At 50.0% G+C, this 138,375-nt stretch overlaps 7 protein-coding genes and 1 pseudogene across 64 annotated transcripts in view; 4 read left to right on the top strand and 4 right to left on the bottom strand.

Annotated features, from left to right (window-relative positions):
* Positions 1-1,466: 1,466 nt before the first annotated feature.
* LOC147377453 (eukaryotic translation initiation factor 3 subunit K pseudogene) lies at positions 1,467-2,089 on the top strand (annotated as a pseudogene).
* Positions 2,090-20,783: 18,694 nt separating this feature from the next.
* ZNF683 (zinc finger protein 683) lies at positions 20,784-27,380 on the top strand. 2 transcript variants are annotated; one of them, XM_086329764.1, is made up of 6 exons: positions 20,784-20,905; positions 21,784-21,911; positions 22,555-22,759; positions 24,077-24,765; positions 25,857-25,985; positions 26,994-27,380. In XM_086329764.1, the coding sequence occupies exons 2-6, from the start codon at positions 21,798-21,800 to the stop codon at positions 27,300-27,302; spliced, it is 1,446 nt and encodes a 481-aa protein (XP_086185890.1). In that variant the 5' UTR covers positions 20,784-20,905; positions 21,784-21,797; the 3' UTR covers positions 27,303-27,380. The 2 variants fall into 2 exon arrangements, with proteins under 2 accessions (XP_086185890.1, XP_086185883.1); XM_086329757.1 differs by lacking the exon at positions 20,784-20,905 and adding an exon at positions 21,096-21,305.
* A 2,464-nt stretch (positions 27,381-29,844) lies between these two features.
* CRYBG2 (crystallin beta-gamma domain containing 2) lies at positions 29,845-59,537 on the top strand. Of its 9 annotated transcripts, none has more exons than XM_086329709.1 (22): positions 29,845-30,182; positions 32,154-32,223; positions 33,869-34,623; positions 40,640-43,295; positions 43,646-43,693; positions 43,790-43,902; positions 44,082-44,211; positions 48,139-48,278; positions 49,056-49,182; positions 49,419-49,454; positions 49,802-49,938; positions 50,095-50,221; positions 50,477-50,616; positions 50,717-50,843; positions 51,103-51,135; positions 51,259-51,371; positions 54,427-54,556; positions 55,835-55,974; positions 56,348-56,471; positions 57,859-58,017; positions 59,101-59,260; positions 59,357-59,537. In XM_086329709.1, exons 1-22 carry the CDS (start codon positions 30,067-30,069, stop codon positions 59,443-59,445), a joined length of 5,670 nt encoding a protein of 1,889 aa, XP_086185835.1. In that variant the 5' UTR covers positions 29,845-30,066; the 3' UTR covers positions 59,446-59,537. The 9 variants fall into 9 exon arrangements, 7 of the variants coding, with proteins under 7 accessions (XP_086185835.1, XP_086185851.1, XP_086185826.1 ...); XM_086329700.1 differs by having other exon boundaries at positions 29,985-30,182; positions 40,652-43,295; XM_086329725.1 differs by lacking the exons at positions 32,154-32,223; positions 33,869-34,623 and having other exon boundaries at positions 29,959-30,182.
* Positions 59,538-60,891: 1,354 nt separating this feature from the next.
* Positions 60,892-62,855, bottom strand: CD52 (CD52 molecule). Its single transcript, XM_086329779.1, has 2 exons — positions 62,380-62,855; positions 60,892-61,260 (listed from the first exon to the last, which is right to left on the bottom strand). The coding sequence occupies exons 1-2, from the start codon at positions 62,686-62,688 to the stop codon at positions 61,117-61,119; spliced, it is 453 nt and encodes a 150-aa protein (XP_086185905.1). The 5' UTR covers positions 62,689-62,855; the 3' UTR covers positions 60,892-61,116.
* Positions 62,856-71,315: 8,460 nt separating this feature from the next.
* On the top strand, positions 71,316-93,383 carry UBXN11 (UBX domain protein 11). 47 transcript variants are annotated; one of them, XM_086329416.1, is made up of 15 exons: positions 71,316-71,363; positions 75,900-76,005; positions 76,763-76,791; positions 77,367-77,465; positions 78,849-78,916; positions 79,401-79,455; positions 79,962-80,038; positions 82,299-82,407; positions 89,696-89,910; positions 90,172-90,249; positions 91,213-91,267; positions 91,455-91,558; positions 92,789-92,862; positions 92,939-93,079; positions 93,160-93,383. In XM_086329416.1, exons 2-15 carry the CDS (start codon positions 75,935-75,937, stop codon positions 93,314-93,316), a joined length of 1,332 nt encoding a protein of 443 aa, XP_086185542.1. In that variant the 5' UTR covers positions 71,316-71,363; positions 75,900-75,934; the 3' UTR covers positions 93,317-93,383. The 47 variants fall into 47 exon arrangements, 44 of the variants coding, with proteins under 44 accessions (XP_086185542.1, XP_086185514.1, XP_086185473.1 ...); XM_086329388.1 differs by having other exon boundaries at positions 91,213-91,330; positions 92,819-92,862; XM_086329347.1 differs by having other exon boundaries at positions 91,213-91,330.
* Positions 93,384-94,090: 707 nt separating this feature from the next.
* SH3BGRL3 (SH3 domain binding glutamate rich protein like 3) lies at positions 94,091-95,554 on the bottom strand. Its single transcript, XM_086329663.1, has 3 exons — positions 95,401-95,554; positions 94,653-94,820; positions 94,091-94,541 (listed from the first exon to the last, which is right to left on the bottom strand). Exons 1-3 carry the CDS (start codon positions 95,446-95,448, stop codon positions 94,476-94,478), a joined length of 282 nt encoding a protein of 93 aa, XP_086185789.1. The 5' UTR covers positions 95,449-95,554; the 3' UTR covers positions 94,091-94,475.
* Positions 95,555-96,755: 1,201 nt separating this feature from the next.
* On the bottom strand, positions 96,756-133,076 carry CEP85 (centrosomal protein 85). 3 transcript variants are annotated; one of them, XM_086329250.1, is made up of 14 exons: positions 132,684-133,076; positions 127,571-127,646; positions 124,288-124,440; positions 115,587-116,275; positions 114,628-114,761; positions 114,120-114,237; positions 112,650-112,835; positions 106,102-106,254; positions 105,733-105,887; positions 104,263-104,377; positions 103,304-103,354; positions 100,146-100,253; positions 98,760-98,985; positions 96,756-98,440 (listed from the first exon to the last, which is right to left on the bottom strand). In XM_086329250.1, the coding sequence occupies exons 2-14, from the start codon at positions 127,617-127,619 to the stop codon at positions 98,283-98,285; spliced, it is 2,295 nt and encodes a 764-aa protein (XP_086185376.1). In that variant the 5' UTR covers positions 127,620-127,646; positions 132,684-133,076; the 3' UTR covers positions 96,756-98,282. The 3 variants fall into 3 exon arrangements, with proteins under 3 accessions (XP_086185376.1, XP_086185367.1, XP_086185385.1); XM_086329241.1 differs by having other exon boundaries at positions 132,936-133,076; XM_086329259.1 differs by lacking the exons at positions 124,288-124,440; positions 127,571-127,646; positions 132,684-133,076 and adding an exon at positions 116,774-117,011.
* A 2,705-nt stretch (positions 133,077-135,781) lies between these two features.
* LOC147377446 (uncharacterized) overlaps positions 135,782-138,375 on the bottom strand; it is a 15,474-nt gene continuing 12,880 nt past the window's right edge. Inside the window, exons 6-9 of the mRNA XM_086329214.1 lie at positions 137,809-137,971; positions 137,413-137,524; positions 136,683-136,715; positions 135,782-136,025 (exon numbers count right to left, since the gene is read on the bottom strand). Coding sequence (XP_086185340.1) covers positions 135,973-136,025; positions 136,683-136,715; positions 137,413-137,524; positions 137,809-137,971 — 361 coding nt within the window. The 3' untranslated portion in view covers positions 135,782-135,972. The remainder of the gene's footprint in view (positions 136,026-136,682; positions 136,716-137,412; positions 137,525-137,808; positions 137,972-138,375) is intronic.

The following is a 138,375-nucleotide window of genomic DNA, read 5'->3' as shown; positions in this document are numbered from 1 at the left end:
GCACTTTCCAGGCACGCTTTGCTACGGTCTCCGTAACAACTCCACGTCTGTTCCAAGTCCTATTTTGTAAGGGAGATAAGGAAACAAACAGACACGTCACGGAATTTGCTCAAGATGCAAGCTAGAGAGGCAGAGGGATTTGAACCTAGTCTGGTTGACTTTAGGGCCATGGGCTATGAACCAAAATACTCAACTGATACAGGAGAACTAATTGAGGACGATTTCAAGGCTGGGTTGCAGTGAAATAGTTGCTATTAACATGCCCCCATTTATTCCCAATAAATGGTGTAGGCTTGGTGTTTGGGTTCCATGTACAACCCAGCTATGCTAGGCACCTACCTGGCATTATGTAAGGGTCTGTTGTGTGAGAGCTATGGCAACAAGAGAAGCTCTGTGCCAGAACCGTGGGCCTTCCTGGTACCTAAATCCCTAGACTCTGGGGTAGGAGGAAGCTACTTGGCCTTGGCAGTGCCTCCCGGCCAGGGCTCTGAGGTCCTCCTGGCTCCCAGCATGAACACAGCATCACAGCATCACACCTGGCCTACATCCTTTGCTCTTTGCAGATGACCAAAGATGGTAAAAATGCTCAACAGATTGGTTTATGATTCAGCTCTACCACTTACTGGCTGTATGGCCTCAAACAATTCAAAGGTGAATTAACCTTTCTGAGCTCAGTTTTTTAATCTGTTAAATAGGGGGAAGACTATCCACCTCATAAGGCTGTGGTGAGAAATACACAAGGAAACAGATGTCAAGCACCCTGATGCTGGAAAAGATTGACGGCAAAAGGAGCAGGGGGTGGCAGAGGATGAGATGGTCAGATAGCATCACTGACTCAATGGACATGAATTTGAGCAAACTCTGGGAGATGGTGGAGGACAGAGGAGCCTGGTGTGCTGAAATCCACGGAGGTCACAAAGAGTCGGACATGACTTAGAGACTGAACAACAACTGAACTTCCTAAAAACGGCAACCCACTTCAGTATTTTTGCCTGTAGAATTCCATGAACAGAGGAGCCTAGAGGGCTATGGTCCATGGGTTTGCAAAGAGTCGGACACGGCTGAAGCAACCGAGCACAATAGAAAAGTTCTAATTTTCCTCCTCCTCTTCATCACTGTTACTATTACTATACCATCTCCATTCTCAGGACCAGGATCTTTCTCTACATTTTGATTCTAGGTCCCCTCTCCAGATGTGAAGGTCGAGACACCCAGCTCAGCTGAGCACCGCAGCTAGCCCTGTCGGTCCTTGGAGGGCAGAGCTGCCCTTAGGGGAGCAGGTTAGAGCCAGGTCTCAGAGCCAGGAGACCTGAGTTCTCCTCTCAGCAAGGCCACCAATTTGCCATAGGACCGCGGGTCAATCACTTTTTCTCTCTAAAGATCAGTTTCCCCACTTCTCCAGTTCTTGAGGATGCAGCCCGGCAGGGTCTTCGGCTCCATCCCTAGTGTGGGAGGCGACAGATGTCATGGTGATGTTTGAGCAGATGAGAGCGAACGTGGAGAAGTGACTCGAGGGGATGGACAGGCACAATCTTGAGAACCTGGCCACCCTGGACCACTGTGTGGAGACGCAGGCCAAGGAGAATATTTATGATCTGAAGCCAACCTGGCTGTGCTGAAGCTGTACCCAGCCTTTCTCCAGACCACGGTCACTGCCCAGATCCTGCTAAAGGCCCTCACCAACCTTCCCCACACCGATTTCATGCTGTGCAAGTGCAGCAGGAAGAATGGCCCACCCAGCAGATTTTGTCCCTCAGAGACCTGCTGGGGACCTGCCACTTCCAGTCCTTCTGGTAAGCCCTGGATAAAAACATGGATCTCTTGAAAGGTATAACTGGCTTTGAAGACTCTGTCCAAAATCTGCCATGTCGTGGGCATCACTTATCAGCACATCAATCTCTGGCTGCTGGCCGAGATGCTAGGGGATCTGACAGGCAGCAAGCTAAAGATGTGAATGAGCAGTATGGCTGGAGTCCCAACGAGTTAGACAAGATCTCCATCTGTAGCCAGGAAGAGAGCATTAAGCCCAAGAATGTCATGGAGAAGATAGACTGACAGGGTGTCCAGCATCATGGCTTCCTCCAAGTAACTTTGCAGGTGTTTAATAAAGATTTGTTGGCTTCTCAAAAAAAAAAAAGAAAAAACCCATCACGAACTGTTTCCCCATGGGTAAGTAGGGAGAGTTGTACCTGCCCAGCTCACCTCACTGGGCTGTTGTGAAACTAACACAGGGCTATGAGAGCCTCTGTGAGGGGTAGGGCCCTGTGCAGAGTGACTGGGTTTCTTGGAAGAAAAACAAGGGATGCAGGAACCCAGAGGAGCCAAGTGATCTGCCTCTGATCACAACTCTTCCTCTTCTTTGCCTGTTTCACTCATTCATTCAACATATATGGATCAAGCACCTACTATGTACCAGGGAGTCTTTTAGGTCCTGGGGACACAGCAGTGAACAAAACCAAACTCTTTGCCTTCATGGTACTTCCATTCTAATGGTTGGAGAGACACAGACACTAAATGAAGTTGGACAAGGCCCCACCTCCTCCAGGAAACTTCCCCTGACAACTTGGTCCCCACCTCCTGGGTTAGGCATTCCCCTCTGGACACCCCTAGTCCAGTAATCACACTGGACAATGATATCCGACATGTCTGTTTTATCACAACCCGTGGTCCTCTTGAGGACAGGGACCTTGACTCGTGTTTTCTATCCTTGGCACCAAGCACAGGGCTTGGCATCTGGTTAAGACTCAAGACACTTTTGTTCAACAAACAAAGGAATGAAACAAATGGAGTGATTTACACCCTAGGCTTCTAGTTGTTGACTCATTCAACAGGTTTTGTCAGGCAGCCTCCATGGGCAGGTGTGGATGGGTGTGGTTGCGAATAAAGAGATAAAAAGTTTCTGTCTCTTGCCCTGAAGGATGGTATAATGTGAAAGGCAGGAGAGAGGCCAGGAGGAGGGAATGACCACCTACTGAACAGGAGCCCCAGTACATGCTTACCTCTCGAGCAAAGTAGGTATTAGTAACTTTTCACAGGTTAAGAAAGAGGTTCATAGAGAGCCAATAACATGCAAGAACAGTGGGGCTGATGTAGGTTTGAGGTCAGCCCAGGCCTACTTTCCCACTGTAATCAGGACACAAGGCAGGATTTGCTCTGTCCCCGAGGGGCAGTCTGCATAAAACGAGGGCTGCAGACCCTCAGAGGTGGGAGAGGTTGCTGAACTGAGGTCCATCTTAGAGGAGGAAGCTGCCCACTGTACCTTAAAGGTGGGCATTTGGCGGGATGGGGACTGGCAGTGTGGGGGTGTACTCTCTGAAGGTGTGAAAGTCCTAGGGCCCTGGGAAGATGTCCTTGGAAAGCTCTGAGGCCTGCTGATGGGCAGGCAGGGGAGGGTGGAGTAACCATCGCTGCTTGGGCTCCCTGCTAGAGCATACATTGCTGCAAACCCCGTGGCACCTCAGGTACAGCTTGGATTAGGTTGATGTCAACTGAGTGAATAGATCTTTTTCTCCTGACTCCTTGGGCAAGTAATCAGAGTTGTCATCTCAGCCAGATCCTAGCAAAGGACCTGCCACCTTCTGAATGCTCTTTGTGGTACCCAAGTTGCCCCAGTTTTATGGAGAGGTGTCCTTGACCACTGAGCAATCCAAGGGCCTGCCTGTTGAGATAGTTTCTCTTTGAAAAGAAGTTTGCTAGCTGCTTTCCTCAGACTGAAAGGGGAGTGGATCACATGCCAAAAGTAACAGGTCTACGTACAGGGTGCTGATGAAAGGCTTCACACTCTGGAGTCAAAATGTCTTCAGATCCCTTCTCTGCCTTCATGGCTTGTTGATCTTAAGCAAGTACTTTATCTTCCCTAAACCTCAGTCTTCTAGTCTGTAAATGAGGGCTACTGGTACCTAGATCATCCAAGCCCCACTTGGGTGGTCTTTCCCCTGCCCTACTCTCCCCTGCCCTACAAAACTGGACCTGCCCCTTTAGGCTCTGAGTTTTAACCATGCAGAGATAGAAAAGGTCAGGGTAAACTTCTGGGAGAAAGGAGGATGCAGACTGAGACTGTTTGTTACCTCACAGGAGTACAAGCTGCGATGACTCGTGAGCTGAACCAAAGAGCTGCAGTTTACTAAAGTATTGTCAAGTAGCATGCTAGCTTCTTAAAATACTTCCTATTTAATCCTCAGTGAGGTATTCTTACTTTCATTCTAAAGATGAGGATACAGAGGCTCAGGATGATTGATTGCATGTCTTCATGCAGGACAACTTGGGCAAAGCAGGTGTATTCTTTAAGACTCAGTTGCAAATAAATACGGAGAAGGCAATGGCAACCCACTCCAATACTGTTGCCTGGAAAATCCCATGGACGGAGGAGCCTGGTGGGCTGCAGTCCATGGGGTCACTAAGAGTCGGACACGACTGAGCGACTTCACTTTCACTTTTCACTTTCCTGCATTGGAGAAGGAAATGGCAACCCACTCCAGTGTTCTTGCCTGGAGAATCCCAGGGACGGGGGAGCCTGGTGGGCTGCCATCTCTGGGGTTGCACAGAGTCGGACCTGACTGAAGCGACGCAGCAGCAGCAAATAAATAAACTGCTATGGAGCACTGCAGGCTACAGACAATGGGGTCGCACAGAGTCGGACACGATTGAAGCAACTTAGCACACATGCACGCCAAGTGGAAAGGGATATCATACAAGACTTTAAATGCTTCTAAAATAACAAGAAGGAACAGGGAGCTGGTTCTAGAAAAGGCCTCCAGGAATAATTCCAGGACAAACCCACAGAACTGACCAGCCTGGGGAGTTGCTCCCTTTGCTTCACTTGGAAAGGTGGAGAATCTGTAAGTACTGGCTCCAGACCTATGCCAGATCTGCAAGAAAAAAGAAAAAAAAAAAGATGCTCCAAATTTTGACTCTGGTTCCACAGCTGATACTGTTGCAAAAAAGGCTGACTTGGAGCCTTTGGCCTTCTTATTTCCACCTCCCAAATCTCACCCAATTGTTTATGGATTGCTGCTGCTAAGTCACTTCAGTCGTGTCCAACTCTGTGCGACCCCACAGACGGCAGCCCACCAGGCTCCCCCGTCCCTGGGATTCTCCAGGCAAGAACACTGGAGTGGGTTGCCATTTCCTTCTCCAATGCATGAAAGTGAAAAGTGAAAGTGAAGTCGCTCAGTCGTGTCCGACTCTTCGAGACCCCATGAACTGCAGCCCACCAGGCTCCTCCGTCCAGGGGATTTTCCAGGCAAGAGTACTGGAGTGGGGTGCCATTGCCTTAGGAAAACCATATTCACAGAGTTCTAGCTGCAAGGGAGTCTGGGAAATGTAGTTTTTCTCACAGTGCCAGAAGGCATGCTAGGAGGAAGCAAGGGATGTTGAGTACCAAGCCACCATTTCCATAACCCTTCCTGCCAATGCAGAGCTTGTGCATGGAATTACTCTGCTCAGGGCCTGCTCCTGTTCACATACCATTAACTTGAAGGGGGTAGTGTGTGTGTGTGTGTGTGTGTGCCTGACATAGGTTTTAATGGATACTTCACTAGAGCCCTCATTTCATGGAGCTCCTATTCCAGAAGAAGGCATTCATGGGAAACTCCAGGAAGGCGTTCCAGTGCCAGGAGGCAAGAATATTCTCATCTTTCTCTTTTGAAAATCTTTTATATGTATGTATTTATTTTTGGCTGTGCTGTGTCTTGGTTGCTTTGCACAGGCTTTCTCTAGTTGTGGTAAGCGGGGACTACTGTTCGTTGTGGTGCATGGACCCCTCATTGCGGGGGCTTCTCCTTTTCCAGTTTGCAGGCTCTAGAGCAAGGACTCAGTAGCTGGGGCACACAGGCTTAGGTGCTCCATAGCACGTGGAATCTTCCCAGACCAGGAATGGAACCCATGTCCCCTGCATTAGCAGGCGAAATCATATGCACTGCACCACCAGGGAACTCCTCAGTTCTCTCTCTTTTAAAGAGCTTTAAGTTATAATACACATACTGCATAATTCATCCATTTAAACTGGACACTTCAATGGTTTTTAGTATATTCACAGAGTTGTGTAACCACCATGATCTTTTTTTTTTTAAACCATTATCTATTCTAAAATATCTTCGTCACACTAAAAGCAGACACTCCCCATTTCCCACTCCCAATCTCCAGCTCTAAGCAACCACTAATCAACTTTCATTTCCATATATTTGCCTATTCTGGATATTTCATATAAATAGGATCATACAATATGCCATCTTTGTGACTGGTTTCTTTCATTTAATATAATGTTTTTATTGTTCACCTTGTCATGCATTAATACTTCATTCATTTTTATAGGTGAAGAATATCTCATTGGAGGAATAAACCACATTTTGTTTATTCATTCAATTGATGGACATTTGGTTTCCTTTTTTTTTTTAATTGAAGTACAGTGGATTTGTGGATTGTTTCCACTTTTTATTTATTGTAACTAAAGCTGTTATGAACATTCATATACAAGTTTCTGTATGAACATGTTTTCAAATCTTTCCAATGTATATATCCATATTAGAAATTTGAGTCATGCTGTAACTGTTTACATTTTTGAAGAACCACCAAATTATTTTCCACAGTGGCTGTACCATTTTGCATTCCCACCAGCAATGTTAAGTGTTCCTATTTCTCTGTATTATCATCAACACGTCTTTTTATCATATTTTTAAAAAATTATAACTATTCTAATGGGTGTGAAGTAGTATCACGGTTTTGATTTACATTTCTCTAATGACTTATAATGTTGAGTTTTCTGTTGTTGAGGATTTTTTATATGGTTATTGTCCATTTATATACCTTCTTTGAAGAAGTGTCTGTTCCTATCATTTGCCCATTTTTTGATTGGATTATTTACCTTTTATTAGTGTTTTCCTTTGTCTATTTTTCCCCAAACATTAAGCTTTTTATTTTGTATTGGGGTAGAGCTAATTAGCAATGTTGTGGCAGTTTCAGGTGAACGGCAAAGGGATTCAGCCACACACATACATGTACCCATTTTCCCCCAAACCCTCACCCATCCAGGCTGGCAGGTGACACTGAGCAGAGTTCCATATGCTAGACAATAGGTCTTTGTTGGTTCTCCATTTAAAATATAGCAGTGTGTACATGACCTTCCCAAAGTCCCTATCCTTTCCCCCTGGCAATCATAAGTTTGTTTCCTAAGTCTGTGAGTCTCTTTCTGTTTTGTGAGTAAGTTCATTTGTATCACTTCTTTTTAGATTCCACATATGAGGGATGTCATGATACTTCTCCTTCTTGACTTACTTCACTCAATGTGATACTCTTTAGGCCCACCCATGTTGCTACAAATTATTTGCTCTTATTATTGACTTGTAACATTCAGAAAACGAAGATCATGGCATCCGGTCCCATCACTTCATGGGAAATAGATGGGGAAACAGTGGAAACAGTGTCAGACTTTATTTTTCTGGGCTCCAAAATCACTGCAAATGGTGACTGCAGCCATGAAATTAAAAGACGCTTACTCCTTGGAAGGAAAGTTATGACCAACCTAGATAGCATATTCAAAAGCAGAGACATTACTTTGCCAACAAAGGTCCATCTAGTCAAGGCTATGGTTTTTCCTGTGGTCATGTATGGATGTGAGAGTTGGACTGTGAAGAAGGCTGAATGCCAAAGAATTGATGCTTTTCAAGTGTGGTGTTGGAGAAGACTCTTGAGAGTCCCTTGGACTGCAAGGAGATCCAACCAGTCCATTCTGAAGGAGATCAGCCCTGGGTGTTCTTTGGAAGGAATGATGCTAAAGCTGAAACTCCAGTACTTTGGCCACCTCATGTGAAGAGTTGACTCACTGGAAAAGACTCTGATGTTGGGAGGGATTGGGGGCAGGAGGAGAAGGGGACGACAGAGGATGAGATGGTGGATGGCATCACTGACTCGATGGATGTGAGTCTCAGTGAACTCCGGGAGTTGGTGATGGACAGGGAGGCCTGGCGTGCTGCGATTCATGGGGTCGCAAAGAGTCGGACACGACTGAGCGACTGATCTGATCTGAAGGGTTGTTTATATTTCTGGATTCAAGTTCCTTACCATATAAATGATTTGAAAAATTTTTTTTTACCTTTCTGTGAGTTGTCTTTTCACGTTTTTGTTTTTTAAACATCCTATATCAACTGGATAACAGTATCAGGACTGCTCATTTTTAAAAAATTATTTCTTTATATTTGGTTGCTGGGTCTTCATTGCTGCAGGCCAGCTTTCTCTACTTGGGGTGAGCGGGGCTACTCTCCATTGAGGTGCGTGGGTTTCTCATTTTGGTGGCTTCTCTTATTGTGGAGCACAGGCTTTAGGGCTTTAGTAGTGGCCACGGGCTCCGTGTCTCCACGGAATGTGCTGATCCCCGGATCAGCAATATCTATCCCCTGCATTTGCTGGTGGATTCTTATCCACTGTACCACAGGGAAGTCTTCACTTTTTTTTTTTTATAAGAAAACTTAGTTTACTGAAATATGACTGCAATATAGAAAAGATGGCTAATGAACTAGATTGCAAGATATTAATACTCTACACTTTTCATGTTCTTCTTTTAAAAAATAATTTATTGGGGTGAAAGTCACATAACATAAAATTAACCATTTTAAAATGAACAATTCACTGCTAGAGCCTGGTGGGCTACAGTCCATGAGGTTGCAGAGTCGGACATAACTGGGCGACGAAGCATGGCCCTGGACATTCAGAACATTGTACCACCGCCACCTGTATTTAATTCCAAAACGCTTCCATAACTCCCAAGTAAAATCCCTTACCCATTAAGCAATTTCTCTTCATTCTCTCTTCCCCTCAACCCCTGACAATGTCCAATCTGCCATCTCTATGGATTTATCTATTCCAAAGATTGTATAAATGGAATCATATAATATGTGGGCTCTTTTTTTGGACTGCACTGGGTCTTCATCGTGGCGTGCAGTCTGTCTGTAGCTGCAGCGTGTGGGTTTAGTAGCCCCACAGTATGTGGGATCTTAGTTACCCAACGAGGGACAGAACCCACATCTACTGCATTGGAAGGTGGACTGACTTTCTGCATTTGATTTCTTTCACTTAGCATAGTGTTTTGGAGGTTCCTGCACATTGTATTCTATTCTATTGCATGAAACTGAAAGTGTTAGTTGCTCAGTCCTGTCCAACTCTGCGACCCCATGGACTGTAGCCCACCAGGTTCTCTGTCCATAGATTCTCCAGGCAAGAATACTGGAGTGGGTTGCCATTTCCTTCTCCAGGGATATTCCCAACCCAGGGATCTAAACCAGGTCTCCTGCGTTGCAGGTAGATTCTTTACCATCTGAGCCACCAGGGAATTTGTTTATCCATTCACCTATTGACGGACATTTAGACTCTCTACCTTTTGGCTATCGTGAACAGTGCTACTAAGAACATACAAGTATTGTAGATGAACTTGTTTGAACACCTGAATATGTGTCATATCCACAGATGTACTTGTTTGAATAACTGAATACTTGTTTGTATTCAGTTCTTTTGGTAAATGTCTAGGAGTGGGATTCCTGGGTCATATGGTAATTCTTTCACTTTTTGAGGAATCACCAATCCATTTTCCACAACAGTTGAACCATTTTGTAGCCTTACCAACAATGGATGAGTGTTCTGATTTTTCTACATCTTTCTCAGCACTTATTTTCCTTTTTTTTAAATTATAGCCATCCTAGCCTTTTCATTTCTTGATGGAATTCTTGGAAGCACGAAAGTTTTCAGTTTTATAAAGTTTAACTTACCTGTTGTATTATTCCTGATCTGAGAGGAAAAGCAAGAAGGCTTTCATTATTATATGTGATGTTGGCCACTTGCCTTTTTTAAATTCAGATTCTTTTTATTTTCTTATTTGGCTGTGTCAGGTCTTAGTTGTGGCACGCAGGATCTTTGTCGCAGCTTGTGGGACCTACTTAGTCCCCTGACCAGGAATAGAACCTGGTCCCTCTGCTTTGGGAGCACAGAGTCTTAGCCACTGGACCACGAGGGAAGTCCTGGCCACTTGCTTTATGTAGACATTCTTTGTAGGGATGAGGAAGTTCCCTATTCCTAGTTGAGCGAGTGTTTTTATCATGAAAGAGCGTTGGATTTTGTCAAGTGTGTTTCCTGCATCTATTGAGATGATCGTGTGGTTTTTGTCTTTTATTCTACTGACATAGTGTATTCCATTGATTAATTTTTGGATGTCAAACCACTTCTGGTATAATTTTTACTTGGTCCTGGTGTATAATCTTTCTTTGGTGGTGTTGGATTATATTTGCTTATATTATGTTGTGGGTTTTTGCATATATATCCATAAGAGATATTTGTCTATAGTTATCTTGTAAGGTCTTTGGTTTTGGTATCAGAGTAATACTGGCTTCATAGAATGAGTTGGGAGTTGTTCTCTTATATTTTCTAGTGGATTTTGTCAAGAACTGGTGTTCTTTGACTGTTTGAAGGAATGTGGGTCATATCCACAGGAAAGAGCTAGGGCTCTGGGACCCTGGGCAGAGGCGGCTGAATCTGGCACACAGATCTGTCCTGATTGGCAAGCACATTATTTTAAGACGATTGAACCAACTTAAAAAAAAAAAATCTAGAGATTTCACAGAAGAATCCTGATTTTCGGATTCTCTAGAGGAGTTAGAACCTTTGGCAGCAGTGGCCTGTAATTATGCTGAGTCATGATGAATGGCCCAGGCTCACTTGTTTGCCTCAGTCCCCACCTTTCCTTGTTAATCCTGACACCAAGGCTGAGTGTCAGGTACCACTTGTATCCTACTCTCCTTGGACCACTTTTTGTTAAGCGTATGGCCACTGTAGGCATTTGAGTGGATGCTACCTGGTGTACCTTGCTGGATCTTTGTTTATTTATCAAGTGGGGACATGAATAATTCTTAGCTTGGGACATTTTGAGGAAGATTAAAATGAGATGATTTAAAAAAAATTTTTTTTTTTCACTGATCTGGGTCTTCATTGCTACTCAAGGACTTTCTCGTTGTGGTGGCTTCTCTTGTTGCAGAGAACAGGTCCTAGGGCACCCAAGCTCAGTAGTTGTGGGGCACAGGCTTAGTTGCCCTCCCTTGACATGTGAGATCTTCCCGGATCAGGGATGAAACGCATGTACCCTGCATTGGCAGGTGGATTCCCAACCACTGGACCACCAGTGAAAGTGAAAATCTCCTAGTCATGTCTGATTCTTTGTGACCCCATGGACTATACAGTCCATGGAATTCTCCAGGCCAGAATACTGGAGTGGGTAGCCTTTCCCTTCTCCAGGGCATCTTCCCAACCCAGGGATCGAACCCAGGTGTCCCGCATTGCAGGCAATTCTTTACCAGCTGAGCCACAGGGGAAGTCCAAGAATACTGGAATGGGTAGCCTATCCCTTCTCCAGCGGATCTTCCGACTCAGGAATCGAACCAAGGTCTCTTGCATTGCAGGCAGATTCTTTACCAACTGAGATATCAGACCACCAGGGAAGTCCTTAAATGAGATGATTATAGAGAGGTTTAGCATACAGAAGGTACTCAATAGATTTAACCTTTGCTTTTTGCTGGCTGCACAGTATTCTGTTGAATGTATGTACAATTCTTCTAATGGTGGGCACATAGGGGAACATCAGTTTTTCTCTGACACAAGGCTGGATAGGATATCTGTGTATATGGTAAGCATAAGATGGTTAAGAGTATATTATCACTACTGGATTTGAATCCCGGCTGTGTGACCTCTTTCTGTCTCCTGTCCTCTTGGAATGGCGAGATGAGGGGATAAGTAGGATGAACCTAAGATGTCATTTGAAGATATATCTACAGAGCCTCTTAGTGAGAGTGCAAAAACTGGCTTAAAACATTCAAAAAACTATGATCACGGTATCCAGTCCCATCACTTCATGGCAAATAGAGGGGTAAACAATGGAAACAGTGACAGACTTTATTTTCTTGAGCTCCAAAGTCACTGCGGACAATGACTGCAGCCATGAAATTAAGACACTTGCTCCTTAGAAGAAAAGCTATGGCAAACCTAGACACCGTATGAAAAAGCATAGACATTATTCTGCCAATAAAGATGCATATGGTCAAAGCAATGGTTTTTCCAGTGGTCATGTACAGTTGTGAGAGTTGAACCATAAAACAAGCTGAGCACTGAAGAAGTGATGCTTTCGAATTGGAGAGAACTCTCGAGAGTCCCCTGTACTGCAAGGAGATCAAACCAGTCAATTTTAAAGGAAGTCCACCCTGAATATTCATTGGAAGGACTGATGCTGAAGCTCCAATACTTTGGCCACCTGATGCAAAGAGCTGATTCGTTGGAAAAGACCCTGATGCTGGGAAAGATTGAAGGCATGAGGAGAAGGGGGCAGCGGAGGAAAAGATGGTTGCATAGTATCACTGACTCAACAGACATGAGTTTGAGCAAACTCCAGGAGATAGTGGAAACGGAGAAGCATGGTGAGCTACAGTCCATGGGGTTGCAAACAGTTGGACATGACTTAGTGATTGAACAACAACAGCTACTGTTTTGTCCGCAGAAGGGGGGGAAGGTCACAGGTGGGTGCAGGGGTACATGCAAGGGTCTCGAGCCCCTTCTGCAAATGTGAGAGCTGATGTGCCCTATCTCAGAATCTCCCCGCCCTCGGGTGTGAAGCCAAAGCCCAACTTGTTGCATCTGACTGACAACTGGGCTGTCCAGGGAGATGAGATAAGTGGGTGTCAGGCAGGAGGAGGCAGGTGTCAACCGCAGAGCAGGGGGAGGTGAGCACGCCTGTGGACTGGGTTGAGCTCCCCACCCTCAACCCTGTTGAAGTCACAGAGTTGCTTAACCTTCTGAAGCAATGATGGCCCCAGACTCCCCCATATCTTGACCTGGACTCCTGACCTGGTGCCCCTCAAAATTATCCATACAGCAGAGCTCCAGAACCCAGGCACTGAGCCAGCCAGGAGCTCAGCTGACTGTCCTCAAGGCTGGAGGTGGCGGTGGTTATGGATTGGAGAAGTTTTTGAGGTTTTCAAAGAGGAAGTGAGGCTTCTGCTTGTGGTTCTGCTGTGTTTCTCTTTTTACTGCATGAGCCAGCCCAACACTCCTGGCTCTATGTTGCTTCCCAAACCTCTTAATGATTGTTGTTCAGTTGCTCAGTCGTGTCTGACATTTTGCAACCCCATGGACTGCAGCATGCCAGGCTTCCCTGTCCTTCACTGTCTCCTGGAGCTTGCTCAAACTCATATCCATTGGTGGGTGATGCCATCCAACCATCACATCCTCTATCATCCCCTTCTCTTCCTACCTTCAATCTTTCCCTGCATCAGGGTCTTTTCCAATGAGTCGACTCTCCACATTAGGTGGCCAAAGTATTGGAGCTTCAGCTTCAGCATCAGTCCTTCCAGTGAATATTCAGGATTGATTTCATTTAGAGTTGACTGGTTTGATCTCCTTGCTTTCCAAAGGACTCTGAAGAGTCTTCTCCAACACCACAGTTCGAAAGCATCATTTCTTTGGTGCTCAGCCTTCTTTATGGTTCAACTCTCACATCTGTACATGACTACTGGAAAAACCATAACTTTGACTAGGTAGACCTTTGTCAGCAAAGTAATGTCTCTGTTTTTCATATGCTGTCTACGTTGGTCATAGCTTTTCTTCCAAGGAGCAAGGGTCTTTTAATTTCATGGCTGCAGTCACCACCGGCAGTGATTTTGGAGTCCAAGAAAATAAAATCTGTCACTGTTTTCATTGTTTTGCCATGAAGTGATGGAACCAGATGCCATGACCTTCGTTTTTTGAATGTTGAGTTTTAAGTCAGCTTTTTCACTCTCCTCGTTCACTCTCATCAAGAGACTCTTTAGTTCCTCTTTGCTTTCTGCCATAAGGGTGGTGTCATCTGCATATCTGAGGTTATTGGTATTTCTCCTGGCAATCTTGATTCCAGCTTGTGCTTCATCCAGCCCAGCATTTAGCATGAGGTACTCTGCATATAAGTTAAATAAGCAGGGTGACAATATACAGCCTTGACATACTCCTTTCCCAATTTGGAACCAGTGCATTGTTCCATGTCCAGTTATAATTGTTGCTTCTTGACCTGCATACAGATTTCTCAGGAGGCAGGTAAGGTAGTCTGGTATTCCCATCTCTTGAAGAATTTTCCACAGTTTGTCATGATCCACAAAGTCAAAGGCTTTCAGTTCAGTTCAGTTCAGTCGCTCAGTAATGTCTGACTCTTTGTGACCCCATGGACTGCAGCACGCCAGACTTCCCTGTCCACCACCAACTCCCAGAGCCTGCTCAAACTCATGTCCATTGAGTCAAAGGCTTTAGCATAGTCAATAAAGCATAAGTAGATGTTTTTCTGGAATTCTCTTGCTTTTTCTATGATCCAACAGATGTTGGCAATTTGATCTCTTGGTCCTCTGCCTTTTCTAAATCCAACTTGTACATCTGGGAGTTCTCGGCTCATGTACTATTGAACCTAGCTTGGAGAATTTTGAGCATGACTTTGCTAGCATGTGAAATGAGTGCAATTGTGAGGTACTTTCAACATTCTTTGGCATTGCCTTTCTCTGGGATTGGAATGAAAACTGACCTTTTCCAGTCCTGTGGCCACTTCTGAGTTTTCCAAATTTGCTGGCATAATGAGTGCAGCACTTTCACAGCATCATGTTTTAGGATTTGAAATGGCTCAACTGGAATTCCATCACCTCCACTAGCTTTGGCCCACTTGATTTCCCACTCCAGGTTTTCTGGCTATAGGTGAGTGATCACACCATCATGGTTATCTGGGTCTTATTTTTGCTGACTGTATAGAGCTTCTCCGTCTTTGGCTGCAAAGAGTATAATCAATCTGATTTCGGTATTGACCATCTGGTAATGTCCATGTGTAGAGTTGTCTCTTGTGTTGTTGGAAGAGGATGTTTGCTATGACCAGTCCCAAACCTCTTAATGATAATAAACCTTTTTAAAAAAAGATTATTTATTTGGCTGTGTAAGGGTCTTAGTTGTAGCATGTGAGATCTTCCGTTGCAGCGTGAGGGCTTCTCTCCAGCTGTGGCCCTCAAGCTCCAGGACAGGCAGGCTCAGGGTGGGGCTTAGTTTCCCCAAGGCATGTGGGATCTTAGTTCCTGGATGAGGGATTGAACCTGCGTCCCCTGCATTGGAAGGCAGATTCTTAACCACTGGACCACCAGAGAAGTCCTGACGATCAGTCTTGAGAGTTGCATACAACTCATTATTTCAGCAACATCCCGCAAGCCTTCTGGTAAGCGGACTGTAAATTCTAAGCTCTGGGTCATGTTCCTATGGGATATATTCCCAGCAACTGGTTCAATGCCTGACACACAGTTGTTGTCAACAAATATGTGCATGAATAGGTAAGTGAATGAATGGCAGATTCTCAGGGCACTTGCAGGGTGCCAGCTGCTAACTCTACAGCTCATTTCCCTAGTACTTGACTTGGGCCTCCATCCATCCATTTTTCTGAAGAGCCTTTGGCCACTGAAGGGAATCCAGACCCTACTGTGCTACATCTGTAGCCCTTTTATCTCTTCACAGGCGCCCCTCTAGCAATTCTTCCCTCAGCTCTCCTTCCCCTCTGGGACATTGCAGCTCCATGTTGGGTCATGCAGTCTTGGGCCAGTCACTTTCTTTCTCTGAGTTTCAATTTTCTTGTCTATAAAACAGAATATAATAGCATCCAGGGTCATCGTGTTGATGGACTTAGACCAAGCGTGTCGAAGTGCTTTGCAGGGTTCCTGGCACATGGTGAGGGCTTGAATGCCAGAAGCTATTATTGCTGTGCTGTGCGGACTGGTGTGGGGGCAAGACTGCTTTGGAGGAGAGCAGCGGTCTCCAACCAGGGGTTAATGAACAAAGCAATAAAACTGAATGTAATTCATCTCTCCAAGTGTGCTGCCTAAATTCTGGTCTTCCAAAGGGAGCCAGGAACATTCATCATCAGCTTTTAGGAAACTGACTTGCAGATACTTGCCTAACGAGGCAAAGATTGACGTACAATATTAACAGTAATCCACATTTGTCAAGCGCTTGCATGGGCCCAGGCGCTGTCCTCAGGGCTTTACATGAATTATCTTGAGGAATCACTGAAAGAACCCTAGGAGGCAAACGCTCTTATTATCCGCACTTGACAGATGGAGAAAGAGGCAGAGAGGTTAAGTGACTTGCCATAAGGTCACAGAGCTGGGATGAAATCCAGCAGAGGTAACATTCTTTAAAAAATATCTACGCGGTGCTTCCCTGGTGGCTCAGTGGTGAAGAATCTGCCTACCTGTGCAGACGACGCGGGTTAGATCCCTGATCTGGGAAGAGCCCGCTTGCCTCAGATCAGCTAAGCCCATGTGCCACAACTATCAAGCCTGTGCTCGAAAGCCTGGCAGCTGCAGCTACTGAGCCCACGTGCTGCAACTGTGGACGCCCCACGCACCCTAGAGCCCATGCTCTGCAAAAAGAGGGGCCACTGCAATGAGAAACCCTCATATTGCAACTACAAAGTAGTCCCCGCTCACCTCAACTAGAGAAAAGCCCCCACAGCAATGAAGACCCAGCACAGCCAGAAATAAATAAAATGATAAATACATACATGTATATTTCTCCAATTCTTTTCTGTTATAGGTTAATACAAGATATTGAATACAGTTCCCTCTCAGATCAGATCAGTCGCTCAGTTGTGTCTGACTCTTTGCGACCCCATGAATCGCAGCACGCCAGGCCTACCTGTCCATCACCAACTCCCGGAGTTCACTGAGTCTCAACGTCCATTGAGTCAGTGATGCCATCCAGCCATCTCATCCTGTCTACTATATAGTAAATTCTTTTACTATATATTTTATACATATATAACTAGGGATGTGTTCATCTATTTTATACATAGGGATGTGTATCTTTTAATCCTACACTCCTAATATAGCCCTCCCCCTCCTCTTCCCCCTTTTCTTACCATAAGTTTGTCTTCTATGTCTGTGAGTCTGTTTTTGTTTTGTAAATAAGTTCATTTGGATTATTTTTCAATTGCACATTTAAGTGATAATCATATAATAACTATCTTTCTGTGCCTGACAGTTAATATTCTAAAACATTGTGCATATTACCTCTGTATGGAAATACTGTCCAGTCTTGTGTGGCACAGGGAAAAAATGGAGCCCACCACCCGACTCCAGTACTCCTGCCTGGAAAATCCCATGGACGGAGGAGCCTGGTAGGCTGCAGTCCATGGGGTCACTAAGAGTCGGACACAACTGAGCGACTTCACTTTCACTTTTCACTTTCATGCATTGGAGAAGGAAATGGCAACCCACTCCACTGTTCTTGCCTGGAGAATCCCAGGGACAGGGGAGCCTGGTGGGCTGCAGTCTATGGGGTCACACAGAGTCGGACACGACTGAAGTGACTTAGCAGCAACAAAGAAATGCTACATATTATGTCCACCAGAGGGCACACATGCACTTCTCTGCAGTAGAATACTATACAGTCAGGAAAAGACAGGAGGCAGATGGTGTGCATGTTCTGGCATGAAATGATGGCCACAGTAGACTGTCAATAGAAAAAGTTACAGAATAGTGTTATCATATCATCTATTAATATTCATGTATAAAAACAAAATTTAGGAGTTCATTTATTGTTTGTAGATTCATGGATAGATGTCTGGAAAGATTAACATCAAACAAATCACACTGACCTCCAGGAAACTGGGAAGGAGGGAGCTTCCATTTTTTTCTTTATATTCCCTGCTGCTTGAATCACTGACCATTCATCTGTATTATCTTGTAATTCACAGAAAGATGAAGAAAGTAAGTGCACAGTGGACCAGGGGTTTGAGGATCCACGTCCACCCCTCCAGCTCTTCTGGTCCAGATGCTTATTCTTTTCTGAGGCCCCCTCGTGTCTTCTGCTCATCCCTGAAGGCCCCTTAACCCTACCTTCCCTCCACAATCACTTCCCAAGCCCTATCTGGTCTTAAAGGACTTGTTTGGCCTGGGTCTGTCCTCTGGGTCCAGGCACTGGTGTGGTTTTTTTCCCCAGTTAGGAGGCCAAGATCCTACCCCTGTGCTACCCCCGCCCCGGGGGATGTGGGACACGGTGACCTCACAGTTAAGCCAGTGACACCATAGTGGACCTGGAGGCTGATGAGGCAAAGGACCTGGCAGGTAGAGGCCATTTCCAATGGAAACTTGAAGGACTGTGTCCTCCTCCCAGGACACTCCTAGCCAGTCCTTTCAGGGGTGGGAGACCTGAAAGTCTCCACAGCCATTTTGGTTCCTAACCAAGAGGTTGTACAGACTTCTCTGTGAGTTGGGAGCAGAGTGTGATGCCAGGAGGAGGGAGTGGAGTTGGCAAATGGAAGACAAAGGTGTATGTGAATCCTCCTGGGAGATGGGGGGCACTCCCGTGGGCGCTCAGTGAACTTCTTGCTCCCCTTGATTGCAGCACAGCTGGAGGGGAGGCAGGCTATGACCTGGGAGGCTGGGAGGGCTGTAGCTTTTGGCGGGGGTAGAGTTCTGGTCAACCAAGAGGGCAAGGAGCACCATGGGAAGGGCTCCTTTCAGCTAATCTGAAGGATGCCGAGAGGGCAACCAGGATGGGGGTAGAGGGAGGAGAGGATGGGGGATGATCTGGGCCCTGGGAATGGCACATTTGAAAAGAGCATGAGGGACAGAAATGAAGCAGTGGGGGTGGGTTGACTCTGCCAAGAGACAGTGGAATCTGAGGGTTGGCACCAGATAGCACTTAGCTATTTGCTGTGTGTCTCTGAGTGAGTTGCTTACTCTCTCTGAGCTTCTGTTCCTTCATCATGGGGATAATAAAAGATGAAATAAGAACATTTATGAAGCCCCTAGCTTCACAATAAGTGCCAATACTTTGGCCACCTGATGCAAAAAGCCAACTCACTGGAAAAAACCCTGATGATGGGAAAGATTGAGGGCCAGAAGAGAAGGGGGCAGCAGAGGATGAGATGGTTAGATAACATCACTGACTCATTGAACATGAGTTTGAGCCAACTCTGGGAGACGGTGAAGGGCAGGGAAGCCTGGTATGTTGCAGCCCATGGGGTCGCAGAGAGTCAGGCACAACTTAGCGACAACGACAAGCACAGCGCCAGGCGTACAGTAAGCTGTCTGTAAAGGCAGCTCGTTACTCTAATCCTCGAGATAGTCCAACCTGAGCCTGACGCTTCATCTATTCTGGGCACGTAGAGTGCAGAATTCATGGTTGTACACTACAGAAACCATTTCTGGAGGATTTAAGGAGAGGAGGAAGTCCCTTGGTGGTCCAGTGGTTAGGACTCTGTGCTTTCACTGCTGAGGGCCCAGGTTTCCACAGTTCAGCAAAGAAACAACAACAATAGAGGCAGAGAAGAAATTCCCTTAAAAGATGCTGGAGGAGCGCAGAGAAGTTCTGGGAAGGCTACAGAGCCGGGCTTGGAGAACAGGCTGGATCAAGAGAGGCTGGACAGCCCAGAGAGGACTGTGTGACCTGCCTGAACCCCTTTCTTTGAAAATCTGCTCTCTTGGAAGCTGACATAGCACCATCCACAGAGTGGGCTCCGTCAACCTGCCACCTCCAGACCACTGGCTTCTGATCACAGTCTGGATGGGTCCATGTGGTCAGTCTGGTCCATGGCACGTGCCTGCAGCATGTGTTTGGGTGGGGAGGTCGAAATTCAGCCTGTTGCCTTTCGGCTTTTATAGTAGAATGTGCCTTCTGCCTCCTTCCAGCCTCTAGTGAGAGAAAGTTCCAGATGCTGGGCATCCAAAACACCTGGGAAATGTCTACATGGGAAATGAGAATAAGTAGAGAGTGGTCCCTGTCCTTGAGATGCAGACATGTAGGGGTCAGTTATGCAGGTAAACGATGGTGACAGGAAGTGGTGGGGGCCATAGTGCAAATGAGTACCGGCCAGGGGCCAAGCTGGCAGAATAATAGGTCCCCTTGCTCACATGGAGAGTTCGAGGCGTCCCTGTGCCTTCCATGACAGCTGGTGGCATGGCCAGATGGCGCCTGAGGCTTGGGCTGCTGCACTGGGCCAGGCACTGTGGATACACCAACCAGGGGCAGAATTTGTGTGAGGGCGGGGGAGACGAATCCTTTTCAGCTCTCGGCAGTGATGAAGTTGCTCAGCTGGAAAAGCTGTTTCTGGCCTAAGGGGTCTCCCTTTTCGATATCTAGTCATGCTTCATAGGCATTGTGCCATGTCTCTGACTTATCTCTCACCCAGTGGGGGCCTCAGCATTCTATCTAAATTGGAGAAAATGTTCCCAGGACAGAGAAATCAGAGGCGGGATAAGGAGGAGGAAGATGTACTTGCTACCTCCAGGGCCTTTGCTGTGCAAGATCAGATTCCTGCTCACCCCCCTGCTGCTCTCTGTTTCCTCCTACGCTGCCTGCTTTTGTCTCTGCCTGTTCCTGTCCCTGCCACTGCCATTGCTGTCTTCCCTGCCAACCGCCCGTCCCTGTCTCAGCTGGGTCCCCTTCCCCAAAGGACCCCAGCTCCAGCCTTTGAGCCCTGCTCTGTCCCCCTCCTGCTGAGCCCTTGGGGTTCCCTGAGAGCCACAGCTAAGGCTCTTCTATCTGCCCCCATCATCATGGGGGGTGGGGGATGGAAGAGCCATCATCCCCCACACTCCATCATCCCCCACACTGAAATTCCGGTAGCCCCAGTTTCCTGTGGCCCCAAACTCCTGCAGCATGGTCTCAGGTAGGTAAAGGCTGGTGGGCGGCTCGCCCGTGTCTCAGGTCCCAGAGGGCCCCCTGCCTGCCTGCCAGCCCCCCTCTTCCTATTTGTGGCAACTTCAAATGTAGCGCTTTCCTGTCACCTCTCACACCCACGGGGGCCTTAGACACAGGCAGAGGCTGGCTGCCCGCCTGCCCAGCGGCTTCCTTCCCCAGCCAGAGAGGACTTCTGCAGAGGCAGGTGAAGAGCCCCGCATGGACCGCGCCTCCTCCTGGGGTGTTTGGAGACCTGGGGCGGGGTGGGGAGGAGTCAGGGGAGAGGGAGAAGAAACCGGGTTTCAGAGGAATGAGACAGCCATGCAAGGGTGCCAGGCTCTGAGGGGCACCAGGGTTACGGAGGGAAGAGGGGGAAGGGAGGAGAAGGAGGGGAGCCTTGGGGCTGTGCGACCCTCAGTGAAGTGATTGGCAGAGAAGGGAGGTGCTAACTGAGCAGACAGCTGTCACCGAGCAGCTTCCTGTCAGGCTAGTCAGGACCGGGGGACCCTGCGCCCACTTGCTCAGACCAGCCCAGATGAGGAAGCTGAGCCTGGGCAGTCTAAGTGGCAGGACACTGGGGCTTCCTCAGCTGCCCCCCAAAACTGGTAGGTGAGCTAGGATGTAGGTGGGGAGCCTGTGGTTGATAGAGTCGTGGAGACATGAGCCCCTCCCAGCATGGAAGAGAGCAGCCTCTCAATTCCCTGTGGCCCTGAGGACATCTGGAATATTTCCTCAGATCTTAAGCTCACTTGAAGTATCTCCATGAGGACTTCTCTCGCTCCTGTCTTCCCCGGGGTGGGGGTCAGGCCAGTTCTACCCTCTGCCTCTGACTGGCAAGTCTCCATTCACTCCTCTTTTTGCCCCTGCTTGAGGGCGTGGTTGGCTTCTAAATGTCGGCGCCGAGAGGGTCCTTTCATGTCAGCCAGTCCAACCCTCCCATTTTGCAGATAGATAAACTGAGGCCAGGAGAGGCAGTGACTGGCTCAAGGTCACACAGTGATTTCCTGGGAGAGCCGGCCCTGGAAGTCAGGCTCCTGTTTGGAGGACCTTCACTGCTCACCTGTGACTGACCTATCTTCCCAGGAGGTGGCAGGGGCATGAAGGGGGAGCCCGCTCCAGAGCTGGGTTGTTGCCACAAGACCAAGCCCCCAGGGAGCACAGGGGATTCTCTGTCCCCCAACCTGGACTCCCAACTCTGCCAAGATGGCCAGGTAATGTGAGGTCCCGGTCCTATCTCCGAGCCCAGGATGCTTCTGGAAGGAGGGGAGGTTAGGAAGAACTGGGTTGGGGGGCGCTGGTGTGGAAATCTGAAGGGACCTGGATTCTCCTGGTCCTGAGCACCTCTACCCTAGCACCTCACAGGAAAGCGCCCTTGGAGGTGCCAGAGACCCTCTCCCATGCCCCAGGGCCAGACTGGGACATGCAGAGCTGAGTGTCACAGGGGCCTGGGCCTTGGAGGAGGCTCAGGACCCTCCTGTGGGGTGCACAGTCTTCCATGAGGGGTTTTTCTCTTAAGTTCACCTCGGATCCATTGAGAACACGGTAGATAGTCTGAGACAGAGTGGGATGAGGGTGGTGAGAAAGGATGGGTAGGAGGGAAGAACAGGGCAGGGTGGGGGGTTCTGGGGCAGGGGGAGGGCAGTCCTGGGGGTGGACGTGTAAGCCCCTTGGAAAGGAAATGTGGATGAGGGAAGGGGAAGCCCTCTGACTGATGGACATGGCAGAGTTGAGTATGTGTGCGTGTCGGGGGCGGGTCTTAGCTTCTCCTTCCCCTTTGAAAATGAATCTAGGGGTGGGGCCATCTCAGGGGACTCCCAGTCCCTACCCTCCAAGCCCCTTCCCTCTGCCTCCCAGGTCTTCCCAGCCTTCAAGCCACATCCAGACACACTGGATTCTCATGGCCAGTCCTGGGCCAGCTGGCTGTGCCCATGGCCACTGGCACCGGCCAAGTCTGCCCTGCTGGCCTGCCCCCAGGGCCTGGACCTATACCTGTGTGCCCTGCAGTCGGCAACCCTGGCAACAGCCCCGCGGGGTCTCAGAGAGGATGCTTTGAGCGCACGTAAGCTCGGGGGCACGGGGCACACCCGGTGGAGGTGGGACGTGGGGGCAGGTATTGTTAGGTTTGAGGAGGAGAGACGGAGCAGCCCAATGTCACTGCTGAGGATGGAGCCTCAAGTTTATGCTACTTCCACATTTTGATCCGGACCTCTGGCCTGGGCACGTGTGGAATGCTCAGATGGTGACATCTGGGCAGTGGTTTTTTCTCAGGCATGGGTGTGGGATCTGGTGGAGGTGTAGCCAAAGTCCCGGGCGTTGCGGGTGGGTGCTCTGCCTAGAACACTTGAGCTAGAGGGGCCTGTGTTATAAGGCAGGAAGCTTGCTTGGGAGGCAGGGAGTCGGGGGGTGGAGTCTTGGTTCTGCCCCTTCTGGCTCTATGACCTCGAGTACACCACAGAAGCCAGTTTCTGCTTTCACAAAAGGACCATCTCACTACACCTCTGTGATTATTGCTTACAGTACACCGTTTCCTTACGCAACTCAAACTGGAGGGCAGGGACCATGCTGCTGTGTCCAGCATGGAGTAAAGCAGCCCAGTAAAGTTGGTTAAGTGAATCAGTGAGGATCCAAGCAGACAAGCTACTTTTGAATATCGACACACATTTAGTATTTTACTTGACATCACTCCTCGTTGAACTCCTACCTCACTGGCTGTTGCACCTCACTCTCCCTTGTGATCTCTCCTTGACTTCCCTTCCTGAGTCTTCCCACGCTCCAGAATTCAGTCCAGGGCTACCTTCTTGTCCCTCGCCTCATCCCTTCTCCTCCTTCTCTCCTCTCCTATTCTTCCCCTCTCCTCTTCTGTTCTCTTTAGCAGTTTGTTGAAACTTCCTGCGATACTAGAAAGGTTCTACACTTGTGCTATCTGACACCTGAGCCTTTTAAATGTGGCTAGTAGAAGTGAGGAGCTGATTTTTTTGGGGGGGTACTTAAAGGTGTACGATGGCTACCATTTTGGATACAGCAGATCTAGGGCCATCCTTTATGTGATCTCATTTGGGCCCGTGGCACCCAAATTTCTGTCTCCAGCTCAGGCCACTCCTTTAATCTCTAAACCAATTCATCCAACTGGCTTCCGACTTCTCTACCTACATGTCTAACAGGCTTCTTGAATCCTTTTTGCTCCCTGAAATGGTTACACACTGCACAAATGCCAGCCTTTTTATCGGCAAGGGTGATGGCAGACCAGGAAAGCCCAGAGAAAGGAGCTGCCATGCAGGCTAGAGTCCTCTCCCAGCTCGGAGCCGGGAAGGTTAGGTGCAGAGCTGACCTTGACTCCAGGCTGGGTGGCCCTCACCATCTTCCTTTTTCTGCTCAGGGCACCTGCCACCAAGGCTGCCTGCCGGCTTCTTCAGTGATGAGAAACTCCCAGCCAAGTGTCCTCTGAGCAGGGACAAGATGGGAAGCCAGACAGAAAGAGCTGGCGAGGGGGCCCCCTGCCCATCCTTCTCTCCTCCCAACAGCTCTTCCCCAAATTCTTGGCAAAATAAGAAGAGTCCCTTGGCTTTCTGCTCCTGCCCCCCAACCCCACCCAACTCCAAAGAACTCTCCTCCCACTTCTGCCCATTCTATCCTGCCTACCCATTTTTCCTGCCTGCTCCTTACCTGGTCACATATGGGAGCCTACCTTCAGTGCCGTGTGCCCCCCGCTTCAAGCTGCCCCAAGACACCCCCTATGCCACCAAGGCTGTGCCCAGCTTGCTGATTAATGTCAATGAGTCCGAGCACCCCAGCACCTCGGGGGAGACCCTGCACTCCTACCCAGGGGCCTGTCAAGACTCCGGCCAAACCCAACCCTCCCAGAGCCAGAATCCGGGTCCTGCCGCTGCCAGGACCTACTCCATGGGGCCAGAGCGGGCTGGCAGGGCGGCTGCAGGAAAGCGGGCCCCACTGGGCTCCCAGGCTGGCTCTGCAGCACTGCCTTACCCGCTGAAGAAAGAGAATGGCAAAATCCTGTACGAGTGCAACGTGTGCAGTAAGAGCTTCGGGCAGCTCTCCAACCTCAAGGTATCTGCCTCCGGGCCCCCAAGGTTCCCACTGGGCATCCTTCGATGACCCTTTCCCATCCTGCTTCAAGAATCAAGGACCTGGGGCAGAGGGAACTCCAGTGCAGCCTCTAGGGTCTGTGACCTTGGCTGCTTCATTTGGCCCTGCAGTTTCGTATCTGTAGAGTGGAGTCCTCTCCACACCAAAGACTGTCCATGAGATCATCTCATTTCAGCTAAAAATAGAGAATCCGAGGAAAGACGTTCCCAAGGTTACCTTGATATAAGGGTGCAGCCAGGTCTCCATCTGAGTCTCTCAATATCTAGGGCAAAGCCCTTTCTTGAAGAGTCATCCTCTCTGATTCCCTGGTAATCCTCCTCTTGTTTATTTATTTAAAGGTCAGGTCCGGGAACAGGTGAATTTTAGTGAATCTAGACCTGACAACCAGCCTTTTTCAACTGGGATCCAACACAACAGCAGTGTGCTGTAGGCGTCATTATAGGCATCGTCCAGCAGGGGGCAACCATGGACATATCTCTGTATCAGCCAAGCTCTGACGTTAGGGGCAAGTTGACACCTGCTGAAATAGAGGAAAATTTACTGGTTGTTGGAGAACAGACCTTCTGCATCCTCTAGGGCATGAGTTCTTAAACGTTAATGAGCCTCAAACCACTTGGAGAGCTGGCCCCAGCCCTCGGCCCGCCCTAAGCCCCAGCCCCAGAGATTTCAGTTCAGCTGGTCTGCGGGTGGGGCCTGAGAGTCTGCCTTTCTAACACCGTCCCAGGTGATGCTGATGCTGCTGGTCTGTGGACCACACTTTGAGAAGCACTGCACAAGATATATATCTAGGGGGTACACGTGGGGTACCCCTTACCTGGCCTGCTGACCACGGCCATCTCCATCTTCCCTCCAGCAGGGCAGCAGAGAGCTCGAGGGGAGCCTGGGGGATGGTAGATTGGCCTTCAGGGAGGTGATACGGAGGCAGGGGGATTGAAAGGCCTTGATGCCGAAAGGGGGTCCTGCGGGGATGCGGGTAGAGATTTGAAGAGGATCCCTGGCCCTGACGGGGGGGCTCTGAGCGGTTGACAGCATTTCTCCCACACCTGGCTCAGGTCCATCTGCGTGTGCACAGTGGGGAGCGCCCATTCCAGTGTGCCCTGTGCCAGAAGAGCTTCACCCAGCTCGCCCACCTGCAGAAGCACCACCTGGTGCATACTGGGGAGCGGCCCCACGAGTGCCCGGTGAGACCCTCCACCCCCTCCCCTGTCCTCCTGCAGGCTGGGGAGGAGTTCTAGGCCCCTGGGGGATGGCACCTGTGGCCTCCATTCCTTCACTGTCCTGACAAGATGGAGCTAGGGCAGGAGGCAAAGGTTTCGGGGAGGAGGTGGGGGGGAAAGGGAAGGGCCAGGGTGTGCTATTGGAGGACACTCCCTGGGCCTGGTGATGTATGTCTGGGGTTGGAGAAGAATGAAGCTGGAGGTCCTGGGGAGCAGACACCCACTGGTGACTTTCCAGCATAGTCGGAGGAGTTAATGCTAGCGTGTGTGCAGTCTATAAACACTACTGATAACATCAGCTCAGTGTTAGCTCCCTCCCTCTTCGAGCTTCACCATGTCTCCAGGGAGATTGGAAGGGCCAGAACTCTTTCCCTGTTTTACAGAGGCAGAAACGAAAGCAGCATGATGGTGACAGTCTAGGCTACCTGGGTTCAAATCTTAGCTCTGCCTCCAATTTGCTGTGTGAGCTTTGGCTACTGGCCTCACTCCTCTAAGCCTCTGCATGTTCCCTGTTAATACAGAAGTAGTGCTTAGTCCCGATTTTCCAGTCCTGAAGACCACATAAGACCGACTCCTGGCACGCGGCAGCTCCCAGTAAATGTTAACTGCGTGCACAGAAGCTGCAGCCCCACGCTTAAGGGTTCTATGTGATTATGTCATTCAGTCCTCCATGGCTACAAGATTACGTATTAATAGTCTCATGTCAGCCATCAAGAGTGCAAGGCTCAGAAAGGGGAGGTCTCCTGTACAAGGTCATGCAGGGAGTAGAAGAACCAGGATACTAACCCAGTCTGCCTGGCTCCAATGTGCCAGATACTGTGGTCCCAGGGAGGAATCATGGGGGAAAGCTTCCAGGCCTGCATCACAGGGAGGTGGTGGTGTTGGGAGGTTGTTTTCAAGATGGGGAGTGGGGAGCAGAGATCCTGGGTGACCCAGGCAGGCAGAGCTGATACCAGTGCCCATTCCCATCAGATGTGTCACAAGCGCTTCAGCAGCTCCAGCAACCTGAAGACCCACCTGCGCCTGCACTCGGGGGCCCGGCCTTTCCAGTGCAGTGTCTGCCCAAGTCGCTTCACCCAGCTCGTTCACCTGAAGCTGCACCTTCGTCTGCATGCCCCACGGCCCTGCGGTCTGGCTCACACCCACCTGCCCCTGGCATCTCTCACCTACCTTGCCCGCTGGCACCAGGGGGCCCTAGATATTCTGGCAGCGCCATCAGAGAGGCAGATGGACCGGGACATGGACAAGGTCAAGGTGTCCTCAGCATCCCAGGGCAAGTAAGGGCCTGAGCCATGGTGCCAGGACTGCCCTAGGGAGGGGACAAGGGCAGAGCAATGAAAGGATTTTCTCTACGATGAATTGAGGCCTCCTGAGCTTCAGTAGTGCAGGGGGAGGTCAGAGTGTATTTGCCAGACTTCACGTCCCACTCCACCTGGCAGGTCATGGGACACAGCCAGGAAGAGACTATGCTGCCCACCGTGTGTGTGTGTGTGTGTTGGGGGGTGCCTGCAGCCATCTACCTCTGGCTGGATTTGAGTTCCACCCTCTGTTTGGGACCTATCTGGGACCAGGCCCTCTATCTCAGCTAGCTGATGGACAGTCCAGCCTTCCAGGTCTCTGCAGGGTGCAGACTGTGGTGCTGTGGTGCCAGGCACAGGGCACTCTTTTCTGAACCAGCACCGGCCCAGATATCTGTCTGCTGCTTCCTGCAACCTCCTTGTCTCCCAGTTCCTAGAGGCCACTGTGCCCCCTCAGCTGGTACTCCCTGCCATGGTCAGCTGGGACATGGTCATCTCCCTCTGTACATGCCAGGATCTGAGCCTCCTGTGGGACAGGCAGGAACACAGGGATGTCAGGGTCCACTCATGACCCAGAAGCAAGATGTCCCCCTGTCTGTCAAGGACCAGTTATCCCAGAGGACAAAGAGCGAAGGGGGTACCAAGCTTGGGGAAGGGGTAGAGGCCCTACAAGGACTACAGGTAGGGAAGAACTGGCAGAGAGAGCCTGGGAACTAGGGCCCTCCTGATGGTCTTTCTCCCTGGAGTCCCAGAGGACCCCCTTAAGTGTGCAAAGTGTGCCCTCTCCCAGAGAGAGCAATAGCATTAGATGGGAAAGGGTACTGCCCTTTGGGGGTATAGGAAGTCCAGGTTATAATCACAACAGTAGCTATTATTAAGTAATAATTTGTTGTTGTTCAGTCGCTAAGTCATGTCTGACTTTGCAACCCCATGGCCTGCAGCACACCAAGCTTCTCTATCCTTCACTATCTCCTGGAGTTTGCTCAAGTTCATGTCCATTAAGTCAGTGAAGCTATCTAACCATCTCATCCTTTGTCATCCCCTTCTCCTCTTGCCCTCTGTCTTTCCCAGCATTAGGGGTTTTTCCCCCAATGAGTCAGCTCTTTACATCATGTGATCAAAGTATTGGAGTTTCAGCTTCAGCATCAGTCCTTCCAGTGAATATTCAGGGTTAATTTCCTATAGGATTGACTGACTTGATTTTCCAGTCCAAGGGACTCTCAAGAGTCTTCTCCAGCATTATAATTCAAAAGCGTCAATTCTTTGGTGCTCAGCCTGCTTTATGGTCTAACTCTCACATCCTACATGACTACTGGAAAAACCATAGCTTTGATTATACAGACCTTTATTGGCAAAGTAATGTGTCTGCTTTTTAATACACTTTCTAGGTTTGTCATAGCTTTCCTTCCAAGGAGCTAGCATCTTTTAATTTCATGACTGCAGTCACCATCAGCAGCGATTTTGCGTGCGTGCTAAGTCTCTTCAGTCGTGTCCGACTCTTTGTGACCTTATGGACTGTAGCCCGCCAGGCTCCTCTGTCCATGGGATTCTCCAGGCAAGAATACTGGAATGGGTCCCCATTTCCTCCTCCAGGGGATCTTCCCAACCCAAGGATCTTATTTCTCCTGCATTGACAGGTGGGTGCTTTACCGCTAGTGCCATCTGGGAAGCCCAACAGTGATTTTGGAGCCCAAGAAAAGAAAATCTGTCACTGCTTCCATTTTTTCCCCCTTCTGTTTGCCACGAAATCATGCCATGAAGATCATGGATGCCATGATATTAGTTTTTTGAATATTAAGTTCTAAGCCAGTTTTTTAATTATTAAATAATTATTATTGGGCTTCCCTGGTGCCTCAGATGGTAAAGAATCTGCCTGCAATGTGGGAAACCCAGGTTCGAAGATCCCCTGGAGAAGGGAATGGCAAATCACTCCAGTATTCTTGCCTGGAAAACTCCATGGACAGAGGAGCCTGGCAGTCTACGGTCATAATATTAATAGCCGGCCAACTTCCAGCAGGGGGCATACCTGTGGATTTCAGATTGGCTTCCCCACCAGGGTACTGGACGAGATTTTCGCTGTGCGCTAGGGTCTCCAGGACCCAGAGAGACAGCGTACTCTCATTGGGCACTCTCATCAGCAGGGTGAGGGCAGGGTTGGCGTCGGTACCCACCAATAATCACGGTCTAGGTTCCCAACCCACTCGATCAAGCGTTTGGCCCCGCCCAGCAAGCCAACCACTCAGCTAGGCAACCCCCAAGACCACGCCTATTCCCGCCCCTGGCTCCGCCCTTGCATTCTAGCCCCTCCTCCGCGGGGGGGCGCGCGGGAAAGACCCTGGGCTCGGTCTACCCTCCCAGTCCTGTTTTCCCGCCCACCTTGTGCAGGCCCAGCTTGACATCTTCCAGCACCTTGACCAGTGGGTCCCCTGGCGCTTCCGGAGGTCTAAAGACGTATCGCGCCCAGGGCCAGCAGCGGCGTCCCCGGGAGCGGGGCAGGGGTGCGGGGAAGGAAGGTCTGGGGGAGAGGGGAAGGCCGGGGTGGAGAGCACCCCTGCAGAGCGCACCCCCTAGCCCTGGGTCTTGGGCAGTATGTGGATCGGTCCCACTCCCCCGCCCACACGGACTTCGGGCCGGGCGCTGTTTACTCAAGGGAGGCGGGCCGGAGGAGGCGTATCTCTGCAAATGAGCGGGATCCGGGTGGCCCCCGCGGCCCTGGAGCAGTCAGTGCCCGGGACCTTGCCTTCGCCATGGCCGAGCGGCGCGGGGGCCTAGGGGCCCGCCTGGCTCGCCGCCTGGCCGGGCTGGGGGTCCGGAGGGAGCGCAAGGGGAAGCGGACCCCGGAGGAGGCCAGATCCCGGGATAGGTGAGGGGTTTGGAGCAGGGGCACACAGGGCGCCCCTGGGCCCGAGGGTGTGGATGTGTGTCTTGGAGTGTGCAGTGGATGTTCAAGTAAGCCTGTCTGAGTGACTGGGAGCATTAAAATATACCAACGGGTGTACTACGATTTGGGGTATGTGGACTTTATAAAGTCCCTGTACTTTTTAAAACCTTTACAACAATTTCGCAGTTTCCTAAGTCTGGCGGGTGGCCAGGGAACTCCTGATTTCCTCTCTGAAGATAATTGAAAGGCAAATACGGTGGCACCTCCTGCCCCTGTGGACTTTGATTCTCTCATCACAGGCCAGTTTAGCTCCTATCTTCATGTCACTCTGTCATGAGTATGACAAGCTCCTGAGTTGGCTTAGACTGCACTGCATTTGCCCTTTCATGACATGAAGAGGCTTTCCCCCATCATCCTAGATTGTATTAACAATAAACTTATTTGCCACTTGCTTGATGCTTTTCCTGGATTATCTCATTTAATCCTCCCAGCAGCTGTACCAGGCAGGTATTTTGTGTGAGTCAGATACGGAAATGGAGGTTCAGAGATGTGAAGTCACCTCTCCAGTCACACAGCTTGGAACTGGTGGGGCTGGGACACAGACTTCTTGCAGTCTGACTCCGGGGCCCACAGCCTGGGGCCCACAGCCTGAAGCCCTGGGCTTCTCTGTTGCCTTGAGAGATTTCAGAACTCAAGCAAGGGGGCCAGAGTTCTGTCCTAACCTGAGAGGCCACTGGCCACGTGACCTTGAACAAATTGCTACACCTCTCTTAGCCAGTTCACTGGTAGCTGATGTCTAAGAGGCAGGGAAAAGGCTGTATGGATTGCCAGGCTGAGTGGCCGAGAGCGGGATAGAGTAGAGGATCCCAGGAGCTCACAGGCCCAATGTCTGCAAAGAATGTCAGGAGTGATCACAGGCACCAAGTGTCTGTGCAGTTCTGATCTTATGACATAGCTGTCTCCGGCCTGCCCTGGGAGGAGTGGAGGCATGGTTGAGCCCAGGGTGAGGGGAGGGGTTTGTGCTGCTCTCTCACACGGAAGAGAGCAGGGAGGGGAGGGTCGAGCCACCCTAAACCTGAAAGCTTGGGTGCCCGGGGGTGCCCACACCCTGCCAGCGCCCGGCCTGGGAGACACACCCCCCTTCCTTTACCCCGTCTGGCAGGAACCTGCCCTGTAGGCCCAGATGGCACTGTTCCTCCCTTTCTTTCTCCACCTGAGAGGAGGCAGGGTTGCAGGTGAGTCAGGGACAGGGAGGGCCGGGTAGGAACTACGCATGCTCCTGGGGCCAGCCTGATGATACTTCCCATGTGTGTACTTGGACTTGGTTCTCACTGGCCGTGGGAATGGGACTCTGGCACGGAGGGACAGGACCCTGGCCCTTGCTGATTGCCTGGAGTAGGGGGCAGAGTGCACGGAGCTGGCAGCCAAGGCCCTTCCTCTTCTTGCCCCTGTTAGAGGGGTGATATCCAGCCACGCTTTGGAGTGAGACCATCCTAGAGTCTTAATTCCACCAGCTGTGTGACTTTACCATCTGGACCTCAGTTTCCTTATCTGAAAACTGAGGACACTGCCATCTACACTTTAGGATTCTTGTGAGGCTTAAAGGGGACTATGGAGGTGTAATGCCTGGTGCTAAACCTGGCATAGGGTGGGCCTCAGCAAATGGCAAGCTTTTGAATTATTAGGGTGCTGTCCTTTTTCTGTATTCTGGTCCTGATATAGGCCTAGTCCCCATTTTGTTCCAGGCCCAGCCCTGCCTCTCTTTCTCTGGGGCTGGCGTGGACAAGTGGGGGAGGGGGCAGAGAGGAGGCTGTGCATAGACCTCCCCTGCCCCCCAAGACTTCAGGTGCTCATCTTGCCTGTGGGGGCCCTTAGAGACGAGGGCCATCAGGTCCAGTATGGGGCAGGAGATGAGGAGCCTACTTCACTCCCTCCCCTGTGCTTCCTTCCCAGGCCCTGGGGTGGCCAGAGCTGCCCTGACCTGGCCCAGGGCCAGGGCAGCACCAGCAAAGTCAGCCTCAAGGTAGGAGAGAATCCTAGGGTTGGGGAGGGGAGGGGAGGGGAGCAGAAGCTCTTGGGAGGGGCTGGGCCGGCCCTGAGAACCCTGACTTACAGGTTAGGCAACTGCAGTTCTCTCCTCCCTTCTCTGCCAGGGATTCACTGTGTGACCCTGGGCATATCTCTCCTCACTTCTGAACCTCAGCTTCCCCATCCGGAAAATGGGGACAATCATGCCTCTTAGGACTGTTGTGAGTAATAAGGTATCAGATGTAGGACATCCAGCATGGGGCCCAGATGCTTAGGAAACAGCTTCCTAATGTCTGGGCCCCTGGAGGAGGCATGTAGGGGCAGTACCTGTTCTCAGGACCCCATTTTCCACACTCCTTCCTTTAACTTGACCTTCTCCATCTTTGACTCCCTTTCCCCACTTCCTGGCATGGCCCCCAAGGGTGACACTGGGCCAGTGACTTAACCTTCTGGCCACAGTTCCCCCATCCTCAGCGGGGACCTGAGCCATGGATTGCACAGAGAGAAGGTTCCCCACCCTCCATCCCCTGGAGGAGCAGAGGGCTTCCTCTAGAGATGGCTCAAGCAGCCATGTGTCTTTCTGTGATCCTGAACATCATCAGTGATTACTAGCATTTAACTGAGTACTGCTGGGTACCCTGCATGGATTATCTTATACAATATTCTCAGCACTCCCAGGAAGCAGATACTATTATTATCATGCCCATTTAACACATGGGGAAACTAACATGCAAAAGGTATTGCAACTAGAAAGTAACAGTGCTGAGAATCAAGCCCAGGTTGCCTTGCTCCAGACTCCCAGAATAATCATCCAACCTTCCTGTTTCTTGAGATTTTCAGCCCCTGGGGAGTGAGAGGCTGCATCTATTTCACAGATGCGTAAAATAAGGTATTTGGGACTAAGGGCCCCTGCTAAGGAGAAATTTGACCCCAGATTTGGCTCCTCTGTTGCCAAGGACACAAATCCATCCCTGAAGACTGGCATTTGGGGGGCAGTGTCTATTTGGGTCTGTGGTCCTGAACCCTCTCCCTTCACCCCCACAGCTAGGCTGGGCCCCAGGGGAAGACAGCAGACAGAAGTCAGGGTTGTCCCACTTTTAGGGGAACCCTCTTCCCTGGCTTCCTCTTGTCCCAAGAACATCTCTACACCCGATACCTCCTTCAGGTGTGTTTGGAACACTCAGCCTGGGAGGGTATTGTAGAGGCGGCTGCAGGCTCTGGAAGCCTGGAGTGGGCAGAAGCCAGGGGCGTTGTGGCAGGCATGCCCACACAGGCCCTAATCCCCAGGGCAGCTGGTAGCAAAGGCGAGAAGCCAGTGGACTCCTGGGAAACCAGCAGTCGGCCTGAGAGTCAGGAACCCTCACTGTGCGACTTTGGTCATGTCGGCGTATCTCTCAGCCTCCCTTTCCTCGTATGTAGAGTGGGAAGGGGTGCGATAAATGCCGAAGGAACTTCCCCGAGTTCTTCCTCTTTGTCCAGCTCTTGTGGCCCTGGCAGCCTCTCCGGAGGGCAGCTCCGCTTGGTGTCAGAGCTCTGTTCAGCTTCTCCTGTGCCAAGGAGGGCAGCCAGGGCTGTCGCAGGGTACCCAGGGGGCAGGCCAGAGAGCCTGTCACTGGGTCTCTGCTTCTGCTTTCCCTCAGGCCCAAGCCCAGAGCCGCTCAGAGTTGGACCTTCGGGCAGGGAGCCTTGGCTCCTGGCTTTGGAAGCGACGACACAGCTCAGGGGGGCCGGTGGAGCCTCTGGGGCGCCTCCATAGGCCTGCTGTAGGCAGTGCCTCTGACCTGGCCAACCATGCCTCCATGGGGCCGGAGAGCCTGGCACCAGCGGTGACCTCAGGAGAGCCTGCTGGAGCCAGGGGTCCCTCAGGCCCACCGCCGGCGCCTGGATGTTTGGAACAAGAACCTCCGGGCCACACCTGCCAGCAACCCCCACACTCAGCCCGGGGGTTTCCTCTGTGGCCCAAGGCACCCAGCAACCTGGAAGACGTGCTGCCCCACCCAGCGTCCTGCCCCAGGGCAGAGGGGGCAAAGGGCGAGCCTACCACCTCAGGGCCAGCCCTGCCAGAGCCAACCCTGCCAGAGCCAGCCCAGACCCTACGTGAGCGTCCCTCTGCCAGGAGGACCCGCTACTACCGCATCACTGTCAGCCTGCAGGGGCGTGAGCAAGCACCTGGGGAGGAGACTGAAGAGCCCAAACCGGCCCAACCAGCTCCCCACCCCTGCGGCCCTGAGGAATCCAGGGGCTGGCAGGAGCCTCCTCAGGGGCCCCGCCCCATCACAGGGTGCCTAGCTGACCCGCCTCAGGAACCCCAGCTCCGAGCCCCACCACATCAGGGGAGCACGGCCCAGCAGCAGGAGCTCCGGGCCGGCCGGACGCCTGGGTCCCCGCACAGACGGTACGTAGATTTCACCCCCCACGTGGGGCGGTAGGGGAGGAGGAAACTGACCTGGCTGCCCCTTCCTGGGTCTCTATCTCTCTCCGGACTTCTCTAAACCATTCATTCGGTTCTCCCGGGCATAGGCTGACTCTGCCATCCCTTCCCTTTCCCATCTCTGCCCTCTGTTGCTTGCCCCCCAACCTCGTGCATGCCCGCAGGCTACCTCTGGGGACCCAGTTCTGCTCTCCTCCTCCATCCACCTGGGGAGGGGGATATCCTGTCGCAGAGAGGATGGGGAGGGTCACCTTATCCTCAGCAACACCTTCCCCAGCCCCTCGTTCTGTTCTGGAGACCACTTTCTCAGCCTGAGACGAGAACTCTCAGGCGGTGCTGGATGTCCTGGGGTGAGTTGCTTAACTTCTCTGGGCCTTGAGTCGTCAAGTTGATTTGGTCACTGGAGATGAAGGAGGAGGAGGAGGTTACAGGAAGATACTTTGAACTCTAGAGAGTGGGGCAACCAAAACAGCCCGGATGCTTATTAATAACGCTTCAGTCGCAGCAATAATTACCCCACCTGGCCCTGTGTTGGTGAGCAGGCGCTGAGGTTCCCAAGCCCTGGGTTTTTTTTTTAACCTTTTTATTTTGTATCACAGTATAGCCAATTAACAACGTTGTAATAATTTCAGGTGGACAGCAAAGGGACTCAGCCATACATATACATGTATCCATTCTCCCCAGACTCCCCTCCCATCCAGGCTGCCACATAACATTGCTAAGCCTTGGTTTTTCTTTTTTTTTTCAAGCCTCAGTTTTTAATTTGTGTTGAAATGACTCTCCTGAATCTGCCTAGTGGGCTCAGAGAAAGGAGGATGGGTCCTGTAAAACTCACTGACAACAGGGTGAACTTGAGACCTCTCTAAAACCACTTGGAAGGGCAGACCAGGCCTCAGACAGCGTTCTGAGAAGCTCCTACTAATGATGGTGGTGGTTGTCACCTATGGCTCCTTTTCTGAGCGTAATTCTATTTAATCCTCACAGCAGCCCCATGAAGTAGGACTAATCCTGTTCTCCACCCTCTCACCCCAGTGACAGACGGGAAACTAAGGTTCAGACAGGTTTCATCACCTGCTCTAAGTCAACCAGAAAGTGAAGGGGCAAGAACCTGTGTTCTAGGGCTTCCCCAGTGGCTAGTGGTTAAAAAACTCCGCCTGCAATGCAGGAGACTTGGGTTCGATCCTTGGGTTGGGAAGATCCCCTGGAGAAGGGAATGGCAACCACTCTAGGGTTCTTGCCTGGGAAATCCCATGGACAGCAGAGACTGGTGGGCTACAGTCTATGGGGTTATAAAGAGACAGACACGACTGAAGCAACTGAGCATGCACACCTGGATCTGTGTTCCAAGCACCTCTCTCTCCTGCCTCTCACGGAGGCCTCAGGGGCCCTGTGCAGATGACGGGGGGCGGGGAGGTGCTGAGCGTGGTTGCTGTACAGAGCTTTCTGTGACCTGTGATTTCTTTGTGACCACGTGGGGATGAAGTCTACTACCGTCTGTGCGGGGACCCAGATTTGGAAGCACTGTGGCAGCGGAGGCAACACCAAGGATGCCCAAGCCTCTGGTCTGGAGTCAGGATAATGATCCTGTGACAAAGAAGAGGGACGTGTGCGACCCAGGCTGGCTCAGAGACCTGCTCAGTGGGGAAGGTTGAATAAGAATCCCTGATTATGCACCCTCCTCCTATTTTTTTTTTTCTTTTCTCTTCACTGAACAACTATTTCTTTCTTTTTAACCAACATCAATTTTCCATCATGGTAGGCAGAACTCTACCTTGAGAAAGCTTACAATGATCCTAGAAGAGTCAGTTCAAAACAGATGAGCTAATGCAGGGTCTAAAGCAGACCCTGAAGGGTTGGGGGTGGGAGAAGGGGACAGAGAGAGAGAGGGTGGGTGAAGGAGGCAGGCCTTGGCGAGGGGAAAGGAAGGAGCAGCAGGTTTGGCTGGGGGACTCCGTCTGCCACTCCCTGACTATTCTGGGCACGGGTGGATAATGACAGATTCGAAGGAGGCAAGGGCTCAGAGGGGAAGGAAGTGGAGCTCCAGGGGTGTCATTTCTTCTCTGTGCTCCCTTTCTGGGGCAGGGTTCCCTGGGCCAGGACTGGCAAATATGGGGGGGGGAGGCACGACGCCATCGGGGCCGAATATGTAAGACGTGTGTGTATCCGGGTGTGCGTGTCTGTCCCAGTGAGGGTTGATTTCAAGGGGAGAAGGGCTGGAGACTGTGACCTGACTAAGTGTGTGTGTGCCGTGAATGTGTGTGCACGTGTCGTTGTGCCTGTGGGTTCCTGCGTCTGTGTGACCTGTGTGTCTGCTGTGTCCCTGCGGACCTGTGTCTGACTCTGTGGTTCTGACTGTGCATGCCGGGGGTAAGTGTCTGTGTGTGTGTGTGCCTGTGTGATTCTGTGCCCTGTGTGTTGGTGTGTGCCTGTGTGTGACGCAGCATGTGCTTGTGGGCCTGTGGGCTGGTTTGGCCTAGTTTGGGGGTGACTCACAGGTAAGTGGGGAGAATGCAGGCCTTGTTGAGTTAGACAAGGTTCTTTCCCACACTCCCCCCACCCCCTGCAGCCCCTCCCTTTCCCAGCCCCACACAGCTGATCTGGAAGTCACAGGTGACCCGGCTGGTCCAGGGCCTTGAGGAAGAGAGGGCTCCGGAAATGGGCATTTCTGCTGGCCTAGGAGAGGCCTCCTGGGGTTTTGAGGTGTGTCTTCAGAGGAAGGACAAAACAGGGTCAGGGGATCTATAGGCAGGCAGATTTCTGCATAGTGTGAAGAACATTCTAGCCATCATGACTATTCAGGGATGGGACAGGTCAGCTGTTAAATTGCAACCTCCCTGTGCCTAGAGGTATGCAGGCAGAAACAAATGACCACATGCTTGTAGAATGACTATCAGGGGTGTTGTCTGGGGGCTGGGTTCAGAGAGGCATAGAGTTCTGATTATTGGGAGGTCACAGATATATCTGATATGATTACCAAAGGCTTCCTCCTCTGAGGCTCTCCTGTGGCTTTGCCAAAGCCTATGGAGGCCTTCTGAATGTGGTTCCTGTTTTTATGTCTAATTCTTTGACCCCTGAACTCCCGGAATACCACTTTCAAGAGAAATTGGCTTTGGATGAATCTAACCAGAACCTGGGGCTTCCCCAGGGGCTCAACGGTAAAGAATCCACCTGCAATTCAGGAGATGCAGAGGCGCGGGTTTCATCCCTGGGTCAGAAAGATCCCCTGGAGGAGGAAACGGCAACTCACTCCAGTACTCTTGCCCGGATAATTCCATAGACAGAGGAGCCTGGTGGGCTGCAGTCCACAGGGTCCCACAAAGAGTGGAACACGACTGAAATGACTGAGCACGCACGCATGCAACCAGAACCTAGCACATCACCTAACACGATGAACAGTGAATGAATGAGTGAAGGAATGAATACATGACTTAGAACCCAGTCTTTGCCCGCTCCTGTCAGTGCCATCACGGACGGTGAATCTCAGCGAATGGTAGTTGTTATCATTAGTACCAGCCAGGAGGACAGAGATTCTGTTGGAAGAAAAACAGCTCCTTAGTGAAGACAGAGGAGAGGGGTGGGCCTTAGGGAAGGGCTACAGTCCAGACCCTCAGGTGTCTGAGTGTGGCTGTCACGAATTCTGGCCTGGGGAAAGAATTGGGCATCCCTCCCAGCCCCTCCCCTCCCTCATACACAAGACTTTCCTGGGGCCACTCAGAGCCCATCCTGGACCAGGCCACATGCTGTCACAGGCACCAGTGGTCCCCGAGTCAGGTCAGGCTTCCCTGGGCCTCAGCCCCATTCAGCTCTGTCCCTCATAAAACCTGAGTCACTTCTGGGGCCACAAGACAGGGTCAAAGTTCCGGGTTCCATCAGCCTCTCAGGAGGGAGGGAACTGGAGAAAGGGGGAGGGCAGTTGGGGGCATGGGTCCATTTCCGGCCTTAAGGGCCCCTGTGATGGTCTGGGGGCTGCCTCACACAGAGGGGGAGCTGGAGACACGCCGGTACTGAGGCTGATCTCTTGCATTCTTGAGGCCTGAGAATAGGATTGCCCTACTAGAGTAGCCTGGAAGTCAGAGTGGGGACTGCCTGGCCCCCTCCAGGACTGCTGTGCCTCCTTTAAAAGTAAACCCCCCAAAACACAGAGTCTTAGTTTACCAGATACATTAGGGAGTTTGATGTGGTGGTTCACCACTTAGGGTTAGATTCAACCCTTGTCTCTGCTACTGTGTGACTCTGGGCAAATTTCCTAACCTCTCTGAGTCTTTTCCCCCGCCCACATCTGCAGAAGGGGAATGTGTGTTCATAATTTATAAATAATTTATTCTGTCTTAAAAAGTTGAAGTATACTTGATTTACGATGTTGTGTTAGTGTCAAGTACTAATATATAGCAAAGTGATCAACTATGTATTATCTTCCATTATAGGTTATTACAAGATATTGAATATAGATCCCTGTGCAATCTAGTAGATCCTTGCTGCTTATCTGTTTTATAAACAGTGGTTTGTATCTGCTAATCTCATACTCCTAGTTTATGCCTCCCCCTCCCCTGTGGTAACCACAAGCTTGTTTTCAGTGTCTGGGAGGCTGTTTCTATTTTGCCCATAGATTTTTTGGGGCTGTGTTGTGTGGCTTGCGGGATCTTAGTTCTGACCGGGGATTGAACCTGCACCCTCCGCAGCGCGAGCGCCAAGTCCTAACCGCTGGACCACTAGGGAATTCCCATGCATAGATTCATTTGTATCATTGTTTAGTTTCTACATGTAAGTGATATCATATTATGTTTGTCTTTCTCTGATTTACTTCACTAAGTATGCTGCTGCTGCTGCTAAGTCGCTTCAGTCGTGTCCGACTCTGTGCGACCCCGGAGATGGCAGCCCACCAGGCTCCCCCATCCCTGGGATTCTCCAGGCAAGAACACTGGAGTGGGTTGCCATTTCCTTCTCCAGTGCATGAAAGTGAAAAGGGAAAGTGAAGTCGCTCAGTCGTGTCCGACCCTTCGCGACCCCATGGTACTCCCTAGGTCCATCCCTATTTTTGCAAATGGCAATATCTCATTCTTTTTTATGGCTGAATAATAGTCCACTGTGTTTATACACCACATTTTCTTAGACCAGTCATCTATTGATGGACACTTTAGTTGCTTCCATGTCTCGACTATTATAAAGAATGCTGCTATGAACATTTAAGTGTATGTATCTTTTTGAATTAGAGTTTGCATCTTTTCTGGGTATCTATCCAAGAGTGGGATTGCTGGATGATATGGTACCTCACTTTTTAGTTTTTTAAGAAAACTCCATACTGTTTGCCATAGTGAATAATTTATTCTTTATGGGGAAACTTAGGAGCCAGCATTTTAGTTTATAAAGTGAGTTTTTATTCTTTCTCTCATACTGGATTCTGACAATAACCCTGTGAAGTGCATACTCTTGTTATTCCAGTTTTCTGGCCAGGGGCCCTGAAACTTGCTGGGGAAAAGTGGCTGCTCAAGGTCATCTTGCTGATGAGTGACAGTGATAGGGGGAACCCAGCTTTGCTTGAGGCCAAAGCTGTCTTTCCTCACCTTCCTTCATCACGATTGGAAACAGGGTCAGAACATTGCTTGTCTAGTTTTCAGCTTTCCGGTTTTCTAGTTTTTAGCTCCTAGAGGACTAGCCCCAGGGCTCCTTGGGCAGTCACAGCCCTGTCCACAGACCAGTGAGTCCGATCCATATGCCTGTCTCTTTTCTTCCTCTCTCTCCTTCTAGGCTTAGGCCTCAGCTTCACCCCTTGAAGGGCTGTGGCATAGGAGAACGCCTGAAAGTAGGGAGAGGGGTGGGAGCTCTGAGGGCATCGTGCCCGTTTTACTGATGAAGAAACAAAGGCCCTGAAATTCAAATGACCGACCTGAGGTTACTCAGCCTGACCTCTGCAGAGATAGTTATTCTACACTGCAGGGAGCCACCCTGACCACTCCCCTGACGCCATCTTTTTTCTTTCCAGCACCCTCTGCAGTGAGCTGGACCACAGCGAGCCAAGGACACCTCAGGACGCCTTGCCGGGGCCCAACATGGAGGAGGCCAGCGGGCCTCCGGCTGAGGCCAAGGCCCGAGTGGTGAGCACCACGCTGACATGGCGGCAGCGGCCCCCTGCCCAGGACGAGGTCAAACACCGTTTCCACAAGGTGTCCCTGGTGTCAGGGACCCAGTCGGAAGCCCCGTCCGAGGAGACGTCTGAGTCCAGCCATCGTCGAGAGGAAGTCAATGGCTTTGCTGTCCGGGAGGAAGAGACCGTGAACCACCAGGGCCCCCGGGACGGGGCTGGCTCCAAGAGCTTCCAGAGCCACGGGCCCATCTTTTCCAAGAAGTACACATTACCCCTCAAGGAGAAAAGGCCAGTGGGAAGACTGAAGGAGGCTGCGGAGCAGGGTGACGGCAGCCCCCAGCCCCCCAGGACCGAGCCGCCCAGCGCGGGAGTCATGGCCAGGACTGAGTTGTCGGTGCCAGCGCACGGGCCCCGGGAGCCAAGCCCCCACCCGGGTGTGAGTTTCACCAGCGGGAGCTCCAGGAGCCTGGAGGAGCGGAGGGTGACACGCACTGTGCGGACCACCGTGATGGTGGGAGGGCACGTGGACCGCCGGGTGAACAGCACCGTGATCAACTCCGTGGGGCCCGCGCTCGTGGGCGAGGCCCTGCCAAGGGGCCGCAATGCTGCCCGCGCGGTGCGGGCAGTGGTGGTGAACCCGCGGGCCGAGGGCTCCCCCAGTCGCAGTCAGGCCCTGGAGCTGCTAAGTAGCCTTGTGCCCACTGAGCGGACCGCCCCCACCAGCCGGCTTCCCAGGCCCCTGGCTGCTGTGCCAAGGAGTCCAGATCTGGGCAGCACAGAAGGGTCAGCCCTGAGGCAGCTGCCTGAGACGAGGACAGCAGAGCCGAAGGACAGATCTGCCCCGGGCCCTGCGGGCTTCCTGGAGGAAGCTCACCCCACTCCGAGCCAGGAGGTCCCTGCAGCCCACCCAGACCAGGAACAGGACAGAACCCTGGGTGCCGGGGTCCATGAGGTCCCAAGGGTGCAGAGACCCGCCAGCCCCACCCAGTCCCCTCTCCAGACCTCTCAGGGCCACACCCCAGTACCTTCCTCTCCCAGACTCCAGACCCGAACCCTCTCCCTGGACCTAGTTCAACCCCCAGAGCAACCTGAAGCACCTACTCAGGCTCGGGCCCAGCTCACTCTCAAGCCCCGGGGACCCCAGGCCCTGCCCTCCATCAAAAGAGAAGGGCTTTCAGATCCCCCTGCGGCCACCGTCCTTCCTATGGTGAAGACTGAGGTTGTGATAGTCCCTGGACAATCTCTTGCTCCATCCTCTATGAGATGGAAGGCCATCACCAGCCCGGGAGGTCTTTCTGCTCCATCCTCCCCAAAGAATAAGGTTGTTCAGGACTCTGAAAAAGTCCCTGTTGTCTCCCTTACCCAGAAAGAGATAGTACAGGGCCCTGGAGTTCCTGCTGACTCATCTCCCAACCAAAAAGAGGTAGTGCAGGGTTTGAGTGCTCCTGCTGCCTCAGGCCCCAAACCAACCAACGTTGCCCAGGGCCCAGAAGTCAGCCTGATCAGCCAGAAAGAGGTCGTCTGGAGTACAGCAGGCAGCCCGGTCCCTCCCCTCCCCAAGGAAGAGGCTGCTCAAGGCCTGACAATTCCTGCCGTCCCATCCCCCAAACAGGAAAAGGTTGTCCAGGGGTCTGAAGAAAGCATCGTCTCATCTCCCACCCAAAAAGAAGTTGTCCAGGACCCTGATGCTTCTAATGTCCCATCTTCCACCCAGAAAGTAGCTGTCCAGGCCCCAGCCACTCTCATCGCCCCCTCCTCCTCAGTGGGCAAGGTATCCTCTGGTCCAGGAGGTCCCCCAGCCCCGGTGATGATGGGAGCAGAGACCAGCCAGGAGTCCCAGCTTGTCCCTGAAGCCACCAAGGACAAGACATTCCTGGAGCCATCGAGGGAGGAGGAGGAGGTGGCCCTGACTGCTGACCTGGAGATTTTCCTGGATACCCTGCGGAGCATGGAGCCTCCTGAGATCCTGCGCACTCACCGGCTACCTCGAGCCCCCCGCTCCTCCTACCTGGCCATGTACGCCACCCTGCCTGCCATCGAGGAGGACCAGCCTGGGCCATGTGTGCTGGGACCCAGCCCCCAGGAGGTGCCCGCCCTGGAAATAAAGAAGGAGGAGAAGGCACAGGAGGAGGAGGAAGAAGAGCCAGAGAACCCCTACCTGAGCGACGATGAAAAGCTCCAGCGCAGGCAGGAGAGAGCCAGGCTAGGCCCCCCCAGGGACCCCTCCCCTGCCCGGCCCACCCAGGTCTCTTGCTCTCCTCTGGAGATGATGAAGAAGCATGTAGCAGGTGCCAAGGGCCCCCACCCAGAACCTGGGCCAGAGTGGCAGGCAGGCAGCCGGCCCACTTCCCGTCTTGGAGGCAGCCTCCTCTTTGGGGGTCTGGTGCCTGCCCTGAAGGAGGCCCCCACCTCGGAACCACTGGGCACAAAACTATCCGCTCTGCAGCCCCACAGGGCACCGGGGCTCAAGAAGGGTCCAGGACAGCTGCCCCTGCTCTACAGTGAAAGGCCACCTCCAGAAAAGCCGGCACGTGCCCGGCCCCCGGAGGGGTGGGTGAGTGAGGCCTTGGGCGGGCAACGGAGGAGGGCCTGGCCTCATCTAGGCCAGGGTTTGGATCCTGTGAGGACCGGGATCCTGGGACGCAGTCTCCCAATCCAAGCAGCAAGCTGTTTGCACTGCGGATTCCGAAGGGCTTGATAAAATCTCAGAAGCTGGGGAAGGGGGCAGTCCGGGGACAGAGTGATGAAGCCCCCAGGGGCTGGGAGCAAGTGTAGCATTCTCTGTGGGCCAGCTCTTTGCGGGGTGGAGGTCTGCAGGGAGGATATGGGATTCACGGAGCTGCAGGTTGAGAGTGGCAATAAGGAGGCAACCCCATAAAGACGTATCACGGCTCTCCATTCCAGAGCCCAGCACTGAAGACCCAGGGCAAGCTGAACACGAGACCTGGAAAGGTAGGGGGCGCTGGGATTGGGGGGCAAATGGGTGAGAGAGCAGGAGGCGGAGGTTCCGGGGACGGGCCCTAAGGACCCCTCTGGGCCTTCTTGCAGATTATCCTCTTCTCAGAGCCTGGCTGCCAAGGCAGCCGCAGGGAGGTCTGGGAAGATGCTGATGATGCTTCCGGCTGGGCCCGTGTGGCCTCCATACGGGTGGTCCGAGGCTGGTGAGTGCGGAGCTCCCGGTGGGCTCTGGCGTGTGAACCTTGGGGATGTGAGGACAGTGAGAAGTGCCCACTGAGGGCAGAAGCCCCCCCCACCGCCATAACTACCCAGAGACCCTGCCTTGCAGGGACATCCTCCCCACCCAACTCCATTCAATGACCCTAGGTCTCTGTGCCCACAGCTGGGTGCTGCACGAACAGCCAGGATTCCAGGGCCAGAAGCTGGTCCTGCCTCAAGGAGATACGGAACTTGGAGCCCCAGGATCAGCATGGAGTACCCAAGGCATCGGCTCCCTGAGGAGGGTTGTCCGGGTGAGTGGCTGGGTGTGGGGGACCAGATGTTGCCTCATCTACCCTAAGTCCCAGGCCTTGAGGAGGAAGACAGAGACACCTAGAGCTGGGATTTCTGGGAGAGATCACAGGATTGGAGCCTGAAGAGGGTTTATACCTGTATAGAGTCCTGACCGTGGAGCCAATTGGAGAAGAAAGGGATTCTGGGGGATGCTCAGCCTGGCTTGCACTAGCTCCAGCTGGAGCTTGGGGAAGGATGGAGTTAGAGCAACAGAAATGGGTGGGGGTGGCTGTGGGCACTCACCACCCACCCAGGGCCCAGGTGTTCAGGCCCACAGCCAGAGTTGAGGTGCCGCATATAGATGCACGCATACACAGATGTTTCCCTGGTAGCTCAGTGCTAAAGAATCTGCCTGCCAATGCAGGAGACAGGGGTTTGGTCCCTGGGTCAGGAAGATCCCTTAGAGAAGGAAGTCGCAACCCTCTCCAGTGTTCTTGCCTGGGAAATCCCATGGACAGGAACATGGCCAGCTATAGTCCATGGGGTCGTAAAGAGTCGGACACGACCAAAGGGACTAAACAACAGGACGTGGTCGGAAAGGGCACAGTCAGTATTACAGTTTCATATCGCTAAGGTGGGGAAGTACCATGGTCAGAACACAAATTTACAAATCACTAAAATTAAGCTGACAAAACCATCTTGGACACCAGAGAGACCCAGAAGAGAAAGCAGAAATCTAAAATCAGGGCCTAACAGACGTTTTGGGATTTTTTTCTTCTTCTTCTTCTTTTTTAATGGAAGGACAAAATAACCCTTGAGTCCAGAGCTGTTGCAATACTCCTGGTAAGAGAGGAAGAGAATCTTATGTTAACTAGGGCAGTGGCCTGGCCATGCAAAAGAGGGGACAAGAATTTTCAAAGCCTCTCCAGAAACACACAGGTGTTTGTAGACAATTTATTGTGAGCTTCTCACCATAAATTCATCTTCATGTGGGAGGTAATGAGGTACAAAAGAGAGCCAAGGGCTTTGAAGTCCGGTGGACTTGGGTTCCTTTTATTCAGTCAGCATTGATTCGGTGCCTAGTGTGCTCCAGGCACTGGGACGTGCTGGGTTGCAACAGTGAACAAAAACTGCACTGCTCTGTTCTTGGCCCCTGCCACTTACAGGCTGGGTGCCCTCAGGCAGCCCACTTAACCTCACTGGGTCTGACTTTCCTAGTCTGTGAATGCCGTTAACACTTCCCGCTGGGAAGACCGAATGAGAAGAGGTAGGACAGGACCTTAGCATATGTCTTACACTCAGTAGATGTTTCATAAACATTTAAAAAATACTTATTTATTTACTTATTCAGCTATGCTGGGTCTTAGTTGCAGCATCTGGGGTCTAGTTCTCTGACCAGGGATCAAACCTGGGCCCCCTGTATTGGGAGCTCAGCATCTTAGCCACTGGATGACCAGAGAAGTCCCTGTTTCATAAACATTTGATGAAGAAGTGAGTGAATAAAAATGATCCTGATGAAGAAGAAGCACCCAGAAATGAGGAAAGGACCTGTAGCTTCCTGAGATGCAGTGCAGGTGGAGGCCAGTTTCAGTTCAGTTCAGTCACTCAGTTGTGTCTGACTCTTTGTGACCCCATGGACTGCAGCATGCCAGGCCTCCCTGTCCATCACCAACTCCCAGAGTTTACTCAAACTCATGTCTATTGAGTCGGTGATGCCATCCAACCATCTCATCCTCTGTCATCCCCTTCTCCTCCTGCCTTCAATCTTTCCCAGCATCAGGGTCTTTTCCATTGAGTCAGTTCTTTGCATCAGGTGGCCAAAGTAGTGGAGTTTCAGCTTCAGCATCAGTCCTTCCAGTTTAGGAAGGGGTAGAAATTGGTATAGAATTGGAATTATATATGAAGAAGGATCAAATTCAGATCTCCGGAAATGGCTGTCCATCCTGCCCATCTCTCCACCAGGCTGGAAATGAGGCTCCCAGAGGCAGGGCAAAGGGCATGGTACTTGGCAGGCTCCTGCTGAGAACTTTGGTCTTAGGTCCCAAAGGGCCAGCGAGGGACCAGCGAGGGCTTTGGACTCAGGCTTACCTGGCTGACATTGCAGAGAACACCCCAGTTGTTTCTGGCTTCTGGGGAGAAGCCCCTGGCAGCCCCAGCTGAACAGACTTAGGGAGGCAGGTGTGGACGGGGGTAGTCTCTGAAGGGTGATGGGTGGTTTTGTTTTTGTTTTTATTTTTTGACTATGCCACACGGCATATGGGATCTTAGTTTCCTGACCAGGTATTGAACCCATGCTCCCCTGAATTGGCAACGGAGTCTTAACCACTGGCTGTTGTTGTTCAGTTGCTAAGTCATGTCCGACTCTTTGTGACCCCATGGACTGCAGCATGCCAGGCTTCCCTGTCTTTCACTATCTCTCACAGTTTGCTCAAACTCATGTCCATCGAGTTGGTGATGTCATCCAACAATCTCATCCTCTGTTGTCCCTTCTCCTCCTGCCCTCAACCTTCCCAGCATCAGGGTCTTTTCCAAAGAGTTGGCTCTTCACATCAGGTGGCCAAAGTATTGGAGCTTCAGCTTCAGCATTAGTCCTCCAATGAATATTCAGGGTTTATTTCCTTTAGGAATGAGTGGTTGGATTTCCTTGCCATCCAAGGGACTCTCAAGAGTCTTCTCCAGCACCACAATTCAAAAGCATCAATTCTTTGGCACTCAGTCTCCTTTATTGTCCAATTCTCACATCCATACGTGACTCTGGAAAAACCATAGCTTTGACTCTATGGACTTTTGTCAAGCAAAGTGATATCTCTACTTTTTAATACACTGTCTAGGTTTGTCATAGCTTTCCTTCCAAGGAGCAAACGTCTTTCAATTTCACGGCTGCAGTCACCATTCGCAGTGATTTGGGAGCCCAAGAAAATAAAGTCTGTCACTACTTCCACTTTTCCCCCTCTATTTGCCATGAAGTGATGGGACTGGATGCCATGATCTTAGTTTTCTGAATGTTGAGTTTTAAGCCAGCTTTTTCACTCTCCTCTTTCACCCTTATAAGAGGCTCTTTAGTTCCTCTTCACTTTCTGCCATTAGAGTGGTATCATCTGCATAGATGAGGTTATTGATATTTCTCCCAGCAATCTTGATTCCAGCCTGTGATTCATCCAGCCTGGCATTTTGCATGATGTACTCTGCATTTAAGTTAAACAAGCAGGATGACAATACACAGCCTTGTCACACTCCTTTCCCAATTTTGAGTCAGTTAGTTGTTCCCTGTCTGGTTCTAACTGTTGCTTCTTGACCTGCATACAGATTTCTCAGAAGGCAGGTGGTCTGGTCCCATCTCTTCAAGAATTTTCCAAAGTTTGTTGTGATTCACACAAAGGTTTTAGCATAGTCAATGAAGCAGAAGTAGATGCTTTCCTGGAATTTCCTTGCTTTCTCTATGACCAACGAATGTTGGCAATTTGATCTATTGTTCCTCTGCCTTTTCTAAATACAGCTTGTACATCTGGAAGTTCTTGGTTCACATATTGCTGAAGCCTAGCTTGAAGGATTTTGAGCATAATCTTGCTAGCATGCGAAAGTGAGTGCAATTGTACAGTAATTTGAACATTCTTTGGCATTGTCCTTCTTTGGGATTGGAATGAAAACTAACCTTTTTCAGTCCTGTGGCCACTTCTGAGTTTTCCAAATTTGCTGGCATATTGAGTGCAGCACTTTAACAGCATCATCTTTTAGGATTTGAAATAGTTTAGCTGGCATTCCATCGGCTCCACTAGCTTTGTTCGTGGTAATACTTCCTAAGGTCCACTCGACTTCACACTCCAGGATGTCTAGCTCTAGCTGAGTGACTACACCATCGTGGTCATTGGGGCCATTATGACTCCCTCTTCCAGGGAGGTCCAAGGTGCTGTTTTACACTTCATTTTCCCACCCCTCTCCTTCTGCAGGATTACATTACCCCAGAGATCAGTCTGTACTCTGAGGAGGGCCTCAAAGGGGAGCAAGTGAAGCTGACTGAGGCCTTGGAGGACCCCCAGGGCCTGGAGAGGCCCCTGCAAGTGGCATCTGCCACTGTTTCTGCAGGACTGTGAGTCTGGGCTTTCTGGAAGCCCTTTATTTAACACTCACTCTGCTGGGTGCTGGGGACACAGAGGTGACAGGACATGGTTCCTGCCTGCGAGATATGCTCAGCCTACTGGTGGGGCCAGGAAGGAAGCACACAGTAGCAATCTGGAATTCCAGGATGGAGGAGCATGGGGCTGCAGGAGCAAAGAACAGCGCCAAACCAGCCCAGGTCAGAGAAGCCTTCCTGGAGGAGGAGACTCCTCAGCTGGGATGAACTGGCTCCATGAAGGCAGGGACTTCATACGTTTTGTTCACTACTGTGTCCCTGATGCCTGAAGCAGGACCTGGCATGGGGTAGATGGCCCTGAATATCTGTTAATTGAATGAATGGGGGGGGAAAAAAAGAGTATACTGGAACCTACAAAGGCCCAGAGGTGAGAGATCTAAGCTTTGAAAGTTCAGTCTGGCCAGAGAAAGCAGCACAACTGGGGAGATGGGAGGCCCAGGAGGAAGGCCTCTTTGTGCAGCTGGGCTGTATCATGAGGCTAATGGGGAATTTTAAGCAGGTATGGGTGCTAGAAAGAACTCTCAGCCTCTGTGTGCAATTAGGGTCAGGTCAGAAGAGAGATCAATGGACTGGCTGCTACAGGAGATGATGGGGGCCTGAAATGTTCTCCAGAGTTCCCTTGATCAGGGCCTCTCCCCCAAAACTCAATCCTTCCCTCTGCACCTTCCACCCCATCCACTACTCTGTATTCCTGGGAGTCTAGGGTGCAGCTACTTCTCTGCCTTCCTCCAGGTGGCTTCTATACCCCAAACCCTTCTTTGAAGATACTCCCTGTATTCTGGAGCCTGGAGAGTATCCCACCTCAGAGGCCTGGGGAGCATCAGACCCCAGCGTGGGCTCCCTGAAGCCCATGAGATTGGTAAGGGGTAGGTGGGCCCAGTAGCCTTGCCCTGCAGTCTGGCAGAAGAGGCAGGGCCTGGGAACTCCTACTGGGAATAGGATTCGAGGAGAGGGAGGATTTGATTCTAAGGGAAGGGGGGAGGACATGGGATTGGCCATTTTTAAGGGTCTCAGGAACAAGTCAACCCAAGGTCACCAGCCCCAGTCTGTCTCTCCCCACCTCTGGGCTGGGGTCTCACTCTGTCTTCTCTGCAGGGCTGCCCAAGTGTGGAGAGGCCAGGGGAGCCCAAGGTAAGAGCCTAGGCTTCAGGGTCAAACAGGGCCTTTGGGTAGGGGGTGTGTATGCGTGTGTATGCATCATGGCCTGGACTAGAAGATGGAGAGGAGGGTGCTGGGGCCAGAGGCTGGGTCTTGGGGCAGGTGGTGGTGGTGATGGTGGAACCTGACTGATTCACTGGGAACCCACTTTTGATGTGGAAGGACCAGGTCACAGGTCAGAGAAGAGAAAGGAGTCAGGTGAGGGCATGGGGCTCAAGTGAGGGACTGGGAGGGCTTAGCTCTGGGCTGATGCTGGCGAGAGTCATCCAGGGATGGCTGGGTGGGTTTGGTCCAACCCCACACCACCCCTTCCCCCACAGGCTGTGGTGTATGAGGCCCCAGGGTTTCAGGGCCAGAGCTGGGAAGTGAACAGAGACATCTACAACCTGCAGCAGCCAGAGGATAGCCAGAGCCCCAACTTGGCGTCTGTGGGGTCCCTGCGAGTTCTCGGGGGCTGGTGAGGACTCAGGACCCTTCCTTCTACCTCATCCTCCCCACTGGCCTCTACCCTCCAGGGTGGGGAGTGACCTGGGCTGCCTGGGGGTGGGGGCAGCTATTTCACAATCCCGAGGGCTTCCTGTGACTCCCTGTTTGTCTGTCTCCCCCTGCTCAGCTGGGTGGGCTACGAGAAGGAGGGTTTCCGGGGTCACCAGTATCTGCTGGAAGAGGGAGAATACACTGATTGGTCACGTTGGGGAGGCTATAACGAGGTGTTAACCTCCCTGCGGGTCATCCGAACGGTAAGCAAGAGCAATTGGGACATTCAGCTGGTACCCTCTGTTGAGAGAATTTGTGCCTACTCTCCTTGTTCTCCAGAGTAGAGGAAGTCTTCCTGGAGTCTAGCCTCTCTCCCTCCTGCTGCCCTTCCCCAGCCCACCTGATCACCTCACCCCAAAGTCCTTTAGTGGGATGCGTCCTAGGGGTCTGGATACTCCCAGGGGTTTCCTTCTGTCCGTCCGTGAGCCGGGAGCAATCTGACTGTCACTCGGGCCCAGGACTTCGGGGACCCGGCCGTGGTGCTGTTTGAGGCCATGGACTTCGAGGGGCCGGGCGTGGAGGTGAGCGAGGCACTGCCAGACGTGGAGCTGGCGGGACACGGCCCCAGAACGCAGGCCATCCACGTTCTCAGCGGCGTGTGAGTGACTAGGGGCCTCCGGGGAGCTGGGCGGGCCGGGGGCGGCTCCAGCAGAGACGTCGGCTCCGCCCCACTGACCCGCACCCCGCCCTTCCTGCAGGTGGGTGGCATATCAGGAGGTGGGCTTCTCCGGGGAGCAGTACGTGCTGGAGAAGGGCGTGTACCGCAACTGCGACGACTGGGGCTCGGGCAACAGCGCCCTCGCCTCGCTGCAGCCGGTCCTGCAGGTGCGTGGCGGCTGCAGGAGCCGGGCCTCTTGGTGGGGAGGGGTCTGGGGTCTGGGCTGTGCCCACTTCAGTGGAGGCGGGACTAGAAGGAGCAGGCCTGGAGCTCCTGGGGGCGGGGTCTCCTGAAAGTGGGCGGAGTCAACACAGACCCGGGACTAAGCGCGAACTGCGGAAAGGATCAGGAATATTGACACTGGAGGCATTGAGGCTAGGGGCTAGTACTCTTCTTGAATCTCAAAACTTTGGTCCCTTTCTTCAGGTCGGGGAGCACAATCTGCACTTTATCTCAAAGGTAAGGAGGTGGTGAGGGGCCTCTGTCTCACCCTCATTTAAAATCTCTCCCTCTCTTCCCCATTCTCTTCCCCCAACTCCATCACCCTCCTTCACTCTCATCTCTTCCCGTCTCTGCTGCCAGATTCAGCTTTTCTCCGGCCCCGACTTCCTGGGTGACCACATCTCTTTTGAAGATGACCAGAGCTCTCTGCCCACCTCCTTCCAGCCCCAGTCTTGCCGAGTCCACGGCGGCAGGTGAGGACGTGGGAAAGGGGAGACGTGGGCCTGTGGGCACCTGCCCTGAAGCGCTTAGCTCAGCTTGGAAATCGAGGCTGTAGTTAGAAGGTCTTTCTTTCAAATGACTTCCTTCCTTTGGCTTCTTTGGGATTAGCTCTTCTGCCCCGAGAATCATTCAATCTTAAAAGAAACAAAGCAAAATAAAGTTTTAATAGCAAATGTAAACATTGTAGACAGTATAAAGAACTTCAGTTTTGTTTTATTCACCCCTCTGCCTTTTTTTTTTTTTTTCGGTAGAATATTTTAAATCTCCAACCCAACATAAAATTTCACAGGTAAATAATTCAATATATATCTCTAACAAGAAAGGACACACGGCCTCAAGTTATTATCACATATAATAAAATGAGCAGTAATTTATTATTACCTAATACCCAGTCCCAGAGAAGGCAATGGCACCCCACTCCATTACTCTTGCCTGGAAAATCCCATGGACAGAGGGGCCTGGTAGGCTGCAGTCCATGGGGTCGCGAAGAGTGGGACACGACTGAGTGCCTTCACTTTCACTTTTCACTTTCATGCATTGGAGAAGGAAATGGCAACCCACTCCAGTATTCTTGCCTAGAGAATCCCAGGGACGGGGGAGCCTGATGGGCTGCCATCTCTGGGGTCACACAGAGTCAGACACAACTGAAGCGACTTAGCAGCAGCAGCAGCAGCAGTATCCATTGATGATAATTGCCTGGACTCTATTCCTTTAGAGGTTACAAAATGATTTTCTAAGTTTTGTTATTCATTCTACATATACTAGCTGGAATACTTCTATAAAGAAGAACGTTCCCTTTTTAACTATTTATTTACCTGAAATACTTTCTGCAAAAAAGGCAGTTTGATCCTTTCCCAAGAGTCAGTGTTTGCCCCTTTCTTTTTATCAATTTTCAGAATAATTTTTGAATCAGTGCCCTAGCAACCGCCAAAGCTGACCGATGAAGATTTTTTTTTTAAGTATTGTTATGGACTCATGGGTTTTTATGTATATGAAAGGCTCCAGTCCTCTGGAGTCACTACTCTTTTGTGTACTCAAATTACTTCACCTTTGGCAAATGGAAGCCCCTCCAGATTGCTTCCTGGGTACTTTTAAAAAATTTATACGTTTATTTTTTACTGCATCGGGTCTTTGTTGCACCGCCAGGGTTTCTTTCTAATTGTGGCAGGTGGGCTGCCCCAAAGCATGAGGGATTTTAGTTCCCGCACCAGGGCTTTAACCCGAGTCTCTTGCATTGGAAGGTAGATTCTTAATCACTGAACCATCAGGGAAGTCCCTTTCCTGGGTACTTTTGATATGACCCCAATAGTTGTTTGTTTGTTTGTTTGTTTTTTTAATAACTTCCTGTTTTTCTGGTACAATAAGATGTTCCTGGATCATTTTGTATATATATTTTGCCTCTAACCTGGAGTCACTTCCCAATGAATCCTGGTTGCTTTTAATGGATAATGCTCTTTCAAGACCAAAATTTGCATGCTACGTGTTTCAAAATTCTAATACTGATACTACTACTGATAATACTGCTTCTAACAGTAAAACCCAGTGAATGCTGTTTGAGGTTTCTCTGTTGTTCTTTTTGTCCTCAGTATATTCATCTACATCCCATTAGGTATGTTGTGTTCAAAATATTGTGTTGTTTACTTTTTTCTGTGTGGTTATGCCACCAACCTGATATATAATTAGGTTCATTTACATTGTTTATTTTAATTTTAGGAATACTTCTCATTTTTATTTAATCCTAGTTTTTAGTTACTGAAAATATTGATTGTGTTCCTATCTTAGCTTGAGCTAGTAACACAGTACCCTGGGTGGTTTAACAACAGGAATTTGTTTTCTCACAGATCTGGAGGCTGGGAACCCCAAGATCATGGTGTTGGTTGATTTGGTCCCCTGGTGAGGGCTCTCTTCTTGGCTGGCAGATGGCTGCCTTCTTGCTGTGTCCCCAGGGATCTCTTCCTCTGGTGGGCTCTTAGTTTCCCAATCAAGGTTGAACCCAGGCCCTTGGCAATGAAAGCTTGGAGTCCTAACCATTGGACTGCCAGGGAATTCCCCTCTTTCTTTTCTTATAAAGCACTAATCCCATGATAAGGGCTCCACCTTTATGACCTCATCTAAACCTAATTACCTCCCAAAGGCCATCACATTGGAGGTGAGGGCTTCAGCCTATGAATTCCGGGGAGATACACATTCAGTCCATAAGAGTTCCAAAGTTAAGACTTAAAAAACAAGTTACAGCTTTGTTCACACTACTTTTTCCTCTCCCACCCTCATTTTTTAAAATGTTTTTTCATTCATTCGTTGTTTTTTTTTAAGATATAAGCAAATATACACCATATATAAATTTGCATATACCTGTAGAAACCAAATATATTTTGTTTTCCTCCTTCTCCATTTTCTTTCACAATAGGAAGCATATTGCAACCTAATAAATATACTAAAGACTACTGAATTGTGTACTTTAAAAAAGTGAATTTTATGGTATGTGAATTTTATCTCAATTTTTTAAACAGGAAACATATTATCAAGACTGTTATGCATCTTGTTTTTTTAGACTGTTTGAAGGTCACTTTATATCCCTTTGAAAGCTCTTCCTCATCCTTGTTGACTGCTGTGTTATACTCCAGATTCGTGCTTTATTCAACCAATCCCCAAATGATGGACATTTGGCTGCTGCCACTCTGCCACTGCAAACAATGTGTAATCACTAGCCTTGTGTATGTGTTGTTTCGCGAAGGGTGTCCTTGGAACAGATTCTGAGAAATAGGCTTGCTGAGTAATTGTGCATGGCGTTTGGCGTGACTGCCAGATTTCTCCTGAAGGGCAGTGTGAGTCCATTCAATTCTTTCTTAAGTCTGACTTCAGTTCGTGCTGCTGCAGTGCCTGGTCATCCTTGGCCTCCCCTGGCCTGGGGGATCCCCATCAAGGTTGCATTCAGTCTGCTGTATCTCAGGGGGGCCGTGCAGGCCAAGGACAGGGTAGGCTCAAATACCTACTCATGTCCCCCTATTCTTCCCCTTCCTTCCCCAGCTGGATCCTGTTTGATGAGAAGAATTTTGAGGGTGAGCAGTACATTCTGTCTGAGGGCGAGTTCCCTACTCTTACAGCCATGGGCTGCCTGGCCTCCACAGTCCTGGGCTCTCTCCGGAAGGTGCCCCTGGTGAGTGCCCCTGTCCAGTTCCAGGCACCCCTGAGGCAGAGGTGAGCCTGCCTCTTCCCACTGCTGAGTGAGCTGTCGGGCTTAAATCCAGCCTTCCTCAGAACGACCCCAGGGCCTCTTGACCCCAGTGCTTCAAAGCCAGGTCAGCCTACCAGGGATTTATTGAGTCCCTGCTGAGATAGATCCTGGGGACCCTGAAATAAATCAGACACAGCCCTGCCTTCAAGGAACCCAGAAAGATTACAGCGCAGAGTGGTGTGTCCTGAAACCAGGGTGGGCCAGGGCCAGGAGGGGCTGGCGCTTGGGGTGGGCTGGGGGCAGGGGTGACCACTGAGGTGGTGGTTCTGGGCAGGGAAGAGTGAAACAGGAAGATGGCTCTGCTGCATGGGCAGAGAGGGGTGGGCGGGGGAAGGCAGTGGGGTGCTGCGACAGAGAACCAGGACAAATAATGATGTCCTAGACCAGGGACAAGTGGAGAGAAACAACACTGGCCCTGTTAAGGACCTGGGGTCTGTAGGACTTGGTGGCAGACCGGAGACCAGCGGGAGCAGCACAAGCAGAACGGCTGGCCCTGACTTTACCACGCTCCAGGCGGGGCTAAAAGGCTTCCCGTGCTCCAGGACATCCCATCCTCACCGCAATCCTAGGAGCCGTACAATTATTATCTCCCTTTTTCCCATGTGAAAACTGAGGCACAGAGAGGTCGTGCAGCTTGCTGCAGGCCACACAGCTGGTGGTCGGCCAGGTTCTCCCAAGGCAGCCTGGCTCTGGAGTCCATGCTCTTTACAACTCCATGCTGGGCTCGGAAAACATACCTGGTTCTGGAGCCTGGCTGTAAGGGCCTTGAGCAAGCGGTTTCCTCCTTCCAGCCTCAGTTTCCCTCTAAGTGGGGATAATCATGGCACCTACATCTAGGGCTGTTAAGTTCTGATGAGATCAAGAAAAGCTCTTAGCACAGAATCTGGTGAGTTGGTCAGCCCTGAATACTCGTGAACTGATGTTATAATGACCAGGATTCTTATTCTTACTCTTCTTAGAAGTGCCATTTACCAGGGAGGCAGTATTAAGGCGGGGGGTGCCCATCCAGATCAGGCTGCATCTGACAATGTGGGCACCCCCAGCAGTGTCCGGGAGTCAGGGGCCCTGTGGGGTGCAGCTCAGGAGGAAGAGAGCCTGAAACACTGCCCTAGGAGTCACGCATCTGGAACTAGGGGGAGGGGGGTGCTGAGGGTGGGGCTGTTATGGCCTCACCCTTTCTTTGTGGCCCCCGGCCTGCAGCACTTTGCCGAGCCATCCATTTTCCTGTATGGACTGGAGTGCTTCGAGGGCAAGGAGATTGAGCTCAGCGGGGAGGTGCGGAGCCTGCAGGCCGAGGGCTTCAACAATCATGTGCTGTCTGTGCGGATCAAGGGGGGCGTGTGAGTGTGTCAAGGGGAGGTGTGGGGCTACTAGTGAGGGAGGGGGGATCGGGCGTCTCCAGGTCTTCCCCCACTTTCCTTCCACTCCTGTCTAAGCCAGGAGGGAGCGGGGAAGGAGTGCAGGCTGGGAAGACTCACTGGCCCTCAGGACTTGGACCCCAGCCTGGGGGGCCTCTCCAGGACCCTACTCTGCCCTGCAAACCCCAGGGCTCCTTTCCCGCCTCCCTCTCCACCCGCTCTTGGGGCCCGAACCCCAGGTAAAGGAGTCCCGGCTTGAGAGAAGGGGAGCTGGAGATCGTCCTGACGGCCCTGCCTCCTCTCCTTCCTGTCTGTCTGTCTTCTTCCCTGTGTCTCTGGCGCTCACTGGGTCCAGCTGGGTGCTATGCGAGCACAGCGACTTCCGGGGCCGCCAGTGGCTGGTGGGCAGCTGTGAGATCACCAACTGGCTGACATACAGCGGGACCCAGCGGGTGGGCTCCCTCTACCCCATCAAGCAGGTGGGTATCATGGCGGGTTGAGCACATCTGGGTCAGCCCGTCTGGCTGTGTGTCTGTCTGTCTGCGCGTGTCCCACATTTCCCAAATTCAGTGTTTATGTACTTTGGTCATAATTTTTGTCCTACTATGATTCCTCTTGAACCGTTACGTCTTTAATATTTTCCTCTAAATCAACTCACTTTTTTCTTTTTTAACGTTATCCTTATCCTAAGGAATAATGTCCATAAGATCGTGGGTTTGATGTGTGTGTGTATGATTTTTCCTTAATAGACACTGATAAACACATTACCATTACTTTTTAAACAAGAAGGCTTATCCACATAAGCCTGAAAATTATCTCATGTACCACCCATTAGCGAGCACGCCTCACTTTGCCACGCCGTGTCTGTACCTATGTTTCTGTGTGTCTGTGAGTGCACGTCTGGACCTGTGTTTCAATTATGTGCAATGAAGGCATGTGTGTGGAGGCCTGGCCACAGGGCGTGTGCGTGTGTGTGTGTGTGTGCACCCGTCTGAGGGCATTTCTGTGTTCATGATGGCGTTTGTATGCGTGTGTCCTCTGGCGGCAGTCTGTGGCAAACCTGTACATCTGTGAGAGTGTGTTTGTGACTGTGTGTGGCTGTACTTGTGACACTGTTGAAAGCATGTGTCTTCGTGTGAGGATACCTGTACGGTCCCTTGTAGAACATCATTGCTAGAAGAAATCTTGGAGATTATCTCCAACCCTCACATTGTACAGATGGAGAAATAAAGGCCCAGACAAGTAGACAAGGATTTGCTCTACCATCTTTGCGAGTGGTTTACCTCCATGGCCCTCAGTTTTCCTCATCTATAAAATGGGGGTGATATGTATGATCGAGCTGTTTTGAGAATTGAATAACGCTGTAAAGCCCTCAGAACAGTGTGGAATGTCAACAGACACTGGCTGTGATTACCGTTATTACTGTCACCTCCACCCAAGACCCCTGGGTGATTTGCGGCCAAGCCAGTGTCCGCCCCGCTGTGGTTCCTCTCCAGACTTTTAGCAAACCTGAGTGCCTGCTGTGAAGTCAGCAGGGGGAGCAAAGAGTGTACCTGCTGGCATGTGTCCCTGTGTCTATGTCTGCCTTCCTCCTGTGTGGCCATGTGGATCTGGGGTGTAGCTGCCAGTGCGTCTGTGTGCATCTCTACAGATGTACAACTGTGTGGGTATGTGCTGTGAGTGTGCCCTCGGCATATGTGTGAGAAAGAAGGAGTGACTTAGAAGCAGGGTCCAGGTCGGTTTGGGGCAGGAGGGAGAGCCTGGGAGCTCGGGTTACTAGAGGGTCCAGAGTTGAGGGCACTGGGGGCCCAAGGGGGAGCATCCCTGCCCAGAGAGCCCTGACTCTAGACTCCCCCAACTCACCAGCGCCGGGCTTATTTTCGCCTCTGGAATGCGGCACTGGGGGGATTCCTGACTGTGCCAGACCACGTGGAAGACATGAAGGCGGGCCGCGTGGTGGTCTCTGAGCCCCAAGCCGGAGGCAGCAACATCTGGTTCTACGAGGATGGGCTACTGAAGAACCAGGTATGGGTTTAGGGGCTGGGACAGTGACACCAGGGCCCCCAGACCCTCACAAGCCCACCTTCAGGAGTCCCAGCCTGTGCTCAGTCGGGAACAGGAGCCAGTCTTGGGCCAGAGAGGCAGAGAGATACAGACACCAGGACCCTGGGGAGTTGGAGAAGGCAGGCTGTGGACCCTTGGGCAGTTCAGGCTCTTCTCTGGGTCTGTCTCTCATCTGCAAAACAAAGGGGCGGGACCAGAGGCTTCTAAGGGACCTCCCAGCTCTGATAACCTGTGACAGATCTGGGTCCTATTATTAATGATAGATTCGGGAATTCTCTGGTGGTCCAGTGATTAGGACTTGGGGCTTTTACTGCCAGGCACCCAGGCTTGAACCTGGTTGGGAAATCAGATCCCACAAGTCATGAGGCATGGCCAAAAGGAAATTATAGATTAACTGCACAAATCTTTCCTGAACACCCGCCATGTGTTCAGCCCTCCTGAAGCTTGCTTCCTAGTGGGGAGAGAAAGAAATGGCTTCAATGAGCCCTAGGTGCTGAAAAGTGCAATAGAGGAAAAATAAATGAAAAAAGGAAAATAGGGAATACCAGTATCTCTGACAAGGGGAGCCCTTCCTGAGAAAGTGGCGGTGGAGGGGACACCATGCAGATGTCTTCCTGTGAACATCATGATGTCTTCACGTGAACATCGCATGCAATCCCTAGAGGGCACTAGAGGGCAGGTCCTATTATACTTACCGTTTTATAGGTGAGGAAACCAGAGCACAGAGTTTAGTAACTGGCTGAAAGTCACATAGCCAGTAAGTATGTGGAAGTTTGCTGCTAAAGCCTGTGCTTCAAGAGTCAGTCATGGAAGCCTTCCTGGAGGAGTTCATATTTTCCCAGCTCTTTGATGGTTTCTCACATTGAACCAGAACTATTTCAACAACCATCCCCCCAGGAAAACAGCTCAGAAAGATCAAGAAATTTGCCCAGAGTCACAGTCCACGAGAGCCAGAAATTCAAAGCTGGGTGTATCAAAGGTGTCTTAGGTTTGGCAGAGTCCCTGGGGCAGGGCCGGTGCCTGACGACCTCCTGGGGGCCTCAGGTGGCCCCCACTATGAGCCTGCAGGTGATTGGCCCCCCCAGCACAGGCTCCAAGGTGGTGCTGTGGGCTGAGAGCCGCCTGCCCCGCCAGACATGGAGCATCAGTGAGTTGGGCCACATCTGCAGTCAGATGTTTGAAGGTCGGATCCTAGATGTGAAAGGTAAGTTGGGCATGTGTGTGGGAGAAGGCCCTTGAGGGCAGTGGAGTCCCTAGCTCTTTGTGACCATCTCCCCGTCTCTTACCCCATCCCCCGCAGGTGGCCGGGGCTACGACCGGGACCACGCAGTGCTGTGGGAGCTGGCCAAGGACAGGGCGTCCCAGATCTGGACTATCCATGTGCTTTGAAGCCTCCCTGCCACCCCCCAGCCCTGGAGGCTCTCCCTGGGATGACATGTTTTTATAGGGTTTTTTGTTGTAACATAAACTATTTTATACTATGCTCCCAGGTATCCTTGACGCTGCACCTTGATATTTGGGGTGGGGGGGGTGGCAGGAGTGAGGTTTTATTCACCTGCCTTCTGACTTGCCTAAGGCTCAGGTGGGCTTGCTTCTTCACTCCTTCCCGTTCTGGCGTTCAGATGCAAGGCCTGCCTCTGCCACCAGAGGGAGCCCTGGGACCAGACTGACTGCCAAGCGTGATCTTGTCGCTGCCCCCCTCCCCCAAATGATGTGTTCCGGGAACATGGGCTTTGGGAGCACAAACATAAACCAAGCCTTGGTCCCTGCGCTCAGGCAACTCACAGTCCAGTGGAGGAGTCCAACGGGTAGGGTGATACATTCAGTGACAGGCTAAGAAAGGAAGTGGAGGCGGGCACAGGGGAGGGCGTGAAACCATTTAGAGGCACAAGGCATGGACCACTGCCCGGAGGAGGGAATCTTCACCCGCCATGTGGAGGATGAGGAGTCAGCCGGGCTAGAGGATGGCAGAGGGATGCAAACAAATTCAGGGGTGGAAACCTGGAAGTCCAGTGTGATGGGGGCAGTGTGGGCCGGGCGAGAGAGGCAAGTGGGAGCCACACCCCAGAGGGCCTCACCCACCAGGGCTCCTCTCAATTTCTCCCAACCCTGGTCTCAGGCCCTAAAGGTTTGATCTCAGTCAGATAAGCCTGGACAGGGGGTCTTGGTTCCTAACCCAGCTCAGAGAGGGCAGGACATAGTCCTTCAATCTAGCAGACACTTGGCCCCTTGGCCGAGGTCCTCCGGGAAGAGGCAGAGATGGGGACTTCTCCAGGGTCCCTTTCCCTCTCTGTTGATCCCAATTCCAAGAGGGGTACAAGTGGTTAGAGCAGCTGTATGTCCTTCCTGCCTTCTAACCCATGGGTAGGTGGGAAAGAACTGGACAGCAGCCTCTTCACCTTTCTCAGTCCCCTGTGGTTGGAGGCGTGATGACAGGAGGCTGGCTGTGAGGGAACCGCTAGAGGTTGGGTGGGCAGTTCTCTCTGAATCTGTTGTTCTGAAGAAACTCAGGTACTGGAGTGGGGGACTCGCCTCTGTAACTGTGGATGCCCAAGGTCTGGGTGGGGGCGTGTGGGTCCTCTGGGACCTCCCTTCTTGAACTCCCAGGGACCAGTGACCAAATGCCACTAAAGAGAGGGTGACTACGGCAGGTTCTGGGCTGGGTTCTTTCAAGGGGATCCAAACGGGTAGGGCCCCAGCTTCCAGACTTTGGGGCAGGGAAGGTGGGGTGGGAGCTACCTGGTGCCACCTCTCCTGCTGATGGGGACACAGGCAGCCCCTGGGTGCTGGCTCTTCGGGTCTGGTGATGTCCAGTGACCACACGTAGGACCCTGCTCCAAGTACACAACAGCTTTATTGAGCCCCGGCTGGGTGGTGCTTCCTCCTCCATGTCAGAACCTCCCTGTGTTGGCCATGGGCACCCCCCAAGCTCTGCCCGTCAATTCCTACAAACTGCTCATCTCTAGCATCAGCGCCTCCCAAGGATTGGGGGTGCTTCTCCTGCTAGTGATGATGGCCGCTATCTCGGGGGGCATGGGATGAGGGCTGGGGCGTGTCACCTCAGGTGAGGTGGAAGAGCTGGATGAGGGTGTTGGTCAAGAAGAAAAGGATGCTGCCACCGGCCAGGCTGCCGAAGGCTGGGGAGCCACTTCGGGGTTTCTTGGAGGTGCTGATGGTATGGTTTCCCAGGACTCCAGTTTGTATCTGCAAGAGGAGAAGTGGGGCAAGCCCGGGGAGGGGTGAGTCTCAGGTGTGCTGTTTAGAGACACAGTTCTCCCACCCCCAGACTGCAGCCCCTGGTTCCCTGTCCCAAGGGTCGTGACTTCTGCCACGAGGTCCTGTGGGGAGGGCTGGCTGCTTCGGGCCACGACGCAGGCAGGGTCAGAGGCAGTCCCCAGTCTATGTGCCCTGGAACCTTTCTTTCACGTCCACCAGGCCACCCGCACCTCCAGTATGCAGGAGATAGGGAAATCTGTGGCCCCAGACCTTGACCTTAATAGCCCAGCCAGGGCCTTAGCCTCTCTGAACCTCAGTTTCCTCATCTAGTGAATGGGAAGAAGAGCCCATCACAGTCGTGGGGGAGGTCACATGAGACTGGGCTGGAGAAAAGGTGCTTGGTAGCCTGTGGGTGGGTGGGGGTAGGGAGGGTGTGGCTTTTTCCCCCAAAGAGATGGCCAGATGGTGATCAGGCTGTTCTCAAAGCCTGATCACCCTGCAACTAAAGCTGCCCTTGATGGAGATTAAGCTGTTTCTGATGGCGACCAAGGTGTCCTTAATGCTTGATCAGGCTGTTCTCGATGGAGAACTCGATGGCTCCCTTCTCTACCGACTAGCATGTGAGATGCTGCCAAAGCCACCTCTTGGAATAGCAGTTGATCTTGAGACTCTAGCTGTTTCTGGAATGGGAGATTTCTATCTTAGCAATGCCAAACACTCAGGCTCCTCACCTGGGGTGGGGGTTCCCTGCTACCTCCATCAGGCTCCATTTGAACCTCTCCCTGGCCCCCCTCCCAACAGGACCATTTCCCCAGTTTCCCTGTGGGTTGATGCCATCGTCACTTAGGGCTGTCTTCCCTAGCCTCTTCATCCTCTGTTATTCCACAACACCCCTTGGGGGCTTCAGTATGCTGGCACCCTGTCAGGGTGCCCCAGCCTCAAGTACCAGAGGCAGCAATGCTCAGCGGAAACCCTCCAACAGTCTGACCCTAACCAGAAGAACTGGAAGACTGGGAGCTAGGCGTCTGGAGGCCTTGGTTCCCATGGAAGGGGAGGTCTGAGGAGCCTGGGGTGGTGCTTCCAGGGACTCCAGGGGGCTGCTCTTACCTGAATCATAATCAGGAGGCTGATGGTGAAGAGGAGGAAGAGGAAGCCTTTCATTTTGGGAGGCTCTCCGCGGCTCTCTTGGTAGCAGCTTTTGGAGATGAACTCAGGGCTGTCTGCAGGCCTCTTTGGGCTTGGCTGCTTTTGAAGGAGGGTAAAGCAGGGAGGCGGGGTGGAGGGAAAGGAAGGAGGGCCTCTGGGGTGGGGTGGGTACTGCTGCTCTTCTACAGACCTTGGGATTGAGGATGCCAGGCCCCAGCTCCACAGCTCTGGCAGGTGACAGACGGGTTCTGGAGTGGAACTGGGGCACATCCCAGGAGATGGGAGGTGGGCAAACCCAGAGGCAGCTGGGGGGCAGTAAAGAGGGCCCTGGGCTCGGAGTCCTGCAGAATGGGGATTGAATCTTGGTTTAATCACCTATCAATTCTGGGACCCGGGGCCAGAAACTGTACCTCTCTGAAAGAACTGCCAGAGAATTACAAAAATATGGTATTATTAAAAGGAGATTGGGGCAGGGGATAGGCGCTGAAGGAGGAAAAGCTGGGATAAATTTAGGTTTCAAAGTAAGGTTGTGGACCATTCCAAGATTGAGAAGAAAGGCTTGGGGAGCACGAAAAGTGGGGTATGTAGATTTCTGTGAAAATGAAGGTGAAATGTGACAGGAACCCAGAAACCTAGCTTCTAGTTAAGCCCATTTCCTCCGGGCCTCAGGTGAGAAGACTGAAGTGGGTTATTTCTGAAGTTTACTAAGACCTAGCATCTTGTGACTTGGATAAAGAAAACAGCAGATGGGTGTCTGTATTAGTCTCAGAGCGATGGGAAGAAGGCTAGTGGAGGACCAGGAGTTAACTAAACTGCAGGGGAAGGGATTTGGGGTGGGGGTGTCTGTGAAGTCCCAGCCAGGGGTTGAGGGACAGGGTGAATCACAAAGATGCCTGAACAGTGCTCTATTCTTTATACATCCTCTCACTTTATTCTCTCAGTGGGACTCTGCAGCAGGTTCCATTATTACCCCCATTTTCCAGATGAAGAAACTGAGGCTTGGATATTAAGTGACTTGCCCAAGGTAATAAAAGGAGGAGCCCGTTTCAGGTGGGATTGCATCCAGGTCTGCTGAAGCAGCAGCTATGCATGTAACCTCTGGGGCTGTCCTAGAAGTTACCGATTAAGTCTTCATTCCCTGCTTGGCTCCCTCCTGGAGGACCCAAGAGTCCTTTCTGTAGCCCAGCTTCAGCTTCACTCACCCTCCCTTCCTTAGTCTATTCTGTGTCTCGTTTGCATGCCCGGTAGTAAAAGAAATCCCCCTGTCTCACTTCCCTGCTACGGTTTTGGGCCTCCTGTAGCAAGCCTCAGAAAAACCTGAGTGAGCCCTTAGGGCCTCCAGCCCTGGCTAAAAATAAACGAAGGAAAAAAACAAACAAAAACCTGAAAGTCAGGCTGGTGAAAGCCAGGAAGTGAAAAGGAAGGGGCAGGAATCTTGAGGCTCCGGGGGAGGGGAGGTGGGGAGGGAAGGAAGTGGGTGGAGCCCTCCACTACTTGCCACGAAAAGTGGAGGTCGCTCAGTCGTGTCCGACTCTGTGACACTCTTTGTGACACTATACAGTCCATGACATTCTCCAGGCCAGAATACTGGAGTGGGTAGCCTTTCCCTCCTCCAGAGGATCTTCCTAACTCAGGGATCAAACCCAGGTCTCCCGCATTGTAGGCAGATTCTTTACCAGCTGAGCCACAAGGCCCCAAACTGGAGAATGTGGGCATCGATCCTGCTACCTCTTGCATGCTCAGCGAGCACCATACTATTTGAGCTAATTCCCCACGCCAATAGATAAGCCTGCCTCACCTGTCACGGCTCACCCCCATCAGCTCCTTCACCTGAGGCAGCTCCTGACCCTTAACCTCACCACATTGGCTGCCTTTGGTGCAAGTGGGTGGGTGAGAGTCCATGAGGCAGCAGATGCCAGAAGGGCCCTGGCCCCAGGAGACAAGAGGCCCAGGTTGAAGCCCAAGATTGCCCTGCTGAAACTGGCTCCATCCCACTGGGCGGGCGGTCTTCTCTCCTCTTACAAAGAGGCAGCTAAGACAGGCTAAACCCTGGGTCCTTTCTCCATGCTGCGGATTCGTGTGACGATACTTAAATGCCAAGCTCATATCTGCAAAAACATTCTTACAAACCCCAGAAATTTCATTTTCCACATCCTGAGTCTCTGCTGTTGTTTGAGCTTGAGCTGCTAGTGTTTGGGCGATCTGGTGGGTGCTGGAAGGCTTTTTAGAGTTTGGGACTTGTGACTTGGAGGGATGTCTGGAGTCTGTTAGTACCTGGGAGAAGTGGGGCTTCAGACTTCTCTCCTGCCCTCTGAGCAGCTTCATTCTGTCTTAACACCATCTGGATAGACAGAACCCTGGTTGCAAAACTTAAAAGAGCTTAGAGAGACCCCCGTTTTACAGATGGGAAAATTGAGGACCCAAGAAGGGCAGATTAATGCAGAGCTAAAGAGAGAACCTAGCTGTCTCTAGATTTTCCTGCCCTACCATACACCTTCTCCAAACCTGACTTGGGAAATCTCAGTCCATAGCCCCTATCTCCCCCAGGAATCAGGCCTAAACTCCTTAGTGTGACATTCAAAGGCCTTCCTTTCTCCCCAGCCTTCTGTTTTGGGTTCTATGCATATCACACCCTAGCCCACAGCCACACCCATCTTGCATCTCTAGTTGCCCCAGGCTCTTTTACAACCCAAGTTGTTTTCTCTTTAAGGAAAGCCCTTCAGTTGTTTTATCTGATAATATTCCTTCTTCAAGACTTAGATCAAGGGACTTCCCTCATGATCCAATGGCTTAGAATCCTCACTCCCAATGCAGGGGGCTTGGGTTCAATCCCTAGTCAGGGAACTAGATCCCACATGCCACAATTGAGAGTCTGCATGCTGCAACTAAAACCCTGCAGTTCAGTTCAGTCGCTCAGTCGTGTCCAACTCTCTGCAACCCCATGGGCTGCAGCACGCCAGGCCTCCCTGTCCATCACCAGCTCCTGGAGTTTACTCAAACTCATGTCCATCGAGTCGGTGATGCCATTCAACCATCTCATCCTCTGTCGTCCCCTTCTCCTCCTGCCTTCAATCTTTCCCAGCATCAGGGTCTTTTCCAATGAGTCAGTTCTTTGCATCAGCTGGCCAAAGTATTGGAGCTTCAGCTTCAGCATCAGTCCTTCCAATGAATATTCAGGAGTGATTTCCTTTAGGACCCTGCATACCTTAACAAAAATCCAATATCATACATGCCACGACTAAGACTTGGTGAGCCAATAAATAAATAAGTAAATAAAAATAAATATTTAAAAAAAGAAGACTTAGCTCAGAAGCCCCTTCCTCTGCGAACATTTCCATTTCCCTGATGCTAGAAACTCCTTCAAAGGGAGGGGGTTCCTCAGTATTCCAAGAACTCCTTCTGTTGGCCACTGCTCTAAAGATTGTGTCTGCTAAGAATATTGTCTAGTAGCTTGACCCAAGACCAGGTCCCTCTAGGTCTTGTCACCTGTCTAACTCAGCACAAGGCAGAATATGGCAGTTAGGTGTCAGGGCCAGCTGAATAATAAGTGAATACAAGGCGATCACACCTTACCTCTGAGCCTTGCATGCCTGTATTCATGAGGTCAATAAATGCTTATTATGGGGCAATAGCAGACTAAATATTTGGGCAGTTACCAATGAAGAAAAGAATTAAGGGGAATAAAGATGTGAGCCCTTCACTTGGGGCTGCTTTTCCTCTAAAAGCACTTGCTCCTTCCGGAAGAAACAGTTGAGAAGCTGTGCAGAGCTTTCCACAGATTTCTGGAGCTGGGGGAGAAAACTGCAGTTCAAGACCTGCTAAGAAAGGAGGGCCCTGGCAAACTCCCCCGCCCTCCACTAGGCTTTGGGTTGGGAGCATGAAAGGTTATACATGAGGAGTACAAATGAACAAGAAACAACAGCCCAACCCCTCATAGAAACTGAAGACAACATGATCAAAAAAACAAACAAAAAATAAGAGGAGCAATAAATAATAGGAACAATTACACAGAAAATCCAGATAGTGGAATTATCAACCAAGCTTTTAACTAATAATGCTTAGTATATTCAGATACATAGAAGACAAGACCAAGGACTATAGATTATAGAATAGAACCAAATGGAAATTCTAGAACTTAAAAATATAATAATAGAAATTAAGAACTCAGTGAATAGGTTTAACATCAGATTAGACACAAATGAGGAGAGAATTAGTAAAGTGGAAAATGATAATAGAATATTATAGCCAAATATAGTTAGTTGTTAAGTATCTGCTGTGTGCCAGGTACTGCACACACTGGGGCTACAGAAGTGGGGGAAAAAGGGGCATAGCCCCTGATGTTATGGAACTGACATCTGGGTGTGTGTGTGCTCAGTCCTGTCCGACTCCTTGTGACTCCATGGACCATAGCCCGCCAGGCTCCTCCATCCATGAAATTTCCCAGGCAAGAGTACTGGAGTGGGTTACCATTTCCTTCTGCAGGGGATCTTCCTGACCCAGGGAGTGAACCTGCATCTCCTGGATTGGCAGGCAGACTCTGCCCCTGAGCCACCTGGGAAGCCCATTTGAAAGGAGAAAACATTAACCATGATGGTAATTTAAGACTTCAATAAACGCTATGAAGAAGTCAAAAGGGTAGTGAGAAGAAAGAGAAATGAGGGGAGGACATATGTAGGTTAGTGTTCAGGGAAGACCACTCAAAGGGAGTGTTTGTGCAGAACAAGAGGGACCTGGGGGGCTTCCCTGATGGTCCAGTGGTTAAGAATCTGCCTGCCAGTGCAGGGGACAAAGGTTCCATCCCTGGTCTGGGAAGATCCCCCTGCTGTGGAGCAACTAAAGCCTCGCACCACAGCTACTGAGTCTGCGGGCCTCAGAGCCTGTGCTCCACAAGAGAAGGCACTGTGGTGAGAAGCCCGCGCACTGCAGTGAAGAGTAGCCCCCACTCACCTCAACTAGAGAAAGCCCATGTGCAGGAAGGAAGACCCAGTGCAACCAAAGAAAAAAGGAACCTGAGCATGCAAAACACCTCAGATGACTCCCCATCCCAGTTTCTCAGTGTTCTTTAATGACTGTGCCCAGCTTAGGGCAGTCCCGCAATGGGCATCTGCACAATATGTGTTTGAGCTCGGGGACAGAATGGAATAGAGCACGGGCGGGGAGGGGCTTGCATCTCACATTACAGTTTGATCTGCTCTGCAGCTTTCACCCCCGCAGAGAGAGGGGTGCGCATTCCAAGGGAAGCCTCCATCCATTTGTTCAGCCGTTCATTTCAGGCCATTTGTTGACACCTACCGTGAGTCAAATAAGACAGACGGGTAAGGATCCCTTCCCTTGAGAAGTTCATAGTCTGCAAGGGAGACACATACTGAAAAAAAAATCACAAAATGGAATAAGGGATGTTATAACAGCAGCAAGGCTCTTAGACTGTAGAGTGTAACAATTCTACTTGTGGGGAGTGAGGGTATTCATGAATGAGGGGACGTTTGAACTAGTTCTTGAAGGATGGAGGGGATTTTTTTCCAGGGGGAAAAGGCAAAGGAGGATGTTCTCATTGGCAGGAGAGGCCTGAATGTAGAGAGCATGATGGTTTCTGAAACATTGAGAAGGGTGAAGGGCAGGACACATAATGCGATATGAAGGTCCTAAATGTCGACAGGAGCTAGGACGGGCTTGACCCATGGTGCCGGTGATATGGGTGGAGAAAAGGGGGAAGGTGGGAGAGACGACAAGGTTTTTATTGTGAAGGAATGCTTGGACTTACAGGACCTCTTTCTCCCTTAGTCTTTACCTCTCCCTCCTGAGCTGCTAGGAATTGATAAACTCTTTAGTGCCAAAGGGGTCATAACTGGTAAGGGTTCTTTGGGAAATGACTTAGTTGCAAAGTGAACTCAGTCTGTTCTCAAGAATAGAGGCCTCCAGAACCCTCAGACCCCAGGGCTGGGGTCTACTTCCTCATCCCACAGGTGGGGAGCAGGCGCAGAAAGAGCCTCCCTACTCCCATTCTAGGGCCTTTCCACAACTGTCAGAGGAATGAATATCCACCCCAGGATGGAGCTAAGAGGAGGCCAAGTGGCCCCCACCCCAGAAAATCCAGAGGTAATCCTGGGTGAATTTGGAAGCTGGACAAATTTTCCTCCAATGTCCTTCCAACACTCAAATCTTTTGTGAACCTGGAGACCTTGGAAAGATTTCTAGAACCACCTAAGATGGGAGATAGAAAAATATAAGTCAGAAAAGTAACTGTTAGGTGAGCTTAGACTCTTGTTTCACTCTTATAACTTTGTTTTTGGAAAACAGCTTTCTAAAAACAGTAACACAACAATGTTATGAGGAATTGTACACATTTAATTTGCACAATAACCCTACAAGGTAGGTTTGATTAGAATCTCTATTCCAGATATGGAAACTGAGGCTCAGTGGAGTAACTGGAGCAGAGACAGCCAGCTGAGTGACAGAGTGGGGCTTCCTGGGTGGCTCAGACAGTAAAGAATTTGCAGAAGACCTGGGTTTGAGCCCTGGGTTGGGAAGATCCTCTGGAGAAGGAAATGGCTACCTACTCCAGTATTCTTGCCTGGAAAATCCCATGGACAGAGGATCCTGATGGGGTCCTATTCATGGGGGGTTGGGGGTGGGTTGCAAAGTGTCAGACACGACTGAAGGCAGTTTTCACTCCACTTCACCTCAAGCGACAGAGCCCAGCCCCATAGACTTATTAAATTATGCTGCCCGTGTTTCCTCAATAGATGACTATGATTATTTTCCAAGTTTCTACGAAGAAAATGTATACTTCTACAATAAGGCTCTGATTTCTCTCTTTAAAAAATAATAAACTGCCTGCCAGGTTAGAGGGCTCCCATCTCCCTCACAGGAACTAGATATTTGCTGAGTGTCTGCCTACTGCAGAATCTCAGGCCAGGCTTCCAGCCCTGGCTGGAAGGAGGGAGGTATGTTGTAAACCCCGATGCTTGGATAAACGCCAGCTCACTCCCTAGTCTTGTGGAAGTGAGAGGCAGAGCACAACAGGGCCCATGAGGCCAGCGCCCCTGCCTCCCATAGTGACGGTCCTTGCTTACCTTTGAGAGCAGAAGGAACATGAGCAAGGTGACAGTATAAGGTTGCTAATTCTCTGACTACCAATCCCCCAAAACACTAGGCCCCAGACTTTCTCATTTCATACACCTTAAGCCTCAGAGAACTTCCCGAGCGCAGTTTCATGGCAAGAGAGGTCTCCTACCTCCAACTTCCAGTCACACTTTCCACTTGAATTCTTCCCTCAGCCATGAACCAGTACCATCTGCACCCTGACTTATCTTTGCCTGCCTGTTTTACTAAAGTGGGAGCTTCAAGAAACAGCACAGACTCTGAAGGCAGACAATTCTGGGTTTGAATCCACTTTTCTGCTTTCTACCTGCACAGTCTTGAGCAAGTTGCTTTACTTCTCTGAGCTTCAGTTTTCTCATCTCTAAAGCTCATAATTTTGGCATCTGGCACTTGGAAGATGCTCATTAATTAGTAGGTCCTTTCAGTTTCCAATTGGTGTGTAAAGAATGCCTCAAGGAGCCTGCCCTCCCCTAAAAGCAGTAGGTTAGAGAGTCAAATGGAAAATATTAATAAGTGCAGTTGGAGACATGCAGATAAAGGGCTTTGGTAGTTGAGCCAAGTTATAAGGAAGTGGGTGCTGGAAATCATAAGACACCCAGATCATCACAGCTGGATGACTATGAGATAATGATAAGTGAGATAATGATAACAAAAGTTAAAAGCAGGAAATGTTTTGAAAACTTACTCTGTATGGATATTGTGATAGGTATTCAGTATGTATTGTCTCGTTTAATTCTCACGGCAACTCTGTGGGGTGGGTTTGTGGTGGTTGTTGAGTCACTAAGTCATATCTGATTCTTTGGGACCCCATAGACTGCAGCACACCAGGCTTTACTGTCCTTCACTGTCTCCTGGAGTTTGCTCAAACTCATGTCCATTGAGTCAGTGATGCCATCCAACCATCTCATCCTCTGTTGCCCTCTTCTCCTCTTGCCCTCAATCTTTCCCAGCATCAGGGTCTTTTCCCACAAGTCTGCTCTTCGCATCAGGTGGCCAAACTATTGGAACTTCAGCGTGAGCTTTTGCAATAAATATTGAGTTGATTTCCTCTAGGATTGACTGGTTTGATATTATCCCCACTTTACAAAAGAAATTAAGGTAACTTGCTCAAGGACACACACATAGCCCGGGACTCCTGGTGCCAAAGACCATGCTCTTAACAAAACTATCTCTAGTTGCTCTAATCCAACAGGTTGTTTTTCATGTGAGGCTCGGGAGGGGGAAGGGTCTCACCCAAAGTCACTCTAAGTATCTCACCCAACAGCAGGAGTCTTACTCGAATTTTTACATAAAGGAAATAGAATCTGAGCGTCTCTTCGGGGCGCCAAGAAATTAGCAGAGAAATGCAGATTTAAGAAGCATTTATTAAGTACTTGTATCATTTCAATTCATGCTCAAAATAACTTCCCTTTAGTACTGTACTGATCAGATGGACAAACAAGCTCAGCAGGATAAATGTAATTTCTCCCAAAATCAATTTAATAAAACAGTGGCATGGTCAGGACTGCACATTCAGGTCCAGAGGCTTCCAGCAGCTTCGTGAATCTAATCCCAATTCTCCGCTTTCTGTGCCCTGGGGTAGTAGGAAAGGACTCTCAACTTTCCCTAAACCCCGAGTCCGCTCAGAGCGGTGGGTTCTGGGATTCGCAGTATTCCCCGCGATGAGTTTAGACTTCGTGGGCCAATAGAATTCGAGTAGAGACAGCTGTACCCGCCTCCGCTGCCTCCTGGTTGCTCAGGGACCCCTCATGCATTAGCCAATGAGAAGCACACGGGTCCTGGTCGCCTGGGAAACCGTGTGACAACAAGATGGCGGCGCCGCGGGTGGTTCTGCGGCCTGCGTGGTGAGTTACAGAAAGGCCCCAGACCTTTCTGCTCGTGGAGTCCTTCTCACATAGGCTGGGGCCCTCACCGCGAGAGCCTCGAGGACATGCGAGCCCCACATCCCGGCCCCTCCAGTAGACTCCCCGCGCCTGGGAGCAGATTCAGGCCGCCGCCTACCACGGCTATGGGCGGAGGCAGAGGGTTGACGACTTCCAGGGAGGGTCTCGTGGTAGAAGTCGCGTGGTGAGCGCTTCCAGCTGAGATTTAGGGAATGAAGGTGTGCAGCCTGCTGGCCCGTGTCCGCGCTGGAGAGCACTGGAACCTGTTGGAAGACCAATTTGACTCTCAAAGCTTGAGTCTGAAGAGGCAGGCAGTCTAACCTTTAGCCGCCTCCGGCTTGAGGAGGAAGACACAGTCTCCCCGCCCCATCATTCCCCCCCACCCGCGCCACCCCAGAAAAAACCCAAAGTGAAGGGAATAGACGTGGCTTTGTCCCCAGGGTTCCCAATCTGAGGGAGGAGACACAGCCCTTCTTCGCTCAAGAAGTCCCCAGGCGGAAGGAAAGGAATAGTCGTTGTCCTCAGGGGTCTCCTATGATCACACGGGAAAATTGATCTGGAGAAGGTGTGTTGGATTGGCTTGGAGTGAGATTGGAAGCAGGGAAGTCGGTTTGGGGCCATTGTGACAGCCCCAAAGAAGGGCAGTGAGAGTCCCTCTAGGATGGCCAACGGCGCCACGGGAGGAGGAGCTGTGTGTGAGAAAGGTGCAGGGTTTACCCTGCAGGATTCCGGAACTGATGGGATTAGAGGGGAAAAAGGAGGGAAATTTTTTGTTTGGATCAGTTCAGTTCAGTTGCTCAGTCATGTCCGACTCTTTGCGACCCCATGCATCGCAGCACGCCAGGCCTCCCTGTCTATCACCAACTCCCGGAGTTCACTCAAACTCACAAACATCTAGTTGGTGATGCCATCCAGCCATCTCATCCTCTGTCGTCCCCTTTTCCTCCTGCCCCCAATCCCTCCCAGCATCAGAATCTTTTCCAGTGAGTCAGCTCTTCGCACGAGGTGGCCAAAGTACTGGAATTTCAGCTTTAGCAGCATTCCTTCCAAAGAAATCCCAGGGCTGATCTCCTTCAGAATGGACTGGTTGTATCTCCTTGCAGTCCAAGGGACTCTCAAGAGTTCTCCAACACCACACTTCAAAAGCATCAATTCTTTGGCGGTCAGCTTTCTTCACAGTCCAACTCTCACATCCATACATGACCACTGGAAAAACCATAGCCTTGACTAGACGGACCTTTGTTGGCAAAGTAACGTCTCTGCTTTTGAATATGCTGTCTAGTTTGGTCATAGCTTTTCTTCCAAGGAGCAAGAGTCTTTTAATTTCATGGCTGCAGTCACCATCTGCAGTGATTTTGGAGCCCCCAAAAATAAAGTCTCTCACTGTTTCCATTGTTTCCCCATCTATTTGCCATGAAGTGATGTGACCAGAGGCCATGATCTTGGTTTTCTGAATGTTGAGTTTTAAGCCAACTTTTTCACTCTCATCTTTCACTTTCATTAAGAGGCTCTTTAGTTCTTTGCTTTCTGCCATAAGGGTGGTGTCATCTGCATATCTGAGGTTATTGGTATTTCTCCTGGCAATCTTGATTCCAGCTTGTGCTTCATCCAGCCTGGCATTTCACATGATGTACTCTGCCTATAAGTTAAATAAACAGGGTGACAATATACAGCCTTGACTACTCCTTTCCCAATTTGGAACCAGTCTGTTGTTCCATGTCCAGTTCTAACTGTTGCTTCTTGACCTGCATACAGATTTCTCAGGAGGTAGGTAAGGTGGTCTGGTACTTCCATCTCTTGAAGAATTTCCCACAGTTTGTTGTGATCCACACAGTCAAAGGCTTTGGCATAGCCAATAAAACAGAAGTAGATGTTTTTCTGGAACTCTCTTGCTTTTTCGGTGATCCAACAGATGTTGGCAACTTGATCTCTGGTTCCTCTGCCTTTTCTAAAACCAGCTTGAACAACTGGAAGTTCAGGGTTCACGTACTGTTGAAGCCTGGCTTGGAGAATTTTGAGCATTACTTTACTAGTGTGTGAGATGAGTGCAGTTGTGGCGGTAGTTTGAGCATTCTTTGGCATTGCCTTTCTTTGGGATTGGAATGAAAACTGACCTTTTCCAGTCCTGTGGCCACTGCTGAGTTTTCCAAATTTGCTGGCATATTGAGTGCAGCACTTTCACAGCATCATGTTTTAAGATTTGAAATAGCTCAACTGGAATTCCATCACCTCCGCTAGCTTTGTTCATAGTGATTCGTCCTAAGGCCCAGTTGACTTCGCATTCCTAGATGTCTGGCTCTAGGTGAGGGATCACATCATTGTGGTTATTTGGGTCATGTAGATATTTTTTGTATAGTTCTTCTGTGTATTCTTGCCATCTCTTCTTAATATCTTCTGCTTCTGTTAGGTCCATACCATTTCTGTCCTTTATTGTGCCCATCTTTGCATGAAATGTTCCCTTGGTATCTCTAATTTTCTTGAAGAAATCTCTAGTCTTTCTTTCCCATTCTATTGTTTTCCTCTATTTCTTTGCATTGATCACTGAAGAAGGCTTTCTTATCTCTCCTTGCTGTTCTTTGGAACTCTGCATTCACATGGGTATATCTTTCCTTTTCTCCTTTGCCTTTCACTTCTCTTCTTTTCTCAGCTATTTGTAAGACCTGCTCAGACAACCATTTTGCCTTTTATCATTTCTTTTTCTTGGGGATGGTCTTGATCACTGCCTCCTGTACAGTGTCACAAACCTCCATCCATAGTTCTTCAGGCACTCTGTCTATCAGATCTAGTCCCTTGAATCTGTTTGTCACTTCCACTGAATAATCATAAGGGATTTGATTTAGGTCATACCTGAATGGTCTAGTGGTTTTCCTTAGTTTCTTCAACTTAAGTCTGAATTTTGCAATAAGGAGTTCATGATTTGTGCCACAGTCAGCTCCCAGCAAGGAAGTCTGGAATTTTGATTTTTTTTTTTCCTGTGGGTGAGAAGGAGCCATTGGGAGTATTTAGCAGGGAAGCGACCTGTCAGCTTTGTGTGTAAGAAGATCCCTCTGGCGGTGTGTGGAGACTGGTGCAGGGAGCCACAGGGGCTATCACACTTGGCCACACAAACCGCGAGGATGCCTGAGCGAGATGGCAGGAACCAATGGCACCCCACTCCAGTACTCTTGCCTGGAAAATCCCATGGACAGAGGAGCCTGGTGCGCTGCAGTCCATGGGGTCGCTAAGAGTCGGACACGACTGAGCGACTTCACTTTCACTTTTCACTTTCTTGCATTGGAGAAGGAAATGGCAACCCACTCCAGTGTTCTTGCCTGGAGAGTCCCAGGGACGGGGGAGCCTGGTGGGCTGCCGTCTATGGGTCGCACAGAGTCGGACACGACTGAAGTGACTTAGCAGCAGGTAGGCTGGGGGCAGATTGGGGAGGCTGGATGCTGGGTGATGGGGTGAGGAGACTCTGGGCCTGGTCCTTGGAGGGCACCTTTGAGTGAGGGCGGGGCATGAGTCCCAAACTCCAGAATCAGGACCAAGGAAGCTGCCTCCTGGTGATGCAGGTCCCCGTCCCTGCTTCACGGGAAAATGCGGGGGGAAGGCCAGGGCCACGCATTTCCAAAGTGGAGCTAAAGACTTGACTCAGGATCTAGTGGAGGTCGTCTGACCAAGATGTCTAGATATTGGCCACATGATACACTTAATTCACTGAATAGTGACCTTTAATTGCATCCCTGATGTTCATTCATCTTTCCTGAGGGAAGAGGAAAGGAAGGGAAACAAACATTTATGAGGGCCTTCTGTGTGCTAATAACATCAGCAGTCACAAGTTACATTTTTAAGTAATTCCTTTGCGTGTGGCCCTGGGCTAGGTGATTTAAGTGTGTTACCCCTGCCTGGCTGATACTGTTACCATCCCCACTTTATGCTACAGGAAAGTGAGGCGCAGGCTATACTGGTGCTGGAACCTGTCCAGAGCCTGGCTCTTGACTTCCTGCCACGTGCAGTGTCTTGGTAGAACCCTGCCTTGGGGTTGCCCCTCTCTGGCTCTGAGATGTTGGAGGTGGCACCTGGTTCCAGTAGGAGGGGAGGGACACCCGGGCTTTGTGATGAGCAACTTTGTGAGGACCAGGTCCTTGAGAGATGGACAAAAGCCCCTGGCCACCTGGGTGGTCTTGTGCCCGGGATGGAGGTCTGCGGAAGTCCTGGTTGAGTGGCCAGCCTCTGCCCCCATCACACCCCATTGCCCATTTCTCGGGTACTGCTAGGCCAGAGGCCTCCAGGAGCAGAGCAGAGAGCTAGATATCCAGCGGAGCAGGTGGGCATCAAGCATGGGATCCTGAGGCCAGGTTGCCTCCAGAAACTTCTGCAGGGGCTGTGGGAAGACATGAGGGGCACCGTCCCCTGGACAGTGCCCTCTCCTCGGAAAAGTAGGCAGGGAAGGGCAGGTTTCAGGCTGCTCCCTGGTCCTCAGTGACTGTCCCCAAGGGCTGACTTCTTTCTTCTCAGGGGGTTCCCGATGGCTAGAGTCTAGAAGTAGAAATATGAGCTCACCTTTGGCCTCCCTTGGCAAGACCCGGAGAGTGCCTCTACAGTCGGAGCCTGTGAATCCTGGGTAAGGAGCCAGCCTCCTGGAATCTTTGTGTCCATGCCCCTGCCTCCTCCTGGCCCCTCCCATGAACTCAGAGATTGACTCCTAGCGTCTTGGGGAAGCAGTAGGAAGTGGTGTATCTTTCCCTGGCCACCTCTTCTTTCTCGCCCCGTCTTCTGGGAGGCTGTCCGTGTGTCTGAGCACACCCTCCAGTGAGGTGTGGGCTGTGGGGTAGCTCTTCCACTTATTCGTTGTTCATGAATTAGTTCTGCAGACGCTGATGGCCCAGCCCTTCTGGGCCTGGCCACGGTACATGCTGGGCTCTCAGTGAAGGGAAGCCTAGTCATCATTCTGTCGCTTTCATCTTTGCAAAGCATTTTTTTTTTACCCCTCTCCTTGTTCTTCTGAACCCCACTTTGAGTCATCCGTGTCATGGCCAAGGGGGTCCAGAGAGGTTAAGTGACAGGCCTGGGGTCCTGCAGCCATTTCAGAGCAGAGCTGGGGCTGGGCTCCTGGGCTGGGGCGCTCTTGTGGTCCTCTCCCCAAGGCTCTGCCCTTCAGCTGTTGCCCATCTGTCTCCGTCGGGAGGAGTCAGATACCCTGACGCCTGTGCCTTGGCTCACCCCCTGGCCAGGATGGGATTGGGGGTGGGTGTCCTCACGAGGCATCTTTTTTAGGCTTGGCGAGGGGGGACCTGGTGCCAAAGCCCCCCCCACCTCACCATGGCAGTCCAGGGGGTCTTAACTTGTCTGTCTTCCTTCTCCTTCCTGCCCGTTCCCAGGAGGCGGGGGATAAAAATCTACGGAAATGGTAAGTGTGGGCTCTGGCCCACGGGCCCTCCTCGCCTCCTTGCGTTTGGGCGGATGGAGAGAAAGAGCACGGTGAACTGCCTTGTCAGTCGGGGTGGCTGGCCTGCGACAGTGCTGCCCGCGGCCCTCGGGTTAGGAGACTCCACACCCTGAACAGGGATGTCCTGACTAACGTTGGAATCCCTCTGCTCACTGTGGGGTGGGCTCTGAGGGCGCCAGACCCCCACCCGCCTCCCCCGCCCATGACAGCCGCCTCCAGCCCATTACAGCCTTTTCTCCTTGAAGCCCAGTCCGCATATGGCTGCCTTGCCTCCTGCAGGCTCAGACCTTTGCATCCCAACAGCACTCTAGCCCCAACTCTGATGCAGGCTTTGGCCCCTCAGGGCCCCCCAGGAGCTGGGCTGGGAGAACAAGAGGCCTGTTCTGGTTGGATCCTTGCTCTCCAGCACCCCAAGTTTTCTCTCTTCATACGCGGGGAGTGGGAAGGGGGAGAGGGACAGAGTACAGGCTGTTTCATCTCGGCCAGGGCCCAGGGCCTCAGCCGCAGAGCAGTGACCCGGGCATCCCTGTCTGCAGAAGATGAGGTGGACATGCTGAATGGCGCTCATGGCTCAGAAGAAAGGATCTCTGTCCCTTCCTGCTATGGTGGCATAGGTGCCCCTGTGAGTAGGCAAGGTGAGTGCAGACGCCCAAAGGGGTCTGAGTCCCTGGCATCAGGAAAGACCCCAGTGAGAGAGGCCGTGAGAGGTATGGCCTCGCCTCCTGCCTGCTGGGTCAGAGGCAGCTGCTTCTGCTCCTGGCTGACTGTGGGCACGTGCCTGCACCCCAGACCTGTTCAGAGCTTGGCTTGGCATGAAGCCGCACATGGGCCCTGCCCTTAGCTCAGGTCTGTTCAAGCCCCAGGGCAGGCTGTGGCTGGCACCTAGGGCTCCGTAGTTGCGGCCTGTGGGCTTAGTTGTACTATGGCACGTGGGATCTTAGTTCCCTGACCAGGGATCAAACCCATGTCCCCTGCATTGCAAGGCAGATTCTTAACCACGGGGCCACCAGGGAAGTCCCTAATTTAAAACATTGTCAGCCAACAAAAAAGTTGAAATAGTTCAGCAGATGCTCACACATCCTCCCTCTGTATTCGGTAATAAGTGACATTTTGCTGTGCTTGCTTTCTCTCCATATACACGTCTGGAGGAACACAAGTGTATTTTTTTTGATGAACCATTTGGAAATCAGTCACAGATACCGTGGCAGTTCAGCTCTAAGCACTTACCTGTGCGTCTTCTAGGAAGAAGGAAATACGTAACCACGATGCTGTGATCACACCTCGGAATGTGAACAACTCAGTAACTGACATCCCCGTGTTCCAAAATTCCTCCCACAGCTTTTTTCACTGATTTGGGTTCTACGTGAGAGTCGTGTCATGCGTCTTACTGTTGTACTTCTGCAGAGCAGAGTCCCTGCCTCTTTTAAACAATGATGCTTTTTGAAGAGTCCAGGCCACCTGCCCTGCAGGATGGGCCCCATTGTGACTTGTCCCCGTGCCGTTAACTTGCTCCTCTGTCCACTGTACTGCCTGTGAATTAGGGGTGAGATTAGACATGTGATTCAGCTGAGGGTGAACTTTTCGACACTGTTTGTAATGTGACCTGGATGTTGTACCACTTCTTTGTATGTCTTGAGTGCATTACTGAATCTCTGTGCCTCAGATTCCCAAAGCAGTTCATTTCCTCAGAAAAGCTGACACATGAAGTGTTTAGAACAGTCCCCATTGTCTAGGGGCTTCCCTGGTGGTTCCAAAGGTAAAGAATCTGTCTGCAATGCAGGAGACCCTGGTTTCATCCCTGGGTTGGGAAGATCCCCTGGAGAAGGGCATGGTAACCCACTCCTGTATTCTTGCCTGGAGAATCCCATGGACAGAGGAGCCTGGCAGGCTATAGTATAGGTTGCAGCTGCTGTTAGCACGCCTCTTTCCACGTTTGGGGATCTCTCCCCCCTCCCCTGGACCCCCACCCCATCAGCCTCAGCTCTAGGCTGGGTTTGAGGACCTTGTCTGGTTGGCAGTCCCTGTGTACAATGACTCGGAGCTGGTGGCCACCCTGACACGGAAACTGCGGGATCTGGAACGGCAGGTGAAGGCCCAGACTGATGAGATACTGTCCAAGGTGGGCCCCCAGCGGGCAGAGGGCCAGGGTCTGGTCGGAGGGGTGGAAGGGCCTGGGCTGGGGAGGCCAGTGAGGCTACTCTTGCAGTAGGCCAGAGATGATGGGTTCTCGAACCATCTCCCTGACCAGACCTCCCACCTTGGGGGCCATGTCTGGCCTGGGACTGATGTGGGTCCCTGTGACCTGAGCACAGAGCCTCAAGGTCTTCACCTCCGAGCTAGGCCTTCACCCTCAGGTTGGGTGGCAGCAGTGGCTGCTTAGTGCTGGGCACTTGGGGGTGCCCCACACCCTTCCCCCACCTTGGTGGAGCCACAAAAGGGCTCATCTGAGGTACAGGAGTGGTGGCTGCACCCAGGGTGGGACAGGGGCTTCAAGCAGGCTCTTCCCATCCAGAAGGGCTGTGGGCTCTGGAAGCCACCAGGCCCGCTCCCCTCCCACCTCCCTGCTGCAGACTCGGAAGATACAGGCCCTGGAGGAGATGGTGGAGACTCTCGAGAAGCACCAGGGTAAGAGGCCCTCTCTGCGGGCTGGCCAGCTCACCCCTGCACCTCCCCTGGGGCTAGTGACCCCTGGGCATCAGGGCTCCAGAGCATCTGGCTGAGTCCCATGTGTGTGTATGGGGGGGAGTGGTCTGGACAACGGAGCCCAGAGAGGAGCAGTGACACCCAGGACAGTGCCCTTCTGTGTGGGACCGAGTCCCCTGGGGCACAGCCCTAGCCCAGCCCTGAGTACAGAAAAGCCTGGAGGAAATGCCGCCCGCAGGAGCCTTGCTCTGAGGGAGGGGGGTGGGGGGATGGAGGTTGGTGACCTCCTGAGAGCCCGGGTGTCCCCTCTTCAAGGTCAGGGGAAGGGGCCAAGAGGTGACTCTCAGGGGAATCCCTTGAGTTTTCAGAGGGGCAGCTTCTCCAGGTAAGCCTCGGGCCAAAGCTCTGGTCAAAGCCAGAAGCGAGCAGCCTGGCAGCCTAGGTGCAGGGGCCGTGGAACCCCTCCCGTCTCCCCCCTACCTCCCCAGGCAAGGTGAGCCTGCAGCAGCAGGAGGAGCTGGAGACGGTGTGTGCGAAGCTGCAGCGGCAGGTTGGGGAGATGGAGGTGAGGGAGGTGGCGTGCCCACAGCTGTCTACCCCCAGAGCCAGGGTCAGAGCCCGCTTCTCTGGGGTCTCCTCAGCGCACACCCCACACAGGGCCCCTCCCCGCTTCCTCAGTTTCGTCTCACCCACTCTCCTCCGGCCATGGCGGGGACCTGCCTCAGGTTCTGTGGCTCTGTCAAGTCCTTTCCCACCTCAGGACCTTGGTCCAGTGCCGTCCCTTCCACCTGAAATGGGTTTTCCCACCTACCCCTGGTGAGTTTTCACTCATCCTCTCAAAGTGTCAGGTTGAGGCCGGGGGCCCTTCCCTAGGGGACCCCCTTGAACTCTGACCTGGGCAGGTTCTCCCTCCTGGGCTTTCTTAGAACCACACCTCTTCTTCTCTGGGGGACCACAGACTCCACGAGGGAGGGAGGGAAGGACGCTTTTCCCCTGTTGGGTGGGGCCTGGCCGTGTGTGCGTGCCGTGTCGCTCAGAGCCGCTCCCTGCCTCTGGAGGTAGCATTGCACTCACCCAGGGTCACCTGTCTTGCCCCCTTTCATATAGCAAGGCTTGAACCGGAGGGACCCTAGGTTCCAAGGAGGGTCCTGGGCACACATGCTTCCTCAGTGCTGCCCCCCACGCCCCAACTCCCTCACCAGCCCTGTCAGAAGCTCTTCCTGAGGTCTCCGCTCCACAGAGTTGCTCTCCAAAGCCCCAACCTAAGAGCACAGATGCAAACTCCCAAGCCGCTGCTGCAGCTGAGGGCCCTTGGCGCCCAGGCCTCTTCCTACCTGAGGCTGTGGGCGCACAGCTGCTCCCTGAGAAGTCCGCTGGGATACTGCCCACAGCCATGCAGCTTCGCTGAGCCGCCACCACAGGGCCGAGGGCTGCCCACCCAGGGCAGAGGACACTGGGGCTCCCACCTTCACACTGTTCATGCATCTGTTGCTCCCTTAATTTAGGAAACTCATCCAAAGTCTTTCCTATGTGCCCTGCCCTCGTGGGGCTGACAGTCTAGAGGGGACAGACACATATACAAGTATGTAGGAAGAGCCAGAAGTACAGAATACGCTGAAATAGTTCAAGGGGTGACGCAACAGAGACTAGCCGGGATTTGGGCCACTCTGAGGGGTGACGTTGGGCAAGAGATACAGAGGATGAGGTGAGGTGTCAGGGAAAAGAGGATCCAAGCCAAAGAGAGGAAAGCTTCCACTTCCTCCTGCCGTGTCTTGGGCTTGTGGCTGGGAGCTGTGGGGAGCGAAAGGGAGAAGGGGGAGAGGCCACAGGGACCACATCCCGGAGCCAGGCGCAGTGGGGAACAGGATCCCGGAGTGTGGAAACCGTAGGCAGGTTTGAGGTGGAGGAGTGGGCCGGGGAAGGCAGGCAGACGAGCAGTTTGGCAGTCCAGGAGGAAGAGGGCTGTGGCTTGGCCCAGGGGAGAGGAAGCAGAGCGGGTGCAGGACTCAAGTCTGCTGTGGCACGGGTGCCACAGGCCTGGGGGGTCCTGGGGGTGGGCAGGGAGAGGATCAGGTGATGGAGGAAGCCAGCGCCACTGACCGAGACCAGGAGGCTGAGGGAACGACGTTTGGGAATCTTGACTGTTTGGGCCAGTTCATTTTGAGTCCGAGATGCCTGTGGGAGGTCTTTTAAGTGGCTAGAAATCTGAAACTGAAAAGGAACATGTTGCAAGAGATGAGCACAGAAGTGTGCCTGCTGGGTTAGGCACTGGGCAGGTGGCCGCCTGCAAGGAGTTGCAGTGAGCTGTGGAGCTGGAGGCCCAGCGGGAGTGGGTGGAGGAAGGGCGTGGGGATGAGGAAGCAGCACCAGGAAGTATGGACGACTCAGAAGCCCTCCTGTGGCAAAGGATTGTGAGGCCAGCCCTGGAGAGGCCACACGTGGGTGGGCATACCTCTGAGCCCGCAGAGCGAGGCATTCCTGCCCCTCCTCCCACTCGGGCCAGACCCACACGGCCTCCCGCAGCCATCATGGCTGCCTTCAGCGAGTTCCTACTTGTGCCGGGGTCTGTGCTAAGGACATACACGTCAGTCATCTTCACAAGCTTCGTCTGACAACTCCCATTTTACAAGGAGAAGCCTCAGGCTCTAGGAGAAGGGGCCTCCCAAGGCCACAGCGAGGAAGTGGCCCAGAGGCCTGGCCCCATAACCCCACGGCCCCATTGGCCAAGACCTGAAGTGGGGGGCTGCATGATGCCACCAGTTCCCTGGGAAGGGGCTGAGCTGACAGTGAGCGCCCCCTGATGCCTCCGGCTTCTCTCCTCCCAGCGGTTCCTCGGTGACTACGGGCTGCAGTGGGTGGGTGAGCCCATGGACCAGGAGGACTCGGAGGATGGCGAGAAGGACTGGATGACGGCCAAGAAGTTCTGGAAGCCAGGTAGAGTTGGGGTCCACCCTGGCCCCTCCTGCAAAGGAAACTCCAACAGCTCTGGATGGCCCGCAGCTGTTGGGACACCAGCTCATTCGCGCCCCCGCTCCTCTGCCTTGCTGCTGTCACGGGGGCAGGAGAGAGAGGCCCCAGCCTCCAACACTGACCACCTAACCCCGGACTCTGCTTGCTCAAGTTGCTAAAGGCTCCAGGGACCCAGAGATGCAAAATGTTAACAAGACCTCCCTTGTCTCAGGCACTATAGTTTACAAAATGTCACCCATTCAAAAGCTGTGGCCCTTAGAAGCGATTCCCCATCCTTTGGAAGCCGCCTCTCAGTCCAGGGCTCAGCCACCTCTTTAGACTGCCTCTCCAGGTTCATCTGTAGCAAACCATTGGAATCCACCCACTTCTGTGGAACGCCACCGCTTTTTAACTCTACCGCTAATATCCAGAGGGATGCACTCCAGAGATTTGGGGCCACTGAACTGGCTGGGTTCTGAAAGCTGGGTCCATTCTTCCATCATTGCCTGGAAGGTAGTTCTCCAGGTTGTGGAGTTGGTCACACTTATCCTGGGTGTGACCAGAATGTGAGGTGGGTTCTCATCTCCGCCCTCCCACCTAGCCCCGGTGTGATTTGGATACTCAAGTTCCATTCTCTGAGCCTCCAGTTCCTCATCAGTAGATGGGGCTGGGGTAGGGAACTGCTACCCACTCCAGCATTCTTGCCTGGGAAATCCCATGGACAGAGGAGCCTGGCGGGCTACAGTCCATGGGGTCGCAAAGAGTCAGACATGACTGAGCGACTTTCACTTTCATTCTTCCCTGTGGAGTTAATTAGGAGCCGTGAGTTGGACACAGCATCTGGCACTGACCTTGCAGGTTGTCAGTCCACAAATGGGAGCTCTCATTGTTTTCCGCCATCAGAAGGCAGTGGCAGTCTCGTGGGAGCGTGGGGTTGGCCCTCGGGACCATCTGGAAGGCACCTACCCTGTCCTAATTTCATAAGTTTCCTGCTGGGTAAAAACCCAGGCTGAAAACCTGAGAGTCCCACCTTCTGCACTTTGAGCAGATCCCCCTAAGTCTCGGGGCACAACCCCCTCACCCTTTTTGCAAAAGTATCATTTCCCATTTGTACCACATTACTAACTTAAGGCATTTTTATAAGTAGCCTTGACATGGGCCAGGAATGATTCCATTTTACAGATAAGAAAACAGAGGCACTTAAGTCTGAAGACTGTTGAGGGAAAGGGCAAGACTTAAGGCTGAGAGCCCATTGGGAGGTGGTTACAGTCATCCAGGGTAGAAGATAATATGATGCCCAGCATATGGGTGGGGCTGGTGAGGAGGGGCAGAGCAGAGAGATTTAGGAAGAGAATCCCTGGTCTTGACGATGACTGTACATCAGGGAGAGGGTGGGAGGAACCTGGGGGTACCCTGGGGAGCAGGGCTGTGGGGAAGATGCCCAGTCCTTTTGGGACATGGCAAAGCTGGGGGACTGTATGGCGCTCAGGCCGTGCCAGGAGCTGAACCCTGTGCAGAGTGCTCAGTGTCTCCAAGGACCTCTGCCCCGATGAAAGGCGAGACCTGGCAGGCAACTGCCAGAAGCTGTAAGAATGTCCCTCCCTGGGGTCTAGGACCAAAGGCCTGCCAGCACTTCGCGCGCGTACACACACCCCCCACCCCACCCCACCCCGCGTGGTGTGCCGGCTCAGGCCTCGTGTGGCCCTGCTGACTTGTGGGAGGCCAGACGTCCTCCTGGGCAGTGGGGCCTCCCTGCTCCTTTGGGGAAGAGGTCAGACCAGACAGCCAGTTTCTGGACCTGGCTCTGTGGATTCCAGCCTCTTCCCTCAAAGAGAGAGCAGCCCCACCTCCCCTGCGTTGTTTGTTTTTGCTCAGAGTACGCCGCTCTGAAGTCACTTGTGAAAGCCACCCGACCGCGAGCTCTCCGTCTTTCTTCTGCCGTTCGATTCTTCAGCAGGGAGGGGCCTCAGTTTAGCTGTCCTGCCAGAGGAACAACATGTTTCTCATTTCTAGCAGCTTTTTCTCTAGGGACTGCCCCAGCTTTTTCCCTTCTCCCCACAGCCTTGTCCCCAGGGGCTAGCTTGCCCCTGCCCCAAGGGTCCTCGGGTCCCTGAAGCTGGTCTCTGGCTGGCCCTGTTGCTCTGGCCTGTTTCTTAGGCTGTCTGATCCCCTGGAGAAGGAAATGGCAACCTACTCCCATCTTCTTGCTTGGGGAAATGCCATGGACCGAGGAGCCTGGAGGGCTTCCGTCCATGGGGGTCACAAAAGAGTCAGATACGACTTAGTGACTCAACAACAGCTGTTGGCTTCCACCCCCCGCAGACCCTGGGGCAGCAGGCCAGCTGACAGGTGAGCTGGGGTATCTGTATTAGGCAAACAGGCTGATCCAAACTTTCTAGAGCCTGGGACTCTTGCCTTAGGGAGGACAGTTGATTAGGCCAACGAAGGGCCCAGGGGCTTGAGAGGAAGCCTTGCAAGGGCTTGGCCCCGGGCCAGGTCATTCTCCCCTTCCCACCAGTAAGCTGCGTGGAGGCCGTGCCAGGCGCTGCAGGGTGTGCAGAGACATGAAAGGCACCGTTCAGCTCTGGTCCTAACCACCTTCGAGTCAGGTGCTGCGCCTCAGGGCTGAGAGCTCCGGCCAACTCTGAGTCCTCACTCCCTTCTCCCCACCCCTCTGAGCACTTCAGTCCTCCAACCCCTTGTCCAGTTCCTGCTTTCCTCCTACCATCCTCACCTCCCCAACCCTTTTCCCCAAGCCTAGGCTCCTGCATCTCCGCTCCAGAAGCCACCCTGCCTCCTCTGTGGGGCTGCAACCGGCTTCACTCATCCCCAGGTGGCCCTCGAGCCCCTGGAACTGGGTTGGCCTAGACCTCAGGCAGGCTGGCCGCCTCCCACCAGCTCAGGCCTGTGCTGTGACCACTTCCCCTGCAAGTGCCCTGCCCCCTTTTCTCCACTCCTTTGAAGCTCAGCTCAAAGCCCACCTGCTCGAGCAAATGTGCATGGAGCGCCTGCTTGGCGCCAGGCATGGTGCCGCCCTGCAGCTGCCTGGGCACATGGTTAAGGGCCCTGCGTTAGAGTGAAAGCCTTAAAGGCCCTGGCTGAAGAGGGGGGCGTGGGTCAGATCAGACCCTGTGCGGGGAGACCGCTTTCCCCTCTGAGTCCACATCCTGCCCTGTGAAGTGAGGAGATGGCACGATTGACCACCCCTCCCCAGGCCATGGAGAGCCTCGCGTGCCCCTAGTGTGTGTGGCGCATCCTTGCAGGTCGATGCGCAGTCAGTGACCAGGGACTGTGTCCATTTACTGCTCTGGCCTGCTCTGCTCCGGAGCGCCAGCACGGGCTCGCTCGACCCAAAGGCCAGGGGCAGATGCCCATGCAGGGCCTGGGTGCCCTGGCCTGGGTGGTCGGAGCCCCTGCACAGGATGAGGGGGGATGGGCAGCGTGATGCTCAGAGGAGTGGCCTGAGCAGTCGGACCCTGCTGAGTCAGGCTGGTTGTGGTGCCAGAGGTAACCAGGCTCTGGGGGCCTGTTTTCTCCCTGCTGGTTCCTCTGAAGAGCGGAGCAACTGTAGGCAAAGTCCCCAGAGCAGGGCCTGGCTTGCAGGTGTGTGGAAGCAGTGGGTTTGCTTCCTGTTCAACCGCCTTCGCCTGGGTGCTTGGGGACGGGCCTGCCAGGGTGCCTCAGCCACTGCTGGCATTTCACGGCAGCCAGCTGGGCCTCCCACAAGGGTGGGCCCCCCACTCAACCTGCACGTAGTCACAGGGTCTAACCCGCCTATGGGCCCTGCGGCCCCATTGGTGGCACTTAACCACATGCCACGGGCACCGTTTGTCTCCGTCTCCTTTGCTCAAGTCTGAGCCTGAGGAGGGCAGAACCCTGGGCGTGGGCACCACCATGCTGCTCAGGGCGGGCAGAGCATGGCCGCTCCAGGCACGCTTGCTGGATGGCGGGGTGGTGGGTGGAGGAGTGGGTCCAGGGCTTCTTCAGCAACGCTCTCTGGGCCAGGCTCAGGGCTGGATGCTCTTGCTGGTGTAGCCAGGAAGACAGACAAAATGACAACAACCTGTGACAAGGACCGAGAGTGGGCCCGAGGGTTCCAGAAACCCAGGAGGAACAGGGACCTAGGCTCGGGGTGAGGGGAGGGGCTCCTGACAAGGGCCTCCTCAGAGGTGGTGAGAGGGCGCCCCGAACCCTGAGGTGAGCAAGAGGGAGGGGCGCGAGTGACAGCAGCGGCCGTCTGCCAGGCACTTCCCGTGAGCCTCCCTGCAGCCCTGTGAAGTGCGGCCTGTTATCGTCCTCGTTGTGTGGAAGAGGAAGCTGAGGCCCAGAGACGCTGGCCCACGTGCCCAGGGTCCCACAGCTAGGAAGTGGTAGCCCTGCTCGTACGGCCCCAGAGCGTGAGCCCGGAGAGCCTTCCGACAGCGGCTGCAGAGCTGGGGCCCAGAGGCTCTGGGCCCCGAGGGTCAGGGAGCGTGGACTCGATCTCCGAGCCTCAGCACTCCCCTCCAGAAGTAAAATCATGGGCCCTCACAAGTTGGATGAGGGTCTCCCTGCACTGTGCCCCTCCTTGGGAAGGAACCCGCCCCCCGCCCCGTAAGCAGATTCTGAAGAACCAGCACTGAGAGGCAGCCTGCGTGGCCACAGAGGACAAAGGCCGAGGGTCACCTGGGCCCTGCACACGGTGTGACCTGGGGCGTGTTGCCTCCTTGGGCCCAGTCTCCTCATCTGTAGAGTGGAAGCAGGAAGGCCTGCCTCTCGGTGCTCGGCATGTAGTCAGCTCACCCCCGGATCTTGTGGGAAGGATGGAGAGTTCTAGTATCTCCCCCCAACTCCCTGGAGAAACTGCAGCTCAGAGAGCAAGTGCCCCACTTGACCTCTGTCTGACCTGCCTCATCCCATGTGACGTGGCTGCCAGGTTGTTGGGGGTCTGGGGGCCCCCGGCTTCTGTTGAGCACTCCCTGCTGCGAGAGGGTGATGCCTGGCTCTTCCCGCCTTATTCTTTCGGCCCTGGTTTGTCCAGAGCTGCGTTTCCTTCTCTGGGGGTGCCTTGTCTCACTTCGGATCTGTGGCATCTGATACCTGCCAGCCCACCCTGCTTTCACTTCTCCACCCTGGCTGGGAGAGATTTCCTTGGCAAACTGTCCCTTTCCCTTTTGTGGCTTCTGGGCGTCCTCCCCTGGCCTTCTGCCTGCGCCTTTCCTGCCGACCCAACAGCTCCCTGAAAGAGCCCAGGCCCCAGGAGGCGGCTCCTCTTGGCTCTGCTCTGCATGGCCTCCTCTGGCCAAGTCACGTGACTTCCTGGGCCTCGCTTTCCCATCTGTAGGAAGCTAGGGACAGGGGCAGGCGTGGAAAGTGATGAGCTGCTCTGTTGTTATTTTTAGGTTTACGGAGATGTTCTGAAAGTAGTTAGTTATTAAAGGAAAATAGTGTCTTGATGTTGTTCTGACTCATACCAGGGATACCCAGGATGTTCTGTGAGTTTTTCGTGGGAGTCTCAGGGACCCCAGGGGACCCTAGGAGAGGGTGGGGCAGGTGCAGCCCCTACAGCAGTAGAAGGTGCAGACAGGCAGAGGGGAAGGCCAGCTGGGGCCTACCGTTTCAGCAGCCACAAAGGCAACAGGAAATAGGGCCGCCCACATCTGTACTTCCCCTGGTACAGTAACTGCACCTCTGTGGGGGAAGGAACTGGGTCCCCAGAATCCTGACCCACATCCTGCCGCACCTTGGCTGTCGTGGTGAAAAACAACTTCCAAGGAGGACCAGAAAGCCCCACCGGTGTTTGTTTTCATTTTTTTGCTTTTGGCTGCACCGTGTGGCAGGCATGTGGGATCTCAGTTTCCCTAGCAGGAATCGAACTTGTGCCCCCTGTATTGGAAGCACAGAGTCTTAATCACTGGACTGCCAGGGAAGTCCCCAGTCATCAGTATTTTGTAGCCTTGCCACCCTAGTAGATGACTTACTTGGGGGCTGCTGCTGCTGCTGCTAAGTCGCTTCAGTCGTGTCCGACTCTGTGTGACCCCAAAGACAGCAGCCCACCAGGCTCCCCCGTCCCTAGGATTCTCCAGGCAAGAATACTGGAGTGGGTTGCCATTTCCTTCTCCAATGCATGAAAGTGAAAAGTGAAAGTGAAGTTGCTCAGTCGTGTCCGACTCTTAGAGACCCCATGGACTGCAGCCTACCAGGCTCCTCTGTCCATGGGATTTTCCAGGCAAGAGTACTGGAGTGGAGTGCCATTGCCTTCTCTGACTTGGGGGCTAGATCCCTTCAAAGACTGAGAACAGGCTCCTGGCCTGCCCCCCACCAGCATCCCAGCTGCCCTGTCCCCCTTTCTGCGCTGGCACCTGTCCTGACTGTCCCCACCACCCCACGAAGCTTAGGAACAGCTATATGGAGAAGCAGAGGCCAAAGCTGCCAGCTTGTCAAAGGGCTCTGTGACTCAAGAAACATATGTCCAATCCAAGGTCTGTCCCATGTCCATTCTGTCCAGTGGCTGTCCTGACCCTCGCCTCCCTCTCCTGATGGTGCAGATGGGTGGGAAAAACAGATTTTAGGTCAACCACTTCTTCTAACTCATCAAGTGGCCTGGGGCAAGTCACTTTCCGTCTCTGTGGGCCTGTTTCCTCATGTGTAAAATGGAGATAAATAAGCCCTGGCTCGTAGCCCATTCCTGCGCGGTGGACTTGTTAACAGTAGCTGACAGACACATGCTCGTTGGAAGCCTTACATGGTCCTCTTGGATCCTCACACCCTCCTGGTACTGTCATCATCCCCTTCCAGAAGAGAATGCTCTGGTGCAGAGCGGTAAAATGACTTGACCAGGGTGATGCAGGAAGGAGGGGAAGAGCTGGAATTTGAGCTCAGACCGTTGGGAACTCAGCACTGAGCCTTTCAGCTGCTAACCCCGTGCCTGGCACGTCTGACCCGGGATGAGTCCTGCTCCCACCACTTACTCGTGTGTCCCTAGGCCAGCCTTTAACCTCTAGCCTTTCGTTTCCTAATATGGAAAATGGGGATGTTCATGGTCCCTACAGCATAGGGTTGGCATGAAGAGAGAATAGGATAATAGATGGTAAACCCCTCGCACAAAGCAGATGCTCACTAAAAGACAGCCAGTATTATTATCTAGGTCAGCTGTCCTTCTCCCTCTCCAGGGGGGTCACTTAAAGAGATGCTAAGTCCCCTGCCCAGTGTGGGAAGGGGCCATGGAAGCCAGGGCCCCGGAACACACAGCAGCCCCTAAGAGAGGCTTATGGGTGTCTATCCGCTTTGCCAGGGGACTCGTTGGTTCCTCCCGAGGTGGACTTTGACAGGCTGCTGGCCAGCCTGAAAGATCTCAGCGAGCTGGTGGAGGACAGCGACACCCAGGTGATGCCAGTGCCCGACAGAGTGCCGCACCAGACCCTTGAACCCATCCCGCTGAGGCTCTACCGGAATGGCATCGTGATGTTCAATGGGCCCTTCCGGCCCTTCCATGATCCCTCCACACAGGTAGGAGTGACAGGGATGGGGAGACAGGCCCAAGCACCCTCAAGCTGCTCCGGTGGCCAACCCCTTGCTCACCATTAAATTGGCCCAGCTCTCCCCCAGCACCCCAGGCTCATGTGCAGCCTTCAGCAGCACTCCTACCTGCCCGAGCCCTGGGGCTCTACTTCCAGAGTAGGATCCACAGAGGGAGCCCGGCCCCGTAGCCTGCCATCTAGACAGGAAACAGGGTCCAGCCCAGGCCTCATCCGACCTCTCTCCCCACAGCGCTGCCTCCGAGACATACTGGATGGCTTCTTCCCCTCAGAGCTCCAGCGGCTGTACCCTGATGGCGTCCCCTTTAAGGTGATGGGCTGATCCCAGATCCACTCACTCACTCCCAGTGTGGGGATTTTGCAGGGGGGGTGGGATTGCTTTCTCAGGCCTCACCTAGAGGCGCTACTCCACTTCAGGGGACCCCCCCCCCACCATCTGATGACCTCTCCAGAAGGAGAGGGAGCCTGAAACCAGCCTGGGAAGGGAGCTGGGAGGCTGTGGTGGCCCCTGGGGCTCTAGCAGCAGCAGCAGCAGCAGCCTGAAGCAGGGAAGGCTGGTGGCTGAGCAGCAGGCAGTGCCCCCTGCTGGCTGCCTCGAAGCACAGCCTTCAGCTGCCTGGGACCCTCCTCCACCACGTCCAGGACACCCGGACCAACTGGGGACAGTGAAGAGTCCATGCAAAAGCGACCTGGCTTCCCCTAGGGGCTCCTGGCGTCTCCTGGTTGGGGTGGAAGGCAGTGCCTTGGGAGGAGGCAGATGTTGGAACTAAAGAACTTGAGGTGCAGCCAGCCCCCTGCTGTGGGGGTGGTGGGCGGTGAGATGAGGGTGACTGGACCAACCTGAGGCGGTGCCCCCGAGGGTGGTGTGTTAGTTCCACAATGTGAGCATGTGAGGGAGCGCGTGCCAGCCGGGCTTGGAAACTACCGTGAGTCACGACCGGGGGTGTTCGAGGCAGTGCGTGCCAAGCCAGGCTTTGGCCTCTCCTAAACACCCTCATCCCTCCCCTGCTCTGGGAGGGGGATGTCAGTACTGTGACTCCAGCTGGCATGATGAGGGGAGCTTGCAGGGAGAGCAGGGATCAGGTGGGTGAGAGCTGCACAAATGGCAGGTCTCCTGCTCTCTCCCAGGGCCTCCGCTTCCTCATCTGTAAAATGGGGATTGTGTCAGGCCACCCCACGGGCCTATTCCTGGGGTCTCTGGGCACGGAGGGGTGGGGATGAAGCCCAGGGCTGAAGAGCTGTGCCTGCCACTGTTTCCCTTCCTTCTTGCCAGGTGAGTGACCTGCGCAGTCAGGTCTACCCAGAGCATGGGCTGGACCCATTCCCAGGTGAGGGCCGCGTGGTAGGCCTGCAGAGGATTCGAAAACCCTTGGACAGCATAGAGCATTCAGGTGAGCTCAGCCCTGTGGCTGAGCCAGGTGGTGGGAATGCTGTGCCCAACAAGCTCCAGGTGGGCCTCCTCCACCATCACTCCAGTCCCCGCCCGACCAAGGTTCCCCGATGCCTTCCCTGCAGGCTCCAGGATGACCGCCGAGAAGTTTCTGAACAGGCTCCCCAAATTTGTGATCCGACAAGGCGAGGTGATTGACATCCGGGGCCCGATCCGGGATACCCTGCAGGTGAGCCCAGCCCTGGCTCTCCGGGCCTTACTGTGTGTGGTTGCCATCAACCCTCACCCAGCTGGCCAGAGCAGTGGTTAATCTGGAGGCTCAGGCTTGGGGGCCCCTCAGGATGGCCTGCATGGAGAGACAGGCCCCTCACAGCTAGCTGTTCCACTGTCTCCTGGAAATGATGGAGCTGCTGAGGGCTCTGAGTAGGGACCAGAAAGCATCTGGCACAATATGGGAGCAGGAGCTGTAAGAACGGGCAGGTCAGGGGACTCTAGGTTGGGGGTGAGCCCAAGTCCAGGTCACCCCCTCGAGGTTCAGTCTGAAATACACCTTCCTGGGCTTCACAGAACTTGCCATTCCCTCTTCTCACTCCCTGTCCTCTTCTCCCCGTGAAAGGTACCAAACCCGTTTCCACCCCTGACTCTGCCTTCACCACACGTGGCCAAGTCCTGCCAGATCTGTCGATCCCCAGAACTGCTCCCAAATCCATCTCTTCTCTCCATTTCTGTCCCTGCCAACCTAGCCCAGGCTCCCGTGTCTCCCAGACAACTGCAGTGGCCCCCTCACTGACCTCACCTCCACTCCCACTCTGCCAGCCATCCTTCCCCAGCAGCCTCTGTGCCCTTTTAAAAATGCAAATTGGATCTTGGCTCTTCCCTGTTGAAACCCTCCAGTGGTTCCTAGGTAAAGCCTGTCATTCCTTCCTGGTCCTCTTCCCATCTTTTACCTTTTCTTTCTTCCCAGTCCAGCCTAATCCCCATGAACTAAGAAAGAGAGTGAAGTCGCTCAGTCGTGTCCGACTCTTTGGGACCCCATGGACTGTAGCCTACCAGGCTCCGTTCATGGGATTTTCCAGACTCTCGAATATATCACCTCTTCTCAGAAGCCTTCTCTCATCTATGCTATCTGGGATATCCTTCCCCCGCCCTCCTTCCATTTCTAAGAACTCTTCATCCTTCAGTCAGCTCAGGTGTCATTTCCCTAGGGAAATGCTGGGTTAGGCATCCAGCCTGGTCGCTGTCGGATTACGTCTTCCCCACTAGAATAAGGGAATGATGGAGCCACCTCTCAAAGCTTCCCTTCTGTTTCCTCTCCTTGGGCCCCAGTTTACACACTGGGCCCCTTTTGGCTCACTGGTCTCATCCATCCCTGGGCAGGGAGATGTCCCCTGTAGGGGTTGGGGGAGGCCCTGACTCTGGCAGGGTCCAGGGCTCTGTCCACTTCATCAATGCTTTCCAGAACTGCTGCCCATTGCCTGTCCGGATCCAGGAGATCGTGGTGGAGACGCCTGCCTTGGCTGCTGAGCGTGCGAGGTGAGGGCCGAGTGGAAAGGTGAGGACGCTGGGCTTGAGTTCCTCGGGGGAGCACTGACGACCTCTGGGTCCGCAGGAGCCGGGAGTCTCCGGAGTCGCCGGCGCCCCTGCTCTCCATGCTGCGCATCAAGTCTGAGAACGGCGAGCAGGCTTTCCTGCTGATGATGCGGCCGGAAGACAGGGTCGGCGATGTTCGCGCCCTGCTCGCACAGGCCAGGTGGGCGCGGGGCACGGATGGCGACCGCAGTGGGGCTCAAGCGCCACGACCCAACCTGATCTGTGCTTCCCTGTCCCCAGGGCCGTGGAGCCCAGCACCTTCGAGATCTTCAGTACGTTCCCGCCCACAGTCTACAACGACGACGCGCTCACACTGCAGGCCGCGGGCCTGGTGCCCAACGCCACGCTGCTGCTTCGGGTTCGTCGGGCCTCGCCGCCCGCCCCCGGCCCCAAATAAACCGCCCGCCCCCGGCCCCAAATAAACCGCCCGCCCCCGGCCCCAAATAAACCGCCCGCCCGCCTGATACCGGCTGCTCCGCGAGGCTGTCTTGGCGGGGCAGCCCCGCTGCGCTAGCTCTGCGGAGGGGGCGGCGCCCACCCGATCCGCTGTAACCCGAGCCCCAGCGGGCGGCCCTGGCCCTGGGTCTTTGTCCTGTAGGTTCCTCTTTGGGCCCTGAGGGCTTAGCTGCTCCAGGGGAAGGAGGGCCCGGGCCCCGCCCCAGCCCAGCGGCTCCTGGGCCAGCGTGCAGCCAGCGGATCCCTGCGCCCAGACACGCACAGGACAAGCACGTAGACACTTCAACACTGCATCAGAGCCACTGCCCCCACCCTGGCAGAACTGCACCTGGGCACCCACTTCCACGACACCCCCACACCGAGCTGAGCTGTCGGGACACAGACAGGAGGGCACAGGGTACCACCCTGTTACTGACTGGCATGCAAACATGCAGTGCACACCAGGGCACAAGCGCATCATGGACACCACCACACGCACGAGCACTGCAGGGTGACCCACCCCCCAGTATCTCTAGAGACCAACGGTCCAACACAATTGTGTGCGTGTGTGTTCTGGGCATATATCCAAACGCATGCACTGTCACACACACAAAGGTGCCACACGGGACTGCCAGTCGACCTGCCCACCGAGCACAGCCTCAGCACAATCACGTCTACCACTAGCTTTGCTCAGAGCCAGGACCTGGGAGGCACAGGCCACACCAGACAGACACGGTGCCAATGGAATGGAACATTTAATTGTTTCTGCGGTGCTCCCGGACGGGGATTGCGGGGCCTTTGGCAGAGCCTTGGCTAATGGAATCAACAAAGGTGCCCATCAGCCAGTGCCAGGCAGGGTGGCAGCCTCAGGACCGAGCTGAGGACAACCAGCACTTGGGCTGTTGCTTAAGACAATTTCTGAGACCGGTGGGTGAGGAATGTTGCTGCTGAATGGAGAAGAGGGGGCTTACAGTTAGGGGAGGAGAAGGGGTCTTGGGTTGAGGGGAGAGGCCCCCCGTTCAGGTTAGGAATAACAGGGAAGTTGGTCACAAGGTCCTTCATGGCCGGGGTGATGGCTGGGGAGGGGAATGTGATGACGAAGTCCAGGGGGCTGACTTGGCTCAGGCCAGTTTCAGGAACTCCTGCAGTGTGTTTTGTTCCACAGCCTCCACGAAGAGCTCATAGTCCTAGGGGAGGGGAAGAGAAGCGGTCACCAGAGTGCTGGTGTTCTGTCTCAGGTCTGACTCTGGCTGGTATCCTCCTGTAACGCTCCCTCCACCCCCACCCGAGGCCCATACCCCACAATACTGGTCCCCGTTGACAATCTGGGGTGGGGTGGCCTTGGGGTTGCCGGCCAAGGCTCGCATCTCGTCCCGCAGGGCGTTGTCTTGGGAGATGTCCACTAGCTGGTACTGGATGCGCTTCCCATCCAGGATGCGGGTCACCTCACTCTGCTGGGACTTGATCTGGGGGCAGAGGGCGGGTAGAGGTTAGCGGGCAGCCTGGAAGGTTGAGGGGGAGAATCCTGGGCAGGGACAAAGGGGCTGTGGTCAGGAGCTATGGTCCCCCCTGTCCCTCTACACACCCTAGGGGAGGGTTCTGGCTACAGGGAGTTGGGAGGATGAGTCAGGCTTGTGGTGGTGTGGGAGGAGAGAGGGACCACCAACCATGAGGAGGGGAGTCAGGGTGAAGGTAAGAGAGAAATTCAGGGTGGGGAGAGCCAGGAGCTCAGCAAGGGGAAAGCAGGGCAGGCCTGGGTGGAGGCTGGTAAGGGGCCACCCCCGCCCCAAGTATAGACACAGTGGAGAGAGGAAGGGCCAGATAAGGACAGGGTCAAGGATCGGCCTCGTAGTGGGGGTGCGGAGGACCCAGGATGCCCTCAGTAAATGTTCAAGGTTCAGGATGGGGCTGTAGAACCTGCCCCCAGCCCAACTCCCGGAGGCCATGCCCAGCACCTCGGCGCCCCCGCCCTGGGGGCGGGTCCCAGGCGCTGGGTCCAGAGCCCCGGAACCGCCGCCCGCGCTCTAGCCCAGGGCGCACACTCACTTCGCGGGAGCCGGTGACCGACGTGCTGTAGACGCGCAGGCCGCTCATGCTGCGGGTGGACCGACGGGAGGGCAGGCAGACAGACGGCGGTGGCAGCAGCTGCACGGCCTAGAGACGAGGCCGCCGCGCTCGGGAGCGGTTTCCTTCCTGCTCTGCCCGCGAGTCACCGCTCTCGGGACCAATGGGCGGCGCGGACAGGCGCGCGGCCGGGGCGGGGCTTGCGCGACCCCGCCCCGCGCACCGCCGGGCCCCCTCCCCTCCCCCTGGGGGACTGGGCGCGCCGGGGACCCGCGTCCCACGCAGGGCTGCCCGTTTCAGCCCTCCCCGGCCTGGGGCTCACAGTGTGAGGCCAGGGAGCGATCTGACGGAAAGGGCGGGGGGAGGGGCTTGGCAGAGGCCGCCTCAGCCTCGCCCAGGTTTGCTGCACCCAACTGGTTGCCCTCCCCCGGGTGCCACGACGCCGCTGCTCAGCTTTGAAGGTTCGGGGCTGTTCTCAGTTCCCCGCCCAGGGAACCTGGCTCCAGTCGAGCATTGTCCTGTGGGCCACCCACACATAGCTAACCCCGAGGGGCACGCCACGACAGTGACAACCCCTCGCTGCGAGTTTTCCCCAGAGCTCCTCTCCCTCTGCTCAGATAGGCAGGTTCAGACAAGGGTGGTGGCCGGAGACAGGGCCACGCCCTCAAAGAGCCAAATGGGGGCCAAGGTGAGAAAGGCTTCTAGCTCTGGACCCGGTGCAGGCAGAGGCTGGCAGTGGGGTTCCCGAGTCTGGCTGGGCCCTTGTTAAAAATCCACAGCTGGTCTGGGGGTGGCCCCAGCCCCACCGGGACTTCATGCTGCATATGACCCTCCAAAAACTTACCACCAGCAAAATGCAGGGAGTACAGTACGAGGCAGCAACCAGCCCAACTTTGGAGACTCCGCTATCTGTCTGGGGTGGGACATGACACCCCTCATAAGTCTCCCCAGGTCCAGGGCCCCAAGAATAACCCAGGAAGACAAGCCTAGCTCCTGGAGGCAAACACAGTGCCCTGCCTTGCTCTGGGGAAGCCACTTCCCTGCAGCAACCCACAGGCAGCAGACTTCCTTGTCAGGATTACTGAAACTCCATGACAAACTTGCTGTATGACTCAGGGCAGCGTCATGCAATAGAAAGTGCTGTAGGAAGAGATCTTATCCATCTCCACAGACAGAGGAGCAGAAGTGGTAGAGATACAAACATGAGGCTGGACCTGCCAAAGTTCCCTCTTTGCTGCTGTTCGGAGAACTTGGCTAAGCACACAGGCTTTGGCCCTGATAAGCCAAAATGAGGGGTGGAGTATGAATGGCGATGGAAGGCAAGGGAAAACCGAGGAGTCTGTTAAATTTTTATTTTGTAAACAAAATAGGCAATACAAACCAGTTGACATAACAAGGATTCATATAAATAACTGCTTATAAACTTTATGAGGAAAAAATACCCGTGAGCATGGTGGCTGGGCTCCCAATTCAGGGTGGAGACCAACAAGGCAGCTTTGATTTTAGCAGGCAGGAGCCCAGAGGCTGAGGGGACAGCTGGGTGGGGATGCTCTGAATGGAGGGTTAAGTCACTCCATAAATAAAACACCAACTTGTAAAAACACTTAAGAAGGAGTCTCATTCAGGCCTGGGAGTGAGGTCCGGGATGCTGCCCTGCTAGCCCAAAGCTTAGCAACCACCTCCCAGTGGCTGGCTCTGGACTCCTGAACTGCTCAGGACTCCTCCTCACACGGCCCTGGCTCCAGATCTAGAGGAAACCTTGAGCTGGCCCAAGGACCAGACACAAACAACTACAAGATGCTCTCTCAACAAAGAGGCAAGAGAAACCAGAAAGCAGAGCTCCAAAGGCCCCAGAGAAACAACTAAAAACACAAACGCTATACCTTGAAGCTGACCTGTACTGGCTACTCTGAACTCTCAAGGAGCCCAGAACAGGAAAGGGAAAGGACCCCCGTCCCCAAACACAAGAGAGGCACAAATCAGAATGCCAGGCCCTGGCCCCAGCCTTGGGGGAAGGGGGTGAGCAGCTTGACAGTGCCTTGTGGTATCAATCCAGAACCATAGAGAAGAGTTTGCACTCAAAGCCCAAGAAGGGGCTACCTGGCCAGCCTGAGAACAAAGGACAAAGGGGCTGTGCTAACTACATGACCAGGGCCCCAAGGGCACGGGGCAGCTCAAGTGGGTCTCCTGTAAATAGGCATGATAGCACAGATGAAGGAGCCCTGGGTATAATCCCCAGGCCCCCAATCCTAGCAAATACTTTGCTAATGAACAGATCACCCTGAGGCATCAGTGAGAATAAGAGCCCTGAGGAAGGAGGAGTGGGCCTGGGCCTAGGAAAGTCCAGAGCCAGCTCAGGCAGGTCCCAGGAAGGCTGGCACAGAGGGCCGGAGGATTCTCAAATGGCTACTGTTACTGGTACTCAGCCTTTCCCGGCCCTTCTAAGGAACTTTGGGCATCAGCACGACCAAGGTACAGAGTGGGAATGAATGTGGATCCATCCCAAAGGATGCGGAAGGGAGTTAAGCAGCCTGTTTGTTTGCCTTTGACATCAGCTCGTTACTGGTAACAGTCTGTGAGGATTTACCTGCAGTTAATTAGTAACTCACCCTAAAAGAGTGAATCAGGATGACAGGATAAATGCAACCCAACAAGGCAAAGCCAGAGTTGGGCAGGACAAACAAGATTCTCTCACCGGCCCTTGGCCCTGTATGCAGGCTCACACCTCCCCCCTCCCACCCCTTCTCTCCGGGAATAGCAGCAGATAGGAGGCAAGAGATTGTCAGGGCAGGACCTGCTGGACGGTGCTCTCAGCAGACCAGATTCTCCCTGGGGGAGCACAGCTTGTCCACCCCCAGCATTCCTCATTGTGTGACACAGTTTTCTCCCATGTCCTGGGCATATCTATCTGACATGGTGGTCCTTAACTCCTCGATGTCACGGCGTAGCTGCTGAACCTCTTCCAGTTTTCTCCTGATTACATCTGGCTTCTGAAAATCTAGTTGAGTCCCTGGGTGCACAGCTGGGGAGGAGAAGAACATTTTGACAGAATATTAATAAGTAAGTCAGAAGACACTTCCATGTGGAGGGGGCAGTGTGGACAGGCAGTACCCTAAGGCCTGTCGTCTTGGAACACGGCACTTTTGACAAAACAGCTAGGGATAATGGGCTAAAAGTCCTGCTGCCTAAGGGCCACTTCTGTTTGTCCTACACCCAGGTACCCATAAGGATGCCTGCTTCCAAAACAGATTTACTGAACATCTAACTGGGAAAGGTAGATAGAGGTGAGAGGAGAATGAAAGCCATTATCTCCTAGGTCCCAGACTAGTCTAAGGACTCACAGTGAATGCCCAGGAGCAGGGAGAGATTGGGGTCGTGGCCCTGGGCCCTCTGGGTCACAATGCTACAGACAGCCTGCAGATCTTGAAGACAACTGGCCAATTCCTGGTGCAGCTCAAATGCCAGCTGAGCTGTGTCTGATGAAGACGGGGACCCTGATTGGGCCTGTCGCAGGTGTTCTTGGAGCGTCAGATTCTTCTCAATGAGGTCCTGATTCTGTACTGAAAGCTGAGCAGATAGACAGGTGAGCACGTTAACTCAGGCCCAGGGAGAAGCAGAGTAACTGCACACGAATGTGGATATACATATATGGTGTGTTGAGGGGAAGCTACAAGACAAAGGCAACGTTTCCCCCTCCCCACTCCTACTAACAGACTTTGCATTGCCCCTTCCCCCATCAATATCAGGCTGTTTCTCCTGCAGGTAGGTTGGGCCCACAGGACCTCAGCACTGGAGAGGAAACTGCACCCCAGCAGACTGAGTCAGCAGCCTCCAGGTTTCTGTTCAGGAACCAGAGAAGATACTCCCGCTCCTCGGAACTCTATCTGAAGCCAGTCCCTCAGCCAACTCTGTTAGCCAGGCTATTAGAGAAGGCTTAACGTGAACTGTGAAATCTGAGGAGACACTGGTTTCAATCTCTCCCTGCCACCCTGACAAAAGTGGCCACCAGCCAGCTTGATCAGTGTGTGTCAGAGGAATAAAGTGGGCAAGAAAGACAACATGACAGCTAGTGGCTACTGGGAAGGTAAAGGCTAGGGGCTAAAGAAGCTGCTGACCTGGAGGACACAGTGCTGAAGAGTGCCCTGCCTTTTCAGCCCTTCACCTCGGTGGAGTCAGGCTTCACTACAGAGACCAGCTCATTCACGTGTATCTGTGTCTCTTTCTCTCCCTTTCCCACAACAGCTTTAACATACTCTCCTTCCCTTCCTACCACTATTCTGTTTTAAAGACAAGGAATAGAGTTCCTCCACTAGTCCCAGCCCTTCACCCACACTGGGCCATATGACCATCTTTGCTCTGGAAGCCCCCTTCCTAGGCACTTGGCCAGTGACCTTGACCGCCCCCTGCTGACAGCTCTGTTTACTCCAGGAGGATCACCAAACCTTCAGTCTTCTTGAACCCTTCATCCCCAACCCCACAAACCTGTGGCTGCAAGAAGACAAAATAAGAGAGAATGATTTTCCATATCCAAAATGCATTACTGGGTAATTACAGCCAAAGACAGGCTTAGGACCTTTAATATAAAGGATGATGCAATGTTCCTTCTTACTCCTCCAAAAAAGACTTCTCAAAATGTGGGGGGTCTTGTGGGAGTAGGGATAGGTAGAGTACACAGAGAAATTAGGTTTGTAAAGACAATGCCAAGAGGCCTAGCTGGTGCTGCTCACCTCTTTCACAGCTGTGCGCAGCTGCTGCAGGGCTGTCTCCCTCCTTTGGGCCTCCTCTTTCAGGGCCTGGCTTGTTCCTTCTTCTTGAGCCACTTCCTGTTCTAGGCTCTGAATCCCATGACAAGGAGGGTGGGAGAACACATCAGAGGCAACAAGTCTGGGTCAGACCACATCGCCTCTGGTCTGGACTACATAATAGTAAAGCCCCACCCTGCCCACACACTGCTGCTAAAATTATTTTAGAACAACCCTGATCTGTGACTTTCCATCAAAACCCTTCTCGAGCCCCTGACCATGTACCATCCGAGGTCAGGCTCCTCAGAAAAGCATTCTTTTAACAGGTCAGCCTGGCCTTTACCTACTTCTGTATCTTTACCTCTTTTTACCCTCCACATCACCTCCACTCTAGTCACACAGACTGACTGGCCTTCATCCCCAAAGATTCCAGCGCCAATACTGTTGCTCACTTTTCTTTGCTTTTGCCCAGAATGCCCCTCTGCTCTGTCAGTCACCTGGGAAACTTCCCACCTCAACCTTTCTTCATCTGCAGATCAGATTCAATTAATCCCAACCTTGCCCTGCTACTAATACTCATGGCTCATGAGTACATTTGTTGGCTGTGCACTTGATTCCTCTATTAGACTATAACTTTCTCGACGGCAAGGAATGTCGTTTCAGTTGAGTTCAATTACTGATTGAGCACTCACTACTGACAGGCACTAGGGACACAGAAGACACCACCAGGCATTCCCGTCTCTGAGGAGCTCACAGCCAAATGCCCTTGACAACTGCTGTTTAGTCACAAAGATGTGTTCCACTCTTTTGCCAGCCCATGGACTATAGTCTACCAGGTGCCTCTGTCCATGAGATTTCCCAGGCAAGAATATTGGAGTGGGTTGCCATTTCCTTCTCTAGGGATATTCCCAAACCAGGGATCAAACCTGCGTCTCCCGCACTGGCAGGCGGATTCTTTACCACTGAGCCACCAGGGAAGCATTGTATATTAATAAAATAAATGGATGTAAACATTCACTAGGCTTGACTATCTCTTTAGAGGACTTGAAATCTGTGAACTAAATAGACCCACATGATGGCAATGGTAGAATAGAAACTGCTATTAATATGCAAGAAGTTCCCAAGACACCCTGAGAGTACATTATAGCATAGTATATTAAATGCTTTTGACAGAGATGAGAAGGAGTCGAGGGCACGCTCTCAGTCACCTAATCTAGTTCTGTGTATGTGTGTTTATGTGTATAGGGGTGGTCAGGGTCAGGAGAGGGAGGTATATATAGACTTGTTATCTTTTGCCTCTCATTCTGTTCATTCCAATTTCCCTCTGGTTTTGAAACTGATTTGGACAAATTAAGTATAAATAATATTTCTGAGCTTTTCCATTTTGTTTTAATAAAACATTAAACAGCCAAGGAGAACGTCTCACCACCACAAAAGACCCAAGGTGACCATTTTGAATCCACCTAATTCCACCAAATTCACCTGACATTTTAATTTGTCTTAGAAGTCTCATCATGGGTAAATATACATTTAAAATGTTGTGGAGGGCTTCCCTGGTAGTCCAGTGGTTAAGAATACACTTTGCAATGCAGGGGACACTGGTGCAATCCCTGGTCCAGGAAGATCCCACATGCCTTGGGGCTGGTGAGCAAGCCCCTGTGCCCCAACTACTGAAGCCTGCACACCCTAGAGCCTGTGCTCTGCAACAAGAGGGGCCACTGCAATCAGAAGCCTGCATACTGCAGCTAGAGAGCAGCAACCAGTTGCTCCAACTAGGGAAGGCCCTCTCAAAGCAACAAAGACCTAGCACAGCCAAAAATAAATATTTTAAAAATAAATAAATAAAATGTTGTCAAGAGTTCCAGGAAACATACTTTGAGATCCATTAAAAACTACTAAAATCTTGGGATTTTAAATGGATGTAGGGAATTCCCTGACTGTCCAGTGGTTAGGACTTCCTGCTTTCACTGCCAAGGGCCCATGTTCAATCTCCAACACAGAATTAAGATTCTGCAAGCTGCACAGTGAGATCCAAAATAATAACAGTAATAAAATAAATGGATGTAAACTTTCACTAGGCTTGACTATCTCTTTAGAGGACTTGAAATCTGTGAACTAAATAGACCCATGAAGGCAATGGTAGGACTGAGCTTTCAGCTGTTCCTCAGTGGAAGTGCATTTCACCTGTTTTGGTATGAAAGCCTCTTTTAAAATCCAGAGAGAACCTGTACCTAGAATTTCTTGGAGAACCCAATTAAGGACACTCCTACTCTGGTCCAAAATAGAAACCAGGAGTTGTCTTTAATTTCTGCAACAGACTTGCCCTCCAGCCTTGCCTCTCTCCAACTGCCAATCTTCTTCCACACTCAAGTCTGAGCTGCAAACCTGACTACATCACACCCCAACGAAATGCTACGGTAGATTCCCATCACCCACCTAAAGAATAAAAGCTAACTTCACTGGACAGTCCAAGCCCTCCCATAGCCCAGTTCTCCAGCTGCCACCTTACTCAACACGCAAACGACTTACATAAACCCTGCTGTCACATGCTTTCATGTTCCTACCCATGATGTTCCTTCTATCAGAATTTCAATACCATCCTATGCTAGCCTCCTCATTGCCTGGCTAACTCCTCCTCCTTCTTCAAGCCTCATGGTCTCCAGAAACCCTTCCTTGATCTCCCCTACTTTCAATGACTCTTTTATGCTCCCGCAGGGTAATATGGATGCTCTCACTGCACTGTGCTGAATGAAACCCCTTCCCAACAAGATTGTAGGCCACAAGCACTGATTTGGTCTCATGCTTGTACCCCTGGATGTGTGCTAAGTCACTTCAATTGTGTCTGACTCTTTGCAATTCTATGGACCACCTGCCAGGCTCCTCTGTCCATGTGATTCTCCAGACAAGAAGACTAGAGTGTGCTGCCACGCCCTCCTCCAGGGGATCTTCCTCACCCAGGGATCGAACCTGTGTCTCTTACATCTCCTGCACTGGCAGGCAGGTTCTTTACCACTAGCACCACCTGAGAAGCCCGAAGCTGGTACTCTTAACACCGAGTAAATCGCAGGGCAAAGAATAGGGTTGGCTGAATTCTAGAAATTCCATCAAGTCCTGCCCATCATGTCCCAAGGATTCCAGCTCACCTGTACTTGTGAGTGCAACTGATCAATCTTCTGCTGTTGCCTCTCCACAATCTGAAAGGCAAAGTTATCAAGGACGATTGCAAGCACATGCTAATAGTGGGGCCAGATGGCAAGAGGCTGCACTAAGATCTGCAGTTTGACTATTATCACAACTGGCTACAGCCAATTAATAGTGAGAACAGAGTGAAAACAAGAAATATAAACCAGACTCCCTATCCTGGCTACTTAGCTTCACAGTCCTGTGCTCCGGCAGAGGTTTAAACAAAGAGGAACACAACGCGGAGGACCTATGACTACCATGGGGAAGTCAGGTGGAGAGAGACCCCTTCACCCTGATGACTGTCGGCCAGTAGAATCAACTTCATATACAGCCAGTGTACCTTCTGGTTCTTTGGTAGAGGACATAACTGAAAATTCAGTTTAACGAAGCCAGTCCTGTTCAGGGCTATGACAGTTTTTCACTAATAGCTTTGGTCCCACTGTTCAAGGAGGGAACCTAAACAGGTCCAGTGTCCTGTCCTATGAGACCCCAGGTACTCTCTGAACCGTTTCTGGGTCTTTTTTGCTGACCTTCAAACAAGTCTCTCTGGTAGGTCCTGGGCTCCTTCTTCTATGCTGAATTAGGGCCACCTCACTGGCTAACACTCTGCTCAATGCAAGAGGTTCTGTAGAGGGCCTGAGTCATGAAGGAAGTGTACCAAGCTTCAGTGCACCATTTTGGTACATCTAAGTTTGGATATTCAAAGGCATGCCCTTCCCTAACTTTGCTTGTCAGTACTAAAGATGGCTATCTAAAATGTGAATTTATTATGCAGGCATGGCTTCTAGGAAAAGAAAGGAAAAACTCTGGGTAACAGATGCTAGGGGGCTTAGGGCCAGAAATTCATGGTTCTCTACCAAAACCCAATCTTCTGCTTCCTCTAAGCCTACCCCCTTACGGCCTGGACGCCCTCAGTCACCTTTCGAAGGGAATCACATTCCTTCTGCCAAGACTCCATTTCCACTTGGGGACCTTGTCCTTGTTGAGCTGGACCATCTCCACCGGCATCTTCCACACACTGCTTATCTTGCAGGCTGAAAGACAGTAGCCTCTTCAAGAACTCTAAATCAGAGAGATGTGGCTTTGATTCCTGATACTGCTATTTACTGGGCAAGAGAAGTAGGCCCTTCCAAGCCATAGCTGGGGATAATTGCTTAGGTCTGTTTAAAGTAGGGAATGCCACACAGAAGCTGCTTGCTCAGTCTATGTTAGTTCCCTTCCCTAGAGGTCAGCACCTATACAATGTGCCAGCAATTCTTTACCTACCCAAGGCATCTTTATGCTTAGATATTTAAAAGTAAACATTCATCACATGTATTTAAATGACAAAAGTCACACATATAGGATAGAGAAATTTTAGAAAATACAGAAAAACACAAAAAGTCCTTTTTTCTTTGCACACCCAGTCTGGGACAGACCCAACTTTGTCCCCTAACCACAATCACTTTCATCATGGGCCATATGCTGAGATAAACAACAGGGTTACTGTGGTTGAATGTGGGATGAGAAATCCAATCCATCCCATTAAAAACTGGATTTGGTCCAAGAGGCTGTTGAAACACAGCCACGACATTTTCAGAAACTGCTATTAATATGGAATAAGTTCCCAAGACACCCTGAGAGTACATTATAGCATCTTGTTTTGTTCTCAGAATCTGCTGTGTCAATTGAGAGCAATCCCTAGGGCTAAGGAGAAGTAACAGATGCTCCTGGTAGCCTTCACAAGATTCACCATGTGGATAACCCTCAGTCATCAGCACCAGGATCTACTTCTGCAAATACAGATAATCACTTTCCAAAGTGCTCCCATTCATTCAACACATACATATTCAATAACTATTACCCAATACTATTATGATGCCAGGCACTGGGTTGGATCTTTCCAAAGGACAGTGGAAAACCCCACTGCACCACTATACCACTCCCATTCCATCTCAAAGACACAGTCCCTGCTCATAAACAGTTTTCCTATTACTTACAATCCAAAGAAAACAAAGCTCAGAGAAGTAAAGTGAGTTGCCCAAAGTCAAACAAGCAGTGAGTAGGGTAGCCAGGACCAGAACCTAGCTCTCTGCTTCTTTTTAAACCCCTCAGGGATATTTGGAGAAGACAATGGCAGCCCACTCCAATACTCTTGCCTGGAAAATCCCATGGGCAGAGGAGCCTGGTAGGCTGCAGTCCAGGGGGTAGCTAAGAGTCGGACATGACTGAGCGACTTCACTTTCACTTTTCACTTCCATGCATTGGAGAAGGAAATGGCAACCCACTCCAGTGTTCTTGCCTGGAGAATCCCAGGGACGGGGGAGCTTGGTGGGCTGCCGTCTTTGGGGTGGCACAGAGTCGGACACGACTGAGGCGACTTAGCAGCAGCAGCAGCAGGGATATTTACCTATGTTGGGTGGAGGAGAAGTCAGCTTCCCTCTGTCTCAGGCTTTCCAGTTGAACCTCCTTTTCTCTGCAGGCTGCCTGGGTCTCCTCCAGCAAGCTCTCCAGCTCAGTCACTCTCTCCTGCAGCTCTGTGCTCTTCAACTCAGAATCCTTAAGCTGAGAGACAAGATTCCATGCTTAGGTCAACAAGCAGGGAAGACTTTAGGTATATTTCGAAAACTTTGCAGTTCAGTTGTGATGTGAGTCTGGACCTGACTCCTTTGGGATTTTCCTTTCAGGACACCACAAGGTCACTGCATGCAGCAAAGGTTGAGAAAGCCCCTACCACCACCCCCAACTTGCCCCAGGTATGCTTGGTCATTGCTGCTACCTGCTGGCTCTGTTTCTGATGATCTTCCAGAGTGGGCAGGTCAGCCAGGTAGCGCTCCAAGGTCTCAATACGCTGCTGCTTCTCCCGGTTCTGCTCGGATTCCTTCTGACATTTCTTTTTCAAATTATTAATATGTTTATCACGACCCTTGACCTATTGGAAAGAAATGTTAAGAATCCTTCTCCACTGACCCCTCTACCATCTTGAACGTTAACTATTTTCTTATAAGTGAACACTGTCTTTGACCTTAGGACTATAACTGTTTTCTACTACCATGAAGGCAGGAAGTTGAATAAACTTTGCCATTGGCGATTAGGACATAAAATGCAGAGTTATCACAACCAGAACTTTCCGTTCAAGGGCAAGGAAGAGGGGATTCTTGGGCAGTTTTCAAAACCTGGTAGCTCTACTGTATAATAAAAGAATTTCTCTGGTATTTGTTCAAGTTCCTGGAGGTAACTTCTAAACTCTTAGAATATCCCAAATAATAAATATGTCTTTGTTATTCACAGTGGACCAGTTCAGTTCAGTCGTAAAGAGTCGGACACGACTAAGCATCCGACTCTTTGCGACCCCATGCAATGCAGCATGCCAGGCCTCCCTGTCCATCACCAACTCCCGGAGTTCACCCAAACTCATGTCCATCGAGTCGGTGATGTCATCCAACCATCTCATCCTCTGTTGTCCCCGTCTCCTCCTGCCCTCAATCTTTCCCAGCAACAGGGTCTTTTCAAATGAGTCAGCTCTTTGCATCAGGTGGCCAAAGTATTGGAGCTTCAGCTTCAACATCAGTCCTTCCAATGAACACCCAGGACTGATCTCCTTTAGGATGGACTGGTTGGATCTCCTTGCAGTCCAAGGGACTCTCAAGAGTCTCCAACACCATAGTTCAAAAGCATTAATTCATCTGTGCTCAGCCTTCTTTATAGTCCAACTCTCACATCCATACATGACCACTGGAAAAACCATAGCCTTGAGTAGATGAACCTTTGTTGGCAAATTAATGTCTGCTTCTTAATATGCTATCTAGGTTGGTCATAACTTTCCTTCCAAGGAGTAAGCATCTTTTAATTTCATGGCTGCAATCACCATCTGCAGTGATTTTGGAGCCCAAAAAATAAAGTCAGCCACTGTTTCCCCATCTATTTCCCATGAAGTGAAGGGACCAGATGCCATGATCTTAGTTTTCTGAATGTGGAGCTTTAAGCCAACTTTTTCACTCTCCTCTTTCACTTTCATCAAGAGGCTCTTTAGTTCTTTGCTTTCTGCCCTAAGGGTGGTGTCATCTGCATATCTGAGGTTATTGTTATTTCTCCTGGCAATCTTGATTCCAGCTTGTGCTTCCTCCAGCCCAGCGTTTCTCATAATGTACTCTGCATATAAGTTAAATAAGCTGGGTGACAATATACAGGCTTGACATACTCCTTTTCTTATTTGGAACCAGTCTGTTGTTCCATGTCCAGTTCTAACTGTTGCTTCCTGACCTGGATACAGGTTTCTCAAGAGGCAGGTCAGGTGGTCTGGTATTCCCATCTCTTTCAGAATTTTCCACAGTTGATTGTGATCCACACAGTCAAAGGCTTTGGCATAGTCAATAAAGCAGAAATAGATGTTTTCCTGGAACTCTGGTTCCTCTGCCTTTTCTAAAACCAGCTTGAACATCTGGAAGTTCATGGTTCACGTATTGCTGAAGACTTGCTTGGAGAATTCTGAGCATTACTTTACTAGCGTGTGAGATGAGTGCAATTGTGGCGGTAGTTTGAGCATTCTTTGGCGTTGCCTTTCTTTGGGATTGGAATGAAAACTGACCTTTTCCAGTCCTGTGGCCACTGCTGAGTTTTCCAAATTTGCTGGCATATTGAGTGCAGCATTTTCACAGCATCGTCTTTCAGGATTTGAAATAGCTCAACTGGGATTTCATCACCTCCACTAGCTTTGTTCGTAGTGATGCTTCCTAAGGCCTACTTGACTTCACATTCCAAGATGTCTGGCTCTATGTGAGTGATCACACCATCGTGATTAACTGGGTCGTGAAGATCTTTTTTGTACAGTTCTTCCGTGTATTCTTGCCACCTCTTCTTAATATCTTCTGCTTCTGTTAGGCCCATACTGTCTGTCCTTTATTGAGCCCATCCTTGCATGAAATGTTCCCTTGGTATCTCTAACTTTCTTGAAGAGATCTCTAGTCTTTCCCATTTTATTGTTTTCCTCTATTTCTTTGCACTGATTGCTGAGGAAGGCTTTATCTCTCCTTGCTATTCTTTGGAACTCTGCTTTCAAATGGGTATATCTTTCCTTTTCTCCTTCGCTTTTTGCTTCTCTTCTCTTCACAGCTATTTGTAAAGCCTCCTCAGACAACCATTTTGCTTTTTTGCATTTCTTTTCCATGGGGATGGTCTTGATCCCTGTCTCCTATACAATGTCACGAACCTCCATCCATAGTTCATCAGGCACTCTGTCTATCAGATCTAATCCCTTAAATCTATTTCTACTTCCATTGTATAATCATAAGGGATTTGATTTAGGTCATACCTGAATGGTTTAGTGGTTTTCCCCACTTTCTTCAATTTAAGTCTGAATTTGGCAATAAGGAGTTCATGATCTGAGCCACAATCTGCTCCCAGTCTTGTTTTTGCTGACTGTATAGAACTTCTCCATCTTTGGCTGCAAAGAATATAATCAATCTGATTTCAGTGTTGGCCATCTAGTGATGTCCATGTGTAGAGTCTTCTCTTGTGTTGTTGGAAGAGGGGTGTTGGCTATGACCAGTGCGTTCTTTTGACAAAACTCTATTAGCCTTTGCCCTGCTTCATTCCGTACTCTAAGGCCAAATTTGCCCATTACTCCAGGTGTTTCTTGACTTCCTACTTTTGTATTCCAGTCCCCTATAATGAAAAGGACGTCTTTTTTGGGTGTTAGTTCTAAAAGGTCTTGTAGGTCTTCACAGAACCATTCAACTTCAGCTTCTTCAGCGTTACTGGTCAGGGCATACACTTGGATTACCATGATATTGAATGGTTTGCCTTGGAAACGAACAGAGATCATTCTGTCGTTTTTGAGATTGCATCCAAGTACTGCATTTCAGACTCTTCTGTTGACCATGATGGCTACTCCATTTCTTTAAGGGATTCCTGCCCACAGTAGTAGATATAATGGTCATCTGAGTTAAATTCACCCATTCCAGTCCATTTTAGTTTGCTGATTCCTAAAATGTCGATGTTCACTCTTGCCATCTCCTGTTTGACCACTTCCAGTTTGCCTTGATTCATGGACCTAACATTCCAGGTTCCTATGCAATATTGCTCAATGGACCACAGCGTACCATAAATGCATTTATGCTAATTAGATGACTCAGAACAGGAACTGATCACTACAAAAACCAATGGAGTTGAACCCAACTTCCTGTGAAAAGGGGACAAAAACAGGAGATTTGAGTTCAATCATGCCTATATGATAAAATCCCAATTAAAAACTCTGGACACCAAAGCTCAATGGAGCTTCCAGGTTGATGAACACATGCATGTGCTGGGAGGATGACAGGTTCTAATTCCAAGAGGGAAAAGGTATGGAAGCCCTGCTTTTAGGACTTTCCCAGACCTCGTCCTATTTGTCTCTTGGCTTATCATGATTTGTGTAACAAAACTGTCATCTGTGAAATTACTGAACCTGAAGGTGTCATGGGAACCCCTGGATTTATAGCCAGTTGGTCAGAAATATAGGCAATCTAGGGAACCCAAAACTTGCAGTTAGCATCTGAAATAATAAATAAGCATAGTCTTTTGGGGGACCGTGTCCTTTAAACTTGTGGGGCCTGATGCTAACTCTGAGTGGTTTGCATCAGAACTGAATTGCAAAAGTATATATAACCGTATAGGTAGTATACATACAGCCCACCTGGTCTATTCTGATGAGACAGGTAATGGATTCCTCTCTAAACACTTCATATTATATAAAGCTAAGCAATCATCTGGAAGGGCTAAGGAGACTGTAAACTCTTTGAGAGAAGGGGCTGTGTCCATTTTGCTTTTATCAAATCCCCAACACACAGCACAATGCTTGGCACTAAGCAAGCAATCAATTAAGATTAGTTGAATGGAACCTTTTCTTTACTATTACGGCTTTTTCTTTGGCTTATGAAAAAGGAAGCTGGAGATAAAGCAGAGAATAAGGCAGATTTATTGATGCCAAAGAGGCTCAGACCTAATTTGATCCAAAGACAATACAGTACTAAGAAGGATCCCTGAAAATCAGTTAAAAGCTTTACCCCAGGTACAATCTGTATCGTTCAAGCTCCATGTGATTCTCCAGACTCTCACATCTTAATATGCATCAGAATCACGTGGGAAGCTTATTGAAAATGCTGATGGCCAACTCTTAATTTAAAAAATGGTAGGCCAGTCAGAGATGTTTATTTTTTCTCCCTTCCAAAATATTTCTAGAATGACAGGCATAAAATAAAATACCAATTTTTAAAAGGCAACAGAGGAGACAAAAGTATACAAGATAGGGGCTTTCGTGACGGTTCAGTGGCAAAGAATCTGCCACTGAAGAGACTTGGGTTTGATTCCTGGTCTGGAAGATTCCACGTGCTGTGGAGCAACTAAGACCCAGAGCCACAACTACTGAACCCACGCTCTAGAGTCCCAGAGCCACAACTATGGAAGCCTGCATGCTCTGGAGGCTGTGCTTCACAAGAGAAGACAATGAGAAGTCACACTACAACTGGAGTGTAGCTCCTGCTCACCACAACTAGAGAAAAGCCCATGCAGCAAAAAAGATGCAGCACAGCCCCCCAAAAACAAATAAAAAAAGTATGTAAGATAGTTCAAGATGTTTTCAGAATATGAAAGGGAATGGGAGGGACAAATGATTTGGAGCAGAGGAGTTATAATTTGCAGTAGGAGTCACAGACAACTTGGAAGACAATGTGCCCTTCACAACCCACAAGAATCCCTTTACTTGAAACACAAGATACCTGAGGCAGGTAGGTATCAGCCATAAACCTGAAAAATAGGGGAATTCACTGGAAGTCTATATTCAGGTTAGCTGGATATCATTCTCACCCTAGGTTTTCCCAAAAGGAGACTGGAGATTTATTCTTTGAGGAGAAATCAAATCAGAGAGAGCCCAGCTCAGGGGTATCAGTCATGGCAGAGAGAGACAGAGAGTGAAGCACTGGGTTGAAAATAAGCATAAATAAGAATCTATGTGTAGAACTATGGGACTTTAAATCTAATTTCCTTCTCAGTGTTGAGAACCCAAAGGCCAAAAGCATTCCTGTCCCCAGCCTCCCCACCAGGCAGCAGGCTGAAGATTCTTTTTTAGAGAGAGTAAGATGAGACATCAGATATTGACATTTAAGGGTTCCCAAGTGAAAAGGGAAGACTAAGTCTGATCATCCCACAGGGAAGCCCACCAGGCAACTTCCATGAACCCAGAGCTTCCATGCAATTTAAAAATACTATATTCTTAAATATGAGCACTCTTTCATTCAAGGATCATCAATCCTCTAACGTGTAAGACACAAAAACAAAATAAGACCTGAAAGAAACACTATAAGCAGATGCAGATATCCCAAAAGGCATAATCAGTATCATCAGAGAAAAGATACTGCATTCATGAAACAAAAATAGCAAAAAAATGCATTAAGTAAGAGAACACTATTCAAAAATACAGACGTATATGTCAGGAGAAAGAAAAGAGTTGAGGACAGCTAATTCTGTAGAGTGGGGCTGATATTGATATTGATGTTGATATTTGATAACATGTTGGTTATTTAACTTAGACACATGTATTATTTCGATTACAAGTTTTTTTTTTCTTTTTTTTCAAACAAGCCTCTAAGTCCACGCTATACCAATGCACCAATATCGCCTGGTAAGATTGTCAGAAATGCAGAATCCCAGGGCTGCCTCCCCTTCCAAAACTACTGAATCTGGATCTGTATTTTCATCAAGATCTCCAAATGATTCTTAAACACATTAAAGTTTAAGAAGCACTGCTTTAGCTGACTTTGATGCAAGTGGTCCAGAGCTAAATGTTATTAAACCGGTCCCCCAAGAATATCTGTATTAGAGCAACCTGTGAACAGAACCAGATGATTTAGCTCCTTCTATGAAAACCAATCTCAACCTGAGGCAATTCTAAGAGCACTGGCAAATATGTAAAAACTCCCAAAACAACTGCATATGTGGGATTCTTCACCTACTTTTTAGGTAGAAGTGAGAAGAAATCATGCTGAATGATGTACCACAGGTACATCTTGCAACAGTACCATTTGGTATGACTGGTCAGACTGGTTTTTCACCTAGGCCAGCTGGTTCCCCATCACAACCTGGGACAGGGAGAGATTATACACTGTCTGTGATAGTTTTGCGGGGATGAAGCAGGTATGAAGGGTTCCATTTCAAACAAACCAGTCCTGCATGAGAAGTCAATGTAGGGTGTCTCACCCAATTGTCTCCTCCAGGTTCCAAGAACAGTTTGGCAGGAAAGGGCTGACTGCCAATTCTTTTGTGAATTAGAAAGCTATCAGCTCTTTAGCTCACCCTTTCTTCTTGTTTCTTCCCTTCCTCCGAATGCTTCTGCAGTGCCACTCTGAGTGACTCTCTGATGAGTTGGACTTCAACTTCTGAAGCAGAGAGTTTCTTTTCAAGCTCGATCTTTTCTTTGCTCAAGGCTTCTGTCTTCTGTGCAAACTGTGCACGTAAGAAAGTGTTTTCTCGCTGCAATTCCTGCAGAAAGATTTGCAATATGTAACTGTTCCTTACCTTGACAGTCCCATGTACTTTACTTATACCTAGCATACTTTGTGGTCGAATATCAATTTTCTCTAAGAATTTCTGCAAGCAGTGCTTCTCAAAGTGTGGTCCTAGGACTAACAGGGGCTTCCTTGATAGTTCAGTTGGTAAAGAATCCATCTGCAATGTGGGAAACCTGGGTTCGATCCCTGGGCTGGGAAGATCCCCTGGAGAAGGGAAAGGCTACTGACTCCAGTATTCTGGCCTGGAGAACTTCATGGACTGTATAGTCCATGGAGTCACAAAGAGTTGGATACAACTGAGCGACTTTCACTTTTAGGACTAACAGCTTCAGCATTACCTGGGAACTTGTTAGAAATGCAAATTCTTAAGTCCAACTCCCAGGCCCAGTGAATCAGAAACTCTGGGGACGGATGTTAATAATCTGTGTTTTAACAAGCCCTCCAGGTGATTCAGATGCACACTCAAATTTCGAACCACTGGCTTAAAGCAATATTCAAGGACGAGTCATGTAACAAAGGAATACAGGACAATACATCAGCAGACCTGGGCTCAAGGCCTGGTTCTCCTCCACTCATTCTTTATATGACTTAAGGCAAATTCTTCCTCCTTCCTGGGCCTCAATTTTCTCATCAGTAAATGAGAAGACTGAGATATATTTTATGTAATGGCCATTCTCACACTAACATTCTGATTCTCCAAGATGGAACATTGTCTTAAGAAGCCCACTAGGTGGCAAAGCCAGTACAGTACTATAGTCTGTCTAATACTCATCACTCAAAAGCCCAAATTGCAGAAGAAGCTTGGCCAACATCGTTCAGAGCTACTGACCTGAGTGAAAGCATAGTTTTCCCTCAGTTGCTCCTAGACATGGAAGAATAAAAATGGGAATGGCTCTAAATCCAGTGCTACCTCTGCTTCTCTCTTCATTTGGCCAGGGCTGGTAGATCAAGACTTCTCAGAACATCACTCAATTCTAGGACCTTACTATGAACCTTGCTCTGCCTTCCTTTTCTCCCAAGTATGTCCTGATATCAAGGCACCTGGACTTCCACTTGATTCCATCCTCAGGCCTTTTCTGCCCCCTCAAGAGCAGAACAGGAGATGTTCTATAATTAAGAATGTTTACTTTCTGAGGGCAAGAATACCTTACTTCACTTGGTCCATTTTCTATCTCCTGGATACCTACCAGTGCCAAGCACAGGGAAGATACTGAGTTATGACAAGCAGAATGCCATCCTGGCTGCCAAGGCTTACCTGCAGCCTCAGCAAGCAGACGTCCCCAAAGGGGGCAGGGCGGCCTAAAAGAGCACTGTGGACTTGCAGTTCACTCTCTCGCACCTTCTGCTCCAGCTGAGAGATATGTTTCCTCTGCCTGCAAAAGTCAGAACAGAATGAGGCCCAGGGTCCTTGACACAAACCCACTTGTAATATGAGCCCCAACTTTTCTTAAATAGGTAAAAACCTATTTACAAAATACACTTTGTAAACAAAGACCTTGGATTCTCGGGTAGTGGTGAAGGAGGAAATGCAAAGAAGAAAACTGACTGAGGCAAAATGAAGAAAGATCAGCTGCAAAGACCCAGCTGCCTCCTCTAGGCATTCCCCACAGCCCCTACAGAGATATGTAACAAACCTATCATATTATTCACACACAGAACTAGGCTACTTATCATGAGGCAAAGTAGGGGTCTAAACAGAGGAGGATGCACTGCCCTTGGGGAGATGTCATCAGTTGGGGGCCTATGGCCCCTTGCCCCCTTACTTGTCAATAAGGAGCTCCTTTTCCTTCAGAAGGTGTTCATTACTGTTCAAGATGCTCATCCATTGTGCTGGGTCTAACGTGGGCAATGAAGGAGAAAAACCAGCAGGATGGTGGCAGACGGCTCCATTCTGAAGCTGGAAGACAAACAGGCCCAGTGGGACTTAATGTTAACCTACAGGCACCTGAAAGCACCTATAAAGTGCCCAGCTGTGTCTGTAGTCAAGATTCACTTTGGCTCAGTTGGAGAAGGCCCACTGTTTATGAAATAATTTTAGCTCTGATGCATGACTGGAAAGAACCTGCCTGACAGACTTCTGCCAACTGGACACTCCCTGCTCAGAAAGGCTCTAGTTTCTAAGAAAAGGTCAGTTTATCTTTCTTTATCTGGAACAAAAGCAAATCAGAAGCTAAGATGTCCTCACCAACCAGGAAAGGAGAATGTGTCTTGCTTCCTTTCTCCCCATTCTTAGTAAGTACAAGAACTTTCAAAAAACAAAACAAAACAAAACAACAAACACAAAAGTAGTACAGTGGAAAGAATACGGGAATAAAAGATAGTTTTGAACCCTAGAGCTCTGCCACTTAAACCAGCTCTGTGTCTCTGGACAGATTAGTTATTCCAAGAACCTGGTAAATTTCTACATTTACCTCATCAGAGTAAGGATCAAATAAGATTCTGTATGTTAAAGTACCTAGCCTAGTGACTGTTATGTAAGTACATAACACATAATCAGTGTTAGTGTCCTACTTCTGGGTTTCTCTTTGTAACCCTCTGCTTTGGAGAACCAATCTGGTGTTTAGAACCAACAGATTTGATGACATTCACAAGATTGCCTATCTACAAACATCTTCCCTCCTTTTTACAAACACTTTCTTTGGAGTCAAAACTTATAAGAAAACCTATATAGTTCTAAGATAAGCACAGAAACTGCAAAGTCCAAGGAAAGAAAGGCCTCTACCTGCATTTGCTCCATCTGTAAACGGATCAACTCCAGCTGCTGCCGACAAGTGCTGAGCTCACAAGATCGCTCGCGGGAATGCCAAGGGTCAGGATTCGGCTGCCACACCTGAGAAGGTAGAGGCTTGGAGAGCCCAGGAGCAGGCTGGAGTCCCAAAGGAAGAACCCCACTGCTGCCAGGGTGTGGTCCATTCCGCTCACATACTGCCCCGCTGCCCGGTGCCTTCTTGGTCTCAGGCAACCCTTTGTATAGCTCCTTGTTTGTGTCGGTTCTTGGGTTGTGGAAGTAGACTCGGTAGTGGGGATCTGAATAAAGTGTCTCCAGCATTGCCGACTGATTGAGGGTAGACTCCATATTGGGAACATCAAACTTTCTCGCTTCTTCTTCTCTTTCATGGCCCACTGCTGGAAACCAGGATTGCTCAACTCCATTTTCTCCAGCAGCACCACAAAGATACATGAAATCTCTAGAAAGGCCTGGAGAACGTTTCATTGAACTGAGGTCTCCATTTCTTGTCATCCCCACACTTTCAGCCAACCCTGACAAAGGAAGTTTGGTAGAGGATCCGGCAGCAGAATTTGGCTTGGAAGGAGAGGTCCCCAAAGTAGAAGGTATCACATGGGCTGTTGGAATGGTTACGTGGCTTTTGATGGGCTGGAAAGAAGGACTGCTACTTGAACTGCAAAAATCTGTGGAGAGAATAGTCTTCCGTAAGTCAAAATCAAAGGAGCAAGCTTTTTTTGAGTTTGGCTGCTATGCCAGACATTCTCTGCCTGAGAGCAGGCAGAGAGGGCACTTTCACAAGTATCAGGCAGAAAAATATAGCAGCCTAAATGGGAGATGTGTGTTCTAGGATCTCAAATGCCATTCCCAAGGCAAACCAAAGAAAGGTAACACTGGCTTCACTTTTAATTTATACTGTCCTTTGTATTTGAAAGGGCTTCCCTGGTGGCTCAGAGGTTAAAGTGTCTGCCTCCAATGTGGGAGACCTGGGTTCGATCCCTGGGTTGGAAAGATCCCCTGGAGAAAGAAATGGCAACCCACTCCAGTATTCTTGCCCAAAGAATCCCATGGACGGAGGAGCCTGGTGGGCTACACTCCACGGGGTTGCAAAGAGTCGGACACAACTAAAATCCTGCCAGTCAATAAAGCTGAAAACTGAACTTAAAAAAAAAAAAATCACTTACTTAAGGGAACTGGATTAGGTCCTACTCTTCCAAGAGCTGGGCGACTCTAAGCTATAATCCAATCTAATAAAAATGTCTTTTCCAAGGGCTGCTGGAATCTTCTTTGATCTCCAAAAGCTCCACAGCAAAGGTGAACAATGGATCTAAACTATCCAAAGAATAAGGCAAACTGGATAGTGCTGCTTTGTGTCTGGGGCAGGGAGCACTGCATCTGAATCAGGATTCTGCTCTCTCTCCCACACGCCAGACCTGACTGCCAGGATATGTCAAGTTATTCTTAGCAACTCTCAGGTTTCATTCTAGCACAGTGAGCACTCTCAACTGGTAAACACTGAAATCCTCTTATTTTTTACTTTGCCTTTTATTTACCCCCTTGTTTGTACATAACTGTGATTTTTCACTTTCCTTGAGACTGGATTTATGTTTCCTTTAGCTCCTGCCTAGTCTTGAGAGACAACTCTCCGATTGGCTCTGCTGCAGAAGGTTCACATTTTTACTATTTCCAACTTTCAAGTGCTACTGTGAAGAGGACTACAAGGTCACAGAACTAACACAGGGCAGAGGGCCACAAGCAAAGTACAGGCAGGAATATGAGGAAACACACCTATTGCCTTCAGCAGGCAGGGAACCAAGAGAGAAGGACGAGGAACAGAAGCGTCTCTCTTTCTCAACTGTGTCCAACAGTCTTTCCAAACTAAGCAACATCTACTGTGGAGAAGAACAGATCTCCAATTTGTTCCATTTTCATCAACCAACACAGAACACACTCAGCCAATGAGGACTAACCTTTTCCAGAATTAAATGGGTATAGATCTGCTATCATCTTCTCATATGCATTTGTAAGCAGTTCTTTAAAAACAAGCAAGCCAAATTATCCCTTATAATGTATGCAGAGTATCTAATTTCCTCTACTCAGATGATCGTGGGGCTATATAAAATACCATAGTAAAAACAAACCAGAAGCAAACCAACCAGTAATTTTTGATGACATGCATCAGCTTCTCAGGACCAAGAAAGAAGGACATTTCAAGAGTCAAAGGACACTATTTGTGATGTCCTGAAACTTAAATCCAGAACTAGTCACAGGGTTAAGGTAGACTGGTGGTGATGAAGATTCTAAGACTAGAAAGCTCTCTGCTTGAAATCTTCCATAGTGATACCATGACATTCTCTCATCAAGGGTCCCCACTCTCCAAGTATAATAACGGAAGAGAAGACAGGAAGATTGTGGTTGTGAGGGCCACTACTGCGCTGAACTCGGCAACACCTTCTTCCATCCTCCATCCACGGCACCACGCTCTCTCACGTCTCACCAAATTCAGTTTTGAGCCTATAATGCCCAAAGGAGTAATGCCAAAACCTAAGTCACGAAGAAAGGTACCAACTGCCCCAAAAGAATATTGTTTCTCTAATTTTCTGGTGAGTATGGTCCATCTATGGATGATGAAATGAAGTCTGTCAGCACTTGTCATTTATCTACTGGGTTTATCTATTTACATTAAGGAAATTGTGTGATTCCGAGAAAGTACTATAAAATGTCAAGTTACATTAAAGTCTGGATTGTGTTTCAGAGCATTTTGAAACAAAACAGCAACACATTTTCAAAAGGGTCACTATCTTCTATAATTTTCAAAGGCTATTCAAATTTAGCATATGAGATATGAGATTTTTTTAATATGAGCTATTTCAAATCCTAAAAGATGATGCTGTGAAAGTGCTGCACTCAATACGTCAGCATACTTGGAAAACTCAGCAGTGGCCACAGGACTGGAAAAGGTCAGTTTTCATTCCAATCCCAAAGAAAGGCAATGCCAAAGAATGCTCAAACTACCGCACAATTGCATTCATCTCACACGCTAGTAAAGTGATGCTCAAAATTCTCCAAGCCAGGCTTCAGCAATATATGAACCGTGAACTTCCAGATGTTCAAGCTGGTTTTAGAAAAGGCAGAGGAACCAGAGATCAAATTGCCAACATCCGCTGGGTCATCGAAAAAGCAAGAGAGTTCCAGGAAAACATCTATTTCTGCTTTATTGACTATGCCAAAGCCTTTGACTGTGTCGATCACAATCAACTGTGGAAAATTCTGAAAGAGACAGGAATACCAGAACACCTGACCTGTCTCTTGAGAAACCTGTATGCAGGTCAGGAAGCAACAGTTAGAACTGGACATGGAACAACAGATTGGTTCCAAATAGGAAAAGGAGTACATCAAGGCTGTATATTGTCACCCAGCTTATTTAACTTATATGCAGAGTACATCATGAGAAATGCTGGGCTGGAAGAAGCACAAGCTGGAATCAAGATTGCCGGGAGAAATATCAATAACCTCAGATATGCAGATGACACCACCTTTATGGCAGAAAGTGAAGAGGAACTAAGAAGGCTTTTGATGAAAGTGACAGAGGAAAGAGGAAAGTGAAAGAGGAAAGTGAAAGAGAAGCTCAACATTCAGAAAACGAAGGTCATGGCATCTGGTCCCCTCATTTCATGAGAAACAGATGGGGAAACAGTGGAAACAGTGTCAGACTTCATTTTTTTGGGCTCCGAAATCACTGCAGATGGTGACTGCAGCCACAAAATTAAAAGACGCTTACTCCTTGGAAGGAAAGTTATGACCAACCTAGATAGCATATTCAAAAGCAGAGACATTACTTTGCCAACAAAGGTCCATCTAGTCAAGGCTATGGTTTTTCCAGTGGTCATGTATGGATGTGAGAGTTGGACGGTGAAGAAAGCTGAGCACCGAAGAATTGATGGTTTTGAACTGTGGTGCTGGAGAAGACTCCTGAGAGTCCCTTGACTGCAAAGAGATCGAACTGGTCCATTCTAAAGGAGATCAGTCCTGGGTGTTCACTGGAAGGACTGACGCTAAAGCTGAAACTTCAATACTTTGGCCACCTCACGCGAAGAGTTGACTCAATGGAAAAGATTCTGATGCTGGGAGGGATTGGGGGCAGGAGGAGAAGGGGACGACAGAGGTTGAGATGGCTGGATGGCATCACTGACTAGATGGACATGAGTTTGAGTGAACTCCAGGAGTTGGTGATGGACAGGGAGGCTTGGAGTGCTGCAATTCATGGGGTCACTAAGAGTTGGACACAACTGAGCAACTGAACTGAACAATTCACCAAATCATTGGGTTTTTGCCACTTCAAGGATATATCTCTAAACCTCTCCTTTCCTCAAACATACTCCCTGGCCCTCAACTCCCACCCCTCACCAAAAACAATTCATTCTTTCTAGCAACCGTCCTTTCTTGGTAAGGGGCAGACTTAGCTATTGCTAAATTTTGGTCACTTCTCCTATATCCCTTACTGGTTTATGAAGTTCGGTAGTCTGAAATAAGCCAGTGATGATTTCAGTCTTTATCAAAAAACTGAAAGACTTCTGAGCTCTCAGGTATCTACCTCTATCCTGTCCCTTGAGAATCTTCAAGGTAAAACACCTTAGTGAAGGGTAGAATCAAAAACCTAAATGGGGAATTCCCTGGCAGTTCAATGGTTAGGACTCCAGGCTTTCACTGCAGAGGCCTGGGTTCAATCCTCAGTTGGGGAACTAAGATCCCACAAGTTGCACAGAACAACCAGGAAAAGCAAAATGAAACAAAAAACCCTAAATGTCCATCAGCAAATGAATGAATAAAGATGTGGTACATATATTCAATGGAGTATTACTTAACCATAAAAAAGAAAAGAAAGAAAAATGAAATAAAGCCATTTGCAATAACATGAATGGACCTGGAGATTATCATACTGAGTCAGACAAAGATAAATATCATATCATATAATATCACTTATATGTGGAACGTAAAAAAATCATACAGATAAACTTATTTACAAACAGAAAATAGACTCATAGACTTAGAGAATGAATTTACGGTTACCAAATGGGAAAGGTGAAGGGGAGGGAAAAATTAGGATTTGGGGATTAACATACTATTGTAATCAACAAGGACCTACTGTATAGCACAGCGATCTCTACTCAATATTTTATAATATTCTAAATGGGAAATGAATATGAAAAAGAATAGATATATGTGTATATTTAACTGAATTACTTTGCCATACACCTGAAATTAACACAACATTGTAAATCAGCTGCACTCCATTATAAAATAAAAAAATCTTTAAATAGAAAGAAAGAACACCTAATGAACTATATTTTATACCAGTCACAAATGTTCTTGTCACCTGGGCTCCAAATAAACCAAGATATAGCCATGAACAAAATAAGCAAAAAATAAAATTAAGACCACAGTATATAACATGGCAGAAAAGAAACCTTAGATCCTTTTAAAAGAAACTTCTAGATCAATGGCTTTGGCCACCATGTCAAGACTACTATAATTTAAAAAAGAACACATAACTGGCAATTCCCTGGTGGTCCAGTGGTTAAGACCCTGAGCTTTCACCTCTGGGGACCCAAGTTTGATCTCTGGTCGGGTAACTGAGATCAATTGTGGTAACAAGCCACACACTCAGACAAAAAAATTAAAAATAAAAATGCACTAGGAAGGAAATATAAATATAATTTCCCCAAAGATATAAAAAGCATGCAGAGTTACACACAATCTATCTAACAATTTTACTGGATGAGATACAGCCAGTCAATTCAACAGGGGGAAAAATCTAGACAACTGTTTGATTTTTCAAAACTCAATTATTTAGTCAAAATGAAAAAGATCCTATGACTACCCATGTAGACAAAACCTTAACAAGTCCTAAGTACATTGACAGTAATACTTTTGATTACACAAGTGATGGAAAGAATACTACAGGTGGGAGACCTGAATTTGATAATTAGCTGTGTGACATTAGGCAAGTTACTTAACCCTGTGTGGAATTTTTGTTACTCATTTGCAAAAATGAACTGGATTAAGTGATTTTTAAAGTCCTGTCTATTAAAATCTATTATTCCATTTACTCAATATTTATTGACACTGTGCCCATATACACATAGTTATCAAAACAAATGCCAGGTGCCCAGGAGTCAGTACTAGTATTTTTAAAAAAAACCAGCTTTACTGAGATATAGTTCACATACCATACAATTTTCACCCACTTAAGACACACAATTCAATGTTTTTTTAGTATATTCACAGAATTATGTGACCATCACTACAATCAAGTTTAGAACATTTTCATCATCACCAAAGAAACCTTTTTACCCTCTAGAGGTCATGCTGCATTTACTCTAACTTCATAGCCTTGCTGCTGCTACTGCTCCTAAGTTGCTTCAGTTGTGTCCGACTCTGTGCGACTCCACAGACGGCAGCCCACCAGGCTCCCCTGTCCCTGGGATTTTCCAGGCAAGAACACGAGTGGGTTGCCATTTCCTTCTTCAATACATGAAAGTGAAAAGTGAAAGTGAAGTCGCTCAGTCGTGTCCGACTCTTATCGACCCCATGGATTGCAGCCTACCAGGCTCCTCCGTCCATGGGATTTGCCAGGCAAGAGTACTGAAGTGGGGTGCCATTGCCTTCTCCGTCATAGCCTTAGGCAACCACTAAATCTCCTTTCTGTCTCTATATAAATTGGCCTATTTTGGACACTTACAAATGGAATCATATAATATGTGGTCTTTTGTGTCTGGCTTTTTTTACTCAGCATGGCTTTTTTTACTCAGCACTGGATTTTTAAAGTTCATCCAGTTTGTGGGGTGTATTCATACTTCATTTCTTTTTATTGCTCCACAGTATTCTATAATATGGATATACAACATTTTATTCATCTATTTGTTAACTGATACATTGGGTTGTTTCCATTTTTCGGTTATTATTATTAACTAATGCTGCTATGAGCATTTGTGTACAAGTTGTGTGGATGTATGTTTTCATCTTCTCTTGAGTATATATACCCAGGAGTAGCTGAGCCATGATGCAACTCTATGTTTAATCTTTTAAAGAATTGCCAAACAGCTTTCCAAAGCAGCTGCAACATTTTACATTCCCACCAGCAATGTACAGGCTCCAGTTTCTCTACATTCCCACCAACACTTATTATCTTTTTGATTATAGCCATCCAAGTGGGTGTGACATCTGATAAAGTACCAAAGTAATTTGTTTTGTGACTTTAATCAGCTCATTTAATCACTCTTGAAATTCAGCTTTCTCATTTGTAGATTGGAAATAAAATATCTCTTGGGACTTCCCTGTTGATTCAGTGATTAAGACTCCATGCTCCCATTGCAGGGGGCCAGGGTTTGTTCTCTGGTCAGGGAACTAGATCTCATATGTCACAACTAAACATCTCAAGTGCCAAAACTAAGACCCAGTGCTTAAAAAAAAAAATGCATAGAGTTCTTAATGGTATTAATGAAAAAAAATTTAGTGCAGTATTCATCATAAAGTATTTGATAAACAGTAGTTAATTATTATCACTAGATTTTCTGTCCTCCTAGGAACCCACCATCTAAATGAAAAGAAAAAAAAAAATCTTGTAAAGTACAACCTTACAGCTTTTTGCCGTTTTTTCTTTTTAATTTTTTATTGGGATATATTATTTACAAAGCAGCCTAACAGCTATTACTTAAGTGCAAAAACCAGTGGCAGAAAAAATATGGCAGAAAAAATAAAGTATAAGATTGCAAAAAGGAAGATCAGTAACGGGAGAAAGAGATGTGCAAAGTTTGGTCAAGACACTTCACTAAATCATGAAAAATAAGATCAACATAGCTGGGAGGGGCAAGAGAAGATGAGAATAGCACAAATGGGTCCAGATTAAAGAAGGAAAGAGCTCAGGTATCAAAAAAAAAAAACAATAGTTCTGTGCTTTCTGTGCTTTCATAGCATAGTTAAGACAACATACCTGAGGACAGTAAGAAATATGTCTGGGGCTTCCCTGGTGGCTCAGTGGTAAAGAATCCACCTGCCAATGCAGGAGACAAGGATTCAATCCCTGGTCCAGGAAGATTCCACATGCCACTGAGCAACTAAGCCCATGTGCCCACAACTACTGAGCTTGTGCTCTAGAGCCCTGGAGCTGCAACTACTGAAGCTGGCACACCCTAGGGCCCATGCTCTCCAACAAGGGAAGATACTGTAATGAGAAGCCAATGTACCGCAACTAGAAAGTAAGTCCTGCTCTCCACAACTAGAGAAAAGCCCATGCAGCAACGAAGACCTAGCACAGCCAAAAACAAACAAACAAACAAACAAAAAGTGTGAATGGGACAGGGACAGATCACAGAATTGAAGACTCTGACCTTTATCCTCCAAGTAACAGAAACAGTTGAGGATTTTCAGGAAAGGGAAACTATGAAATCAGGATTTAAGATTAATCTGGCAGGAGAGGGAAAGACCTGATGCCAAGAAACCTATTAGGAAGCTGTTCAGGCAGGACAAACAGCAGAAGTTGAAAGGAAGGGACCAGTTGTGACGAGAATAGCATAGGAAGAATCAAGCGGACTCTGAGTAAATTGACTTATGAATATTCTGGAAATGACAATACACCTGAAATACAATTTGAAAACGACAACATATTTTGGTAATCAAATCATTAATTCAAACTTACCCTCTGCGATGTCCGAGCACGATGTGCCAATGGCTGTGTCCCCACTGTCGGCTACACTTGAACAACGACTGAAGCGGCTCCGAAAGGCCTCTGAGATAACTGGGGTCTGCCATTCAGTCCCCAGGGAACTGCCCTTCTGAATCACGCTGGAACCTGAAACAACCAGCATTTCCCACTGTTAATGTGAATCAGCTCGTATAATTCCACAACTTTTTTTAAAAAATCACTTAAACCTGTGAGAGAAGAGCCATACCTCACCCCTTTCTTCCTCCTGTGCCTATTTCAGCTACTCTGAATTAGTTAACTTTATTTTTTTTTTAATGATGTTTTTTAAAATTAGGCATTCATCCATTCATTCATGGCTGCACGGGGTCTCTGTTGTGGCATGGGGACTCTTCATTGCTGCAGGTGGGCTTTCTCTAGTTGTGGCGAGTAGGGGCTACTCTCTAGTTGTGGTGCTGGGCTTCTCCTTGCAGTGGGTTCTCTTGTCTCAGCACGGGCTCTAGACACTAGGGCTCAGCAGTTGTGGCACACAGGTTCAGCTGCCCCAAGGCATGTGGAATCTTAGTTCCCAAACTAGGGATCGAACCCATGTTCCCTGCATTGCAAGGCAGATTCTCAACCACTGAACCACCAGGGAAGTCCTTGAATTAGTTAAATCTAAATGGAAATAGCATAAGAGATGAGAATGTTCAAAGACACAAAAAAAGACCTACCAAGGATCCAAGAGTACTGAGACAGGAATAGTTAACAGCGGCTCCATTCTTTGAAATCTAGAAGCCACGGCACTTTACAGACGTGGTCTCATCTACCTACTTAGTGAAAAGTATTATAATCCCTATTTTACAGAGGATACAACTGAGATTTGAACCCATGTTATTCTGATTTCAGTACCCACATTTTTCCCTCTTGCAGGGTTTCTCAACAGGTGCTCTTGGCATTCTGGGTCTGACAATTCTTCAATGTATACTCTACCTACTACAGGATGGTTAAGCATCCCTAGTCCTTCCCCATCCCCTAAATGCCAGTAACAGACCTCACTCCATCCCACCATCACTGTGAAACCTGAAAATACCCCCATATGTTTCTAAATGCTCCACAGGGTAACATGCAATCCAGTGTCCTTTGTAAATCACCACTTGGGAATGAATCAGGGTATCCTTCTGGGCAGAGTGAATCCAGATCAAGGCAAGTCTTACAAGTTAATCTGAAGGGTTCTGGGAGGCAATGCAGAGGAACTACTAAAATTTCTGAGCAGGTAAGATGAAACAAGACTGATGAAATTTATCTGACTTTGTCAGCTTGCTGTTTGAGGCTTGGTAGATAGGAATTGTTCAATAAATACTTGATTTAAGAACATATTAGCAAAGAAATAAATTCATTAAAAAAAAGAATTAAATTCAAATTATTTTTTAAAAATCACTGTAATTTTTCTAAACTTTATCTGAGATGATCCATGTAAACAAACAGGTAATGGCAGCTGCTTATCCATTTGAAGTGTCAGAATCTGAGTGTGTAAAATATGTTTCTACACACTCTATGATCTAGTGGGAAGCAAATGATATTTGAATTTAGTGCTTCTCCCACCTTCTGAACCAACCTACTTTTGCTTCTTTTTTCCCTACCCTTACTTTTACTTTCTACTGAAGATATTCTCACTTTCCCCAAGAACTCCTTTTATTCTTTGGGTCTCAGGGGACTGTCTGATTTGAAAGCATCTATATATACACAGTAATCTGTAATAATCTTTAGTAGAAAACACAGCCAAAAATTAAAGCCTCTGATCAGCATAAGATTAGCCAGTGTTACTATACTAAATTAACAAAATTCTAGCCAGAAGCAAAGAAATTTGACTTCCTGGTGAGTCTATATGGCATTATCTCTCCAGTAAGTGTATAATTTATCATGTTTTTTGAAACAGTGAAAAATCCATTGAGGGCCTCATCTTGGAAACCACTTCCTGTTACTACTACTAATCTTTTTCTTCACTTCTACCATCTTCCTAGTCAGCCACTCCAAATATCAATTCTAAAAGAAAGATTTGCTGAAATGAAAGCGTGCTTTGGTACAATTACAGAGACTGATTATCTGAAGTGTGTGAGTTCTGTGTTATGCCATGTGTCCTATTATTGGCTCGTGGGCCATGATCAATCAAACAAGAGACCACAGTGAACAATGCACAGAAAGGCAGTGAGCTGACAGGAACTGCTGCATTCCAAAACTTGCACTATACATAGCTGTCCTAAGAAACTGTACATTTAGTCCTAAGACAGTGCATAGCAGATGTTCAATAAATATTTGCTGAATGACTCTTGAATTTTTTCAAAGTGCTTACTATATGCAAGGCCATATGCCTAGAAGAAAATAACATACCTGTCAAAATGTCTGTTATAAGGCACTGTAAGGTTTTTAAAGTTAAAGAAAACATATCATTAGTTCCATAAATGTATTCTTTCTTCATAAATGTACCAGAATGCAAAAGTTATTTTTCTAAAATGGTACTTCCTATTTGAATATACCATATCTACTTAAATGTTGCCTATTGAGTGTGTATGAGCCTTCCAGGCTCCTCTGCCCATGGAATTTTCCAGGCAAGAATACTGAAGTGGGTAGCCTTTCCCTTCTCCAGGGGATCTTCCCAACCCAGGTATCGAATCCAGGTCTCCCACATTGCAGGTGGATTCTTCACCAGCAGAGCCACATGGGAAGCCCTTCACTTAATGTTGTCTATTGAGTGTATATACATATTTACATGTTTTAATATATATATAAAATATACATATATACTTTTAACATAGTAACTGAGGATATCAACTGAGCTTTCAAAATCCTTTAAATCCATTCTAGAGATAAATTTCTGAGTCTCTAGTGACAACATAAGTGAGACTGCTGCCATCCAAGAATTCCGATCTTTGTGGGCTAGCAGATGACTGACCCACCCACAGGACTACAAAGACAACATAGACCACAGTAATTTATGCTTGTTTCTCTGATTTCAAATGGAACTATGTTCCAAAGTCGTGTTTTGTTCCAATCCTTTATATGCCCCCCTCAATAATCAATCACGTGGTCTTGTTGGAAGCCATGTAGCACGAGAGATAAATAGTTATTCTCTCAGAGAGATCTATTTTTCTATTCAATGTAGCCCCACATCATTTTTGTTCTTTTGGTACCAGCATTTCAGTGGATGCTTGTTTGTTCAGTATTTCCTTTTAAGGAAATTTCCGTTATAAAATAATAGACCAATGGTCAGAATTTAATCCAGAAAACTTTGACTACTCACCTGGTGAGGTGGCATGAGAGATCCTCTCACTTGGGTATTTATCCTGCATGGCCACGAACACAGTTACTTGAGCCAGCTGTAAAATAAAGGAAGCAGTCAGATCTCTCCATTATCTTTTAATTCCCTGTAATTCATTCCCATTCAGCTGAAACTGCCAAATGCATACAAAGTATTCAAGTATTCTTCCACATGTTTTACTCCTAAGGATATTTTTTTAAGGCAAAGCAACTCCCAATATTTCACTCTACTTCTCCCAAAGCAAGAAGAAAACACCTAGAACCAAACAGAGATTCTCAATACTGATCCTATAAGGTCTAGAACCCTTCTGATTATTGCAAAAATTAAAAATAATATTACTTTAATTAAAAAGCTGCCAAAGATATTCTTACCTGCTGGAATGGGATGGAAGAGTGAGGTAGGAAAAAAACTAAGTAACCAAAACAACAGCAAAGTATTATAGCTTCAATCCTGATGAACATAAAATGAATTCCCCAATTCCTCCAGTAATGAAAGTTAGTCATATGATGTACAATGATGGACAGAATTCTTGGTCAAAAGCAGAACTCCAATCCTCAGCTGGGAACATGAGATTTTCTTCCCATTTCCCCATTACTTAAATAAAACATTTATACTTATTCTAATGGTAGGATCTAAGAATTCAGTATAAGTCTGATTACTAGTTGTACAAACAAAAGCTTTAATTAGCTGTAACTAATAATAGCAAATAATATCTTGTGTATGTATAGTACTTGAGAGGCAGCACAGAGTAAGAGAAGTGGCTCAGAGCACTGACTCTCAATCAGACAGCTCAGGTTTGAAGTTGGACATGAGCCAATGCATTGGAATAGACCCTGATGCTGGGAAAGACTAAGGGTGGGAGGAGAAGGGGGCAACAGAGGATGAGATAGCTGGATGGCAACACTAACTCAATGGACATGAGTTTGAGCAGGCTCCAGGAGACAGTCAAGGACAGGGAAGCCTGGCATGCTATAGTCCATGGGATCACAATGAGTTGGACGCAACTGAACAACAAATGAGCAATGTATTAGCTGTGTAATCTTGGGCAAATTTCTTAATATCTTTGTGCCTCAGCTCCTTCCTATAAAAATGAGGATAAAAACAGGACCTAATTTGTTCTCATTTAGGATTAACTTACAATGGTGTCTGATACATATTAAGTGTTTTATTAATGCTTTTATTATACTTGGCATATTAACATTTTATGTTAATAGAAAGTGAAAAAGTACAATTCCTGGAAGATAAATTATCAATTTAGAAACTTTGAATTTATAAGAGCCCATGGGGCTTCCCTGATAGCTCAGATGGTGAAGAATCCACCTGCAATACAGGAGACCATGGTTCAATTTCTGGGTCAGGAAGATCCCCTGGAGAAGGGATAGGTTACCCACTCTAGTATTCTTGGGCTTCCCTTGTGGCTCAGCTGTTAAAGAATCCACCTGCAGTGCAAAATGGGTCGCAAAGAGTCGGACGTGACTGACTTTCAGAGTTTGGGACAAACTCTATCCACAGAACACAATTCTTAGAGGTGAAATTTAACTTTGGAAGGAAAAAAAAGGCTATACGGTACGTTTTCCCTAATGTGCTTTACTGACCTCTGCAGTTTTTTCTTAGTAACAACAACAAACCCTAATTCACTGCATCTACAACAGAAATTGTACGATCCCCTGAAATCCCAGGTCTCCACATACTGGGTAAGAGAAACTTTGTGCAGTTAAACAGTTTCCATTTATGGCTAGTATTATTCAGTGTTTTACGGTGACACCGAAGGATGGTCTACCTACTAGTGATACCGGTCAATATCATCCCCTTTTTTAAAATAAAAAAAGATTGGCCCATTAAATTCTGAAACCTTTCCAAATTCAGAGGAGTTGAAAATGGGATAACAAAAGAATTCTCAGTTAAAACATGGATTTATCCTATGACTCAGCAGCTCCAAATGTATGTCAACACAAAATCTTGTACATTAATCTTCATAGCAGCATTATAAAGTGGCCAAAAAGTGGAAAGAAATGTCCATTAGCTGATGGATAAATAAAACGTGGCCTTCCATCACAGCTCAATTCATAAAGAATCAGTCTGCAATGCAGGAGACCCTGGTTCGATTCCTGGGTCAGGAAGATCCCCTGGAGAAGGGAAAGGCTACCCACTCCAGTATTCTGGCCTGGAGAGTTCCATGAACTATACAGTCCATGGGGTTGCAAAGAGTTGGACACAACTGAGCGACTTTCACTTTCTTTTTCAAATAAAATGTGGTATATTCATACAATGGAATATTAGTAGGCAGCAAAAAAGGAATGAAGTATTGATACCTGCTACAACATGGATGAACACTGGAAATAATATATTAAGTAAAGGAGGACAAGTACAAAAGGCCATATATTGTATGAATCCATTTATACAAAGTGTCCACAACTGGCAAATCCATAAAGACAGTAGATGAGTGGTTGATGGGGAATAAGAGGAGGGCAGGGAGTTTCTGACCAGCCTGAACAAAATGCTGAGATTAGATAGTGATGATGGCTGTGCAAGCTTGTGAGTACACTAAAACCTCTGAATTGCACACACGTAAAACTGAATTTTATGTGAATTAAATCTCAAAAAAACTCCCATAAGGAGTAATACAATACAGAATAAATAATTCTTAACTTCTTCCTACTTAAGTTTACAAGTAGATGGGCTACTGGTGGAAATTTTTAGAGACATTTGAAAGAGACAGACTTCTTGAGATAAAAGTGAGAGAAATGAATGCATAAGAAGTAATACAAATAGCCAATTATACAGCCAAGAGAGGTAAAAATGAATGCAGGCAGACAGAAGAAAAGAACCCAACACCGATAATTTCTACTTTCAAAGCTGTTTAAACTACAGAACAATTCATTCAACAAATTCAACATGTAGTAAGTACAAGCATACGTCTTTTTTTTATTGCACTTCACTTTACTGAGCTTCACAGATTCCATTTTTTTAACAAACTGAAGATCTGTGGCAACTCTGGTGTCAAGCAAGTCTATGGATGCCATTTTTTTCCTGCAGCATTTGCTCACTTTGTGTGTCACATTTTGGTGATTCTTGCAATATTCCAAGCTTTTTCAACATTATTACATCCGTTATGGGGAGCTGTGATTAGTGAACTTTGATACTACTATTGTAACTGCAGGAGTAGTAGAACTAGCAAGAGGACTAAAATTAGACGTGGAGCCTGAAGATGTGACTGAATTACTGCAATCTCATAATAAAACTTTAAAAGATGAAGAGATGCTTCTTATGGATGAGGAAAGTGGTTTCTTGAGATGGAACTACTTCCAGTCAAGATGCTGTCAAGACTGTCGAAATGACAACAAAGGATTTAGAATACTACATAAACTTAGTTGATAGAGCAGTAGCAGGGTTTGAGAGGACTGACTGGTTTTGAAAGAAGTTACACCATGGGGAAAATACCATTAAACAGCTTTACATGTTACAGAAAAATTGTTTGTGAAAGGAAAAGTCAATCAATGCAGTAAACTTCACTGTTGTCTTATTTTAAGAAATTGCCACAGCCACCCCAACATTCAGCAACCATCACCTCATTCAGTCATCAGCCATTAACATCAAGGCAGAATCCTCTACTGGCAAATTAGCAGAGATTACAAATCACTGAGGGTTTAGATGATGGTTAGAATTTTTTAGCAATAAAGTATTTTTTAATAAAGGCGTGTACATTTTTAAAAGACATAATGCTATTGCATACTTAATGGATTACAGTAAAGTATAAACATAACATATACATACTGAGAAACCAAAAAAATTTGTGTGACTCCATTTATTCTGGTGGTCTGGAACCCTACCCACAATATCTCTGAGGTATGCCAGTCCTTACTACCCATCAAGCACTGTGCTAAAGATTCTATAGTATCATGTCTTATGTTTAATACTCACATCAAACCTATGAGGTAGTTACTAAGCCACCACAAGTTGGAGTTTCTGTCTCAGACATAGCCAGAGCTGCAAATGCCAAAGCACTTAGGAGCTGGGGCAGCTCATATAATTTGTTCATTTTGTCATTGGTCACCACCCAAGCTCTATTTCCCAAGTTGCTATCCAAGAACTAGATTTTGACTGTTGTTAAGTATTCCTCCTTTGAAGAATTATAATCTTAGTGTGGAATACATTTGGCAGCTGTTGAGAGAACCACATCAAGACCGGAGAGGATTTGAAGGGATACAGACAGTTGACACATACACACGAAGAATCTCACAGCATTACACTATTTTCATCGCCTTGATCATTCATCGAACCAGATCTAAAGGGCCAAGATGTTGCCTTTACAAAGGAGTCCTGAAACACACCACACCATCAAATTATTATAAAACATACAAGGCCTAAGGGCAAGAAATGAAGCATGGTTATCTTAATCGTCCTTGTATCACCACCCCTCCCTTCCTAGCACACAGTATTCAATTCATCAACCAAAATTTACTGAGTGCCTATTTGCCTGGCTCTGTGCCATGTGGTGGAAGTAGACTGGTGCAGAGGACAAACAGGGTTCTGATCCTTCCGTTTAATGTGCTGAACACCCTCTACTGAATAAATAAGCTTCAACACACTATGTGCATCCAGAGAACCAGCTCCTCCCTGTCTATAGCAGGGATCCTCAATCCTGGTACTACTGACACTGGAGTCGGTAAGTCTTTGATGTAGGGCTGTCCTGCAGGCTGTTCAGCAGCACCCCTGACATCTATCTACCCATGGGATGCCAGGAACAATCCCAGAGTTGTGAGAACCCAAAACGTCTCCAGACACTGTTAAATAGCTTGTGGAGGGGGAAGCAAAACAGTGCCGGCTCAGAAATTCCATCCCAGCGCCTTCACGAGCGCTCTCGGTCCCTCCGGCCTTCCTTCTCTATTCATGCTCCAAATCTTGGCTCAAACTTCGCTTCCTCGGGGAGGGCTCCCCGCCCCCTCAGACCTGTTGGTGCCTAGGGTTCCGCGCTCCGTACTTCTCCACCCGGCACAACCACCCGGTTGACGTCTACTCTCGCAGGGCTACGCGCTCCTAGAGGGCAAGGAACGTCCCTCCCGCCGTGCCCTGGCGACCGGGACCGGGACTGTACCTCACAGAGGTCCCGCAATTGCTGTGGAATGAGGGATGGAGAGAGCAAGGCGATGAAAGCGGGGGGCGTTATTTCAGAAAGCCGGGGCGTGAGAGACCCAAGGCGGCCAGCTCAGCCGCTCTGCGCATGCTCTTCGCTCTCCCTCGGCCCCCACGGAGGCAGGTCGACCGTGCCCGAGGCTCTGCCGGGGTTCTCCAAGGAGGGCACAGGGTTTGTCAGTCCAACGAAGGCCCGGGAGAGAAGAGGACTTACGTGGGCTTGAAAGCGAGCAGCAAAACCCCTCACTCAGAAACACCAACCGCTGCGACCACGTCTGCCACGGACAGCGGCTCGGCCCCCTCAGCTTGCCTAACAGCCGTTAACACGCCCGCCAGGCCGCGCGCCGCGCGCTCCGCCCCGGCCCCGCCCCTTTCTGCCCATCTGCGACCAATCAGAAGTAGGGCCGCGCGGGTGTCCCGCCCTTGCACGCCGCCCTCGGCGCGGGGAACGGACGGATCTCTCTGCGCATGAGCCAGTCGCCGCTCTCTGCCGTCGCCTCAGCCCTTCTACTGGTCTCGCTTCTGGGCGGAGCGCTGCTCACCGGGCCCTGAGGTGGCCTTCTTGGGCCTGTGCAGATTGAAAAACTGGGCACAGCTCATTCCGGGATCCCAGCCTACTCCATTCCTCACCACCTATCAGTACTCCCACCTGAAACAGGGGGTCACATTGTGACCAGGAGTTAGGTTGTGATCAGGGTCACTGTCTTGTCAGGGTCAGGACTTGATCTGGTTACGTAACAGGCCATGGTCAGTCTGTGACCAGGAGTCAGATTGAAGGGTATGGGATCAATTTTGCCTCCCTACTCAAACGTCCCCCCCTCTCATTTATATTTTAATGGAGATTTTTGGCTCTAATTTCAGAGAATATTCACAATTTTCAACACAGTTTAAGTTCAATAGTTTCCTTTTAACTTTATTTTGTTTCATTCTGTTTCCTTTTTGAGATATTTAAGCATAATATAGTCAATGGTATTTTCGCCTTATACTTTAGGATATTTTCTTTTTTTGCCCCAGCTGGTGGCTGGCAGGATCTTAGTTCCAATCTTGGTTACCCTACCAGAGATTGAACTGAGCCCTCAGCAGTAGACGCCCCAAGTCCTAGCCATTGGACCGCCAAGGAATTCCCTAGGATATATTTTATTTTACTTATTTTAAAATATTTTTATTTATTTATTTGGTGACTTAGTTGTGGCACATGGGATCTTTAGTTGCAGCATGGGGTCTAGTTCCCTGACCAGGGATCAAATGTGGACCCCTGCATTGGGAGCACAGTCTTAGCTACTGGACCATGAGGGAAATCCTGACTGGGATATATTTTAAATGTGGGCAAGGGATAATGCCTTTGTCAACAGGGCTATTTAAAAGGTCTCTCTACTCCAGACTCATAAAGTGAATATAAATTCCCAATGAAATGTAATTAATTGTACTGATTTAATGTGTGTGATTTTTATGTACATGAAAAAATAATATGGATTGATCATTTGACTTAATTTTTTCTGGAGCTGTTAAATCATTAAATAACAAGATTTTGCAAATGAAATGTTAAAGACTTTTAGTTTAGTTGCTTGTAACAACATATTCCCCCAAGAAATTAATTTCTAAAATGATTGTCAGTCAGTTCAGTTCAGTCGCTCAGTCATGTCCGACTCTTTGCAACCCCATAAATCACAGCACACCAGGCCTCCCTGTCCATCACCAACTCCCAGAGTTCACTCAAACTCACGTCCATCGAGTCGGTGATGCCATCCAGCCATCTCATCCTCTGCCATCCCCTTCTCCTCCTGCCCCCAATCCCTCCCAGCATCAGAGTCTTTTCCAGTGAGTCAACTCTTCGCATGAGGTGGCCAAAGTACTGGAGTTTCAGCTTTAGCATCAGTCCTTCCAAAGAATACCCAGGAGTGATCTCCTTCAGAATGGACTGGTTGGATCTCCTTGCAGTCCAAGGGACTCTCAAGAGTCTTCTCCAACACCACAGTTCAAAATGATTATAGATACAAATAAAAGCAGTATCTTAAAAATGAAACAACAAAATAGGCATAGGGCCTTCTTGGGATTTTGTTAAAGTACCACCTCTGTCAGCTTCTTAAAGCCTGTCCTGCTTTGTGGTTCACACCATGCAGTGGTACTTCCTGCCTTCAACTATCCTCTCTGTAGGGTCAAAGCCTGTGTTTTGTGTGCTGTTGAATCCCCAGTAGATTCCAACCTGTTTTTGAATGAATAAATGGTAGCACACTGTTGCCTGTATCCACCCTCTGTTAGGAAAGGGGAGTTAATGAGGCTGAAAATAATGATCAGAATAATATTATATTCATACCGGCTGTGCTGTGCTTAGTCATTCAGTTGTGTCTGACTCTTTGCAACCCCATGGACTGTAGCCCGCCAGTCTCCTCTGTCCATGGAATTCTTCAGGCAAGAATACTGGAGTGGGTTGCCATGCCCTCCTCCAGGGGATCATCCCAACCCAGGTCTCCCACATTGCAGGCAGATTCTTTACCATCTGAGCCACCAGGGAAGCCCACGAATACTGGAGTGGGTATCCTATCCCTTCTCCAGGGGATTTTCCTGACCCAGGAATCAAACTGGGGTCTCCTGTATTGCAAGCAGATTCTCTACCAGGGAAGCCCTATTTTGACACATTAAATCCTAGTTCTGAAATTGCCCATTCTGCAGAAGAAAGGAGACTTGGAACCAGTTGGCCATGGCCCAGCAACTTACCTAGAATGAGAGTCATGGAGTCCCCATGTTGAAGCAAAGATCATCTGGTCAAATTCTTTGATCTTACAAATAGAGGAACCGAGATCCACAGAGAACAAAGTTACTTCTCACATGTATGTACACACACACACACACACACACACACACACCATTCCTCATAAAGCCTCGAAGCTTTGTGGTCTGATAACAGAAAAGGAGTCAAATAAAGTAGGAAAGTTCTCTGCTGTTTATTGGCCATAACCTTTGCCTACACCTTACCATATTGAGCAGTACAAACCTACCCTTGGAAGAGTTCCAGAGATAGGAAGGGAAGGTGAAATGAGGAAGCACACTGCCCAAGACTCAGTGGTTACAATCCTTACCAGACAGTTTAATAAGTCACACATGGATTCCATCTTCACCCCCAACCTGTTTGGTCCCTAACAAGAGGACAGACTAGTTGCCTTCCCCTGTATCTTCCTCCACCCTACCCTTGCCTCAGGCCACTAAACTAAAGGCTAAGGACTAGAGCTTCGGGGGAGTATCTGGATAGGATTTTATCCTAGCATCCAGCCTATCACCGCAAGAAGAAAGATGGCCATCCAGGATCCTGCAGGAAAGAAAGAAATGATTTTAAAGCAGAATTAGGTGGCTTTGTGAGCCTAGGAAACATTTTAGGCTTAAACACTCTACTTTGGAGATTATTTAGTAAGTCATTCATGCATTCTTTCAACAAAGCTTTCCTGGGGCTCACTGCATGGCCCTGAGTACTCAGTTGGATAGCATCACTGACTCAATGGACATGAGTGTGAGCAAACCCCAGGAAATAGGGAAAGACAGGAAAGCCTGGCATGCTGCCATTCATGCGGTAACAAAGAGTTGGCTATGACTTAGTGACTGAACAACAACTGCGCGGCAGTTCCACTGCTGGTCTGGGGGTGAGATGGATGGAGATGCAGAGATGAACTCTCCATTCAGTGGGGACTCCACTCAACCCCCTCACTTGTCATTTCCTTCCTGGCCTTGTATCTTGACATTTCAACCCCTATTCTAAATCATTTCTGGATAGCCTCAGGTTCTGATAAGGGATAAAACGTTATGACTACAAACAGTCCCCAAATGACAACTCTGCCATGTATAGCTGAGAAAGCTAAGACTTAGGGTAAATAACTTCTCCCAAGTCACATACTATTGAGTAGAGATAAGATCCACCCCAGATCCTGGTGCAGCCATCAGAACTTTGTCACAGCAACCCCTGGGTACCAACCTGCCAGACTCCTGGGGCTGGAGGCACTGGACTCTGAAACCGCAAACGAAGAAAGATTAAGCTTAAACTTTTTAGGCTTAAACACTCTACTCTGGGGATTATTTAGTGTCATTTATGCATTCTTTGTGGAGAAGGAAATGGCAACCCACTCCAGTATTCTTGCCTGGAGAATCCCAGGGACAGAGGAGCCTGGTGGGCTACTGTCTATGGGATCGCACAGAGTCAGACACAACTGAAGCAACTTAGCAGCAGCAGCAGCATGCATTATTTGATTAAGCAAAAGGACCATTTCTTGAAGCATGGGCTCAGAAGGTTGTGATGATGAACCTTCTGCCTCTAAAGAATGGACTTACTAAGAAGACTCTCACTTTCCTGTGAGTGTCAGAGCTTTGGAAGGTTGTCACCAAACAGAGAAAAGAGAGATGGTTTCAGACTAGCAGGAAGGTTTACAAAAGCAGACTGGCACAAGAGATAAACAGACTGGGTGAAAATGGGTCTGGGGTGGGCAGAAAAGATGAGAATGGGAGGAGAAAAGTTTAATGAGTGAGAAAGGGAACCAGGATGGGGTGAGAGAGGAGATCTCTCCAGAGCAAAGGGGTCAAGGAGGAGGACACAGACTGGAATTGAGGGAAGAGTATGGTAGGATGAGGTGAAAGGGTTGGCATCTCAGAACAGGTCAGTGGGGAAATATGGAAGAGGAGCCAAGGAGGCCCCCAAATGATCCAGTTACCACTTAATCGAATGGGCCCAAACACCAGCCAGCCAGTGCCACTCTCCCGGCCCTCCTGGGTTGCGATCTCCCAGGCTCGATTCCTCCCAGGCAGACTGTTCTTTCTACAGGTCTGTGGGGACAAAGCAGAAGGGTAGCGAAGTCTCTCTCCGCCCTTGCCTGGTCGGGCCTTTGCCTGAGATGCCCTGGTTGCCCCAGTGAATTCACCAAAATCCTGCCCTTTAGGATCAATCTACAGGCCCCCTGCCCTGGGCAGGCTAGGCCAGGCCCCAGCACCACCATCCTCCAGGCCCCACCTTAGTCCCACCCTCGGGGTGAAGGAATTGCAGGGAGCCCAGCTCCCCAGCTAGCCGCCCACAGCTGTGGCCCGTGGAGCACCTAGTGCTGCCCGCTCACCGGTGGACACGGGCGTCCTGCCTGCTTGTCACACAGGGTCACTCGGCTGTGCAGGTAGAGCACATCGCTGGGCAAGAGGCGGAACGGGTTGAAGGCCAGTTTCACCTCCAAGGAGGCCCCGTTGGCCCGCGGGCCCTCCAGCAGCCGCTTGCTGACCGGGCAACTGTCGGGAGAGGCAGCGTCCCCCATGGTTAGGAGCCCAGGCAAACACTGATTCCCCCTTTCTGGCTTGTCCAGTGTGGGTGTACATGCTGGGTCTCATGATGAAAATTCACGTGCATTATTTCATTGTATTCTCACATCAGTCATAGGAGGACAATACTTTTGCCCCCCTCCTCTTTCTTTCTTTACTTCTTTCTCTCCCTCCTTTTCTTCCCTTCCCTCCTTGTCTCCCTCTCCTTCCCTTCATTTCTCTCTCCTTCCCTCTTTCCCTCCCTCTCTCCCCTTTTTCTTTCTTTTTCTTTCCCTCCTTCCTTTTTTTTAAAAAATGTCTTTTCTCTCCCTCTGTCTTTTCCTTTTTCTCCTTCCTCTCTTACTTCTATTATTATTTTGATGATGTGGTGGTAG

This window comes from Bos grunniens, chromosome 2 (assembly GCF_055505025.1).
Source record: "Bos grunniens cultivar Pamir isolate PY7600 chromosome 2, Bosgru_T2T1.0, whole genome shotgun sequence".
In the NCBI taxonomy this organism is placed as follows: domain Eukaryota; kingdom Metazoa; phylum Chordata; class Mammalia; order Artiodactyla; family Bovidae; genus Bos; species Bos grunniens.
This window is presented reverse-complemented; position numbering and strand designations above follow the sequence as displayed.

What these genes read in the sequence shown, in the direction of transcription:
- CD52 (XM_086329779.1), bottom strand. Translation starts at nt 62,688, where the DNA reads ATGTGCCCCAGTTCCACTCCAGAACCCGTCTGTCACCTGCCAGAGCTG. An exon ending in GCCTCCTGATTATGATTCAG is followed by an intron (nt 61,261 to 62,379) that starts GTAAGAGCAGCC and finishes CTCCTCTTGCAG; the next exon opens with ATACAAACTGGAGTCCTGGG.
- CEP85 (XM_086329250.1), bottom strand. Translation starts at nt 127,619, where the DNA reads ATGCAGGATAAATACCCAAGTGAGAGGATCTCTCATGCCACCTCACCA. An exon ending in AAGGAGCTCCTTATTGACAA is followed by an intron (nt 114,238 to 114,627) that starts GTAAGGGGGCAA and finishes TGACTTTTGCAG; the next exon opens with GCAGAGGAAACATATCTCTC. An exon ending in AATGTGATTCCCTTCGAAAG is followed by an intron (nt 103,355 to 104,262) that starts GTGACTGAGGGC and finishes TTTGCCTTTCAG; the next exon opens with ATTGTGGAGAGGCAACAGCA.
- UBXN11 (XM_086329268.1), top strand. Translation starts at nt 77,033, where the DNA reads ATGACAGCCGCCTCCAGCCCATTACAGCCTTTTCTCCTTGAAGCCCAG. An exon ending in GGCAGGTTGGGGAGATGGAG is followed by an intron (nt 80,039 to 82,298) that starts GTGAGGGAGGTG and finishes CTCTCCTCCCAG; the next exon opens with CGGTTCCTCGGTGACTACGG. An exon ending in CGATCCGGGATACCCTGCAG is followed by an intron (nt 91,559 to 92,788) that starts GTGAGCCCAGCC and finishes AATGCTTTCCAG; the next exon opens with AACTGCTGCCCATTGCCTGT.
- SH3BGRL3 (XM_086329663.1), bottom strand. Translation starts at nt 95,448, where the DNA reads ATGAGCGGCCTGCGCGTCTACAGCACGTCGGTCACCGGCTCCCGCGAA. An exon ending in CGGTCACCGGCTCCCGCGAA is followed by an intron (nt 94,821 to 95,400) that starts GTGAGTGTGCGC and finishes CTCTGCCCCCAG; the next exon opens with ATCAAGTCCCAGCAGAGTGA. An exon ending in ACGGGGACCAGTATTGTGGG is followed by an intron (nt 94,542 to 94,652) that starts GTATGGGCCTCG and finishes CCCCTCCCCTAG; the next exon opens with GACTATGAGCTCTTCGTGGA.
- CRYBG2 (XM_086329678.1), top strand. Translation starts at nt 33,668, where the DNA reads ATGCCGAAGGAACTTCCCCGAGTTCTTCCTCTTTGTCCAGCTCTTGTG. An exon ending in CCCTGCGGGTCATCCGAACG is followed by an intron (nt 50,222 to 50,476) that starts GTAAGCAAGAGC and finishes ACTCGGGCCCAG; the next exon opens with GACTTCGGGGACCCGGCCGT. An exon ending in ATCCACGTTCTCAGCGGCGT is followed by an intron (nt 50,617 to 50,716) that starts GTGAGTGACTAG and finishes CCCTTCCTGCAG; the next exon opens with GTGGGTGGCATATCAGGAGG.
- ZNF683 (XM_086329757.1), top strand. Translation starts at nt 21,236, where the DNA reads ATGAGGAAGCTGAGCCTGGGCAGTCTAAGTGGCAGGACACTGGGGCTT. An exon ending in AGAGGATGCTTTGAGCGCAC is followed by an intron (nt 22,760 to 24,076) that starts GTAAGCTCGGGG and finishes TTTTCTGCTCAG; the next exon opens with GGCACCTGCCACCAAGGCTG. An exon ending in AGCGGCCCCACGAGTGCCCG is followed by an intron (nt 25,986 to 26,993) that starts GTGAGACCCTCC and finishes CATTCCCATCAG; the next exon opens with ATGTGTCACAAGCGCTTCAG.